Genomic DNA, 118,528 nt, shown 5'->3' on the forward strand with positions numbered 1-118,528 from the left:
GTTCGGGAGAGTTTCAGATTTCTGGCACAGAACTCTTTTATCTCCGATCGTTTCCTCCGACCCAGTTAAACACGTAGCAATCCGAAACTAATGGGCCTTATAGAAATTAAATAGCCCATAGTTGTCAAAACAGCTAATAAGCTTTATTCGGCGGCGTCGAATTACCGGAACTACCCTGGACGGTCTCCTAGAATTACAACTGTGCCATAAAAGCTATACAACTACTACACTGACAAAGGAAGAAGACGATTGGATTCGATTCGTAAATCGAGCGGAAGGCAATGGAAGACGACCCTTTCCTCCGGAAGTTCCAGCCATCGGAACTCAAGATCGCGTCGGAGTTCTTGACGAATTGCCTTCCTTTCTTGTCTAGAGATCTCTGCAAAGACTGCGTCAACGTTCTCTCCGATCGAATCCGCTCTCTTGACCCAGGTATAGAGCCATGTTTTACTAAATTGAACTTTAGGGTTTTCATAATTGGAAGAATAGGTGGTTGCAGAGTAGCTTAGATCTGTTTACCTAATGATTTGCTTATGAGATCAAGTTAAAGGTAACGTTAGGGTTTTGATAATTGGAACCAATAGGAGGCGAGAGAGTAGCGTAGATCTGTTTATGAGAAAAACTGTTTCGTTGGTGTAGAACAATGTAGTAACACAGACTAAGTTTGAAGGTAATAACAAAGAAACTAGTGAGAAAGAGACTGAAATTTCATTTGGAACCTTGTCTGAAGTTTTTGGTAGTGTACTGTAGATCATCAAATGAGTGTTTACCTTGAAAAAGTTATTGGCTCGAGGGTTTATGCTAAAGAGAAATCGTGTTTCGTTTGTGTAGAACATTGTAGTAAAGTTGGTGGAGAAGGTAATAGCAAAGCTGGTTTGGAATCAGAAGGAACTAGTAAGATAGAGACTGAAATTTCATTTGGAACCTTGTCTGAAGTTCTTGGTAGTGTACTGCCATCTCGACAAGCTGCTGAAACAGCAAGCCCTAGAATGTCTTGGGCTGATATGAGTCAAGAAGATGAGTTTGAGGAGGAGGACGACGAGGAGGAGAGTAGGAAAGCTATTGATGCGAGTCCGATGAAGACTCCAGAGAAGCCTAAGTTATCAAGAGAGCAAAGAGAGGATCTCAGGCTGAAGAACGTGAAGAGAAAGAAAGATTTCATTTGCTTGGAGAGATTTAAGGGAAAGCTCGTTAACGTAGTTGATGGGCTTGAGTTGCACACTGGTGTTTTCAGCGCAGTGGAGCAGAAAAGGATTGTTGATAAAGTGTATGAACTTGAAGAGAGAGGACGCAAAGGAGAACTTAGAGGTAAGCTTCTTGTTTTTCAAATCCGAATTACTCATTTTATTCAATCTGAGTCTGATTCTTGTCTCTTGGTAGAGCGTACGTTTACTGCTCCACAGAAGTGGATGAGAGGCAAAGGACGTGTCACTATTCAATTCGGCTGTTGTTACAACTACGCTACAGTAAGTAACTCACTCTCTGCCATTTTCGATGTTTCATTTCTAACAAATAATTTGTTGCCTTCTCTATATGTTTGATAGGATAGAGCTGGAAACCCACCGGGTATCCTTCAACGGGAAGAAGTGGATCCATTACCTTCTCTTTTCAAAGTGATCATCAGAAGGTTGATTAGATGGCATGTCCTGCCTCCGACTTGTGTGCCCGATAGCTGCATTGTCAACATCTACGATGAAGGTGACTGTATACCTCCCCACATCGACAACCACGACTTTCTCCGTCCCTTCTGCACCATCTCGTTCCTCAGTGAATGCAACATCCTCTTTGGCTCAAACCTTAAAATAGAAGGTCCTGGTGAATTCTCCGGTTCATTCTCAGTACCACTTCCTGTAGGGTAAGTAAAGCTCTTTGAGATTTGACCCAATATCAAAAACTGTTAAATAATATGGTTTTGTGACATTTTTTTTCAGATCAGTTCTGGTGTTAAATGGAAATGGAGCTGATGTAGCTAAACACTGTGTACCTGCAGTTCCCACAAAAAGGTTTGCATCCATTTATTACACATAGTAATAACCACTAAAGCTTCTCATTTGAGTTTTTTTTTTTTGTTGTCTACAGGATATCAATCACGTTTAGGAAAATGGATGAGTCTAAACGCCCGGTTTGGTTCACTCCAGAACCTGATTTGCAAGGGATCGAGCCACTGCCGTTGGACCTGAACCGGTCTGATTCTGCTGCAAGGTCCGCAGGATCAAGCAGCAACCACAACGGCAGTAACAGAAGAGGAGGATATGGACGTAGAGGAGGAAACAATTACGAGACGAGAGGTTACTATACTCCCGAGAGAAGCAGTGAACAGTATGAGTCTAGAGAATGGTCATCAAGCCAGAGAAGAGGAAGGCCACGTCCGGGTAGAACCTCCTAAGGTTTATTATTATATACTTCCATTTCCGAAATATCATCCACAAATGAATATGTACAACATAACGTCCTATTAACTTTTAAAGTCCATTCAAACATTTTTCCTCATTTAAAATTGTTTTTTTTTTCAATATTTTTGATCGTATTTAGTTTCTGAAACTGTGTAATATATTTTACAGTTTATACATTACAATTTTATTTTGTGGTGCAAGTGTGAATTGGTTTGTGGTTTGTTTCGCTATAAACTTTATTTTCCTTGATTTGACTAAATTTTTCATTCTACTGTATGGTAATCGATAATTGATATGATCAGTAATCATTTTTCATCGAGATATTATATGTTTTTGTGAATATCGTTTCACTTAAAATTAACAGTTTTTAATATACTTTCACTAATCCAATTTTAAGAGTTGGGTCAAGAGCTCCGAAGGGTAAAGTAGCCAGACGAAAGCTTACAAAAAATAACACAGCTTCACAAGGCTAAATTAAAACAAAGCTAACCACGAACCTAAAGAGGAGGAGTGGTAGAGGAGACATAACGATTTGATCTCGAAATAGAATCCAGCTAAAAGGCGATAATGTTTCTGATAATCTTCGATGAGAGCTTTTGGAGGCTGCGCCTGAGAAGAATGTACCCTTGAGGCCTTGAGTTTTGTTCCTTCCAAATAGAGTAAACACAAGCATGATAAAGAAGCTTGACATGAGATTGACAATACTATTTGTAGTGGGGTCTTTCAGCCATCTCACCCCCATCTTCAAAGAGCATCGGAGGGGAGAGGTGAAGCCTAGACATGAAGAAAGACCACACCCTGGAACTGAAAGGGCAATCTACATCTATTTTTCGTCTACCAAGTTGCACAGTACACCACATGTAGTTGTGGTGGAACGTTTTTCAATATTGCCCAAGTTGGGGCTAGGGGTGGCCGTTCGAATACTTATCTGGGTTCGGATAGAGTATTTTAGATTTTTGGATATTTCGGTATAGAGATATAGAATCCATTCGGGTATTTCTATATTTGGATCGGGTTTGGATATTTTAAGTTCGAGTTCGGTTATTTCAAGTCAGGTTTGGATATTTAGAATTTGAAGGAAAAAATTAAATTCTTCATTGTTTAAGTTTTTGTATTTAAAATATATATTTTTAACTTAACCGATTTTCTAATTTTTAATAGATTAAACTATTAATATGATTGAAGATAAAAGTTTAAAAATAGAAAGACACTAATTTAATTGTTAATTTAAAATTTTAGATGCAACTTTTGTTAATGTAAAAAATAAGAGCTTTATATGTATTTTAAGTGAGTAGCAAATTATTTTGTCTATAATTATATATGACTTTTGAGAAATGTAAAGTATAATATGAGTTTAGAAGAGAATAAGAGATAGATTAAGATAGAATAAGAGATTATGAGACTAATGGAGAATCATTGTGAAATGTGTAGAGAGATTTAGTGATTAGAACTGTCTAACTTTCATTAATGAGATTAGGATACATTATATAGTGTGAGAGAGACTCTAGGGTTTCGAATACATAAAGGAGAAAGCATGTGGATTCAATGGATAAGATAAAAATGCATTTGAACTATCCAATGGGAGTGACCGCGTGTGTGAGGCATCTTTGCTTTATGCCTTCTCCTTTCCAGCTCAAGACAGGCTGTCACACGCTCCTTCTTCCTTTGGTAATGGTCTGATCCTTCAGGTGAGTGATCAGTGCTTCTTCTTATCACGGTAAGTCACTCAAGTAACTCTTGACTTAACCGCAGCTGAGGTAAGTGTGTACGGCCAAGTAGTACGGCCTTGTACGGCCTTGCCTTGTACGGACACACCTTACCCAACCTTCTCCATTTCTCCTAAGCTCCTTCTTAACCTCTCAAGACTTCTCTTCTCAACACTCCCCTTCAAGCTTAGCTTTGTGAAAGTCTAAGCTTGGACAGCCATGAGATCTTCCTCATTAAAAACCTCACCAAGGAAAACCCATTGGGATAAAACCTTGATGAGAGAAAAAGAGTAAAGACCTCACAGCCAAAGGGGATCAGCTCCTTCTCTTCCCAAGATCAATGAAGCCCAACCTGATGTGAATGGACTCCATTGTCTTCTGTCTTGCAGCCTTGGTTAACACATCAGCCAACTGATCTTCACTTCTTGTGTAGCATGGCAAAATGACTCCTAGCACAATCATCTGCCTCACCTTGTGACAGTCAACTTCAATGTGCTTGGTTCTCTCATGGAACACCGAGTTGGAGGCAATGTGGATGGCAGCTTGGTTATCACAATGCATTGTCATTGGCGTGGCTTGATCAATCTCCAAATGCTTCAAGATACCTTTGATCCACACCAGCTCGTTGGTAAGCTTCAGCATAGCTCTATACTCAGCTTCTGCACTTGAGCAAGACACCACCTTATGCTTCTTACTCTTCCAAGTAACCAAGTTGCCTCCAATGAATGTGCAATAGCCTGTGGTTGATCTCATGTCTGCTCTATCACCAGCCCAATCCGTATCATAGTATCCAACCACTTCAGTGCTCCCATTGCAACCCATCCATACTCCTTGATCAGGTGAGCCGTTGAGATACATCAAGATCCTCTCCACCATGCGCCAATGATGCTCCTTAGGCACTTGCATGTGTTGACTCACCTGATTCACAGCAAAACAAATGTCAGGCCTAGTTATGGTAAGATAAATCAATTTGCCAACTAGTTTTCTATAGAGTTTAGGATCCTGATAAGGTTTGCTGTCTTCAATCTCCCCCTCTCGTGGGACTTTGTAGCCATCCTCCATAGGCATCCTTGCTGTCTTGCCTCCATAAGCACATGCACCTTTCAAAAGATCAAGTGTATACTTCCTTGGGACATGAACAAGCCTTCCTTGGATCTACATATTTCAATTCCAAGAAAGTATTTCATTTCTCCCAAGTCTTTAATTTCAAACATGGATTTAAGGAACTCCTTGGTTGCTATGATACCTTCCTTATCACTTCCTGTGATAATGATATCATCAACATACACAAGGAGTGCAATCATACCTGAGGGAGTAGTGAGTGTGAAGAGAGTATGATCTAGCTCAGACTTCTTGAAGCCTCGGCCATTAAGGGTAGTGCTCAGCTTGTTGTACCAAGCTCTTGGTGATTGCTTCAACCCATAGATAGCTTTCTTTAGTCTCAACACATTTCCTCTCTTCACTAAGTGTTCCAAGCCTGGAGGAGGGTGCATATACACTTCATCCTCAAGTTCTCCTTGTAGAAAGGCATTCTTCACATCCATTTGCCATAAGCCCCATCCAAGGTTCACAGCCAAGCTTAATACAATCCGGATTGTGTGTAGTTTAGCTACTGGTGCAAAGGTCTCAATGTAGTCTTCTCCATAGGTTTGGGTGAAACCTCTTGCAACCAGTCTTGACTTCTTCCTCTCAACTGTTCCATCAGCCTTATACTTGATTGTGAAGATCCATCTACTAGTCACAGCCTTCTTCCCTTTTGGTAACTCACTCTCATACCATGTATCATTCTTGATCATAGCTCCTGCCTCAGCTCCAACTGATTCCTTCCATTCCTTATCCATCATTGCCTCTTCATAGCTTCTTGGGATGTAGTTCTCATCCAAGTTTACCATAAAAGCACAATGTTCTTCAGGGTATTGAGCAAAGGAACACACAGCCTGAGAAGGATGCTCCACAGCTTGGGCATTGTAGTACACTCGCGTGTTTACCCAACTAGAAGGATCCTTTCTCACACTTGTGCTTCTTCTCAATACAGGTTGTTCTTGTTCTTGAACCGGCTCAGTTTGTGTACTTGGTTCTTGAACTCCACTCTGATGTTCTTCATCTCCTTGGCTTTGCTCACCTTGATGATGAGAACCTGAGTTGAACTCTTCTCCTTCTTCACTCAAGCCGACTCATTCTTGGCCATTTTCTTGAGTTTCAGGTTCAATTCCCCCCTCATGATCAAGGTGAGGTGTTTGTGTAGCTCTAATGGGTTCATTTGAGCTCTCTCCTTGGCCTCCACCATTCGCAGACTGATCCTGGTTCATCCTGATGCCTAGACCCTCCAAGATAGTCCTTAAGACTCCAGCCTTATCTGATGTGAGATCCTTCAATTCTTCTTGATTCTTCTCCTCATAGTACCCTCTTTCTTCAATGAACTTCACATCTCTAGATACAAGTACTCTTTTAGCTTCTGGATCATAACACTTGTATCCTTTTTTAGTTGTTGAGTAGCCAATGAACATTGCTTTCCTGCTTCTTGCTTCTAACTTGTTTCTCAACTCCCCTGGTACCAGCACATAGCATAAACACCCAAATACTCTTAAGTACTCTACTGATGGCTTGTGCTTGTTGAGAACCTCAAATGGTGCTTGATCCTTTAACACCTTGGTGGGAATCCGGTTGATCAAATAGCATGCAGTTGCAACCGCATCACTCCAAAATCTCTTTGGGACATTGGCTTGAAACATCAGTGATCTAGCAACCTCCATCAAGTGCTTGTTCTTCCTCTCAGCCACCCCATTCTGTTGTGGAGTATAAGGACAGCTTGTTTGATGCAGGATCCCATGATGATTCAGATGGCTCTTGAACGCATAGCTTGTGTACTCTCCTCCATTATCTGATCTAAAAATTTTAATCTTGGCATGATAATGGTTAGTCACATAAGCTTGAAAGTTCTTAAATGCATCTATCACTCTATCTTTTGATGGGATTAAAGTTAACCAGGTGTATTTGGATTTTTCATCAAAGAATGTGATAAAGTATTTATGATTATCTCTAGATATGCAAGGTGCAGTCCAAACATCAGAATGTATAAGATCAAAGCACTTATCATAAACACTAGTAGAGTTTGGAAACACAGTTTTACAATGCTTGCCTAAAATGCAAGCTTCACAATCCTTATTCTCAAATGAAACACCTGGTAACATCAAGTTCAAAGCCCTACCATGAGGATGTCCTAATCTAGCATGCCACAAATCATTTTTATCTAAACTAGAAGCAGAAGTAAATGAGCAATTGTAATTGGAAACAGGATCAAGTTCTTCAAGCAAATACAACTCTCCTTTAGTGATTCCTTTTCCAATCATTTGGCTGCTCTCAATATCCTGAAACTTCACATCATTAGGACTGAATATAACATTGCAATTCAAATCAGTTGTGCACTTCTTGACAGATAACAAGTTAGATGTAAAATCAGGCATATAGAAAGCTCTAGAGTTTTTATCAAACAGTTTCAAGTTTCCTATTCCTCTAATAGGTATCCTATCTCCATTTGCAATCATAACATATCCATTAGTTGGTTATATATCTTTAATGAGGTTTGTATCACTAATCATGTGATGAGATGCACCAGAATCAACAATTAATGGCTTAGTTATGTTGCTAGCAGTGTGACAAAGGTTCAAAGGTGATCTAAATGCTTTAAGCTCATGATTCATCCTAGCATTTCTAGCAAAAGTGTACTCAGCTCTAGCATTTTCACTACTCTTAATGCTTCATCCTAGCAATGTCAGTGACACATGAAGAAGTATCTATAGTCCTAGCTATCATTGATGCACCAAAAGAGTACCCATGAATGTTACCATTCTCCTTGAGCATTTTGATGAGTGCATTCATCTCGGATCTCCTTATGAAGTCATGATCATTGCTGCGGATGTTAGGAGTTGCTGAGTATGTCACCAGTGCCTTGCCATCACCCTCACGCCCCTCTCCCTCAGCTCCACGGTTAGATGGTCCTGCTCCATCAGATACATGTGCCCTTGCCTCCCTTTCCTTCATGAACTTCGCCGGCTTCAAATGAGGATGAAGTATCCAGCATTGGCTCTTCTTGTGTCCATGCTTCTTGCAATGATCACAATTGCCATTGAACTTCCTATCCTCATACTTGCCGTGAGCTGCTTTGTTGGCTTGTAGAGTCTCTTCATGATCAGATTGCACAGCATTTGCAAGAGACAGCTCTCCCTTGCCTCCAAACAAGCCAATGGAGCCTTGCTACTTTTGTATCTGAGCACACGCCTCCTCTAGATCAGGGAGCTTCTCGGACCTCAACATGTGTTGGATTAGACCAGTGTAGCTTGGATTCAGCGTGAGTAAGAGTCCAAAGACCTTGTCCTGCTCACGCTTCTCATTTAGGAGCTCTGGATCAAGTGTACTTGGCCTTAGCATCTCCAACTCAGACCACAGTGACCGGAACCTTCCCAAATGCTTGGTAAACTCCATGTCTTCTTGAGACAACCCATTGATTGCCTTCTTAACTTCAAACACACGGTTCAGGTTGGAGGTGTTTCCATACACCTTCTTCAGTGTGTCCCACAGCTCCTTGGCTGTCTCACAGTAGCTATAAGCATCCAATATAGCTGGCTCCAACGAGGCATGAAGAACTGACATCACCATCATGTCTTCTTGCTGCCACTTCTCAGCTTCACTCTCTGAGACACTCTCCTTGTCTCCTCCTTGGGTAATCAGCTTAGGAGCCTCACCGGATGTGATGTGCTTCCATAAACCCTTGCTTCCCACAGCAGTCTTCACCCTCCTAGACCATACTAGGTAGTTACTTCCCTTGAAAGTCACCGCAACCTTCATCTTCATCCCGCTTTCCATCTTCAACAGCTTCACTTCAATAGCTTGTAAAAGACTTGATTTTGGACCTCAGACTCGCAACACCAGCTTTCCCACCTTGTATCTTGTCTTGTATCTTCAAAGAACCTCCAAAGAACCAGAAAAGATCTCCCAAAAGTAGCTGAAACCCTTGTGATGTCGAATCTCTCAAGAACACTCCAAACACACTCACTTGATCTCTTAAAGTTTCAAGTTTGAATCTTTAAGAGAAACACCAAAGAACTCAGATGGAAATCAACCTGGCTCTGATACCATATGACTTTTGCGAAATGTAAAGTATAATCTGAGTTTAGAAGAGAATAAGAGATAGATTAAGATAGAATAAGAGATTATGAGACTAATGGAGAATCATTGTGAAATGTGTAGAGAGATTTAGTGATTAGAACTGTCTAACTTTCATTAATGAGATTATGATACATTATATAGTGTGAGAGAGACTTGTTGGGGTCAAAAACGGTTACGACAAATTTAACATCCAAAACATCCGAGGAAGAAAATAAGAATTTCTCCGAAGAGTACTTTTCGAAATAGATTCTTTCTTACGAAAAAGCTTTACGGAAGAAAGAGTCGAGATGTCTGACGAAGGCTCGAAACAGGTCGCTACGTAGCGACCGAGCTCGAGCCAAAGCTCGGTCGCTACGTAGCGACCGAGCGATCGTCCCGCTTGGTCGCTACGTAGCGACCGAGCTCAGCCAAGCTCGGTCGCTACGTAGCGACCGAGCGATCGTCCCGCTCGGTCGCTACGTAGCGACCGAGCTCGGCCAAGCTCGGTCGCTAGCGACCGTCCCGCTCGGTCGCTACGTTGTCGGCAACGGCCGTAAGCGGAGTCCTGATCAGGGAAGAACGCGGAGAGCAGAAACCTATTTTTTACATAAGCAAAAATTTGCTGGATTCCGAATCTAGGTATCCGTTGATGGAAAAATTGGCGTGCGCGGTCGTAACATCGGCCCGAAAACTAAGACCATATTTCCAATCCCACACGATTGTCATCCTCACGACTTTTCCCTTACGGACAATTTTGCATAGCCCAAGTCAATCAGGCCGATTGGCTAAGTGGGCGGTCGAGTTGAGCGAGTATGACATCGAATACCGACCAAGGACGAGCGCAAAATCACAAGTGCTCGCAGACTTTTTGGTCGAACTTCCAACGGGAGCAATAACCAACGAGGAACCAAATTCCACCTGGCTCCTCCACGTCGACGGATCCTCATCCAAGCAAGGATCAGGTATCGGATCCGTCTCACATCTCCAACGAGCGAGATCTTGGAACAATCGTTCAGGCTGGAATTCCATGCCTCAAACAACGAGGCCGAATACGAAGCATTAATCGCAGGTCTACATTTGGCTCACGGCTTAAAAATACGTAATCTCCACGCTTACTGCGACTCCCAGTTAGTGGCCAGTCAATTCAGCGGAGAGTATGAAGCCAGAGACGAACGGATGGACGCGTACCTCAAACTGGTCCAAGGTCTAACTCAAGACTTCGACTGTTTCGCCCTTACCCGGATCCCCCGTTCCGAGAATGTCCAGGCGGACGCCCTCGCGGCCTTAGCATCAAGTTCAGATCCAGGTATCAAAAGGGTAATTCCGGTCGAATTCATCGAACATCCGAGTATCAGACCGCCAGTCGTCGTCAATCTCATAGAGGGTCAAGACGACGAGGAGGAAGAAATTACGATACCACCACCATCGGAGCAATCTGATTACGGCTGTGATACCCCATGGCTTCAGACGATTCGAGACTACATTGTCGACGGGCAACTGCCTGCCGAAAAATGGGCAGCTCGCAAGGTCCGAACACAGGCCGCACGCTACGTAACAGTGGACGGCGAAATCTACAAATGGAGATTCTCCGGACCACTCCTGACGTGCCTGGAAGGAGAAAAAGCGAGGAAAGTAATGGAGGAAATACATTCCGGCTCATGCGGCAACCATTCCGGCGGAAGATCACTAGCCGTGAAAATCAAACGCCACGGATACTATTGGCCAACGATGATCGGAGTTTGCGAGAAATTCGCACGAAAGTGCAAAAAATGCCAAAGGCATGCGCCAACTATCCGACAACCGGCCGAAGTTCTTTCCTCCATCACATCGCCTTATCCCTTTATGCGCTGGGCCATGGATATTGTCGGACCTCTGCATAATTCAAAGCAAAAGCGTTTCCTTCTAGTCCTTACCGATTTTTTCTCAAAATGGATAGAGGCGGACTCGTACGCAAGTATAAAAGACGTCCAAGTCGAGAATTTCGTATGGAAAAACATCATCTGTAGGCGTGGAGTTCCTTACGAAATCGTAACCGATAACGGGTCTCAGTTTATTTCAACCCGATTCGAGGCATTCAGCGAAAAGTGGAAGATACGACTCAACAAGTCAACTCACAGATATCCGCAGTGCAACGGACAGGCTGAAACAATCAACAAGACCATTCTCGACGGACTGAAGAAACGCTTGGAGGCCAAAAAAGGTAGATGGGCCGATGAACTCGAGGGAGTCCTCTGGTCTCACCGTACCACCCCAAGGCGAGCAACGGGAGAAACTCCCTTCGCCCTGGTATACGGCACGGAATGCATGATTCCCGCAGAAGTAGAATTTCCCGGTGTTCGAAGAAGGTTCTTACCCGAACGAGAGGAACTCAACAATGCTATGCTCTTGGACGATCTCGACCTCATTAACGAACGCCGAGATCGAGCGCTCATCCGAATTCAAAACTACCAGCACGCCGCTACGAGATACTATAATTCTAACGTACGGAATCGTAGGTTTAATCAAGGAGATCTGGTCCTTTGCAAAGTCTTCCAAAACACCGCTGAACGAAACGCGGGAAAACTCGGAGCAAACTGGGAAGGTCCCTATAAAATAAAAAAAGTCGTCCGACCAGGTTCTTACGAAATAGCCAACATGCAAGGCATAAAAATCCTTAGAACCTGGAATGCGATGCATCTCAAAAAATACTATCACTAAACAAACCAACTCGCAATCACTGAACTACGAGACGGCTTGATCTCCGCAAGGAGTACGTAGGCAGTTTGTCGAAAGGCAAATTCAGCTGTCCCCCCTCATTAAAAAGGGGGGGGGGAGTGGGTACGTATACTCGTATACTCCCAAAAAATCGAAAAAACTTCTTACCACGCTCTAGGTGTTTTCGACTTATCAAAACATCCTCACCCGTAAAATCAGAACGAGGTCTTCGGAAATTAGTCGGCCGCTTGGGAAAAGCAATCTTTAGCATCGCGAGACGTCGCGATTGGTGCCTCAAAGTTTATTCCTTCCGAGCAAACGAAACCTCCGTCACAAAAAAAAAACGACATATATATGCACACACTAACACTTATTTTGCGCAAAATAATCAAAATAATGGCACGCGCCACCAAGTCCGATGCTGATCACATCGAACTCACAAACGTCCTAAACAGACATAGCCATCTCACGGAGATGACTCTCTTACATCCGACACAAGGATAATAGCGCTATAAAAGAAATCCGAAATTTTGGTCTAGCACTTCCGGTCTCCGGAGAGATGCTTGATTCGTATCAAACAAGTCGTATAAGCCGAGAACTTTTCGCGGACTTTACATCGATACGAATCAGGAAGAAATCGCGACAGGAAAAACGATAGCCGGTTAGTCACCGCACAATCCTTAAACCGAAAGTAAACCTAGGTCTTGCCCTAAACCCAGCGCACTGGTCTCTAACATCTCAAAGGCATGATATCGAAAGATAGGAGATTCTTAAACCATGCCTCTATGTTTATGTTCGACACCTTCAGCACCCCCGCGGAGTTCACATCTCGCGGAAGAACTCTCGAAACAGATCTCGAATAAAACATTTCACAATCGAAGAAGGATATGAGACGACAACTCATCACCTTCTTCCCCGCTATTCACAAATTCATAAAAAAAAAACGTTATTCGATTATCGTACCATAAAAAGAAAGCCGCGGAGCGGCAGGGATTCAAAGCCACACACGGCCAGTCCCGAAATACAAAAAAGGCCATTCAAGGCCGAAACATAAAAACATAAAAAAAATCTCTCGCAAGAGATCTAACCCAAGTCACCCTCAGAACTTACACCCCCGCTTCACCTGCTGCCTCGTCCGAGCCTGGAGCCGCGTCGCTTCTGTTCTCTCCGACCATCGGGTCTTTCCCCTCTAGGTCTTCTGAACACGTCGGAAGGAAGCAAGCAGATTTCAGGTCAGCCAGGATGAGATCGAAATCTCCATCCTCGGCCGCCATATCTCCCTTGCAGCCGGACAGTCGGGCCTCTTCGGCCTCCAAGGTCGGGGGAGTCTCACTTTGGAACGACCGAACCACGGCCATCCCGCCCTCAATCGTCGCCAAAGCGAAATCCCTACTCCGGATACACTCGAGGGAACCCAAGGAAGCAGAAATCTTCGCCAAACGAGCTTGAAACTCTGCACGAAGGGCATCCGTAGCCTCTTGGATCCTGCGGCGCGCTAGTCCCGCGTCACTCTCGATCTGACGCTGGAGTCAGCGCACCTCCGAGGATTTGGCCTTCCTGGCCATCTTTTCCTTAAGCAAGGAACTCGCCGTCTTCCCAAGGTCCCTCTCAAGCTCTCCTATCGCAACCTCGAGCTTCGACACTTTCGCAGAATGAGAGTCCTCGACAGCCGTCAACATAGCCTCGGTTTCGGACCATCAGCCCTGAAGCTCCACCAACTTCCCGGAAAGCGACTGGTCTCAGAACCACATTCGCTGATCATCCCATCGATCAACGATATGAACTGCAAACGGTAAAATTCTTAAGACTAGGATAATGCACGAAAGACGATCGAGAATTCAAACAAGAAACAAACCTTTCCACGAAGTCCTGATGCTAGGCTCGACCCACCTCGCTGCGAAGTCTCCCCGTCACCGCTCTTGGGAAGTTTCCTCTTCCGACTCTTAGGCTGAGTAGCTAGGGTAGCGCTAGGAGCACGCAAAGCCAGAACGATTTCTTTTCTGGCTGGAGGAGGAGGCATAGAGTCAGCGGCCCTCTCTTCGTCCTCGACGAGGATCGGAGTCGTGGAAGATCCCGCAGGTAGGGCTTGCGGGAGAGGAGCCGCGACGTCAGTCCCACACGGGGCAACGACATGCGCGGAAGAAGACGGAAACTCGGAGCCAGTTTGAGCTAGTTCTTTCTCGGCTTGGCGACGAACTAGTTTCTCTCGGAAAGAAAGATGACCGGCAACACAAGCCGGCACTTCCGCCGGAGAAGTTGGAATCAGCGCCAGAGAAGTGGCCTCACCCATCTCGACGTCGGAATTTTTCTTATCACCTTGGGAGGAAGACATGTTGAAAGGAAAGTTATGAAGCTAGAGAGGTTTTTGAAGGAATGAAGAAGGGAAGGTGTGAAGAAAATGAATGACAAGAGCTCACTACTTATAGAAGTATGGGTTCGGAACGTCGTCTCGACAACTTTTTTCCGCGGAATTTTAAATGTAAATTTCGTTCCAATACACTTAACCTTGTCAAAGTCACCTATCCGCCCGCTAGAGTCACAACTCTAACGGGCTGGGGGGCTAACTGTTGGGGTAAAAAACGATTACGACAAATTTAACATCCAAAACATCCGAGGCAGAAAATAAGAATTTCTCCGAAGAGTACTTTTCGAAATAGATTCTTTCTTACGAAAAAGCTTTACGGAAGAAAGAGTCGAGATGTCCGACGAAGGCTCGAAACAGGTCGCTACGTAGCGACCGAGCTCGAGCCAAAGCTCGGTCGCTACGTAGCGACCGAGCGATCATCCCGCTCGGTTGCTACGTAGCGACCGAGCGATCGTCCCGCTCGGTCGCTACGTAGCGACCGAGCTCGAGCCAAAGCTCGGTCGCTACGTAGCGACCGAGCGATCGTCCCGCTCGGTCGCTACATAGCGACCGGGCTCGAGCCAAAGTTCGGTCGCTGTGTAGCGATTGAACCTTTCCGAACATTGATACGACACCAGTCTTTGCATTCTCGTCAAACCTTCGAATGCTATCTCCCGAAGACCGTAGCAAGCTCAGTCCATTTTTCCCGCTATTCTAATTCATCGATTAGACTTCGCGGATTAGAAACCGCGGAAAACTCGTAGTAAACGTGTCGAGTCGGAAGACGGCCCAAAGGGACCTAAAACACGACTCGAGGCCCATCGTACGATTTTTCCTAACCAAAAGCCCGTGAACCACAACATGGTTCACGCTTGGCCCAAGAGGAAGGATAAATGTCAAGTTTCCGCGGATAAATACGGAAGTTTTGAAGATAATTGTGAAGATCGGGAAAAATAGAATATCTCCATTTTTATGCTATGACGGCTTAAGGGCAGAAGAGTAAAAGCGTAAACCGACCTTGGAGCTAGTATATAAGGAGTCCTAGGCAAGGAGCAGAGGGGGAACTTGGTCAGAGCAAACTTAGCACTTAGAGCAATTTAGGCAATTTTCCGTTTTTGTTATTTCGAGCTGCGACTCAATTAGGTTTAGCCGTCTTAGGGTTGCTAGAACTAGGAATCTCGCCGACAGCTCTCGAGCCCAGGCTTATACCTTGTTGTAACGCTCATACGCAGATTCGGAATAAAGATCTACCTTGCTCTCTCTTTTCGATTTCTTATCTTTATCGTTGTTATTCTCGTGTTCTGATTGCTTGACGTGTGGTAATTAACAGATATCCGGGTCCTCTAGGAAATTAGGGTTTCCCTAGTTTCCTTATTTAAACGGAAATCGACAGTGCAAATTTCGGTTCCCACAAGACTCTAGGGTTTCGAATACATAAAGGAGAAAGCATGTGGAGTCAATGGATAAGATAAGAATGCATTTGAACTATCCAATGGGAGTGGCCGCGTGTGTGAGGCATCTTTGCTTTATGCCTTCTCCTTTCCAGCTCAAGACAGGCTGTCACACGCTCCTTCTTCCTTTGGTAACGGTCTGATCCTTCAGGTGAGTGATCAGTGCTTCTTCTTATCACGGTAAGTCACTCAAGTAACTCTTTACTTAACCGCAGCTGAGGTAAGTGTGTACGGCCAAGTAGTACGGCCTTGCCTTGTACGGACACACCTTACCCAACCTTCTCCATTCCTCCTAAGCTCCTTCTTAACCTCTTAAGACTTCTCTTCTCAACATTATATGTATATTATATGATTTTGAGCCATGTGCATCAGTATAAATATTTTGAATATAATTAGAGAAGTAAACTACAAATATAGGGTCAATTATTCATATGTTCGGTTATTTTCAGATATCTATTTGGATTCGGATATTACCCGTTCGGGTTCGGATATTCAACTCTTCTAGTTCAATGCATGTTTGGATATTTTGCTACTTCGGTTCGAATTTCGGATCGGGTTTTTCGGCTCGGGTTCGGATATGGGTTCGGATATCGGATAAAATGTAGACAGAGAAGGTGACATTTTCTGCTTGCAAGTACCCTATCTGTAAAGCCCATTCCCTCAATTGCACACTGGGGATGAAAAAGAGACATGAGATATCAGAAACTATTTGGATATTGATTTTGCCGAATGTACCCCCATACGAAATTCAGATTGGCTAAAAATTTTCATGGAGGAGGGAGCAAGCCGTGGAAGTGGACAACAATCTGGCCTTTCCACAGGTCAGAGGCTTGTAAGTGTAGAGATTATTGATCTAGGATTGCTTAAAATTTAAGTAATCTATAGACCTAAACTAAACTTGAAGTAAAAGACACAAGTAATTGAACGAGTTCCTGGCCTCTAACTGGTATGTCTCATTGGAGAACTTCTGCTCCCAACACCAATAGATAAAAGAAATCACACACAACCTTGTGATGTTTAGTGTTTAGGCCTAAGCTATTTTATCTATAGTGTTGCGGTCTATGTTCTCCTTGTGCTTTCTTCATATCTTCTAATGTCATTGTTCTTGTGTTTCTTCTGTTGCAGGTTACAGCTGTTAAACCAAAATCACCTCACAAACATGTATATTTATACCTTTCTCACGGCTTCTTCATGATGGGCTGGTAATGGAGTTGGCTTGGCCCATCTCAGCTAAGACCGTGGCCCAAACCCTTTTCATATGGGCATGTACAAAACCAACAAATCTCCACCTGTTTCGTATGAGTCCAACACGGCCCATTCTTCAAGGCCACATCCCACACCACGTCTCTTTGTCTTTCTCGGACCAAGAAGAGATCAGTCTAGACTCTTCATTTCTCTCTCTTATCCATGCGAAATCTTAACTCTCAATCGGTTCTCTTTCTCCTTTCCGGTGAGCGATGTTACAACCACCGTCGACGTAACCAGTACACTCTAAGGTCCCAATTTGGCTGGTACTAGACACCACTTGGTTGGAATCTTCATAATAAAAATATGGAGCTTTTGTTGTCAAAAAAATAGTGGATAATTTGAAGATCATCGGTGCCAGAAATTCTATATCAGTGGTGGCGGGTAAATGCAATTTAATTGAACAGCTGAAGTCTGGTTATGTAGCGTGTATGAATAATATATGTATAAGAAATAAAATATTATATTCTTCATTTGATAACTATATAGTATAGTATGTAACAATATTTCATATGATTTCATGTTTTGACAACTAAATAGCATATATGTTGAAAAAGTATGAAATGTGTTCATAAACCGTCGTTTAACTTAAAAATATACAATTCATGAGTTTATAAATATGAAATGAAGATGGATCAGCGGTCGAGATTTGATGGATCAGCTTTCGAGATTGAATAAGTATGAAATGTATTAATAAACCGTCGTTTTACTTAATTAGATATGTGTTTTATTTATCTCCTATATATTCAAAGAGAAGCACTTTAGTGATTTCTGATGACATATCGTTCATAGGTGAAGTTTTAATTTAATTGTTATAATTTGATTGGTCGATTGTTTTTAATTTTTATTTATTTTATTTAGATCTAAAAATTTAAGGTAAGTCTAAAATCATTTAACACCACTTACCATATAATCTAAAGAATATTACAAATAACAATTTATGGATACTAATTCTCAAAATTATAGAAAGATTAATAATGTTTTATTTATCACTTTCAATATATATAAACTATAAAATATAATGAACGAAATTTTATATAAGATAATTATAATAGTTTTATACTATACTTGATGAATTGTATTCGAATATAATTATATGATAACTATTTTAAATATAACAAAATCTAAACATGTTTATTAATATTATTTTTAAATTATTTATTGTTGTTTAAAGAATAAATTTATCAGAATTTTAAAATAACTTATGAATAGTTTAAATGTAAGTTACCTTATTTATTTTGCAAAATAACTTATGAATAATTTTTTTTTCTTGCGCAAGTTGCAAAGTAACTTATGAATAGTTTAAATGTAAGTTACCTTATTTATTTTAAACATTTCTTTCCCAAGTTATTATCACATTTATTAAAATTTTAAATGCCAATTTACCTTAATGTTTCTAAATTCTAAATTCATTTGCAATGACTTACCTTATTACTATAAAAAATTCCCGGTGAAATAGTTAATAGGGGGATAACTTTCTTTAATCTATTTCAATATTTATTGTGAAAAATAAATATAGCAACGTCATTTATTTTTGAAAGGTCGATAATATAAAGTTGCCTTATTGAGAATAAGTATTTCTTGCGCAAGTTAATATCACATAATTCGACTTTTAAATCTTTCTAAATTGTTAATTCATTTTTAATGACTTACCTTGTTCTAAATATGCATTACTTGCGCAAGTTCTTATATATATTAAATGCAAACCAGCTTATGACAATGTAGAATTAATATTTTTCTTTAATATATTTCAATATTTATTGCGGAAAATAAATAATTAAACGTCATTTATTATGAAAAGTTGACTATATAAAAAGATACTCCCAAGGTCTTACATACAATATAATACAGTGTTGTGAAGATATCAATTTTTAAAAACAGTATGGCAATAGTTCAAGCTCCCAAAAACCGAGAGTCTTTTATCAGGCAATTAAAACTATGTAAAGATACATGACGTATTGAGGTTAGGATTCTTCACTTGTGGAGAAATTACAACAAAGATTCCGGAAACACCATTGAAATGGTTTTCGTTGATAAAGAAGTAAGTAGATTACTACATTTTTTACAACTCATAATCGTCTTTAGTCTTTTGTTCTCAATCCAACTCATATAACTTTATCTCATCTTCGTGTATGGGACAAGAATTCATGTTTCAGTTGGTGAACAGCTCATCAAACAATTTGAAGGGAAATTAACCAAGGGTGATGCGAAGGTCGTCCAGTTATTCAAATGGTCGATGCTATTGGTGATTATCGGACCACCGCGCATCCGTACAAAATTGGCTTCTTTCAAACAAATTTTGTTGGAACAGCTGATGAATTTCCGAGTGAAGTTCCGGAGAATTATTTTGCGGATGCGCGGTATGTCAATTTAATATTTCGACTATTTCAATTTAATATTTCGACTATTTTGCGGATGCGCAGTATACCTTCACAGCTTACGAATCAAGTATTTCGACTATTTCGATGACGGTATGTCAATTTAATATTATTTTCTGTTCAATAAAATTTAGAAACTTATAGATCTATCAAATAATGTTAACCCGTCCAATTGCTTACAAAATTTAAGAAATTTTTTGCAGGTTTCTAATGGATTTTCTTTTCTTTATCGAGAATTGTACTTTATAATTTATATTATTTATGGATAATATTTTCAATTTTATTATATTTTCTTTTAATATGTCTACATAAATTTTTCGATATTATTTATGTAAAAATAATATTATTCACCTAAAATAAATAATTACAACACATATACAATACAATTCTAATTAATGATAATATAAAATCTATTACTTCTAAAACTATGCACTATTTATTCTATATTTTGAAAGAGAAATCACTTTAGTGATTTCTGGTGACGTGTCGCTCATAGGTACGTTTCAAATTTTTTTTATAATTTGATTGGTCGATTGTTCTTAATTTTTATTTATTTAATTTAGATCTACAAATTTAGGGTAAGTCTAAAATTATTTAACATCACTTGCCATATAATCTAAAGAATATTACAAATAACAATTTATGGAAACTAATTCTCTAAATTATAGAAAGATTAATAATGTTTTATTTATTACTTTCAATATTTATAAACTATAAAATATAATGAACGTAATTTTATATAAGATAATTATAATAGTTTTATACTCTACTTGATGAATTGTATTCGAATATAGTTATATAATAACTATTTTAAATATAACAAAATCCAAACATGTTTATTAATATTATTTTTAAATTATTTATCGTTGTTTAAAGAATAAATTTATCAGAATTTTAAATAATTTATAAAATGTTATAAATGTTTTATAAAAATATAAACCTATTACATATTGATTGAGAAATCATATAAGTGATTTTTTTATTACGTGTCAATCATAAATGAACTCTTCAAATTGTTATAATTTGATTGGCCGATGATTTGAGGATTTTATTTATTATAATTATATCTAAAAGGAAAGGATAATTCAATTACCACTTTCTAAATAATCTATATAATTTTAGAAATAATTATTTATGGTAACTAATTGTTGAAACTATAAAAGAGTAATAATGTGATCAAATTTTTTATATATTTATAAATTACATAAAATAAGAAACAAAAATGTTTATTTGAATTGATATAATAATTTTATATACGTATAGAAAGCCTTATATTTGCATATAAAGTATCATAATAACTATTAATGTCTATTAAATTCCATGCATGCTTTATAAATCATTTATTAAATTATAAATAAATTTATAAAATTATTTATATTGGCTTATCATATGTTTTAAATTATAATAAGAGGTTATATATGTTCTTTGGGAAGGTGAGCTATATCATCACTTTTTTCCAGCTCTTTTCCTATTGCACATGTCGTTTTCTTATGTGACATATGCAAATTGCAAAATAACTTATGAATAGTTTAAATGTAAGTTACCTTATTTATTTTAAACATTTCTTGCCCAAGTTATTATCACATTTATTGAAATTTTAAATGTCAATTTACCTTAATGTTTCTAAATTCTTAATTCGTTTGCAATGACTTACCTTATTATAATATAAAATCGCTCTTGAAATTTTCTTCTTAAACACACAAATTATTTTGGGACGTTGCAATTATACATATACACAATAACTGCTTCTTGATACTGAAGTTACTTTGTTCCCTCTCGTTGATGTCAAATATTGAGTACCAGCTTTTCTCCATGACTGATGCTTTCTCGCAAAGACGGTGGTATTAAGATGTAAAATCCGTTACTTCTAAAACTATACATTATTTATTCTATATTTTGAATTGTTTATGCCCGCACAGGGTACGGGCCGGTCACCTAGTTTAACTTAAAAATACGAACACATTTCTAATTGCAATATTCTGTAATATATCGGTCATAAGATTATATTAGAGCTCTACCTGCGCGTCCGCGTGGATATTTATTTTATAATAGATATATATACATCTCAAAACACCACAATTTAATGGTTGAATTTTTACTACTTTTATTTATTGTTGAGACCATATATTGTGTTAATGGGTCTTGTTATATATTTTTTCTTATTGGATATGTGTTGGATTAGTTATGTAATTATACAATTTTTCTAAATCTATGTATAAATATATCGGGCATAAAGGTTGCAAAGGCTTGTCCTTCAATTTCACATTTACTATTTGCAGATGATAGCCTATTCTTTTGTATACCACAAAAAGAGGAGTGTCGGACAATCCTTAAAATTCTAAAAGACTATGAAGGAGTATAAGGTCAACAGATAAATTTTGAAAAATCATCGATTCAATTTGGTCACAAGATTAGAATCTCTCAGACAGGAGCTACGGGATATTTTAGGGATACATAATTTAGGTGGCATAGGATCTTATTTGGGAATTCCTGAAAATCTGAGAGGATCGAAAGTTCAGGTTTTTGGTTTTGTCCAAGACCAGTTGAATAATAGAGTAAAGGGATGGATTTTCAAGTTTTTTACCAAGGGAGAGAAGGAAGTGATTATAAAATTTGTGGTAACGGCTTTGCCAAACCAAGTCATGTACTGTTTTCGCATATCAAAAATTGTAATGAAAAAACTAACGAGTGCAGTGGCACAATTTTAATGTACCCAGAGGGTAATACTAGAGGTATGCATTAGAAGTCATGAGATAAACTTTGTAGTCCAAAGGAGAACGGAGGTTTGGGTTTTAAAGATCTCACATATTTTAACACGGCTATGCTTGGAAAGCAATTTTGGAGATTAATTTACAAACCAAACACACTATTTTCTCGTGTGTGTGAGTTTTAGTGATTTATTAGAGTATAGTTGAGAGGATTAAGTAACTAGATGAAGAACATGAGAGATGGAGAGAGAGAGAGAGAGAGAGAGAGAGAGAGATTCAGAAATGAGAGAGAGTGAAGGAGGAAAGAGTTTCCTTGATTAATTAACTTGCTGGAAATATTACATAAATAGGCAAAGACAAATATCCTAGGAAAATATTAAACTAGTAATAAACCTAGTATAAGACTAAACAATTGTAGAAGAGTCCAAACTGTCCAAACTGTCTTGGATCAGTGAGAAAGTGACATGTCCTAACGTTCCCATAGGCAATTGCTATCTTCCTTTACGTGATCCCACTTCTCCAACATTCTCATTGCCTTAGACTTGATGAGTTGCTCTTTCCCTTTACATTTCCGGATCACTCTCTTCTTCCCTTGTCTTGTAAGGCACATTAGAATCCTTAGGTTGTACGGACATACTTGTGTACCAAGTTGACTCAACTTCTTGTTTAATCTGCATAAACTTGTTCTCTTCTTGCCTCTTATTGCTTCATCGGACTCCTTACACTTGCTGCTATTTATTTCTTCATGTCAACAGTGTGTTCAAAGGAAGGTATTTCAGGAACGCATCCCCCCTTGGAACCTATTAGATCGTACTCGTCGTCCTATGGCTAGCGCAGTATTGTCTCTGATAGATCTCTGGTTAACAAATGACTAATCAAAAGGGTGGGATCAGTATCTTCTATCTCCGTATGGAATGATCCATGGTTCCCATCCACTCACCCGAGACCAGCAAATAAAAATCAGCACAATCTTTACCCAGACCTTACAGTGGATTCTCTCATCAATATAACATCGAGGACATGGAATTTACAAGTCATTCGAACTCTAGTGGATCCTCAAGATGTGAAACTAATTGAAAGTATACCATTAAGCCAAACACAGACAGCAGATCGCGATGGATGGTATCTTACCAATAATGGGAAACATACGGTTAAATCTGGTTATCAAGTAGAGCGAGCGTACCCGAACAGAGAAAGAAGGCCACTAGACATTGGTCCTTCGGTATCTCCTCTGAAGGCTTTATGTTGGAAGGTTCATTACCCACCTAAGATGAAACATTTTCTATCGTAACGGGTATCAGGATAAATAGCAGTTAAGAAAAAAATAAGAGCAAGAGGTATGCAAGGGGATACACTTTGCACGCGGTGTGGAGCATCTGAGGAATCTATAAATCATGTGTTCTTTGAATGTCCACCAGCTGTTCAGGTTTGGGCACTCTGACGAGTTCCATCAAGCCCAGACATTTTTCCAATGCAGTCAATTTTTTTTTTGTCACAATCCAATGCAGTCAATTTATGCGAACAGAGATCACCTATTTTGGAGGCTTTGTCCGGAATTGGAAGATCACCAATTTGCATGAATTTTATGGTATATATGGAAAGGACGAAACAACAAAATCTTTAGTAACTTGGATATTGATCCTAGAGATACTCTTAAATTGGCGGAAAGGGAGTCTTTACTTTGGGCTGAGGTGCATAACTCACTTACACGAGAAATCGACCAAAATCGTTCACTAGTAAAAGCGATAATACTGGTTATTCCAGGTCGATGGTGTTTTACAGATGGCTCATGAAAAAAATCAGGAGGCATTTAAGGGACAAGGGTGATATAGCACATTGGAAGGTCTTGTTGGTTTAATGGGAGCGAGGAGTACAAGAGCGAGTTAGACGTTACTTCATTCGGAGATGGAGACTTTTTTTATGGGCGATGGTGTGTATGAGAAATTTACGATAATTTAATGTTGCTTTTACAACGAATTGTTCTTAGTTGGTGAAGATGGTTTCGAAACCAGAAGAATAGCCCGTATTCGCAAGTTATCTAGAAGATATAAAGATCCTGAAAAGAAGTTTCCACAACCCAAAACTCATCCATATACCAAGGACGCATAATTCAAGGGCGGACAGTATAGCACGCAGTGTAAGAAAGCAATCTTCGTTTATAGTCCATATAGATGCAGAGCTACCAGTTTGGTTTACATAGTTTATATGAGTCTGTTTATTACTGACCAAAAAAGTATAAATATTCCGGATCTAACTTATGTTAACATTTTTCATGTATTAATTGTATGATTTAAATGACTTATTACTACATTACCCCGCTTCGAGTCAAATTTATAATCAGTTACAAATATTTTTCAGAAAAATATTCTTACGCATATTTTAACAAACATTTTTTACTAATAGGAAGTTAAGTCTTTCATACTGAGAGGACAATACATAACAATACTTGGATCCTGTTAGAATATTAGTTGCTAAGGGTCATCAACTCATAATCAAAAATTCTTTTTTTAATAATCAAATTACTTTATTATAAGAAATCTAAGTAATGATGAAAACATATATCTTTTAATCAAAATTCATCATCCTCTGTGTCTTAGTTTACTGTAACTTTTTGATTAAAGCTTGATAAGTCATATATTTCAGAACTTGAACTTAGCTTCAGCTTCATCATGTCTACATATTCAAGAATTATAACCCAAGATATAAAACACATACAATGAAGACTGAAAAAAGAGAGAGAGAAGAAGAAGAATCTTATTGGTTTACATACCTTGGTAGAGTCCTCATGAATTTGGATGTCATTTAATGCACAAGTTCTATATCTAAACCAAAACAAAAGGAAGCAAGAAGTTAAGTTTGATCATGAGAAATTAGATGAATGCATGTGTTATATCGTGAAGTTTAATAGACAAATTCACGCGCATATTTGACATCTTTTAGTTTTAAGTGAGCCAGGGATTCAGTTCAAGTGTTTCTCTATGAGAAGCTTCAATTGGGTCAGACAGTACTGAACCACAACCATCTTCTTCTTTTTTCCTTATCATCAAATTGAAACTTTGATCTCCAGCATTCCTGGAACTGTAACTTTCTTCTTCTATTTTTTATACTGCTTCCTTATAAAATCCTCTTTTTTTTTCTCCTTCTTCTACTACTTCTTTTTCTTTGTCATAATATCGATATACTAATCATATCTACAAGGTCATACAGAAACCAGAAAACCGTGAAGGGTGACCACTATTAGGAGAGAAAACATGAGAGATGAAAAGAGTTTGTTATTCTCGTTAAGTCGTTACAGAGTCGTTACAGAGCTTTATATAACAGCTACTGAACCGGAATCAAAGTAAACCGTGTACAACATTTAACCAATATTAACCAACACTCTAATAGCCCCCCTCAAGATGGCGAGAAGACTGAATTCAAAGCCATCTTGCCAATGATAGAGTGGAAATGACCAGGTTGGAGAGGTTTAGTGAAAACATCAGCTAGTTGATTGTCTGTCCTTACATGAAGTGTCTTGATTAAACCCTTCAGTATCAGCTCCCGAACTTTGTGACAATCAAACTCTAGATGTTTAGTTCTTTCATGAAACACTGCATTGTTTGCAATGTGAATTGCTGCAGTGGAATCACAAAAGAACGCAACCGGTTGACTCTGAAACACTTGAAAGTCTGTCAAAAGATTGACTAACCATTGAATCTCACGAACTGCAAACCCCATAGCTCTGTACTCAGACTCTGCTGAAGAATGAGAGACTGTGTCTTGTTTCTTGGACTTCCATGATATCAAAGAGTTACCAAGAAACATACAGTAACCTGAAGTTGAACGTCGTGAATCCAAACAAGAACCCCAATCGGCATCCGTGAACGCTTTTAGAACGAAATCACAGGTAGAAGAGTAGAAAACTCCCATGCCAACTGTTCCTTTGAGATAATGTAGAACTCGCAAAGCAGCCTGATAATGTGATTTACGTGGAGCAGAGGCAAACTGACAAAGCTTGTTCACAGCAAATGTAATGTCAGGTCTAGTGATTGTGAGATACATCATCTTGCCAACGAGTCTTCTGAAGATTAAAGGTTCCTCAAGAAGATCATCAGGACTATCCACACGCAGTTTAACACAAGGATCCATAGGAATTGAACAAGGCTTGCAAGCCAAGAGTCCTGAATCTTCAAGAAGCTCCAAAGTATACTTTCTTTGAGAAACAAAGATACCAGAAGAGGAACGAGCAATCTCCAATCCCAAAAAATACCGTAAGGGGCCGAGATCTCTGAGCTTGAAGAAAGACTTCATGTCTGTTTTGAGTTGAACAACATCGTCATCATTGTTTGAGGCGATGATGATGTCGTCAACGTAAACTAAAACAGCAAGATATTTAGCATCGTCACGGCGAATGAACAAGGTATGATCACTGTGAGATTGTTGAAACCCAAGAGCCAACAAAGTGGTACTGAACTTCAAAAACCATTGTCTTGATGCCTGCTTCAAGCCATATAGTGACTTCTTAAGCTTGCAGACAGCATTTTCAGGCAGAATGGTTCCCTCTTTCGCAGTATATCCCGGCGGAAGATGCATGTAAATCTCTTCATGCAATTCACCATTCAAGAAGGCATTAGATATGTCTAGTTGTGTTAAGCTCCAATTCTTAGCTGCTGCGACAGATAACAGAGTTTTGACGGTTGTCATCTTCGCAACAGGTGAGAATGTATCCACAAAATCGATACCCTCTTGTTGTGTGTAACCTTTAGCCACTAATCTCGCTTTGTAACGTTCCAGAGTTCCATCAGCGTTAAGCTTGACTTTATAAACCCACTTGCATCCAATAGCATGTTTACCCGGAGGAAGAGAACAAATCTCCCATGTCTGAGTATTCTCCAAGGCAATGAGTTCCTCATTCATTGCTTTGAGCCATTCATCAAATTTCTTGGCTTGAGTGAATGAAGTAGGTTCTGGATGTAATGCTATCGCACAGATATAGGATTTGTATCCTTTTGAAAGCTTCTTGAGAGAGAGGTAAGAAGCCAAAGGATAGGGGATATCTGTCTCGGTCATATTGCAGTAATAATCATGCAGATAAGCTGGTTGTTTAGACACTCTTGTTGGCTTAACAGCCTCTGCAGCAGATGGAGTAGTTGAAGAAGTCTCCACAACTGTAGGTGAGGAAGTCACATCTACAGGGATTTCTTCATTACTCGTTGCAGCAGAACCAAACAGAGACATAAAATCAGGAGATGCCATTGAAGAATCCTGAAAAGGAAATATATCTTCATGAAAAACGACATTCCGTGATATATGAATCGTGTTACTCTCCAAGTCCAGAAGCTTGTAGCCTTTATACCCTGCTGGATATCCAAGAAGAACACAAGGTCTTGCTCGAGGTTGAAACTTGTGTCTGTGTTTAGTAGATGTGGAGCAGTACACAAGACATCCAAACACACGAAGATCCTTATAAGCAGGTTTGCTATTAGTCAGCATCTGGAAAGGAGACTTGTTCTTTAGTAGAGGAGAGGGTAGTCGATTGATCAAAAACACTGCTGTAAGAACACAATCACTCCAGTACTCGAGTGGAAACACGGATCGTGATGTTGAACGTAGATTCAACGCTCTGATACCATATTAGGAGAGAAAACATGAGAGATGAAAAGAGTTTGTTATTCTCGTTAAGTCGTTACAGAGTCGTTACAGAGCTTTATATAACAGCTACTGAACCGGAATCAAAGTAAACCGTGTACAACATTTAACCAATATTAACCAACACTCTAATAACCACCAACATCGATCCTCCTCTTCATAGATTGATAATCAAAATCGTGGGGTACACCAAAAATAGATTGGAATACAGTATCAAAGTCTTCATCCTCGTAACGAAACTGGCCTGAAAAATAGAACACATACGTCTATGTATAAAAATTACACCTTCTGAATCAACAAAGTGATTTGTGACAGTTTCAAAAAGGATTAGCACTTACTTTTTTATGAATCAAATCGATAGCAATATTCAACAAATTTATAAAGAATGAATGTTATGTAGTAAATCACGCATAATATTATAGCAAATCCTTCCTTTTGTCAGTTGTAGAATATATAGAAAGTAATCTAGATTTTAGGAATTTGTTTATATATGGTAATATAGTTGTATTATGACTACGAAGAGTGTGATTTTAGGAATGAAAAGAAGAATAGTACACGTACGTGATTCTTTTTCTTTCTTAATAAATAATCAAATAATTATTGTATGATAATAATATATGATTGTGTGGAATAAATAGTTATTATCTCAATGGCATAAACTTGTAATTAAAAAGGTGAAGTTAGTTGTTAATAGATTAGAAGATAAGCACAAAAGATCAAATATATATGCTGATGACAAAACCGCATGTTCAAAACTTCAAACATTTAATTATTTTGAAAATTCATGCAACCAATGACCTACAACTTCTGAGAAGTTGCACACTATATATATATTTTTTTTTTTTGTTACTAGTTGCACACTATATTTAATTATTTAAAATTGTACAAGTTGCACACTATTACCAAAAAAAGAAAAAAAAACTACAAGTTGAACAATTGGAATGAGAAAACAGAGAGCGATATAATGAAATAACACGTGGGTTTAGGGATCTAATTCTTCTTCTTAAAATCAATAGAAAGAAAGAAGAAAAAAGCTTTGGACTCTATCGAGTATGACAGCTTATATCATTGAAAAGCGGCCGATGTGTTATATATGAGATATGGAATGATCTTCTCTAATCTCAAATTCATATTCCTTCTTTTAAAACATCATCATCATCATAACAGTTTCCTACTTTCTAAGAAAAAATTTCTCAATTTATATCAGATTTTCTTATAAATCGATGATATGTATATGTAAAAGTACTGAATACTCTTATTATTAGAACTCGCAGAATCAGTATCATAACATATCTTATGACATGGAAAAAATCAGCCTGCTTTTGAACTTATTACGTACCCTTATGTAAACAATTTCCTTGTTTTTTTAGAAAACAACGTGAACTCGTGTTATATAATTAATAACAAAAAAAATTAGAATGAAAACTTATTATTATTGTTATATTGGGTTTGATAGGGGAGAGAGAATGAGATAATGATTACCCGTAAGAAAAGGAAAGTAAAAGAAGCAGCTTTGATGTGTTGTTGTTGATTTGGATAAAAGGGTTGTGTGTATGTGCATGCAATATACAAATTCCTTTTAATATTATCCCATCACAAAGTATTGATCTGTTTTCTGTTGAATTGATCTTGACCATGTACCATTCCAAATAGTGACCTCCAATTTTTGTAAGTGTGTAACGTAACCATTTATCATTCAGTTATGTGCAACTCATCTCTAACAAGAGAGAGTGCAGGAATACAAGAAATAATAACACTCTCAATGGAGTGTATATGTATGTATATACTAAAGGTCTAGTACTAAAGTTCTCAAAATACATGTATATGTATATATAAATTTTAATATTTAATTATGTATTTTTATTATGGGAAACTCAATCCAAATATATTCTTTCGGATATTTTGGATTGAGTTTCCCGTAAAATTAAAATATTTATGATTAAATATTAATATTTATATATATCTATACATGTAAGGTTTACTAGAGAAAACGGGTCTGCATAACGAAGAAGCGCGAACATATGGCTATTTTATTGTTTCTTCTTGATTATAGAAAACCCATAATAAAACTAATCATTAATAAAATGAAAATAAATCTCTCTCCTCACATTTTTCATCTTTACCTCAGTTAAAACAATGATCACTTTTATCTAACTTTCTAGGAAACTAATTACACTTTGCCTTTTCCTTCAATATACTCCTATCTTTTTATTATTATTTTTTGTAAAAAATATACTCCTATCTTATTCCTTCTTAGAAAAAATGTGCTTGCGGTAGATTATAAATCCTAGTTATTATAAGTTATAACCCTTTTCTACAATTTGTAGAACAAAATCTGACTGTCAATCGCTATTGATTTTCCAATTTTGGTATTCTTTTGAAAAGTTATTTTTTATATTAAGTTTTCTCTTGGCCAGTGTTAAACCATTTAGTTTTGTGCGGATTAGATTCATACCCATTAGTAGTGTTACATTGTTAGTGTTTTTTTTAAAGAGATACATTGTTAGTGTTGGATATATATTTTTGTAAGAAAAGGGGTTTTCTGTTAACCACTTGTGTAAACTTGATAAGGAACCTCACAATTCTACTATATTTTGCAAATTACATAATACATCACGATGTACGGAATGTATCAGCGTCATGTGCGTCAAATATTATTTGCAATTTTCTCATCCATATAGTCAGTAAAGCGGTAAGAGAGACAGTGAGAGCTATAATTAAATAGGTTCAACCACCAATGTAAATGGTGCAGTTGAGGGTGAATCCGATATTAATTTTTTTTTATGATGTAATATTCCATCTTTTAAACCATATATGTAAAGCTTTTAAATCATATATTTTCATGTAAAAGCATATCATCATTGATTCATCCATATGTCGTACGGTGTGTGGGTTTGAAACTTTGAATAAAGATAGATGATGATGAAGAGGCGGGTGTTGATGATGATGAACTAATTCTCACGAATTCACTTCATTTACTGCATACATTGCATTTACGCTATGGAAGAGCGTGCTCTTTCTTCGACAGTGAAATTCCTTTATGCATTTCTCTCTCACTCACGTTTATTGTACACATAAAGCATTACATATATATTAAACTAATTCATGTTTCCACAAATTAAACTAAAGCAAACGAAAATGAAGAAAATAAATTAAGTAGTATTTTACAAATATTTAAACTAATAATTAGTGATGATTAACTGATAAACATTTTGTTTGAACTATTCACAAAATATAAGGTAACAAAGTCCACTTAATTAGTATATGAATGGAAATATCATCTATTTTCACGGAAATATGTTCATAAAAGTTGAAGTTCATATAGTATGTCATTTCATTATTTTACATATATAAAATAGTTATATAAAATCATATATGACTGGTAATAGTTTACATCTATTATTATTATATTATTATTTTCTTATCTCATGCTGTACATTTAAAATGCGTTCTAAACAAGTAATAAAATATTGAAATCAGGTAACAGTAAAAAAATGTCAAACTATGGTACGTCGAACAAATAAAAAATTCAATAGATGCACTATATATACAGTGTAAGGTGTAAATAGCGAATTACATATGACAGACTGAATATAAAGCTCGGATCGTAGAGGGGACCATGCATGTTCCAAACCCTATATTTCTTCCTATTAATTTCCGGGAATCAAATAATTATTTTTGTAACAAAAATATTATTATCGTTTTCATGAAATTAGGGCTGAAGTACAAACAAAAACTAATCATGCCCTAATGGAAATGAAATCTCTTGCAAGTGGTTCTTAGGGGGCACGTAGACATTAGTTACAAAAGATATCCCAGTCTTTAGCCCTCCTGCCTCTTCAACAGAACTCAACGACAATGACAAAGGTCGTGATGCGTAATTTAAGATCCTCTGTTTCCAATGCATGGTCATTACCGTACGCACTCATAGGAGATTAGAAATCAAAGGGCCTATAGAGAGAGTATACCTCATTTGTGTAGTTGCTTGCAGTGTTTTGAAACCCGACCCGGACCCGCGGTTGAACCGGTAAATCCGATGACCCAGAAAAAAATCCGGTTTGGGTTTTATGAAAAACCCAATATTTAGAAACCCGCAAAAAACCCGGTAAAACCCAGAATCCGGTACCGGTTGAACCATCGGTCGAACCAATAAATAACTTTTACTTCTTTTTTTAGTTTTTAATTTTGTTTGATATTCTAAATTTTCAATTAAGAAGTTAGGTACTGACAAAAAAAAAGTTATGTTTTTTTTTTCAGTTTTATATTTGTGATTTTTTGATTTTGATGAAGATTTCACTATGTCACCTGAAGAAAATAAAGTGAACGATGGTAGAGAGAACCAAAATTAGCTGATGTTATTTGGTGTTAGTTTCTTTCCGTTATCGATAATTTATTATAATAATCTTTTACTTTTAGTTTATTTTGTATTTGTAGTTTAATTTATTATTTACATTAGACATTTAAATATTTATAAATTATATGTTTTGATTTATTTTAGATGCTATAACTCTTATTTTGTTAGAGAAAATTTTAAATAGTCTAAACTATTTTTTTGATATTTTGTATGTCAAATGAAAATAAAAATATAAAAACCAAAGTTAAGTATTTTCTAAATGTTTTTAAACATAAAATATATACATATCCAAACTATTATTTTATGTTTAAAAAATAGAAAATATTAAACTTTAGTTTCTATATTTTTATTTGCATAGCTGATATATTATTATATAATAAAATTAATTAATTTATTAATCCACGGTTCACCCGCGGTCGATCCAGTGACCCAGTAACCCGGTAAGCTGTCCGATTCAGTGTCCGGATCGGGTTTAAAAACATTGGTTGCTTGTCAAGATATATATAACAAGACATTTTTTGTCAACATAATATTCAAAATTAATAACTTAGTATCGTATAGTTTGGTGTAATGTCCGATTATAAGTAAGAAAGCTCAAAAACCATATAAAATACGTTTAACTGATCGATCAAATATTTTTGTAACTTATACAAATATCTTGTTGAAAACACTATAGTGCATGATTATTCATGACTCATGACGCATGATGTAAATATGTTTTTCTTTTAAAAACAATTCTATTAATTAATAACCGGCAAATCAAAAATCCGGTATCGCTTATAATTTTGAATACAACAAAATAACCGCTTTAAATCATCTCCAACTAGATCCCTTTACACAAACTTAACCGGCGCAATTCACTAGCCGGTTTTAGATATCACAGAATTGCCCACCGTTCTCAATTGTAGTAAAGATAGCCCGAAAAGGTGAAATTATCACGGTTTTACCTTCCCGAGCCTAAGAGACCATCACCGTCTTAGTTCCTTTCCTGCCGGAGTAGCTGAATCTTGATGAATTCACCATCCTTGTAATTGATCCGATCAAGGAAGCACTACAAACACCAGACTATCAGCAGAGGATAGAAATATCGTCAAAAGCTGATGACACCGACAAAACAAACATCCTCCAAAGAAAAACGAGATGCGATGGTAGAAAAAACTGGATCAATAAATTCATAACCTGCAAAAGGAGAGGAGAACATTCTACCAAGACAACAAAAAAATTATCTCGACATTGGAATGACCAATCCCCACCAGGTCTCCAAGTCGCAAATCAAACTAGCTGACTCAATCGGAGCAACTAAACGACATCTTGGGCTGGACCAGAGAACCTTATTATGTCCTCTTTGCGCGTGGGGCTTCTCGACGCTGCAGAAACAAAGGGTAACCATATGAAGTGGATATTAGGACTCCATACCTCACATGAAAAGGAAAGAGCTGCTTAAAAACCAAAATTGTGGGAAGCACAATAAAATGGAGAGCAACCACCAGAGATGAAGCTGATTTTTCATAGATGACAGAACAAGACCACACACCTTAAGCTACACACAGTGACCTACCAAGATGCGGCAGGTACACTACCACCAGAACCCCAGTGCATGCTCTGGCAGCCACAACCACCACCTCTCCTGTGGACTAGCTAGACCCTTAATAGAGACAAAATTTGGAGCCTCGACTATTGGAGACCCAAGCGCTCCACTCCACATTGAAAAAAACCTTTGAAATAATACAACAAGAAAAAGACCGGAGGAGCGAGCCGGTGCTGAATACCATGCGCCACCATTGCGTATAACATCAACCAAATCTACAAAGAAAAAGCGAGATCCATAAAAGCCCCACCCTAAAAATCCGACTCCTTACTCCTCACAACCCCTGCCACCTCGTCGAAGATCCAGAAAAAGACCTCAACCGCTGGATCCATTACTCTCCAAAGCAGATCAAGGGTTCTATGGGCAAAGCCTCCATCAAAAAGTCAAACATATGGACGGCGAAAGGAGAGGAGAGGTAAAGAAAAAATAAGGGGATAAAAAGAAAAGACGTCTCCGATATCAGAGATAGGATGCCAGATCTAGTTGGAGGGCCGAAGAAAATCGCTTTTGGTTTTGCTTTTTGATTGGTTTCCCTATATTGATAAAGACAACATGAGGTAAATATGTTTTCATATAAATAAGTTACAAATTTTTTATTTGCTAATATATGCCAGTTTTAGGTTTTAGCAAATCTGATAGTTTTTATTGTATTTAATTAGCAAATCTGATATATTAGTTCAAATAATAAATGTAATTACATAAACAAAGAAAAAGAGACGAAATTTGGAGAAACCCCGGCTTATGTATGATCGATTGGTTTGTTAGGGAAAATCCCAAAAATATTACAAGACTTCAATATACAATCTGAAAAAAATTCAAATAATCGTTTGTAAAATTTGATTGTTCATGATATTCTTTGCATGTTATGAGCTATTAAAAAGATCACTTTGGGTTGCTTAGCAACCCGGGTTCAGGCACCCCCACTACATTTCACCTTATGGTCATGCGGATATGCGTGTATCTTACATCTTATTTGAATATCCGGACTGAAAGTCCATCCGTGAGCCGCACCACCCTTTTGGAAATTAGTTTGAGCCTATTCTGGATACCCCCAGGATAAAAAAGACGAAGATCAAAATCACATATGCACAACTATGTTATAGGTAACTATTGTCTATTGTTATCTTAAGTTTATTTTACATATAAGTGTATTATGGCTATGGTATATGGTCAAATAATATAATCATATGAATAATCATATGAAAAGTGGAAAAAGAACTGCCTTAACGAATTATCGTCAAATCATGGTCTTTAATATTATTCATTCTATAAAAGAAATTCATTCCAAATCGATTTATTTGTCTCTTTTTAATGGTACGTAGAAAGATACATCATATCCTACTATATGTTAATTGAGAAGTTAATTTAGTGACTTTTTTCTTACGTGTCGATCATAGTTAAACTCTTACAAAATTGTTATAATTTGATTGGTCGATGATTTTTAATTTTTATTTATTTTATTTAGATCTAAAAAGAAAGGCAAGTCTCTAACCCATTAATATTCATTGCCAAATAATTTACATAATATTACAAATAGTGATTTATGGTAACTAATTATTTAAATTATAGAAAGCAGAATAAATTGATCGTTTTTTATATTTATACAATACATAAAATAATAAACAACAAACCATTTATATAAATCAATATAATAATTTTATATTCTTATTTAAAAGCATTATATTTTGTATAAATGATCATAATAACTATTAACATCTTCTAAATTTCATATTATATGCTTTAATAAATCATTTATAAAAACATTTATCAAATTATTTATCTTTGCTTATTTGTACATTTTAAATTATTATAAGAGTTTGTATATCATCTATGATTATAAATTAATTTATAAAATTTAATTTAAAATCTCATCATACTATTCTACTATATATTAATTGAGAAGTGACTTAAGAGACTTTTTCTTATGTTTCGATCATAAGAGCTTATAAATAATTTATAAAATCTTTTTTTAAAATCTCATCCTATTATATATTAATTGAGAAGCCACTTAAGAGATTTTTATTTATGTGTCGATCATTTATGAAATCTTAAAAAATTATTATAAATTGATTGGTCGATAAGTTTTAATTTTTATTTATTTTTATTTTAATTAGATTTAAAAGAAAATAATAAGTCTATAAATAGTTAATATCACTTGGCAAAAATCTACATAATATTACAAATAATTATTTATGGTAACTATTTGTTGAAACTATAGAAAGAATAATAATGTTTGATCAACTTTTTATATATTTGTAAACTACATAAAATAAGAAACAATTGTTTTTATTTAAATTGATATAATGATTTTATATTCTTATTTAAAGCCTTATATTTGTATACAATGTATTATAATAACTATTAATATCTAATAAAAAAATTACAAGCTTTATAAATCATTTATAAAAAATTATAAATACATTTATAAAATTAGTCATCTTAGCTTATCATATGTTTTAAATTATGATAAGAGGTTTTAAGTCATTTATACAAGCTTATAAATTAATTTATAAAATCTATTTTTAAATTTCATTTTATATTAAATGAGAAATCACTTAGTTATTCTTTTTATTAGGTGTCGATCATATAGAAAGTTTAAGAAATAATATTATAATTTGATTTGTTAGTAATTTTAATTTTTTTTATTTTATGAGTAAGAAAATCAGTTTTAGAACCAGTTTTATCTTTATCCAAACGACCTAAATATATTGCACAAACTAATTTATGTTAATTAAATATGTGATTTATATAATATATATAATGCTTCATAAAATAATTTTTAGGAATCAAGTATTTCTAAACTATATAAATATTTCAAAAGTTTCAGTATTATATACCTTCAAAACTTAAGTAATTTTATTAAAACTGAATCAAGAATATTATATAACTAATTTTAGTACAATTATCAATACAAAATATCAAAAAGTATTTAAAATAGTCATATTTATTCTTTTTAAAACACAATTATTTTTAGAAATATTATAATAAATATATTGTTACAAAACATTCAATTCACGAAATCGCGGGCATCCACCAGTTAAAAGCTAGGGAAGTAAAAATTAGAAGAAGCAGAGAAATAGAGAATTTGAAGGAAAAAAATGGAGTTTGTTTTTCCTCCAAGTAAATATCGATGATGCCCTCACCTTTCTTATTCCCTCATTTGTCCCTTTCCTTTTTCATGTTTATTTCTAACCTCTCTGTCCCTTTCAATCCTTCTCCAACAGATATCCTCTGATTCTATCCCCCACAATATTTTAGAAAAAAAAGATATTATTTCACAAAATCAATAAAAATCACCAAGAGTAGTTCGAGTTTCTTATATAAAAAGTAATTCATAAGAAAAAAAACATAAATAGCTATAGAACTGTAAACACACATTAAGTTTAGAATGCTTAGATAATATTTCTTATACTAACTAATGATGATCTAAATACTTTTCAATAAAATTCACCAAGAGTAGTTCCAGTTTGTTATATAAAAAGTAATTCATAACAAGAAATAGGTATAGAAATATAAACACACATTAGGTTAAGAATGTTTAGATAATATAACTTGAACAAAACTTAGGTTCACCCCCTAAAGCTAATTGTAACAATGTTGACGCCGCCAACTAAACCGTAAACCCGAAATCTTAAACTCTCAATCCTTAACTGTAAATCTTAAACCCAAACCCTATACCCTAAACCCAAACTCTAGACCCTAAATCCAAATCGTATACTCTAAACCCATATCTTAGACCATAAATCCAAACAGTAAACCTTAAATCAAAACCCTATACCTTAAACCAAATCCTAAACCCTAAACCCAAACCGTATACCATAAATTCTTAGACTTAAAACCCAAACCATAAACCATAAACCCAAACTCTAAACCTAGACACTATAAGGTTTAGATTTAGGGTCTAGGATTTAGGTTTAGAGTATATAGTTTGGGTTTAGGGTTTATGGTTTAGGGTATACAATTTGGGTTTAAGATATACAATTTGGGTTTAGAGTCTAGGATTTGGGTTTAGGGTACAAAGTTTAAGGTTTTGGTTTAGGATTTAAAGTTTAGCATTTAGAATTTAAGATTTAGGGTTTACGGTTTAGTTAACTTTATCGTTAAAATTGGCGTTATTCTTTTTTTTTTGTTATTTTTAAATAAATTTAATTTTTTTAATTAATTATCTACTTGAGACTTTGATTGGTTCTTGAAAGAAAGGTAAATTTAAAGGTTCACTTTAGGGGATGAACCTAAATTTTGTTCATATAACTTATACTGACTAGTGATGATCTAAATAATTTTCCGTAAATAAAAATAAGAATCTTGTTTCTCCATTTAATTATTTTTGTTTTAAACAAAGAAAACCGAATTTCTGCATAAGGATTTCCTTCCGTTTTGCTCGAATATTAATCCAAAAGAAATTTTAGTGTCATCTTGTTGTAACGCCCCGACCCGCCCACGGCTAATGGGCCACCCACGCCCGCTCTCTCGGCCCGTGGGCCCCATCCCGTCTAACGGTCGGTCCGTTAATTTTTCAAAGGCTCGAAATCATTGTTTACTGACCCTGCAATCACCACCCGACATTTTCCCATGCTTTGGCCTCACTCGCATGCTATCACGAATCACTTCCCGATAGGTCACCCATCCTTCCACTACTCCAGCTCAAGCACGCTTAACTCTGGAGTTCTTTCAGGATGTGTTCCGGAAAAGGTAAGTCAACTTTGGTGATATAGGTAGCCAAATCAATTCTCTTAAGCCTTTTCACATATCACAACTCGGGATGTTACAATTCACCCCCTCTCAAAGAACGCAACGTCCTCGTTGCGCCCCCGACAGGTCTCAAGACGCCTCTCAGATCGGAACTGAGATAGCTAGCTAGCTCTGATACCACTTGTAACGCCCCGACCCGCCCACGGCTAATGGGCCACCCACGCCCGCTCTCTCGGCCCGTGGGTCCCATCCCGTCTGACGGTCGGTCCGTTAATTTTCCAAATGCTCGAAATCATTGTTTACTGACCCTGCAATCACCACCCGACCTTTTCCCATGCTTTGGCCTCACTCGCATGCTATCGCAAATCACTTCCCGATAGGTCACCCATCCTTCCACTACTCCAGTTCAAGCACGATTAACTCTGGAGTTCTTTCAGGATGTGTTCCGGAAAAGGTAAGTCAACTTTGGTGACATAGGTAGCCAAATCAATTCTCTTAAGCCTTTTCACATATCACAACTCGGGATATTACACTTGTATATCCCAAATTTTGTCATATACAAATTTTCTAGGTCATACATGTATAGTGAATAATTTTATTAAATATGTCACGACCTTTTTATTACCATATAGTAACACGTAGTAAACATTCTATAATTCATTTCCTTGTATATGAAAATATAAAATAGATTTTAATTTGTTTGTGTGAGATCAAATCTACACGCATTAAAGACTAAAATTGAATAATTGATTTTTCAAGATCGTAAACTTTTATTGGGTCCCCATATGTGTATATATAAGTCGCACCTTACACTCTCTCTATATATCTCCCACACACAAAACCTAGAATCTCTTTTTCTTAAACTTTTTTTTCTTGGTAAAGTAAATTTTCTTTCTCTCTCAAGATCATTGTCTTCATCTTCATCTTCATCTTGAAGATGGAGCCACCGCAACATCATCATCAAGCCGACCAAGAAAACGGCAACAACAACAAGTCCGGCTCTGGTAGTTATACGTGTCGTCAAACGAGCACAAGATGGACACCAACAACGGAGCAAATCAGAATCCTAAAAGATCTTTACTACAACAACGGAGTCCGATCACCAACGGCCGACCAGATTCAGAAGATCTCTGCAAGGCTGAGACTGTATGGGAAAATCGAGGGTAAAAACGTCTTTTACTGGTTCCAGAACCATAAGGCTCGTGAGCGACAGAAGAAGAGATTCAACGGCACAGTCATGACCACTCCGACGTCTTCATCTCCTAACTCGGTTATGATGGCTAGTGATCATTATTATAACCATCATCCTCTTCTTCACCATCCTCAGCAAGGTGTTACCATGCACAGACCTGCTTCAGTAAACGTTAAGCTTGACCAAGAAAATCATCTGCTTCAGGAAAACAGATCATATCCTAGCTTCAATAACGGTGACTAACTAATTTCTTTTATTATATGTCATAGTTAAAATGTTTTGTTTTGCATTACTATAGGAACCATTTACACCACTACCTATAACATGAAAAAGCAAAAAAAATCTAAGAAGTTTTACATCTACATATATATATTTATAGCGTATCAAACATTCAAAATATTTTTTAAATATTATTTTCAATGAATTTATTCAGATGATTTTTTTTAAAGTTAATTTTATGTTACTAGGATTAATTTGCACCATAACTAATACAAGTTGCAAAAAACAAGAAAAAGAAAACAAGACTTTCATGTATATATATACTATTGATATAAAAAAAAAAAATGATTTTGATAGTTATATGTAATGAAGTGATGTGAAGCTATATGGATCTTTAAATGGGACAAACCAAATTTGCATCTAAAAGAACGGTTTCTTTGTTGTGTAACGGAAACTAGCGTCACATGTTGCGGTATATAACAATATTAGGGATTTTGGTTTTTTCGTCTCTAAATATTATTTGATGGTTTGAAAACATATACATCATCTATATGGTCACAAAACCGTATATATCTGTTTGAAGGGAATTTAAATTATGCAGGTACAGGCACTGAATGTGGTGCTCTTAATGCGTCTTCTAATGGCTACATGAATAGCCATCTCTATGGATCTATTGTACGTTTGAAACTACAAGTCATTTATTTTAGACAATAAAAATTCTGCATGCATATAAATTCTATTTACATTTATGAAACGGGATTTTGGGTGAAGGAACAAGATTGTTCAATGAGCTACAACAACGTAGGTGGAGAGTGGACAAACATGGATCATAATCATCATTACTCGGCTCCAGCTTACAACTTCTTCGATAGACCAAAGCCTATGTATGAACTAGAAGTTCATGAAGAAGAAGGAGACTATGGTGGCGATGCTTATCTGGAACATAGACGTACCCTTCCTCTTTTTCCTATGCACGGTGAGGATCACATCAACGGCGGTGGTGGTGTCATCTGGAAGCACGGACAATCGGACGGTCGTGATCGTTATGGTAGAGGCCCTTGTGCTTCTCTAAAGCTATGCCTGAACTCCCACGCCGCCGGCGTCACACAGGATTAATACTTTCTTGAGCTACGTCTGAACTCCTACGCTCTTTAGCTTCAATCGCATATTCGCATGGTTGGCTCGTATTATGCAGTAATAGCAGTATCTTCCGTACGTACGTAGTTTAATAAATTGTAATTACTATCGTCTAGGTTTAACTTTACTCGAGTGTGTTTTTCTCCTTTCTTTTATAATGTAACACATTGAAATTATATTAATATGGAATTTAAGCCTATTTCAGTACGATATACACATGGAAATTCAAAAAAATCCGGACGCATTATGTAGGGGAAAGCCCCCAAAATCTAGATAGTTTTTATACATGTAGACCGTGGCGGATCTAGACACCATTTTAGCCAGGACACACTGCTGCAAATAACAAAAACAACTTTGAACTGAGAGGAATTTGCCAAAACTAACCCACAATTTGATTTTAACCCCAAACATATACCTAAATTTGAATCAAATGCAAAATTAACCTAAAAACCTTGTGAAATTATAGTCCAGCCCCTTGTGACCAAATAAAAAAGAATAGATTGTCATACGTATTTTTCTCATCACAAGAATCTCTACTCTTCTTATTTCATTTTATTGTTTTTCTTATTCCACCAATGTTTTCAATTACTTTTATCTCAAATTGACAAATTCCAAAATATATTAAATAAAAGTAATTATCATAATAAGTTATATATAAAATTCTCTATCTTTTAAGATCCATATTAATATATATATATATATATATTATATATATCAACATATAAACAAAATTAAATGTGGACGTGGATACCAAAGCGTGGATAATAAAATTACAGAGTATTTGTAGACATGGACATCTTGATTGATACCTTTTTTTTCTTAGGCATAGTCTCTCATAAGAAAAAATCCACAAAATCACATTTTCACCGTTATTCTCATCGTCACCGGCACCGCTGCCGTCACCACCACTCCAATCCGTTGTGGTTCTTCTTCTTCTTCTTCATTGTGTTGAACTTGAGATTTCAAGCTTCGTCGTTGTCTGTTCAAACTTATCAAGACATCGTGATTTCACATCGTTTATACATAAAATTATTATATTTTAAATTGAAGAACATTAATGATTAACAGATGAAACATCATCCACAAAATTTTGTTCACGTTATAGAAAAATAGTGTCCACATGAACTTGTATTCATATGTATACCATCCACGTTTTTGTATCTCCGTTTTCATTTAACCCACATTTTTTATTTTTCATTTTGCTATTCATCCACATATTTTATATACATGTCAAAAAGAAGTTGTGAAAAGTGCGATTTTCTAAGCATAAGTGGACACTGAAAAAGAAGAAGAAGCTCTTATAACTAGAGTATTTAAACATGAAACTGAAAAATGGTTTTACATACTTGTAGACTTTGAGTACTACTTATACGTGTGTTCATTTTCACACCTACTAGCTTTCTTGGGTCAATGTTTGCCCCTACTTGTTTACATATAGTCGTCTACAAATGTTCATCCACACATCATACGTCCACGTATACTCCGTCCATAAATCATCCATCCACACATCACCTGCCCACAATTATCATTTCTATTAAGGGGAAATTTTTTCCAAAGTCTATAGCTAGCCCACAACAAAGTGTGTCACATAGAGAAAGTCAAAAAATATCTCTGAATGTAATCAACTCTAGAAAACTTACTTATCAAATAATGTTATAGAGATTAATGAAATTGAAGACTAAACTGTAAAATATAAAGATTTGGGAGTCACAATTGGAGAACCATCTATTGATCTCGTTATTTTAAGAGGGGTTCTCTTTCAAAATAAAGGGTATGGTTGAAAATGCTCTTAAGATATAGTAGACATATATTGAAGTATATTTAATTTTAGGGTAGACTAAACTTCTTTTGTAGTCTACTAAGATTTGAGAGTACAGAAAATAATTTTAAATTTAATTCAGTATTTTTATGAAAAATGTGAAATCATATATTAACATTATTAGAATAATAAAGAACGGAAATTTTAAATTAATATATTATTATTTTTAAACAATAAACAATAAAGTATATTTTTATTGTTTGAACCCTTCGTCATCGTAAACTGCGCTAACTATTACTTTCTCTGTATTTATATAATTGATGTTTCAAGTATTTTTTAGACATTAAAAATCGCCGTTTGTGAAAAAGACATATTCAAAAACATTTTTAATTCTTACTTTTGATTTTATCAATTCATAATTTACATTTTAATTTATACTTAGTTTTGAAGACTAGTGTATTAATTATATTCTAAAATATCGATCTTTTATATGCAAATAAAAATTCAAGAACATCAATCTTTTGAAGAGAGTATTATATTTAAATTTTATTTTATATTCATTGTCTCTTTTTCTATCATTGGGTTGTTTAGTTATAAAAGCAATCCCAATGGAAAAGGAGGGTTTCTCCACATTAGTTTCTAAAGTTACATATATGTGTATATATATATAAATATTAATGTTTAATTATATATATATAAATATAGTATTTAATTGTTAGTATTTATGTTTAGATATTTTTGGTTGGATTTTTCGTAAATTTTAAATATTCATAATTAAATATTTATATTTATAATTTTAGAAACTAATATGAAGAAATCCCAATTGGAATATATACTTTCGGTTATATTTTTCATAACTTTTAGATGCTTACAATTAAATATTAATATTTATATATACACCTTTAGAAACTAATGCGGAGAAACCCCCCATTGTTGTGACTCTAAGTTCCTTCTCTTGTATTCACAAATCACAAGTTAACCAAAAAGTAATACTACTAGTAATTTGCAATGATTACACACCATTGGACTATGACTAAAGTTCGTCGAAATGGAAACACACACGGTTTCTTTTTTTTTTTATTCTAAACTTCTAATCGCTTAGACAGGTTAATTCATTCGTGTTATCTATTCGATAACTAATATATACCAAGCTTAAGTTTATTAGTATTTTGGACTATATATCATAGTAATGAATCTTAATTCCGTACTAGCGCATGAAGGACCAGCTCTTGGTATACCGGAACTAAATGTTCACTTTGATAAGAATTTAAGATTAATATATGTACATGTTTTTAGCTTTTAAATTAATTAAAGATCTTGGATAAAAAAAATTATGATATTTTATTAATTTATAGAGTCATTAATTTAAAAAGGTTTTATTTTTAGTTTTTTCTATTTTTCTATTTTATTTATAAAATAAAAAATATTTTATTTTACGATATACATTAATTAAATTTTAGAAATTCGACTTTCATATTGGTTTGTTATATTATTTGGTGTATATTTTTATGTTTCATAGAATTTAAATATGGTTTTCGATATAATTTTACTAAATATTATCAAAATATATTGAAATGTTAAGAAAAATAAAGGTATTTTCATTGTGAATATAAAACCAACAATATAATGCTTAGTTTTTATTTATATAAAATGTATATATATATGTATTATTAATTTATGATTTTAATGGGACCATATGTTTACAAAAAAAATCTAAACATTATTATCTAGTTATTTTATCAATTTGTATCATATTTTCAACTGGTCCAATTCGGGACCGAGCACATTTATTAATTTATAGTGTTTATTAATTTATCGACTCCTTCTATTCTAAAATGTATATAGTTTTAGTTAAAAACACAAATATTCAAATAATTGCTACTTTTTAAAAAAGTATCTTTTGAACAATAAATTCAACCAATTATAAAAAAAACTAATATTATTTAATTGTGCACACAATATCCAATAAATGAAAAATTGTGTATTACCATATGAAAACTACTTATATTGTGTAACACATTTTTTTTTTTTGCTAAACTACCTATAATATGAAATAGAAGGAGTATGTATCACGATGAGACATATAATTTAAACTGTTGCTTTGTATTAGCTTACGTGAGCAATCCTCCTTTATACATACCATTAAACCGAACCCTTAAGAAGAAAACATGGAGTCTACATCACTGAGATCTCAAATCCAATAGGCTTTTAAATTCTTCAAACATAATATCAATTGCACACATCTTGACCAAACTGCCCATTTTCATTTTGAATCCGGAGAGAGAGAGAGAGAGAGAGAAAAGGAGACTGAACCAAGTTTTTTTTTTTTTTTTTTAGAATGAACCAAGTTGATAGTACTAAATATATATACATATTTTTTTTAATTTTTTACGTATATTTGATCATATATGTACCATTCATATGGCATAGGCACTGACATTTGCAGTTATGTGTGTCTGAAGAGTTGCTTATCTGTGATGTATATATTGCTTGTCTATATACAAGTGATTTTTTTCTGCGGATCCGAGAAGATCTTTAAATGCTTTTTGGGGATTCAAAGTACGTTATTTCTATAAGAAGCAAAGATGTGAGGCTTGTGTAACATCATGGACTGTGATTCCCTTTTTGTGAAATTCTCCCTAAAAGACTTGTATGGATCAGTTAGGTCCATTTCCCTTTTCTGTTAGCTGAAATGTTGTCATGCTCCAAAATATAAACTTTATATCCGTTATTTGAATAAATCGGTGAACTATAATACATTATGAACGTTGGTCTTTGACCCAGAACTACTTTACAAATATAAAACTACTTTACAAATTTCTCGTTTCCAATTTGCTTTCAGAACGTTGGTCTTTGACCCAGAACTAGTTCTAAACATAAGCAACTGAAACGTGGTCTAAAGCCCCAAAAATTTAACATACGTAACTATAGTCCCCATTTGTGAAAGGCCAAAAAATTATTAAAATTCTTTGACCAAAAAGAAAAGAAAGGTTGTTATATGTTCGAAATAAAATTTCTGAAAGCCCCATCTTACGTTTCCAAAAAAGCATTTTCGGAAACATAAAAGTGCTAACTAAATAAATAAAAACTAAATATTACGTATGGCATATAATTATTTTTATGATTATGTGCCTTAGACTACCCACAATGGGGATGTTAAAAAAATTTCAGATGTTGAATACTTTACAATAAGGTTGTTGAAATATTGTGCCTTATCTTAGAGATTTAACATGGTTGTAAAGTTTCTAACATATTGATAAAAAAAAATTTGTGGGCCAGCACAGCCACGTGGCGAAAATTTGTTGGGTATAAATATTGGTCAGTCATGCGTTTTCATTGGTTGTGTAGATTTTTTTATTTTTATTTTCACCCAATAATTTAAACTCATTTATCATATAATATTTTTTTTAAAGAATAAAATTTATATCAAAATAAAATTCATGATCTATAAATAGAGACTATTTTCATTTCATTTGAATATAAAAAAATATTTTTTTTATTTTTTATTATAATCAACTGTTTTAATATTTTTTTAAAAAAAATTGTTAAATGGATCCCTATAATAATTCCTTTAACATCCAAAATTCTTCTAATTTTTTGTTTAACCACCCAAATTTTTTCTAATTTTCTGTTTAACCACCAAAATTCTTCTAATTTTCTGTTTAACTAGTTTTTAAGGTAATTACAATCAAATTATAAATATGTAATTATTATATTATAAAAAATAAACATATGAATTAAGAATAGTGGGTAAGGTGTTGAATTTTTTAAACAAATCATTGTCGAGGTTAAAAATGAAGTGAGTGTTGTATAAACTAGATGGAAGAGAGAGAAAATGTGATGTGGATTGTTAAAAAGAGAAAAAGAAGGTGTTGAAAATGAAACAGGTGTTGAAACCATTGTACATGGTCTCGAAATGATGGACTCGACTTCTGTTAGACGATTAAGGACTTAAAAAAAATTATTAACCTAGAAATATTGCAAACCTATGAAAGACCTCGACTAATCCATAAGGAAATGTATTGTTTACGGTTGGCCACATATATTTAGTTTCGTGGGATTGTTTCGAATCCATATTGTTTAGCTTTCCAAAGTACGCCTATCAACAAAGCATTTATATGTGATTTAAAAAAATAGTGGTCCAATCACACACAATTTTCATAAAGATTTTTTTCACCATTTTATAATAATTTTGCGTATTTACGATTAAAATTTAGGTAAAACTTTTGTTGTTTTATTGAGGGCATGTTTATTGAGAGTTCTTATATTACGTTAAGAACTTCACCATAAGAACCCTGCAATAAACATGGCCTGAGGCTTGGATTCAAACGGGACAGAATCTGCCATTTTAAAACAGAAAACATTTTGTTTTTTTCTTTTTTTTGAATTTCTTTTACCAAAAAGTTATTATTAAATAATAAAAATTAAGAGTAATTACCTAGACTAACTCACATTCATCTTAAAATTACTACAATAACTCATATTAAAATTAAATTACTAGACTAAAATGAGGGATAAGCAAAAGTACTAAAAGCCCATTACTAATTTGATTAACTACAAAATTGCCACTAAAAAAAAGTAAAACATATCGACAAAAAAAAAAGAAAAATAGAAACAAACCTTTTCTTTCTTCCTCTCACGACGACATCTACTTCTCCGTCGTCTGAGTTCTCTGTCACAGCCATCGTCGTCAAGACCTCTGCCACAGCCGCCGTCGACAACTCCTCTGTCACAACTGCCGTCGACAACTCCTCCTTCACAGCCGTGGTCGACACCTCCTCCTCAAGTCGCAATCGGCTTTGATTTGGGTAGGAGATGAATCCCAATTTCAACTGTAAGTGCTAAATCAATTCAATTACCACTAGTTATTACACTTTTTTAACATATTTTTTGATTCAGATGTTTGATTTCGAAAACCCTAAATCCCAATTTCAACATTCTTTCACTTTGAAATTTCAAGACTTTTTTTTTCTGTTATTAAAGTTTGGTTATGACAGTCTGTTGATCAGAGAATGTTTCTAGACAAGAAACTAACTTGTTAAGTACTTTATTTTTCAGGTACGGTTTCTTCTTCGGATATAAGAAAGTATCCTCGTCGTTTGTATGAGGTTGGGAAAACCCCAGTTCAGAGTAGGAGCATGAACCATAGTTGTTATCTCTCCAACATTCAAACCGTGAGAGAAGAACTTGGGGAAGATGTTTGGTCTGAGTTGAGGGAATCAGCTATTGGAGTTATTGTGAAGCTGAAAGAGCTGCCTTATATTTGGTCTGCGAAAGTTGTTCACCATTTTCTTGCCAATCAATTGGCAATTGAGAGCAGTCATGAGATTTGGTCTTTGATAGATGATTTTATGCCATTGCGTTTCTCTTTGTATGAGTTTGGAGAGATTACAGGTCTGAATTGTGATCCTTTCGACAAGCATGACGTTTGGGATGTTGACCATCAAGAGTTTTGGCTGGAGATGAACATTCCGACATCAGATGGACCTACATTGCTAGAGTTGCAAGCCATATTGCCGATTTGCAGAAACTGGCCTCGAGAGAAGCGAGTGATGATTGGTTTGTTGTGTCTGCTATCCATTGGAATATTTGGCATTTCAAGCAACAGCAGAATTCCTTTGCATTGTGCTAAAAGGGTGATGGACACTGCAGCTTTCCAGCGATATCCATGGGGCCGTATTGGATTTAGCAGCCTTGTCGATTCCATTAAAGTACTCACATATGAAGCAGAGAAGAGTTACACACTTCACGGCTGTGTTCATGTGCTGTTAATATGGGTTTATGAGTCTGTCCCTGGTTTAGGAGAAATATATGGGAATCGGATTGATGGAGCTGATGTTCCTCTTCTGTCATGGAAGGGATCTCGTACGCGTATAAATTTTTCAGATTTTTGTGCCCAAGAAAAGAGAAAATATCCAAAGGTATAAACACAAGTAGTATTTCTTCCATTTAAATTTTGTGTCTTACTAATCTTGTATATTACTTTGCAGGTTCGTGTGAGGCATATGATTATGAAGCCAGTGGAGGATATATATCCGAAGTGGGACAATGATAAAATCTATACTGATCTGGACAACATGATAAAAGACATCCTTAATGGTCAGCTAAATGAGAAGTTTTGGGATGCAGTGCCCACTACCAAATGCCAGAAGAGAAAAAATGGTGTTGCCGCATCTGTTGTTCCAAACCAGAGGCCTTCTACTATGCGAAGAAAAGACAAAGAACCTGCTGATGGAAGTGAAGCATCTGATATGGTATGTACAAAATGTTCTTGTAGTTAGTAATAGAAAAATGTCTTTTTTTTAATTTATTTTGTTAATGACATGCGGTGATTGCGGTGTGTACTCTTTGATGTACATTGAATGTCTAGCTCTTGGACGTAACTTTGATGGCTTGAATGATCAATAACACAATTGCACTTGAAGTTGGCAGGAGATATTTATGAGGAGGTGACTAAGACAGCCGAATAGTTTGGTTTCTAGCTTTAGAGATGTAACTTGATGTTTTTTTGGTTTTAGACGGATGTATAACTTGATGGTTTTTGGCTTTAGCGGATGTATAACTTGATGGTTTTTGGCTTTGCGTTTATGAGGATGTGTTTTGTTTAAAGTAAAATCTAATATACTATAAAACCATGAGGTGGTTCTTTACTCGGGAATGTAAAGCATAATCAACTTATTTTCTAGAAAATAAAATGGCAAAGGGACACCAAGGCAAATGCTTTGGATTCGTCCTCTTACTATGCTTCTTCAGTTCAACTTTCGCACGCAGGATTCTTAAGGATCTAGACCATGGTTAAATAGTTCTGATATATTTTTTAAAAAAACTTAATAGGAAATGAACTAAATAGTAATGAAACACCAAAAGAGTATACCAAGAAACTAAATAGAATACTCATCACTTAAGAGGACATGTTGTAGAATTGTGTCCCACATGGTTACAAATTCTACATGTGTGTTCCTTCCTTGGCCGCTTCTTGTCTGCAACTTTCTCCAAAATAGATTTATGTCTTGATTTTTTGGGTCTTCCCGGTGGTTGGCGGACATCAGGCGGCAAACAGATCCTCTTTGCAACTTCTTCTGGAATTGGAACATCAGCTGCATTGGGCATAACAGGAGTGAAATATGCATTGTAAAGGTACTGCGTCCGATAGTACTTGTGACAAAGTGATATACGTGATATCTTTCTAGCTTCCGCAGCAGCTATAGCATGAGCACATGGTAGCTTCTCCAAATCAAATCTACGGCAAGAACATGTTTTTTCTGTAAGGTTTACAACATGTAAAGATGAGACTCCCATCACTTGTGACTGATGAATGTCGATAGCTTGAACCTTTAATAGATTAGCAATAGGTATACGGCCCTGAAAATGGTAAAGTATTGTTATTAGAAACCAGTCTACCGAAATAAAAAAATTGATTATATATTACCTCCAACAACTTCTCCACACCACGAGTCAGAGAAGTTTTCATCAAGTCAGCATCATGTTTTCTTGTTGCAAACCAACGTGTCATCATTAATCAGATAGACTCTAAAAGGCGAACAATTGGCAAGCTTCTCACATCTGACAAAGCTCTGTTTATGGATTCAGCTATGTTACTTGTAAGGATGTTATATCTATCACCTCTAAAATGCGCTCGAGCCCACTTACACACATCAGCACGTTCCAAATATGCATGTAAATCTGGATTTAACCCTTTAATCGTCTCGAAGCTTGCTTCAAAGTCAGCTAACCTAAAAGAGTACGCAGCTTTTTTGACCAAACCAAACAGATCACGTCCTCTGTACCGTAATAAGATGTTCTTATATAAGTGGTACGTGCAAATTCCCGTGCTAGCCAACGGATAGACCACTGAAATTGCCTTCCTTATTGACTTGTGCCTGTCAGAAATTAATGCCAATCCTTCATCATCGGGTATCACACGGCTGAGTTGACGGAAGAACCATGTCCATGATTCATCATTCTCTGTGTCAACCACAGCAAATGCTATTGGAAATATCTGAAAATTACCATCCTGTGATGTTGCAATGAGAAGCGTTCCTTTGTATTTTCCTTGCAAGAAAGTACCATCAACCACCACAACCTTTCTCATAAATGGGAAGCCAGTAATGCTAGCGCTGAATGCAAGGAATAAGTACTTAAATCTATTGTTTGCATCAACTTCCAGTCGAGCTAAGGTCCCAGGATTTACCATTCTAATCTTGTGCAGGTAAGAAGGTAACTCCTCATATCCATTCTCCGATGAACCCATTACGAGATCTCTAGCAACTATAAGTGTACGATGAGATTTCCAGTAATCCATCTGCGATATACAATAAACAGCACCAAGGTCAAAAACAAGTAAGGTCAGATAAGACATTAGATTCAATGTAAAAAGCGTAGTCAACAAACCTTGATTCCGAAGCTCATGTTCATAGCACTCTCAACATGACGTGGTAAAGTAGTTCGATCAACCCCACCAATATAGTCTTTGTACAAGAGGCCAAGAATTTCAGGAGTAGCTTGTCGAGAACGAGACGAACGCTCTGTTACTGAGCAGGAATGTTCATCTACATATACTCGGATTGTGAACCTTGAAGATTCACCTACTGGTGTAGCTCTAAGCTTCCACGTACATCCTTTTACCCAACATTTTACAAACCACAGCGTAGGGGTAGATTTATCCACATCAAAATCGAATTTGTGGACGACTGAACAGATCTTCAGACGTGTAGCCAATGCATCTTTTGAATCAAAACTCTGCCCCACTTCCAGTTTGAAAGAGCTCAAGTCGAACCTATTATGCGTACAATCTCCTTTTGGTGTCTTTAGGACTGTCGCTGAACTCATCTTTGTAGGAGATCCCTGACTCTCTTGTACTTGGTCTGGCGGAAACCCATATGAGGTAAAGTTTTCGTCATGAGACGTTGCTCCATCAGAATCGTTGCAGTAATCAAATCGATCATTGTCTTCATCTGAATCTTCATCCTCTGCCAACAATGGGTCATCTTTTTGCAGGAATTCTTCTGGTTCTTTGCTAGCTTCTTCAACCTCTTTTTTCTTCAGTTTAAACTCTACACAGAGTCTAACGTTTTCGACTTTGTGAAGACACAAAAATACATGAAATTGCCTATCGTTTCTTACTTTCACAGGAGGGGTATCGAGGTTTTCCTTGACCAGTTTAGGTTTTGGCAAAACGTACGTTAGCTCCAACTCGTGTTCTGCGAAATCAACTTCATAATCCTCATATATGGTTTTCACAAAATCTTCATATCTAGTTTCCTCGTTAGCTGCAAGTAATTTACTACCTTGATCATTATCCACTTCAAATAACCATTTTTTTCTTTCAAATTTCCACTTTCCACAGACCAGAATGATGTGATCCATGTTTCTCCAACCAATAAGGATTGCAACAAGTGTTTAAAATAGAATGAAAAGAAACAACTTGAAAAGGAAGAGAAGAGGGATGAAAGAGATGACGACAAGTACAAAATTTTCTCTAATTCTGAGTTTAATTAACCTAAAAACTAAACCAGATTCGGAATTATTAGTAAACCGGGTCGAAATTAAAATTGTTGTTCATAAACCCAGATTTTCGTTAATAAATCTGCCGCAACATAAACAAAAAGTCTGCTATCACGTAAAGAAAAAGTCTGCCACTTCATAAAAATAAAGTCTGTCAACAATCTTAAATCGGCTATATAAATCTGCCTTAAGAAAATAAGTCGATCACAAAAAGTAAATCTACCCAGAAAAAAATAAGTTGACCACATAAATCTACCATTTAGAAATAATCTACTACCATACTCGATAGACATATTCTTAAAAATCTGTTTTTTAATCAAATCTGACAATTAAATCTGCCGTGTGAACAAATCTGACGCTTTCTAAAAAATCTGCCACCACTTTAATAGTAGTTTTTTTTTCTACACAGATTTTATAAATAGACTTATTGGTCGATAGATTTATTTTTTTGAAAACAAATCGGCCGTCGATTAAATAATAAGGGCATTTGGATAATGTTTTTTTTGTTATAACTATGTGTATGGGCAATTTCGACCAAAAAATATTTTAATAAATTTCAAAAAATATGAGTCATTCTAGTAATAACATAACTAATTTGTGTCATTTTAGTAAACTTTCCTAAAAATTAATCTAGATTAAATATACAAAAAAAAATTGGTATTAGTGGTCAAACTCGAGGAAAATCCGAAGTAGGATATGCCCAAGAAGGTTAATCGACAAATCGAAAGAAGAGGGAACTAAACAGTAAACACCAATTTGAGGAGAGTGGAGAATTTGAGATGATAGCCAAAACTGCGATATTTGAGAAGCTCAACCTAAACTTTTTCACCGAGAACTTGCTATATTCTATTCCAAGATGGTGGAGTCAATTAGGAGAAACATGACTTAAATGTTGGCAATGCAGACAATTTCCACAATGAAAAAAAAACTTAATTCATACACTAAAAACAATAACTTGAATCATAGATCCCAACTCAAAATATGATCCACTGTAATCAAATATTGTTTCTTGCCCTTTTGAACTAAAGTGTCTAGCCTAACTAATTATTGTTATTCTGGAGCGTCTATGTCTATCGCGAAAATCTCAGTCAAATTCAAATAACCAAGACAGGATCATATTCATATATGACATGGGCCATCTACCTAGTCTATATAATATACACATTCTAATGTTGACGAGAAAAATGTGTATAAACGTTCAATCTAATAAAATAAGTAGTAAAGAATCAATGATTGATCGGCACAAGATGAACTAATACTTATACCATAAAAGTTTTATTCATTTAAGTTTCAAAAAAAAAAAAATGTATTCATCAAAATCTTAAAGCGAGATTGATACACATCAGTTCATCATCAAATTTAACTATATCATATAACAGTATGCATTATTGGAGACTGATCAGTCTCTTCCACGGGTTGTTCTAAACCATCCCTTGAACATAGCGAACCCCCTCTTTGGTTTCATCTTCTTCACCGAAGAAACCCTTTCCAAAACCTTCTCTTTCTCCTTCATCTCCTCCTCAACGCTTGACATCACACGTGTAAGCAGAGGAGAGCTCGGGAACGTGACCAGTCTCCTCTTTTCAAACTCCTCCATCGTTACAATCTCTTCTTCAACATCTGTGGACGTCCTCGTTTGATGATGTTCCACGAACTTGAGTTCCTCGATCTCTGGATTCTCTAGGAGACTTGACCTTATCATGTTGAGTCGTTGAATTTCTTTCCTCTCATGTTCGAGTTCTTGTATTAGGGTTTGAATCCGGTTGGAGAGGATGGTGTTTTGTTGTAGGATTCTTGTAAGAGTATGTTTCGTCTGCTCGAGCTCGAGTTTTAGCGATCGTAATCTTGGTTGAGGACAAGGCGTTGACTTTGTTGGAATCTGTAACCATTAAAATATATGTTGTAATGTAAAAATTAAAAATATATTCCCAAAATAGAAATTTCTTAAAGCAGTAATCTTCGTGATTATATGAACATGAACATACATGAGTTACCTCTCTAAACCTAGTTGCATAGACCTCTCCGGCTAAAACTTTCTCTCCGAACAAAGCCACAGCTTCTTTCACGGATCCAAACGGTGGTCTAGTGTCTATCTCCGCACGACCACCTAAGACGGTTCTACAACCATTTTCTCTCTCCATAATTACACGAGAATGAAACACAATTAGTGAAAACATTGCTTTTAATTTTGGGTTTATATAGTAATGTAGATAGGGTGTTAGATTCTTGGCGTTCACTACACTTGAATTTAGGTTAATGGGAATTGAAATGATGTGATTTTTATTTGGTTAGGTCTAATAGTCGTTAGCTAAATGCGACAGTCTTGATAACAACACCTCTCCTCTCCTCTCGTTCCTAACCAATAATTAAAAATATATTGGGCTTTTTGCCCAAAATAAAAAAGGTATTGGGGTTTAAAAATAAACAGGGTTTAGTTTTAGGCCCATTGAATAAAAATGGTAAATATTAAATTGGTCGGAACAAACACGTCGGCGATTTCATGAAATGTGTCGGATTGTTCGTACTCACTTTTCAGAGGAGTCACACTGAACATGAGAAATTGAAGAATCATCATCTTTCAATTATATTTATTTATCCTACTATATAAAAGGGCTTAATTTTGAGGCTTCTTAGGGGTACCACCTAGGCAAAATATTCCCAGCCAATCAAACTGCCATGTCACTACAGGCTGGGTCTCAAACCAATTTAAAATTCCGGCCCAAATTTGCCCCATTCCGGCCCAACCTTAATTCTCCTACTATCTCCTTTCCTTAACCCTAATCTTCCACTCTACCAAAAGGCCATCCCCTTTGCAGGGACGGTCCTGGGCACAGCGGACTGAAACACCGGCTTAGGGCCCCCAAAATTTTTAAAAAAATTTACATAAGAAGGGGCCCCTAAATTTGTAAAAAAATTTCTTTTTTTAAAACTCTTACTAAACTGTTTTAGGCCCCCAGCATCTCAGGGACGCCCCTGCCCCTTTGTCGCCGATTCTCTTCGTCCTCTCACGTTTTTTGCTTTAAAGACCCATTGTTTAAAGAAGCAAGCGACAGGGATGAAACTGTTTGCATTCCCACTTCATCTGCCCTTAGATAAATCTTCATCTTCATTCTTTCTCTCTTTCACGTTATTCACCAATTCCACATAAACACAGCAACCAATGGCTTCCAGAACTACGAAATCCTCCGGTAAGTCAAATGAACCAGGGTTCATTGCTCCTTAGTGTAAACAGGTACGAAAGTCATATGTTGTCAATAAGCTGAGATGAGGCTTATTTTATGTTGTAACAAATTATATTTCTATTTTAATGTGGAGTTTCATAAAATCAGTTGTTGCAGGAATCGAAGTTTTTTGTATATTTTGGAACAAGGAGATAAAACGTTTCAAAGAGGTATATAACTATTGATCCTTTCATGAAAGAAATAAAGAAAACTAACCTAAATGTAGTTTTAAAGAGTTATGGAATCTGTTTTTTTTTTCATTTTTTCTCTTTTGGCTGTTTTTATTGTTGCTTCCTCACTAGATAGATGTAAGGATGCCCCATTATCTGCAAATTCTTTAAAAGATTTTGAACTGTTTTTGGATCTGTCTGAATCAGGAGAAAGAAGTAAAAAAAAAAGAAACTTCCATGAAGTATATAGAGTCCGATGGAGTTGTTGATTCTCTCACCAAAGGTATAGTTTCTTTCTATAGTCCACCATTATCTATTGCTACAGTTTTTTTGGCTGTCGAATAGTTTTATCTATCTTTGACAAATAATTACATTTGTAATCTTTTGTATGTTCTGGAACACAATACAGGCTTTCCAATGTTGTTCTGGTTGCTTTGAATGGGAAGAAGGACAAGCCTTCATCTACATTAGAGTAAGTTACTAGACATGTACTTTGTTTCCAACTGCAATTTATTAGTTTCTAAGAGACTACCATAATCTTTAATCCAGCTTCTCCCGTTTTAGTGAACCAGGTGCCAACTTTTATGAACTAACTCCCAATTAAAAAATAGGTCTAAGAGTAAATCATGTCCTCTACAAAATTGATGGAAATTTGGGTTTAGTCTTTCATCAAGTAGCTCTAACAGGGATCAAACAAATTTCGGCCTCTCTTCTGCACAAGTAAGAAAGCAAAACCATTTCATGATTCTTCTTCACTCAAAATATAGCTTAACCTTTACATTTTTGCTTGCATTTGTCTCTTTTTTACTACTTCATTAGTCGATGTTTATATCATGACTTTCTGAGGGATGTTTGATGCAATGTTTAGTGGGAAAGGTAGCAAATCCCATCGTTCGAAAATGGTAACTTCTAAACTTACCATCCCTATTCTCAGTAGTTTTATTGTATGTGGTGTGCTAGCCTAAAAACTTCATGCTAATACTGATTTTTTCTTAGTTCTTCGAAAACAATAACAGACAATGTAGTTTTCTCACGTTTTATATATTGCTGGTTGGCTTGCAATAGCATTTACACAGACCATGATTGGATAGATGCTGGAAGATGTTCCAACAGGCTTTGCAGTTGGTTTGTTCTGCTATGTGGTAATTGTGCTTCTACAATCTTTTTCATATATATATAAATAAATACGTTAGGTTTTCTTAGGAAAACACATGAAGTGATGATTTCCATTTGGACTAAGTTTTATGTAGGGAAAATGGGGACGTGGAAAGGAATCTAGGGCTTCGTTGCAGACTCTCCTTGGAGATGATGCTGAAGTCTTTAAGCAACCAACATTATCAGAAGTATTATTCACTATTCATCTGTGAACATGCATGAAGCTTTTTTTTTTTTGAGCAACCACATGAAGCTCTTTTTTACTTTTCACAAGCCATTTTAGATGCACCCTCGAAATAACAATAAACTGCTTGCTTATGATTTTTACTCACGTTTCTGCAATCTAATTTTTTCAAATCACCAACCACCTTGATAAACTTCAAATTGACGCTCATGTTCATGTTTTTTTATTAAAGCATCCCACTTACGAAACATAAAAGTGATGCTCATGTTCATGTTATTTACTTCCCTCTAGATTCTTATTTTCTGAATGTTTAATTCATGCAAAAACCACGGTTCAAAAACAAGCGAACTGGTTTCTTTTTGTACCATGCAACCGTATAAGTAGTTTCAGTGTTATTCTTTTTTTTCTTAAAACCACAGTATATACATGTGGTTGAAACACGAGCAAAAGGAATAAACAGAAAACATTGACTAATTTGAGTAGTATTTACTATGACACCACCATCAAATCATCATAAAATTTAGAGGAAGAATCAGAGTTAACTAACTAAACTTTCCTTCAACATTTCACGTTATACCCATAATAATAAGCAGATAAAAAAAACTCATACAAATAATAATTATTAAATGTTTTCCCATATAATTGTCTATGGACTTTTCGTATCAATCATACAAACATTTTTATCTTTTTTTTTTTGCAAAAGAAATAAATACATTTTCAACACATAATCCGCGCATAGCGCGGACCCGGATCTAGTTTTATTAATATCAATAAATTAACAGTCTTCAATCACCCAACAATGTATATTATATGTCATTTTAATTTTAATAAATTTAAAAACTCAAAAACTAGATTCATCGCATATTTGCCCTCATTAAAGGATCAATAGATAACTTTTAAAATACTTAACTATTTATAAATTTTATTTTTAGTTAAAATTATTTTAGTTTTGTATTTGGTAAGAAAACATTTACAATTAATTTTGATGAAATAAAATAAATATGAAATTTATTAAATTATTAAGTTGATATGAAAAGATTATATTTGCAATTCTGATATTTTTAAATTTCATTATTTTTATATACACTTTACGGTATGTAGCTAAAAAATTATTATTCTATTTTAAAAATTTTGCTAAAAATCTTTCTCAATTATCAACGTCCTAAGAATTGGTTTAGGCAGTGTTTTGTCGTTTCAGATTTTTCTCATTTTCTGCTTTTAAGATGTCTCTTTTTTTTCTATTGATTAGTTATGTATTTTTCTATTGATTAGTTATGTATTATATATACATCGGCCGACAACCACCGTCATAGAAGGATTTCATAGCCACTATCGGTCGGGCTTTACTTCTTTTCTATGTATTTTTCTATTGCATGTTTTTTGACTCTCATTTCTGACTTTTTAGTTAGACTTTTAGATATTGAACTTCATATCTCTTTGTTGGTGGTTAGGATTTGTCAGTGGAGGTTTGTTTCAGCAGCTCGACGATCGTGGATTACCTTTCTCTAGTGTGGTTTCCTATCCTAGAGTATCATTCGGTTTAGTTTAGGTCCTTGCATCTTCGCTTCGTTAACCCTTCAATTTTGCCGTTGACTTCTCCTCTCAGATCTAGTCGGTTGTCCGTTGTTAATTTTTGTGTGAATGCTATATGGTTAGATGGTGTGATGTTCCTTGCTTACGCTTACAACGAGATAGTTTTTGATTTGTTCCTCTATCGGCTTTTGTGAAAAAAATTATCCGATTCGTTTTCAAGAATATGAACCTTAATTTTTAAGACATCTCCAACTCAATACCATTTTTTCCTCTAAAATGGAGTAAAAGTAAGTATAGAATAAAAAATACTCCAACTCTACTACATTTTTCACTCTATAATGGGATTTACTCTATAAATGGAGTAATCTATTTTTTTTGTTTATTACTCTATTATGGAATGTGAAATAAAGTAGGGTTAAAGCATTTTTATTTCATACTTACTTTTATTCTATTTTGGAGAAAAAATAGAGTTTTACAGTGGAAAAGTTCTTATCCATCTTGACGTCGGAGATTGATAAATAGAAGTTATGTCCTTCTCTCTAGGCTTTTGTGAGTTTGGCTCGTTGATATGTTTTCCCGAGCAATATATGGAGGTGCGTTTGCTCTCTAAGACCATCTCCAATGCTACACTATAATTTTTTCTATATTTCACTCTAAAATAGAGTAACTCTATTATAGAGTTGGATTTGTTCCAATGATTCACTCTATAATAGAGTTACTCTATAATAGAGTGAAATATAGAGTATTTTTGTTTTTTCACTCTATATTTGGAGTAAAAAAATAAGATTACTCTATATTTCACTCTATTATAGAGTAAACCATTGGAGCAAATTCAACTCTATAATAGAATTATTCTATTTTAGTGTAAATTATAAAGGAAAAAAATAGAGTTCCCTTGGAGATGCTCTAATAAAGTCTCGTTATTGATGTACGCTTATTTTATTATTGTTTTTAGTGATTCTTTTCGCTTGAGTATTAATTGTTTGATTTAGATATTTTTTATTTGAACTGAAAACTTTAGGGAAAAATTACATGTTTACCACTTTTCATTTTTACCACCACTAAGAAGACATTTTAAAAAAACCTTCTTCGTTAAGTAGCAAAAGACTCTTATGCCCTTGTTATTTATATATAAAAAAAATTAAAAAAAAATTAAAAAATAAATAAAATAAATAATAAAATAAAAAAAAAGTAAAATTTTTTTTATGTTTTCGAATTATACTTTTTCAAATTCGAAATTTTTTATAAATTTTTTTCTTAAAATTATTTTTTTTTCGAATTTTTTTAGGGTTTAGGGTTTAGGGTTTAGGGTTGATGGGTGGAATAGGGTTTTTGGAATGTGAAATTTAGGATTCTAATAAATATATAAATAAATACTTAAAATATTTTCCAAATTTTTTTTTAATTTTTTTTTTCAAATTTCTTTTTGAAAAATGCAAAATTATGTTTGAAAATATTTTTCAAATTTATAATATATATTTTAAGTATTTATTTATATATTTATTAGAATCCTAAATTTCACATTCCAAAAACCCTATTCCACCCCTCAACTCTAAACCCTAAGTCTAGATTAGTTAACCCTAAAGGTATAATTATCTTTTACCCTTCATTAAAGGTGAGGGTAAAAGTGGTTAGTGTAAACATGAAAAGTGGTACTATGAATGTGCTATTTGTAGCAATTTCCCAAACTTGGGTTAGTTTAGGAAAATTTGAGAACATATTACCAAATATTCAAATATTTTTTTATAAAATATATATTAATATAGTAACAAAAAACAAAGTCAAAATTCATGTAAACTTTCAAACTTAAAAATAGTAGGGTAATTTTTTAAAGTTTTCTTGAAAAAATATATGATTTTGAAAATAAATATTCAAACTCAAAATGATAATATTTCAAATTTTACAAAAGATAAAATCATAGATAATAAAGAATAACTTTTTGAAATGCACCACAAAAACAAACAAACTATATATCTTGTAATAATTACAGAAATCTATTATTTTGAAAATTTAATTAAAAATAAAAAGACAACATACTTAATATCATAATATCCAAAAATATATTATCAATAAAATTTACTAAACTAATATGATAGATGCTACTATGTATAAAGTTTACTAGAATAATAGGGTGTATATTATTTAAACGAAATAGTGTTTGTTTTTTACTTATAAACCTGGTAAAATACTAAAATAATATATGTTAAACTATAATTTTTTTAAACACACCATGTAAATATAAATTATCTTAAACATATTTTTTATATAATATATCCTATCATATTATTTTAGTAAATTAAAAAATATATTTTAAAAGAGATTATCTATTTTATTATTTTATATTGTTATTTTATTGTACCAACTCAAAAATATATTAGTAAATAATAAAAATTAATAACAAAATAAAATGTATTAAAAAATCACTATACATTACGAATGCCAAATTAGAAATATAAATATTAATATTATAGAGTTATACAATATATAATGCTAAAATAAAAATTATATATTTAAAATATTTGTAATAATATAAAATACATTTATAAAATAAAAAAATATCCGCACGGACGTGCGGGTTAAAATCTAGTTTAGTTTGAAAAAGATGTTTTGCGGTCTATTGATAAATTAAATCGATTATATGAAAATAAAAATTATGTTATATTTTTTTACTAAGCTATATCGTTATTATTTTTCAAAATAAATATAATAATGAAACAGAAGCAAAAAAAAAAAAAAATTGAAAAAAATTCTCTTCAGAAATCCCTTATATACTAAAGCGCAAGTCGCTTGACGAATCAAAACTAGACATATGGCAATCATTTTGCAAAAAAAATTGAATTTTTTCTTTCATCTCCATTTCTTCTACGGTCAAAAATGATGTCTCAACCAACTTCCTTATTTTTCTCAAAATAATTTAGGATGAAACTTCAGCAGATCCTAAATCATACTTTAACATAAAAACATTTTGGTTGAGATTTCAGCAGATCCTTAATTTTAACGTAAAATTTTCAGCGATCCTAAATTAATACAACACTAGAATTATTTACGTTAGTTTATATATTTGATATATTTTCTTCATCTCCTAAATGCTACACTAATTTTATTTTCTTCTTTTTGGTATTTCTCACACGATACCATGATCTCCTCACGTTCTTAAAACAGTTAATTTTTCATACAAGAGAGTTGACTCAACGACGCTATAAAATTCATCTCTACTCCATTTTTCTAAATTATTTTAAATGGTTCCACTGATTCTCTCTTTCTGAAAATCTGATGAGTTTCAGTTTTATCGATAAACTAGATTTTGACCCGCCCTTCAAAGGGCGGGTATATATTTTATTTTAACTTTTTTTTTTAAATTTAATTTTTATATTTCTGTATTTTTTGTAATTATATATGTGTATAAATTTTAATCATAATTTATTTTATCAAATAATAGTAATTTAAAAGTTGATCCAACATACATTCGGTTCTTTGTAATTATATTGTATGTTCTGGATTTTGACCCGTATGTATAACGTTGGTTTGTATTTTTTTTTGTTTTCTATGTTTCTATATATATGTTTCTAGAAATTTAATTTATATCTAACTATGTATTCATTTTATTTAAGAAGCTTCTTATTATTCTCTTTATACAATTATATCTAATTTATTTAAGGGAAATTATCAATAAATGTTACATATTTATAGAAACATAAAAAAAAAAAATTACAAACCACCATTAGATCCGCGGGTCAAAATCTAGAACATATAATATGATTACAAAGAAACGGGTACACAAACATATAATTACAAAGAACCGAACATATGTTGGATCAACTTTTAAATTTCTATTATTTTATAAAATATATTTTGATTAAAATTTATACACAAATATGATTACAAAAAATACACAAATATAAAATTAATTTTTTTTTTTAAATATCATTTTTGCCAACAAATTTTTGATTAATGGCCCATATGGTGAAAGAAAAAAGAGAATGCATATGGTGCAAGACAAATAAAAGTAAACCAAAAAATAATATTCAAAAAATAGAAATTATAGTGGAGTACATTGTACACGTCAATTATTGCAGTTATATTCAGAAGAATTAGGACAGTTTTATTTCACAAGCTTACGTCATCATCGTAAAAGCACTTTCACAGAAAAAGTGATAACTGTATTTGGTAGATAAAATTATAAGGTGTTAGTGCTTTGATATAATTAATTGCAGTTATATAAAAATCAGTTTTTTTAATTGGATCCTACTTTTATCAATTGGTCACACTGCTGTTTTAATAGAATAGACTAGATTCTGACCCGCCCTTAAAAGGGCGGATATATTTTTTGTTTGAATTTTCTTAAATATTTTTTTTGTATTATTTTTTGTAATTATATTTATATTAATTTAATTTAATATAATTTTTGGTAACCATAGTAAATATGTCAAGTTACATAACTATACATTTGTGTCATATGTATTTTAGAAATTATTTTTAAACTTTATTCCTAAAGTTTGCAACATATTATATTTTTAGTAGTTACCTAACATAATTAGTCAAGAATATTCGTGCCTAAAAAACCCGATTCGGAATCGATCCGAAAATCAAAGTTTCATACTTTATTAGACATGGCTTATATATTCGAACAGTTCTTAAAGTATTATACCCGAAAACCAATATAAAATCCAACACGCACCGAAAACAGAACAATTTTCTAAAAATCTGAAAAAATAATTTTAGTATATTCTGTTTAATATATATATATATGTATTTAATAAATGGATATTACTTAATTTAAGGTTCTTATAAAACAGTTCTCGTTATATATTATTTAGCTTAATTGATTTTTATTTTATTGGTGTAAAATTTGATTTAATTTTGAAAATTATATATTATTAAATTATATTTTTTTATATTGATTTTTACTCATGGGCTGTTGGGTAACTGTATATCACGATAATAACAAATATTAATTATAACTATATATTATTAAGTTAACAAATACCATTGAAAATGAGTTTATATTTATTTTAGGTTAGGCTTTATTAATGTAGCAATTGTACTCTCTTTTTGTTATTATTTCTTAATCTTTTTTATAATGGATCCATTTAGGTCAAGCAAACAAATATACAATTGCCCAACAATCGATGTAAACATATTGTCTTTCAAGATTGATTGAAACAGAAAACAAATTAAAGCACGAAAGAACTTTCTTTTATATTTGAGAGTTATGGGTCCCGACTCCCGAAAATATAAGAACTAACTAATGGAGGTGGTTACTATATTCGGTAGAACTATATAAGATTAACAGCAGTTAATGTTTAAATAATAAAGAGAATAATAAAAAAACTTTTAAATAGAAGGAATAATAGTTGGACACAACTTTTATCAACTGGTCATACTGCTGTTTTAATAGAATAGATTCTGAGTTCTAACAATCGTATCAACACTCCCGAGTACAGTTCTATATCCTGGTAAACAGTTGCATGGCAATAGTCTCTGGGAGATTTTTCTTTCACTGAAGAAGAAAAAGAAAAACGAAATTTCTGCAGCAAAGCTTCCTACGAAGTTGACAAATGAAAAATAAATTTCTGGTCAGTAAGACTCAAAACACTCCGGCTCTTTATGACTCAAATGTCTAGCTCTTCTCCTCTCATTTAACATTCTACCAAATGTTTTCAGGGCCTCAAATGCATTCAAGTTCATCCACAGAAACAGTTGTCAACTATTAAAGGTGTGTATTTCTATGCTTTTCAAAATTATAATCAATGGTCCTCATAAAATTACAGTGTCTTATGAATTAAGGTTCATTGCATCAGAGGTCAAGACCAAATTGCAAGTTTATTTGGTCAATGATGAGGAGATACAACCATACAAGGTATCTACGTTTTTTTCGTTTCTCAAATGTGTTGAGATATTTTTGAATTTTTTTCTTTTATAGATATTTTATTTTCCTTTGTTTCCTTTAAACCAATTATCTTCCTTTTTTGTTTTGAAAAGGATAGACTACACAATACCTATCACAATCACAATAACACTAAAGACCATCACAAGGCACCTGTTATGTACTTTTCTGCAGTAAAAAGTATAATGTTTCGGGTGTTAAAAAAGAGGTATTATGTTTCGAAAATGGACTAACTTGGTTTTCAATTTGCTGAACATGATTTTTTTTTTGTGGTGGTAGTAATTCAAGTAAATAAAGTAAGAAGTTCACCTAATGCAAACATACAAGACCGAGGTGAGTGGTAGAAGAACAAGAAGGACTCATGTCTACTTTTAGATCAAGACCTAACTTCAGGTAGGTCTTTCTTATTTTTGTATTAATGATATTATTTTTTGGATTAACATACATTTTTGTAGCTCTTACATAAATAAAAACTTAAGAAAAACATAGCAGAAACTAAAAAGCAAGATGAAAAACATAAATATATAAGAGAGAAAAGACGTCAATTATCTAAAGAGAAAAGTTAATATTTTAAAATTTTACTTCTTCCATATATATGTTTTCCCTCAATTTTCATATTTATTGAGATTAAGTGATCAATATGTTACATACATTTTGGATCCATATTGGATCTTTGTAAGATATAAACATTAATTTTTTGAAGTATACGAGTAATAACTCTCTAAAGAACATTTATTTTCGTTGTAAATTATATATTTGTTACATACTAATAATAGTGCCCCTGCATTTGCACGGGTGGTAATACTAGTAATACCCTAAACCAAATAAACGTTCCTGGGCCGAAAAGATCCATTATGAAACCGTTGAAGCTAAACCGACCCTAATTGATTTTCAAAACTGACCGTTGTGCTTCTACTAGAGCTTACCAGAGAGAAGGCAATGGCGAATCTGCAGAGCTTTCTTCGCGATCGCTGCTTAACCGTTTTGAATCTCCCAGACAAAGGCCGCTCTCTATTCACCTCCAGAGACTTTCGTCCAGGTTCATCCCTCTTAGGGTTTCGTACCAAAACTGCTTTTCTTTCGGCGGCTGAGGTTTTATGTGTTTTTGTTCAGGAGAAGTGATTCTGAGGCAAGAGCCGTATGTTTCTGTTCCGAACAACAATTCGTCGGAATCAAGATGTGACGGATGTTTCAAGACCGATGGCTTGAAGAAATGTTCTGGTTGTCAAGTGGTTTGGTACTGTGGGAGCTCGTGTCAGGTCGACAAGTTCGATTGATGATTGATTCGTTATTGTAAACTGTTTGTTTACTTTTTGATTATTTGCAGAAGTCAGAGTGGAAGTTGCATCGCCATGAATGCAAAGCTCTCTGTAGGCTTGAGAAGGAGAAGCGTATGTTAGTGACTCCTACAATACGTCTGATGGTGAAGCTTTGCCTCAAGAGGAACTTGCAAAACGAAAAGGTTTATCATTTGATGATGCATTCACCTTTTACTTCTTTAATTGACTTTGTTGTGATTCTTCATACATGTTCCAGGTCATACCGATCACGACAACAGATAATTACAGTTTGGTGGAGGCTTTGGTGTCGCGTATCCTCTCTATTTTGGGGTTTAGTTTTGTGGAATTGATGATCTTTGCTTCTTCTATCTTTTTTTTTTTGTCTTCTTTAACTGTTTTTTTTGGTAGATATGTCTGAGCTTGATGAGAAGCAGCTGATGTTGTATGCGCAAATGGCTAATCTTGTGAACTTGATACTTCAGTTTCCTGGTATTGATCTCAAAGAGATTGCCGAGAACTTTTCAAAGGTTCGTCTTCAGTGCCTGTTGTCTCTTCTTCTCTTGTTAGATTAACACAAACTGAATTATCTTGCTGCAAGCTGCGGTTGATAGTTGTCTGTTCTGGATTATAAAGATAGATTTTGCATCTGAAAACTCGTTAGATACTACTATTGAAGGTCAAAATAGATTGGTCACTTTGTTTGATCTGTTACATTTATACTGAACGCAGTTCTCGTGCAATGCTCATAGCATTTGTGATAGCGAATTGAGACCTGAGGGGATAGGATTGTTTCCCTTGGTTTCCATCATTAATCACAGGTAATTTGCTTCATTATTCTGTTTTGTTTGTGTTTCTTAATCAGTTTATCTCCTGCCTAACCCATTTTTTTCTCTGTAGCTGCTCTCCCAATGCGGTATTAGTCTTCGAAGAAAAGATGGCGGTTGTTCGAGCTATGGAATACATATCAAAGGATTCAGAGGTAGTTTCATCTCGAGTCTTTCGTATATGCTACTTGCACACTGACATATAGCTGTTAGATCATTTGTCTTTGATCAGGTAACTATCAGCTATATTGAAACCGCTGGAAGCACTCTAACTCGGCAGAAGTCTCTGAAAGAACAATACCTTTTCCACTGTCAGTGCGCCCGATGCAGTAACATTGTAAGTAATCACTAACTCTTCCACTTATCAACGAATGGAGTTTGCATTTGACCAACATTTGTCGTTCCTTAGGGAAAACCTCATGATATTGAAGAAAGTGCCATATTGGAAGGCTATCGGTGTGCCAATGAGAAGTGTAATGGTTTCTTACTCCGTGATCCTGGTATGTAATGACTTCTCTACATAGTTTATGTTTCCAAGAACATTATTGATCGCTCGTACCTCCTTTTTGTTTGGCTTTTGCAGATGATAAAGGCTTTGTTTGCCAGAATTGCATGCTTCTTAGGAGCAAGGAAGAGGTCAAAAAGTTGGCTGGTGATGTGAAAACAGTTTCAGCGAAGGCTCTTGCATCTCCTTCGGCAGAAAGTATCTGTTGCCTACGTTGCTTTCTCAATGCCTTCTTGGTTACATTAGATTTGTGTTGCAAGTTGTCTGAGAGAATCTTTGACAATTTTCAGATAAACAGGACGCCATTGCGCTGTATAAGACGTTTGAGAAACTACAAGAGAAGCTTTACCATTCTTTCTCGATCACTTTAATGAGAACTCGTGAAAAGCTTCTTAAGGTACGTTTCTTTTGATAAGAAGGTTTTGGACTCTTGGAAGCTGTACAGAATATTAAAAGGACGATACAAATGTGGTGTCTCAAACTTACTATTACGAATTCTTTTGCAGATGCTGATGGAAGTAGAAAGCTGGAGAGAAGCTTTGGATTACTGCAAACTTATAGTCCCTGTTTACCAAAGTATGTCTGCTTTCATCTGGAATATTACTTTGCTCCTTGACGCAGGAAGTTTTATTAATACTTTTTCTTTTGGACACCTTAGGAACCCATAAGCAGACTTCTAGTAGTGTAGGATTTATATTTCGAACCAAACTTAGAAGCTCTTTCTTTGAAGAAACTAATGGCTACTAATTAACTATATTTAACAGAAACAACTATGTAGATTAACTAGCTGTTAGGGAAGTCGGCAGAGAATGATATAATCAGTAAAATCAGTCAAATGATGTTGGTGGTTATATGTAACTTGTGCTTACTTTGTTCATATAATTGCAGGAGTATATCCAGCAACCCATCCTTTGATTGGACTGCAGTTCTATACCCAGGGAAAACTCGAATGGTATGAAAGCTTCTTTAATCCTTTAATCTCATTTACTGTATTAACTGGATTATATTTGGAGCTTCAAAGAACTGATTAATACTCTATATCATGACATTTTAATGCTCCCATCCCATCGAAATCCATAGTTCTGAACATTATCAAAGAAGCCATTCCACTACATGCTTTCAAGCTGCTTTATTTACTAATAGTGTTTTAAGACTCTTTTTAACCGTGACTAGTATGGGTTATAGTGGTAGGAGGAACTTGGTTATAAAGCCTTCATAATTTGATACCCTTGAGTTTGAATGCTCAGGGGGATAAAAACTCTGGTTCATGATGTGCATGCAGGCACTGACCAAACCATATTAGATTTCTACATATTTATCTGAATACGAATGCAATAAATTGGCAACAGTTGATGAACAGCATAATTGTTATGTTTGTAGGTTACTGGGGCAAACGGAAGAGGCGGTGAGTTCACTGATTAAGGCATATGACATTCTGAGGATCAGCCACGGAACAAGTACACCTTTCATGAAAGAGCTCTCAGCAAAGTTGGATGAAGCTCGTGCAGAGGCTTCTTATAAGTTGCTTGCATTGAAAGATGGCAACTAGCAAGTTCTTGATCTTACTCTTCTCCTCATGAATCACTTTCTTTACTCTCGGCAATTATTAAATTGTCTAGAGAAATTCTTGAGCTGAAAAAGAAAAACTGATTTTGTATTTGATCAGAACCGGTTCTATGCTATGGTGATTGTATGAAAAAGTGGAAGATGATAATCAGGACCGGATCTTTCTGGACACACACAGTTCAGTGAATTGGTCTTTGTCCCCAATTTTTTTTTTTTTTTTTTTTGAAGTTATATAGACAAGATATGGCCCCTCGATCATAAAAAAAAAATACTATTGTTATTAGTTTATATATTTTTATTGATTTAGAAATCCATATAGTATTTATAAATCCAAGTAAAATATACAAATTTTCAAATTTTCTCTCGGATTAGTATTTACAAATCCGGAGGTTTTCCTTAGGAAATGGGTCTTTGTATTTTTCACAAAGAAATCCATGCAAATCCATTCAAATACATTATGAAATCAAATCTATTAGTAAATCCGTATGATTGAATAATACTTGATTTGAATTAGAATTTATGAATCATTAAATGAATAACACTTGATTTGAATTAGAATTTATGAATCATTAAATGAATAACACATGATTTCAATACATATTTTAAAATCATAAAACCAATAACACTAGATTTAGTTTGGATTTTCAAATCCATCAAAATACACCAACCAATAACCCCCACTAAAATTCTTAATAAATATTTGGTCTCCAACTTTCAGATCCGTTGCTTAGATCATCAAAGATTTATTTACTTTAACATTAGATAGACAAAACAGTCTTTTAAAAGGTCGATTTCAAGCTGTTTGTGATAATGAACCGGTTTGATTACCCTTTTGTATCATAAAGGTTACATTAACCAGACCAACCAGAATGTGCCAAACCAAAACCGGTGATAACTAAATGACCGGACAAATGATTGTATTCCTAAAATAAGTTTAGGTTCGATGATTACATTTATTTTAAGACTAGTTCGTTTATTTAACATTTTAACTACTAGTTTTCACAAAAAATAACATTTTTTAATGGGAAACTAATTTAATTCTTGTTTTAGACAAACTGATTCCAACACGATTTGAACTTATGACATTCCCTTCTCTCTTTCATTATGTCTGGCAATGCTGTTTCAATGGCGACTTCATTTTCTATTCATTAACGCCACACAAAACATCTTCGGACAAAACATCCTTCCTCGCGTAGGATCCAGAAACCGAAACCATGGGTCTCTGTTTCTCCTCCGCCAAAGTATCCGGCCGCCAACACCGCAGCCCCCGGAGTCCCAACCCACCACATCATCCCCTCACCGTCGCTAAACCCAAACCGCCGCAAACGCCATGTTCATTCCTAGCCGTTACGATCCAGAAAGACCACAAGGCCCAACAGCGACGTAACGCCGCGACGACGACGAATAAGAAAACGCCGCCGCAGACGCAAACGCGACAGACGCCAACGCACGGGAAGGCGAGAGAGAAGGCGAAGAGACACGGAGAAAAGATCCCGTACGGTAAGCGCGTGGATTTCGGGTACGCTAAAGATTTCGATAACCGTTACACCATCGGGAAGTTGCTCGGACATGGCCAGTTCGGTTATACATACGTGGCTACCGATAAAAAGACAGGAGATCGTGTCGCTGTCAAGAAAATCGATAAAGCCAAGGTAACGTTATTATTAGTAAAAAAATTGGATTCTTTCTTGCGTTTCTTGAGCTTAACGCTAGGGTTTGGATTTGGTGGGCAGATGACACTGCCGATAGCTGTGGAAGATGTTAGGAGAGAGGTGAAGATACTTCAAGCTTTAACTGGTCATGAAAACGTGGTTCGGTTCTACAATGCCTTCGAGGACAAGAACTCTGTTTATATAGCCATGGAGTAAGTAAAAAGACCCTTTTATACCATGTGTTTCAGTTATCATCTTCTTTCTTGCACCACAAGATAAATCATTAAGTTTTTTTTGTGTTACAATTTAGAACCATTTTGGCCATTCAACTTGGGTCAACAAAGTGACAAAGGAGACTCTTCTCTAGTGCTAATTAGTTTACTCATTGTATATATTGTTCTTTAGGTTATGTGAGGGTGGTGAGTTGCTGGATCGGATATTATCCAAGTAAGGCTTTACCTAAGAGATACATTTTAGTTTATTGATGAACGGTCGAGTCTTAATGCTTTTTGTTACTATTTTTTCAGGAAAGATAGTCATTATACCGAGAGAGACGCGGCCGTGGTAGTGAGACAGATGCTAAAAGTTGCAGCTGAATGTCATTTACGTGGTTTGGTTCATAGAGATATGAAACCAGAGGTTAGTATAATAGTTTCTTCAACATCACGTTTCTAAATATGTAGTTTTTTTTTATTCACTACTTTTTATTTTAAACCAATCAGAATTTTCTGTTCAAATCAACTGAAGAAGATTCGGCTCTAAAAGCTACAGATTTCGGTTTATCAGACTTCATAAAACCAGGTTAGTTTCAAAGTTTTTTTTTGTAAATTTAGTTTCAAAGTTCGTCTTCATGTATTACTTTTATTTGTTTAACCTTTATATAGCAATAATCTTTGATACAATGTTGTAGGCAAGAAGTTTCATGATATAGTAGGGAGCGCGTATTACGTAGCACCTGAAGTATTGAAACGAAGGTCAGGACCTGAATCAGATGTATGGAGTATTGGTGTTATCAGTTACATTCTTCTCTGCGGGAGACGACCTTTCTGGGATAAGACTGAAGATGGTATTTTCAAAGAGGTTTGTGTAGTTATCCCTCTAGGAAAAAAAAATATTTTTAATATTTTTCTTAATCTTGAATTAAAGATGTTTTGGTACATTTAGGTATTGAAGAACAAACCTGACTTCAGAAGAAAACCATGGCCAACCATTAGCAACAGCGCCAAAGATTTCGTTAAGAAGTTGTTAGTAAAAGACCCAAGAGCTAGATTAACAGCTGCGCAGGCACTATGTAAGCACATTTCTTCATCGTTTAATTTCATTTTCTGATCTTCTTCTGATGATTGTGTTTTTTTTTCTTTGTCGAAGCACATCCATGGGTTAGAGAAGGAGGAGATGCAACTGAGATTCCCATAGACATATCTGTTCTCAGCAATATGCGTCAGTTTGTTAAATTCAGCCGCCTCAAGCAATTCGCATTAAGGGTATTTAACAAGAAATACTGTATTTCATTTGAAGTTTTGATGCTGTGCTTTTATATAACATGAGTTCTTTTGGTTCTAGGCTCTTGCAACGACGCTTGATGAAGAGGAGTTGGCTGATCTTAGAGACCAGTTTGGTGCGATGGATGCTGATAAGAATGGAGCCATTAGCCTTGACGAGATGCGGCAGGTAAAAATGAACACAGATCTATATAAACTTCTCATGCAATACATCATATACTATACTTGACATTAGTTCATGTTTCTTTTAGGCTCTTGCGAAAGATCATCCTTGGAAGCTTAAAGATGCACGAGTCGCTGAGATTCTTCAAGCGGTATGCATGTAAATTTAAGTTAGTTAATTATTAGAGACAAAATTTCTAGCATTCGAAGTTGGAAGGAATCTTTAAATAATATATAAGAGAGATGAGTTAATCCAATTCTCACCAATTGATTTAAGGTTGGAAGTCAATCTAACTTAATATGATATCAGAGTCCGATCAATCCACCTTGATCTGACCCAAAACTGGCCCATCAATCCTTGCTCGGACAGAAATAAAGAGAATACTATACAGATATTTTACTATGAGGTTCTAATATTAAGCTAGGAGTTGTGTTTGATGCTTGCATGCAGATTGATAGCAACACAGATGGATTTGTGGATTTCGAAGAGTTTGTTGCTGCTGCGTTACACGTAAACCAACTAGAGGAGCATGATTCTGAGAAATGGCAACAGAGATCAAGAGCAGCATTTGAGAAATTCGATATAGACGGAGATGGATTTATAACAGCAGAAGAACTTCGAATGGTTTGAATTTCACTTACTTTATGCTTCTTATTTGTATAATTTTAGCATCACATTATTTATAGGGTTTTCTTATTTTGTTTGCTTTGCAGCATACTGGCTTGAAAGGGTCCATTGAGCCACTACTTGAAGAAGCAGACATTGATCATGATGGTAAAATCAGTCTCCATGAGTTTCGTAGACTTTTGAAAACTGCGAGTATCAAATCAAGAAATGTTAGAAACCCTCCTGGTTATCTTATTTCTCGGAAAACCTGAAAGAAGTTTTCAGTATTGGAGAGGATATACAAAATCAAGATCAAGAAAGTTCTTGAATCTTTTTATCTCTTGTGCAGAAACAAGATGGGGATTGCATGTTTTCATGTGTTGTTGTCACATATTTTCATAAATTTTATAACCACTAACAAAAAGAATGGATAATCATATAACCAATGAGCGCAATGTAAAGGTGAAATTATTTTTGTGTGAATAAACACCTTATGAATTATGATCTACTAGAGTGTGAAAATACAAGCTTGTGTATCAGTCTATATCGCATCAGCCATGTTAAAGCTGAAGTACACATGCATAGTTAGAGTTGAAATACAAATGCATTTGAAACGCGTAGAATTTGGTTTTCGATTGACTTATCCTATTTTCTAAACAAACATGTGTATACAAGGATGAATGTGGCAAAAAAAACTCTAAACCTTGGCCTTTTAGGATTAGGAAAACATTATTATCACAATAGCAAAATATTTACTTATTCCATACTAGTAGATATGCTCTCAGTATTCTCATTCAAGTTAGATCATGAAAATTTTATATTTGGGTAATAACTTATGAAATGGAGCATGTCCAAGTTTTTACTCAAGCTGTCGCAATTTGTAAATCTGTACGAATGTGTTGAGTAACAACAAGCCCATTTACACATGTCCTAGTCCAACTGGAAAGGATCATTGACCATTGTATCAGAGGTTCGCAGTTCGAATGACCGTTGCGACGCAAGATATTGTTGTTATGGTCTAAAATCAGGTCAAATGTTGTGAGGAGAGAGCCAATATGATCAAAATCTTTATTGGACTCAGATGGTCCGATCATTTTAAGGTATCACCGGTTTTGGTTTGATACATTATGGTCGGTCTGGTTGAAGTAAATCTTTATGATATAGAAGGGGAATCAACAGAATCACAAACAGCATGAAATAGACAATGACAAGCCCAATAGATAAGTTAAACAAGATCAGGCCTGATTTAAACGGCACGTGATAACAACTGCCGATAGGGAAGGAAGCTGACGTGGCCAATAAATGGTCAAATCGAAATCTAGCAATTGGATATCATTTAGGGTTGCTTCTCTTTCCTCTCCGCACGAACGAACGGTTACGAGTTTCTCCTTCTTCTCTCTGTATGGCGCAAGACGATCAATCGGCGGCGAGATCTACCGGAACAGTTAACTGGTTCAGCGATGCCAAAGGCTACGGTTTCATCGCTCCCGATGATGGCGGAGACGAGCTTTTCGTTCACCAGTCCTCGATCGTCTCCGACGGCTTCCGAACCTTGACTGTTGATGAGCCGGTTGAGTACGCGATCGCGGTTGGAAACGACGGCAAGACCAAGGCCGTCGATGTCACTGCTCCTGGCGGCGGATCTCTCAACAAGAAGGAAGTGAGCTCCCGCGGAAACGGCGGTAGCTGTTTCAGTTGCGGCGAGGTTGGCCATATGGCGAAGGATTGCGCCGGTGGGAAAAGATACGGAGGCGGAGGGCGTAGATCCGGTGGCGAAGGCTCTTGCTACGTGTGCGGTAATGTAGGACACTTCGCTAGGGATTGTAGGCAGAACGCCGGTGGAAACAGTGGCGGCGGCGGCGGAGGCGAGTGTTACAATTGCGGAGTGGTTGGTCATATGGCGAAGGATTGTCGCGGTGGGAACAGATACGGTGGCCGTGGATCTGGCGGTGAGGGATGCTACACGTGTGGCGATGTGGGGCATTTCGCTAGGGATTGCAGGGCAAACGGCGGTGGCGGTGGCGGTGGAAACACTTGCTATACCTGTGGCGGAGTTGGCCACATGGCTAGAGTTTGCACAAGCAGGAGACCGTCCGGTACTTGTGGTGGTAGTGGTGGTCCTTGCTACGAGTGTGGAGGCATTGGTCACTTGGCACGTGACTGTGATCGTAGAGGAAGCGGAAGAAGTGGCGGAGGTGGTGGCACGTGTTTCACATGCGGGGAGGAAGGTCACTTTGCAAGGGACTGCTCTTCGCTTGCTTAACAAAGAAAAAAAGAAAAGTAATGTTGATAAACTTCTTTTGTTTTCTATTCAAATGGTGACTATGAATGTGATAGCCAGAGTTGTTTCTGTTCATGTTTTGGAATATGTTTATTGGGAGTTAGTTTATCATCTCTATATTGCTCCTCCTATATGACAGGTTCTTGACTGTTTTTGTTGATGCCATTACCCATAAGTGTGTGAACCTTGAATGATATGTGTGATTGCTTAAGTTGAAGTTTCTTTGTCCTTCTTTACAATTGGTGTGATGTAATGTGATAGTCACTCCCGTATGCAAAGATTGAAACGTGCTATTAGCATGTTATATTCTTATCCACCATCTGACTAGAGATCAGTCCCGATTCCTTTTTGTTTCGTTTGAGAGCTTGTTCTTGGGAAGTTCTGACATGGTTTTGCTTCAAAAAGGTTGCCATATTCCCATTGAATTGATGTTTCCATACTCTTCGATGAAATGAATTTTAGCTAAAGTACAATCTAGCCGGTGAAAGGGATTAGTAAAAGCTATTTTTGATATCCACAAGCGAGAATCTATTTGTACAGAGAAGAGACATGGTGATATTTAGTTGCGTATCCCGTTTTTGGTTTCTCTTTCAGTGATCTTTCATGTTTAAAGAATCATTTTAAACTCGTGAGATATACCCAGTCCAAAAGTTTGAGAGATTACACTGAGCAACTATCTTGAATAAGTACTGTATCAGTTTTCATTGTTTCTACTGGGCTTGGAATACATGTGCTTAACCTCAGACTAACGTTAGAAAGTGCTGGTTTGTCGAAAAGGAAAGAGCTCTCTAACGATTTGATAATTACTCAGCCGACTGAACTCAGCCATTCAATTTGTGTAAAACCGAATACCGTACGTTTACAAAACATTCAGGTTGCAAATTGCAATATAAGGCACTTGTAACATATAAAGAACCAACCGAGTTGATATCTCTTTCACATAGCTTTAGTTTTAATTAGGCCTGGACAAAAGTACCAGAATCGAAGATCCGAACCGAAAACGAACCAAAATATCCTACCGGAAATGAACCGAAACCTTCAAATATCCGAATGTTTTTTTTTAATATTTCTATATCCAAAATAATCGAACCAGGACCGAACGGATACTCGAATATATAATATTATTAATTATATATATACATACAACATTACTAATATATATATTTACAATTTAAAAACCTATTAAAAGTATATGAAAATATTTGAAAACACAAATATTATAAAGTATCTGAACTACCCAAAAGTATCCAAATAATTTTATCTGAAATATTCATAATAATCTGAGATATCCAAGACATGCATCATAAATCATCTTAATTATTTGATATTTTACTCAAAATACCTGATATTTAACCAGAGTTACCCGAACTACCAGAAATATGGAACCAAAAAAAATCCAGTAAAAATCTGGTTCTCATATGGTTCCAGATCGAACCGAAAGCGAAACTACCCAAACCGAATCCAAACCTAAAAAATGGTCAAATAGTAAATGGATCCTCTAGCCCCTACTATCTAATACCCGAAATACCCTAACCGAACCGACACCCTCTAAATGCCAAGGTCTTGTTTTAAGGTTGCTGTGCTATTAGTCTATTAGTAAACAGTATGTCTACCTCGGTTGCCTAGTTCGAATTCTGGTAGCTACATTTTTATATCCTTTAGACATTATTTAAAAATGATTTTTTGAATTCTGTTTATGTGTCATCTTTACATGCAATTTCATTAAAAAAAAACAATTATGACATGGTTTAGGCTAATTGTGACACGGACAATCACATTTAATGTTGATTTATATTTTTAGTAAACTTTCTAAAATATGGTAATAACTCATATATAACATCATTAAAGTAAATATATTTAAATATAACAATAAATAATATAATGACAAAAATATAACAACATTTTACAAATTTCAAAATATTATTTAATTCTATTTTTATAATTCTACAATTTTTATTATTATAAATTTCTTTAAAATTTTATGCAGTTTTTATTACTCATATTATGCATTTTTATCCTTTTCATATCTACAGATTTTAGAAATACTATTTAGTTTTACTTTTTCATAATTACAAATTTTATATAAATTGATTTAATATACATGATTATTATTTATCTACAAAAGTAATAATAAAATTTGATAAAATTAATTTAAAGTATAAAATTATGAGAATACTACTTATACACATTAATTTATGCTACTTACAAGTTGATTCTGAGAATTTCCATCATTAGCATAAATTTTACATATTTATACACATTCATTTATGCTACTTACAAGTTAAATTTCTATCAAATTATACATGATTTTGTTTAAAATCATTTTTTATTTAATATATTTTATCCAAAAAAGTAGATAAAATCTATTTAAAACTACAATTTTAAATATATACATATATTTTAGCAGATAAAAGTTTAAAATAAAAAGTGCTTTTTATGACAAAAAGTGTTTATTTTATCTTAATTTTATGTATACTTAAAAAAAATTATATTAAAATATTGGTAAGAAAATAATAAAATATAAAATATTAACAAAATTTTATCATTAAATATAATTTAAATTTAAAGTTTTATTATTGCACATGGTGCATGAAAACACCTGGGCTTCAATTGGTGACAATTTAATTGAACGAAAGAGAAAAATATAAAGAAAAAAAATTCAATTGATGAAATGAATAAATAGAAACATCTTATATATTAAAGCATAAGTCACAACTTTGATTCATGTGTGATTTTTTTTAAAAATGGATCTAATGAACCTATTTCTAGAAAATCATTTTACATTTAATCTCTAATCTTATCATTTAAATTTGAGAAATTACCACAAATACCACATTTATAGTACCACTTTTCATGTTTACACTAACCATTTTTACCCTCACTTTTAATGAAGGGTAAAATATAATTATACCCCTAGGATTAACTAATCTAGACTTAGGGTTTAGAGTTGAGGGGTGGGGTAGGATTTTTGGAATGTGAAATTTATGATTCTAATAAATATATAAATACTTAAAAAATATATTAAAAATTAAAAAAAATAGTTTCAAACATAATTTTCGTTTTTCAAAAAGAAATTTGAAAAAAAAATAAAATAATTCAAAAATTTTTTTTTATAAAAAAGTTCGATTGAAAAGTATAATTCGAAAACATAAAAAAAGTTTTACATTTTTTTATTTTTTTTATTTTTTATTTTTTTTACTTTTTTTTATTTTTTATTTTTTTACTTTTTTATTTAAATAATAATTTATTATATATATAAATAACAAGGGCATAAGAGTCTTTTGCCACTTAATGAAGAGTGTATTTTTGAAAATGTCTCATTAGTGGTGGTAAAAATGAAAAGTGGTATCATGAAAGTGATAAAAATGTAATTTCCCCTTTAAATTTTGGGCCTAACAGAAACTTTTATTGGGCTATCAATAATTGGATCTAAACAAGAGATGATCTATTAGATTTATAGATAGTATAAATTAAATAGATATAATTTAATGTTATAATATTATACCTCCATACGTTAAATATCTAAATATTTGTCGATGTTAACTTTTAAAATTATAAATATTTTTTTAAATAACAAAAATCATATTATCTAACAATGATTAATATTTACTACATTAAACCAATGAAACAAATTTTAAACTATATAGTTTATTTTAAAAATTAAACAAAAACTAAATGTTTAATTATTTACTCGATAATATAAATCTATGAAACGAAAAGTATAAAATTTTAAAAACTTTCTAAATTTGTGACATGTTACAATATCTTTGAATATGACAATAAAACAATATTTTACTAAACTTTATATATATAGTTACGATTTTAATAATAAAATAATAATCTAAAAATATATATATATATATATAGAAGAAGATACAAATACATGTGAAAGTTTGAAATCTATTCAATGAAAAAAATATACCGTAAACTTATTATGTTTTATAAATTGATAGACACATATATATTATAATATATACCAATTTAGAATTGAAAAAAAATATTTATATAAAAATAAATGAAAACAAAAATCTGCACGGTTACGCGGGTCGAGATCTAGTATGTATTAGTATTCAATTTGTTCCTTATCGAAAATGGAGAAGGAAAATTTTCTTCATAATTTGTTTCATTCATAAAGAAATGAAAGGAATAGAGTGGAACTCATGCGTTTGTAATTTTAATTCAGCATGAATGGCATAAAATTTAAGGAACTAAATTTTTACCGTTATATTTTTTAAGCGTGGTCATCAATTGAAACCCTAGTTTTCCAATAAATGGTTAAGTTAACGGGCCAAAAAAGTTTTAGTTTGGAGCCCAGTCAAAGTCACGGCCGACTCTAACACATCCCTTATATACTAAAGCGCAAGTCGCCTAACAAATAGAAATCTGACACATGTCATATGTTTTACAAATTTTAAAAACATAAATGCAAAAAAAAATACAAAACAGTTTCGTGTGCTTATCTCAACTAATCTTTTCTATAAAAAAAATTAAAAGTTCCTAATATTCCTCACACTACACCATCATCTCACGATCTTTGGAAACGGTAATCTTTCGTTTAGATAAAAATTTAACTCACAGAGCTTTTACTCAAATTCATCTCTACTTGCTTAAATTCCTAAATTCTTTGTAACAGCTTCTAACTCTCTGTCTAAAGTGTGAAATTGCAATTTTAAACAGATAGATTCTAAACTCAGGAGTTTGCTCCACCCCAACGACATACCGTTGGTTCGAAGCTTAAATCTCAAGAGAAATCCCGGTCGGGATGGATATTGCTGGAACCTAACCACTTCTGGGAAATACTCGGTCAAGTCAGGCTATATGCTTGCAAGATCAAAACCAGACGAGGATACTGAATTTAGGAACCAGCTACCTTCCCTCAACCCGCTCAAGGAAAAAATTAGGAAAGCCAAAACCGGGAAAAAAATCTGCCATCTTATGTGGCAGATTTTATCTGGGGCAATTTCAGTCAATGAAAGACTTTTCAAAAGACACATTGGGAACGATCCTAGCTGCCCAAGATGTGGCTGTGCTGAGGAAACGATTAACCATACGATTTTTACATGCCCTCCCGCTATGCAATGCTGGGCCCTCTCAACGATTCCTTCGGTTCCGGGAGTCTTCCCATCAGAAAATCTCTATACCAACATGGATTACCTCCTCTTAAGATCCAATACATGTGGAACTATGGAGGAATTAACCAGAGTCTTTCCTTGGATTATTTGGTATATATGGAAAGCCCGGAATGAAAAACTGTTTAATGGACGTGAATTCTCACCTATGGACACAATTGATCTAGCGATACGTGAATGTAATGCATGGTTTTTGGCCAATGAAGTGATCGACCCAGGTGAAAGCACCATGGAATGCATACCAAGAACCCGCACTGAGGTACCTACATTCATATGTAGGGTGGACGGATCATGGAAAAATGATGAAACCACGAGTGGAGTAGGATGGATCCTACAGCTACAAGACGGTTCAATAGATATCTTGGGGCTCCAAGGATGCCATAGACAAATCTCACCGCTTCATACTGAACTAAAAAGTTTGATATGGGCTCTGAAATGTTTACTTCGCTTTCAGCGTTACTGCAATTATTTTGTTACTGACTCTCAAGAGCTAGTCAAAATGATCGCTACACCTGAAGACTGGCCGGCCTTTGCAACTGAACTTGACGAGTTTAAAACTGTATGGGCGTCCTACCAAGATGGACAAGTGGTCTACAAGAGCAGATCCAGTAACACCAAAGCAGACTTCCTGGCAAGACAAGCTCGAACAAGGAAGCGTGTTTTCTCATATGTTAACACGTGTGTGCCACACTGGATCGATACTCGCAACTCGGCTTTTGCCGATTCGTATTAAGATTTATCTTTGTATCTCATCGTGAAAAAAAAAAAAAAAAACAGATAGATTGAAAATTTTATTAACCGTATCCATAGTATCGAATGGTGGATCAATATCAACGAAATCTCTGGCAAACCCACGGTGGCACAACAATAGGCTTCAAACGGGCAGGCCAGTCGTACTCCAAAATTGGCTGATGAACGTTAGTAGTGTCCAGGTTATTTACGCTAAAAACACTCAAACTCTTCCTCCTCAAATCCTAAATTGCGTCATGTTGCATTTTTTTTTTCATCGACCGTTTCTTTTATAATCTACTGATAGCTTTTTTTATAAACATTTTGCTACATGCTGGGTGAAAGTGATAACGCAAGTAAACGAAGTCGATGTCATTTTCAAAATAGATTAAATCAATTCTGGATTTTTTGGAAGTTCTTATTTTGTGTGGTAATGTGCACACAAAAAAAAGAGAAGGACACACAAAAAAAAAGAGAAGGAGAATAATAGAGACTCGCCGTAAAGCAAGCGTACAAAATCTTTCAGAAATTTGAGAAGTGCCACAAGAGAAAAAATGATGATCATTAGAAGACAACAAATGGAGCTGGAGAAATTCAGGTGAGAGGAAAAATGAAAAAGATTCATATATCACCTACTAATCTGATCAGTGACCAGGTTGGTCTTCCTTATTTTTTTATTTATGTGTTTATTTTGTTTACTTTTGATCTATATATACTTTTTCACTTTTACTTTTCTTCTAAGCTTAACAAAATTTGGCTGATTTTTTTGGAAACAAAATGTCAAAGCATGTATAGCATTGAAAATGAAGAAATGTAAAAGTTATAGTGAAAGATAACAAAAGCATCCATTGGAAAAAAAAAAGAGATAAACACGACAAAAGACACTAATAGAATTTATCTACAAAGTAAGGTTGATACATTAATAGTACTTATGGAAAACACAAGTTTTTCTTCAATTTGTGTTTCATATGTATAAATTTTTATTTGGTTTTGAAAGAAGATCAATATTTTACTTTCAGGATTTATATTAGGGCTCTTTATATTATGCAATTGTAAGTTATAAATATCAATTTAAAAATAAAATAAAATGCAAATTAAGATTGTTAAATTTATATCTACTATATTTAGTGTATATCTACATACAAATAAATAATAGCCGTGCATAGCACGGGAGATATACTAGTATGTATATGAAACTGAAGCACCACAACAACTCTCACCGATTCAATTGATCTCTGCTCTCAAAGATGGGATTCATTAAAGTCTCTTCCTTTCTCTTTGTGATCTTCTTTCTCATTAATGGCGGTTCCTCCACCACTTTCACAGTCGTTAACCAATGCAACTACACTGTTTGGCCGGGACTTCTCTCTGGCGCCGGAACTGCTCCCTTATCCACTACCGGTTTCTCCTTAAACTCATCCGAGTCACGGGTCATCTCCATACCCGCCTCCTGGTCCGGCCGCATATGGGGTCGCACGCTCTGCAGTCAAAACCCCACCACCGGTAAATTTACTTGCGTCACAGGCGACTGCGGCTCATCCAAAATCGAATGCTCAGGCGCCGGCGGCAAACCTCCGGCTACACTAGCAGAGTTCACACTCAACGGCGCCAGTTGAAAGAATATTCCTAGATAATATTCTACTTGTGTATAAAGTTGTTTACGTTAGAATAGTTCTCATGTATTCTAGGAAGATCTGTTATGATCTCTGTCCATATAATCTCTGGTACATCGTTTGTGAATGATAAGCAAATTCAAACATTTTCATGGTATCAGAGCTTACACTCTTCTGATCCATTTTTTTTTTTTTTAATAACACGTTCTGTACCGTATTCAATCTGATCTCAATGGCAGCAACGGTTGATCGGGCGTGGGATCTCCTAATAAAAGTTTGCATCCTTTTGATCTTATTCACTCTGACATATGGACCTCTCCAGTCCTCAGCTTAAGCGGTATCAAATACTACATCTTGTTTCTTGATGATTACTCTAATTATCTCTGGGTCTATCCTCTTCGTAATAAGAGTGATGCTTTGGCTAAATTTTTACATTTCTCTTCTTTCGTCAACACTCAGTTCAAATCATCAATCAAAGCTTTTCAATGCGATAATGGAGGAGAATACAACAATTCCAGATTTATGGATCATTTCAACAATAATGGCATCAATGTTCGATTCTCTTGTCCTCACACCTCCCAACAAAATGGGAAATCTGAGAGGATGATAAGAACCATCAACAATGCCATTCGTTGTCTTCTCTTCCAAGCAAAGCTTTCTCCATCTTATTGGGTTGAGGCAATGCACGTGGCGGCTCATACTTTAAACATTTTACCTTCCTCCGCCATTGATGCAAAAACACCACATTTTCTTCTTCTTGGTCGTCAACCCACATACGATCATCTTCGGGTCTTCGGATGTTTAGCCTTCCCAAACATAAACCACTCTCATGCTCATAAGCTTTCACCTCGGTCCAAACCTTGTCTTTTCCTTGGCTATCCTCAAAATCACCGTGGTTACCGTTGCATGGATCTCAAAACGAATCGAATCATCATCTCAAGACATGTGATTTTTGATGAGTCCACCTTCCCAAAGGCTAATCACGATACTCAAATCTCTCAGTCATACAATTTTTTGGACTGTGATGATTCTCCTTCTCCTCTTTTCAGAAATATCCTTGAATCTCCACAAGCACCTCTGCCTATAACCACTCAATCAACGGCCCCGCTTGTGCTTCCTCCTCGGGTATCTACCTCTCAAACTACTCAAAACCCTCAACCAACTCGTACTGGCATGACCACACGTGGACAAGCTGGTATTGTTAAACCAAGGAAAATATTCACTCTTTATACTTCCTCTTTGTCTCGCCTACCAACAACTCACCAAAAAGCTTTATCTGATCCGAACTGGAACCCGGCAATGACTAAAGAGTATGATGCTCAAGTTAAGAATAAGACATGGAGCTTGGTACCTAAGCCTTATGGTGCCAATATTATTAACTCTTTGTGGCTGTACAAACATAAGTTCGATGCAGATGGTGTTCTAAAGAATCACAAGGCTCGCTTGGTGGCAAATGGCAAGACACAAGAACAAGGAATCGATTTTGATGAGACCTTCAGTCCGGTGGTGAAGCCGGCGACAATACGATTGGTGCTTAATGTGGCTCTCAGTAGGGGCTGGGACATCAGGCAATTGGATGTACAAAATGCCTTCTTACATGGTAAAATCTCTGAAACTATATACATGTATCAGCCCCCTGGGTTCGTCGACAAGCAGCATCCACATCATGTCTGCAAGCTTGACAAGGCCCTCTACGGACTCAAACAAGCACCACGGGCTTGGAACGCTCGGTTTAGTCAATATCTCGCAACACTAGGCTTCTCTTCAACAAAATCTGACTCCTCTCTCTTCGTCTACAAAAAAGGGTCTCAGATCGCTTATCTCCTCTTGTACGTAGATGATATTGTTCTCACCGGCTCATCTCCAACGCTCATCAACTCCATCATCTCCAGTCTCAAGAGCGAGTTTCCAATGACTGATATGGGAAGACTGTCTCACTTTCTTGGTCTCAAAGTTGAGTATAACAGTGCAGGTATCCTTCTTTCTCAACAGCATTACGCTTCTGAGATTATAAAGAGAGCAGGAATGGTGAACTGCAAACCGTTAAAAACACCTTCCAACGTCAACTCAAAGCTCTCAGCGGATGAAGGACTCAAAATGGATGATCCGAAGCTGTATCGAAGTTTGGCAGGAGCGCTTCAGTACCTGACGTTTACTCGCCCAGATATCACTTATGCGGTTCAGCAAGTATGCCTCTTCATGCATGATCCAAGAATGTCCCACTTCAATGCCCTTAAACGGATCATACGCTATGTTCAGGGCACTCTCTCGCATGGACTCCAGCTCTTCAAGTCACGAATTGATAACCTAACCGCATATTCAGATGCAGACTGGGCCGGCTGCCCCGACACGAGAAGATCAACGTCAGGCTACGCAGTCTACCTTGGAGACAACCTGATCTCTTGGTCATCTAAACGACAGCAGACAGTCTCACGCAGCAGTGCAGAGGCCGAATACAGAGGAGTTGCAAACTCCCTAGCTGAGACGTGTTGGCTACGTAACGTACTTCTGGAGCTTCACATACCAATGCGCAAAGCCACGATTATCTTTTGTGACAATGTAAGCTCCGTGTATCTCTCCAGCAATCCAGTCAAACACCAAAGAACCAAACATGTCGAACTGGATCTTCACTTCGTACGAGAGAAAGTTGCCCTTGGTGAAGTTAAAGTCCTACATGTACCATCAGAATTTCAGTACGCGGACATATTCACTAAAGGCCTCCCGGCAACTCTCTTCAACTCCTTCAGGACCAGCTTGAACGTTCGTCAACCCCACGTCCAAACTGAGGGAGGGTGAAAGAATATTCCTAGATAATATTCTACTTGTGTATAAAGTTGTTTACGTTAGAATAGTTCTCCTGTATTCTAGGAAGATCTGTTATGATCTCTGTCCATATAATCTCTTGTACATCGTTTGTGAATGATAAGCAAATTCAAACATTTTCACCAGTAATCTTGATTTCTTCGACATCAGCCTCGTCGACGGTTACAACATCCCGGTGACGATCGTTCCTCACGGTGGAGCAGCCGGAGTTGGTAAATGCATGGCCGCGGGTTGTGCGGCGGATCTCAACGTAGTTTGTCCACCTCAGCTGAAACTAACGATGGAAGACGCGGCTGGAGTGGCTGTGGCGTGCAAGAGCGCTTGCGAAGCGTTTGGAACGCCGGAGTTTTGCTGTAGCGGCGCGTTTGGAACGCCGGACACGTGTAAGGCGAGTGAGTACGCTGGTTTCTTCAAAAAAGCTTGCCCGACGGCTTATAGCTACGCTTATGACGATGGGACAAGCACCTTTACTTGCTCCGGCGCTGATTACGTCATCACTTTCTGTCCTTGACGTTATATATCCTGTTCTGTTTTGTTTCCCTTTTTGCTAGGATTTAGCATCTTTTTTTTTTTTTTTTGGTAAACGGATTTAGCATCTTTATTGCCAAAAGTTATTAAAACAAATATCTAAATAATATACCATATTATCTATATATATTATTTTACATTTCAAATAATACACGTGTTTTGATGGTATTTCATGGAGTTAAGTTCTAAATTTTTCTTATTCTCTATTTTGCTTTAAAAACTATTTAATGTTTAGATATTTTATGAAAATTTTATTATATAAATCTTGACTCTTTAAAATTGTTAATTAACATGATTGCAATGTGTGTCAATAAAAGAATATTGGATTGTGATATGTGTTTATAAAAACATGTCATTATTTGAAAATAACCTTTTCTAAAATTCAAAATAAAATAAAATTTTAAATATATATTTTTCCTTTTCTAAATCCTACCCAAAAAAAATTGCTTTTTCTTTTCTTTTTAAATCCTGACAAAAAATAAATGTAAAAACTTATTTATTAGTAATTTTTATTTTCAAGAATTTAATGACAAATTTGATACTAAAAATTATTTAATTAAAAAGAAAAAATATTAGTTATATTGAAATTTTTTTTTTGAAAATGCAACCTCTAAAAATAGTTAACATTAACTGAAAATAATTATCTGAGAGTAATTTTATTTTTCTAAATCCAATACAAAAGATAATTGTAAACAATTAGGTAATATTAATTTTATTTTTCTACAATTCTAAAAAATACAGTAAAAGAGTATTTGATAGTAGTTTTCCTTTAAAAAAAAACTAAATCAAATTACTATTGAATAAGTTTGTAAACTTTTCTGTTTGTTAGGATTTAAAAAAAAAAAACTAAACAACATTAGTAGTTGGCCAAACCTGGAAAATACCATAACTTGGAAAACTACTTGAAATCCAAAATGGGAAATTAATTTACCTGAAATACTATAACGTGGATACCACTTTTTAATATTACCTTCAAGCTAAAATACCATAACTTTTAAATTTATGATTTAGTGATTATTAATTAGGATTTAGTATTTAACAGTGAGGTTACACAACTTCTGTGAACGTGTGATGATGCTAGTGATTATTATTCTTTTTAAATGATTATAAATTATTGAAACCTAAATATTTCACATTAAAAAAAATCGTTGCTGTAAAATTTTGTTACACAAATATGCAAATAATCATAAAATCATATGAGTATAAACCTCATTCAATAAATATCCATATTAAAAGTATATTATATATCTATGGTAATATTATTTAAATTTAATTATATATCATATACAATAGTCAATAGATAAGATTTATTGTTTTGATTTATTTACCCTAAAATGATTGTGAATAAACACGACCGGTCGTTTGATTTATATGCACAAGCCAATTTATTACATAATAGTAACTAATTTCTTAGTTAATTAATATATAATTATTATTTTATTATTTCACAATATGCAGAAAATATAAAATAAGTAATAAATATAAAATATTTATTATGCACAAAATAAAATATTCAAGTCAATATTTATATCAAGCAATAAACAAAATGAAAAAAATGAGAAAAATATTGAAGATAGATAGGATTGACACGTGAATGTAAACTTTTCATAACCATAATTAACTTTTAAATTTCTAAATCATGGTATAAAGCTAAAACATTAAACAATACATGTCAACACACGGACTCATATCTAGTATCTAATAAAAAATGCTTTAAAGAATAATTATTATATGCGAGAAACTCATTAAATCCATTAATATAGTAATAGTAACATAGTTTAATTTTAAAAAATAATTTTAATTGTTATTTGGGAAACATATATTTAGATTTCTTATCAATATGACATTTAACTCCTTTTGAAACATTTATGTTGAACTTTATCTTAAACTCATTGATACTCTTAGAATATATCAGCTTACATGTTAAAAATATAGGTTGAATCCCTTCAATAGTACCAAAAATATTCACAAAAATAACAAATAAAAAAAACGATCTTAATAGCATTCTTTAAACAAAACAAAAAAAAACTAAATTACTATAAACCCTAAACCTAATTTTACTCTTTAGATACTAAATCCTAAATTCTAATTTAAAATATATTTCTATTGTAGAATTTTTCATTTACACACTTTAATTGTTTTTTAAATATCTATATATAGTTAGGGGAAATTCTCAAAAGATAATAAAATGAGTTTTTTAATAATAAAGCACACAATCAGGAAAATTACCAAAATAAGTTTCATTAAAGAGATAAAAAACTCTTATAATTTATCTATAAATAAAAATAATTATTTAAATAAAAATTCAAAAATCATTATTTTTGAATAGTACATTTTTAATTCATCTTTTCAATTTTTCAAAATTGTTTTTTAAAATTTGATTTTTAAATCCAAAAAATGTTTGTGAAACTATTTTAAATTTAAAATATTATTTTTTTAAATCCTAAACTCCACGCCTTCTAAAACCCCATCTCTCAAATCTAAACCCTAAGTCTTGATTACTTAATCATAATTATATAAGTGCCTATTTAGCTTTTTTTAATGATATATTTTGGTAATTTTGAACTTTGTGTGCTATATCTATGATAAAAAAAATTAGTGCTATCTTAGGAAATTTCTTTATAGTTAATCATATATTTTTATTTGAATGAACGCTATTTTTAGAAATTTTTAATTTGGGTTTTCCGATAAAAATTTGTGTAAATGTTAATTGAAGGTATTTGATTAAATATATCCATTTGTATTTGTTAATTATATATTTATGCTATCTTTGATATTAAATTTTATAAAACAATAGATATTAAAATCTTCTTAATAAATTAGCATTCCAAAATACACTGAAAAGCCTTTTGTTGTAAAAAACAACATTCCCAAAGACATTCTTCCAGTGTTGTTGACCCAACCCAATACCTTATGCAACTTCTATAAACGATCCTACAAATTCCTATCCAACGTTTAACTTTAGTTTGTCTCTTTCCTTAACAAACAAAAGAAAAGAGTTTTCGAATTTGAACACATTAAATTTTAATAATTGAAAATAGCACATAAATTAAAATGTAAAACGAATAATAGGCAAAAATCAATGAAATAACTTAGTTCGTATATTTCTATTTTACAAGTTTTGTAATGTGGACGTTGAAATAAATTAAAAGATCACTGAACATGTATCATGTATGGGGGGAGGGGATCTGGTATATACCTCTGGAATGGCATATACATAGGGGGATCAGATAATAGATGTTATGGAAGTTTCCATTGCACTAATCCCCACTTATCAACAACTCTTATAACCTTTTATATATCAAAATCTCACTTTACCGGAACGACCAACAAACCAAGTGAAAAGCGAACAATAATGCCTCAATTCTCAAAGATGGATTTGGTTAAAGTTCCTTCCTTTCTAGTGGTGATTCTATTTCTCATCAATGGTGCTTCCTCCACCACTTTCACTGTTGTTAACCAATGCAACTACACTGTTTGGCCGGGACTTCTCTCTGGCGCCGGAACCGCTCCCTTATCCACCACCGGTTTCTCTTTAAACACGTCCGAGTCACGAGTTATCTCCATACCTGCCTCCTGGTCCGGCCGCATATGGGGTCGCACGCTCTGCAATCAAAACGCCACCACCGGGAAGTTTACTTGCGTCACAGGCGACTGCGGCTCTTCCCAAATAGAATGCTCCGGCGCCGGAGCCAACCCTCCGGCCACACTAGCCGAATTCACACTCAACGGCTCCGACAACCTTGATTTCTTCGACGTCAGTCTTGTGGACGGTAACAACGTCCCCATGATGGTCGTTCCTCGCGGCGGAGCTAATGGAGTCGGTAAATGCAACGCCACGGGCTGCGCGGCTGATCTCAACGGCGTTTGTCCTGCTCAGCTGAAAGTAACGGTTGACGCAGTGGCAGTGGCGTGCAAGAGTGCTTGCGAAGCGTTTGGAACGCCGGAGTATTGCTGTAGCGGCGCGTTTGGAACGCCGGACAAGTGTAAGCCGAGTGAGTACTCTGCTTTCTTCAAGAAAGCTTGCCCTACGGCTTATAGTTATGCTTATGACGACGGTACAAGCACCTTCACTTGCTCCGGTGCTGATTACATCATCACTTTCTGTCCTCCAAGGTAAATTGTTTATTATTTTTAGGAAATAAGGAAATTAATATATTAGATGTGTTAATGAAAATTATTTAATAAGATGTGTTAAAATTTAGAAAATTTGTTATTTAAAAAATGAAATAATTGTTTTTTTTAACATTTGGTTTAAAAAAAATCATTTTTTTTTTGTTTTTTGTTTTAAATATACTTTGTAGATTTTGTAACGGTTGTTCGTTTTAAAAAAGAAGAGTTATGTTCATATATTTTTAATATAAATATTACTTCTAAATTTGAATTATTAAAATTATATTATTTTACTGTACTTGATTTTTTTTGTTGGATAAATTACTTGATTGTTTGTTTGTTCTTTTCTTTTTGACTGAATATTTAGTTGTTTGTTATAGTTCAGGGAGTCCCAAACCGGAGGCAGTTAACGTTTCGGCCGCACCTACCTTCTCAATTGCATTCATATTAAGCGTTTTAGCTGTTGCGGTTTCTTGGGTGGGGAGTGAGCTTTGGTGATATATATCAACAAGTTTAGTTTTTTTCTTTTACCAAAAAATAAAAGTTCAGTTTAATGTGACTGTGTTTGTTGCGATTCTATAGATTTAGAATAGTTATGAAACGTACATTTTACATTCCATAAAATAGTAGAGCTTTATAATAATCTGTCGCGTGATATCAATAACACAAGTTTTATATGGACCACTGAGGAATATTAAGAGCGGATTGACATAATTTATAAAATAACATGTTTTCTGTTGGGATTGTAAAATCCCGTGACCAACTCTATATTATCTGATTAGTACGATATTGTTTACTTTGGATCTAATTGGTGACCCGCATGGATTTACTTTTGGTTTCCTTCCCAAAATGCATCGTACTATTAGAGTTGAACATCTCTTTATATATTAGACACTCCTTATCTAATTTTCCAATGTGGGATTTGGATTGACATCTCTCATTCTCCCCCTCAAGCTAAGGACCACACACCTTGTGCCCTTTCCTCTAGCGAATCATCTCGGTGCCTTGTCGCATCTTCAACATTCGACACCTTTAGTCGCAAGGTTTACTTTGAGTGGCTTTGAGAATGTTTTTCCTACAATTCCAGGATGTTTTGACTAATCTTTGCCGAACCTCCCTTTCCACTTTGAAGGGTCTCATTCCTACTCGAAGGGTATTTTGGTCTTCTTGCAGATTTCTCGTCAACCGCTCTGATACCAATTGTTAGGATTGTAAAATCCCGTGTCCAACTATATATTATCCGATTAGTACGATATTGTCCATTTTGGGCCTAATTGGCTGGCTCGCATGAATTTACTTTTGGTTTCCTTCTCAAAAGGTCTCGTACTATTAGAGTTGGACATCTCTTTATATATTAGACACTCTTTGTCTAATTCTTCAGTGTGAGACTTGAATTGACATCTCTCATTTTTTCAATGTATAAGCAGAGATCATGGCTTCTTTCGAAGTTTCTCTTCATCTTCCTTGCAAGACTTTATCAAGCTCAGACCAGAAGTTATCACTATCGACGTGAGCCAAGGCCATTTAACTTCTTCATCATGCTACACTTTCTCGATGTAAGCTAAAGTGTAAAACATGTCTTTATTGTTGGTCGATATATGTTGTGGGCGATATCTGAAATCTGCTTAAGACAGAACTGTTGAAGAATTCGAGAAGGGCCATGCTGATTCAGAGAAAGTCTTCAACGTTACATTACTCTGTAACCAAACAGATCAGCACAGCCTTGTTCTGATCATGTGGACCGTGGACGTGGTAGTTATATAATATAACACAGTCTTGTCCGACCATGTGGACGCATAGTATATATATATATATATATATATATATATATATATATCTTTTTTTATAACTTAAATTACTAGGACTGACTACTAGAACAAAAATAAAACACTCTGCTATTTTAAAATTATTTTGTAGGGTTGTAAGTGGGTGAAACGCTCGGATGTTCTTAATGGGTGAACTTCATTCTATCATACTGTTATTTATTATGTCATACTCTTATCTATTTTGATACTTTCCATAATGATGGTTAATGTCGAAAGTGCCATTCCTCTACCTGATCGATTGAATAGGGATTGAATGACATTAGATGACCAATCAAAAATCATTATTCTATTTTCAAATAGGGAGTAATCGAATCTGTTATTTTCTCTCTCTCATCTCACCCCCGCGGGTTTCTTCGGGCGTTCTCTTCTTCCTCGCTATCATCGCATTGAGCTAACTCGGTTTCGTCGCTTGGATGCTAAATCATTGAGCTATTGATTCCGTTTCACAGGGTATGTATCTTAAATTATCGTTAAAGCCAATGTTTAGAATCCACCATAGACGATCGATTTACAGAGATTCTGATTTACAAGATTCATAGTTGTAATTTGACTGGACTAATCGTGGATCGGAAAGTGTGAATAGTATGTTTATTAGGGAATCAGATAATCAACAAGTGTATAATCATAAGAAAAAACAGAACATCGGGAATCAAAGATGATGAATCTTTTCTTTGTAGTGAAATGTAGATGTAATAATGGATCTAACTATCCCTTCGCAGTGAAGGAGACTATTTAACTTAATGCGGTGGAGTTTAAATGCAAATGTAATGATGATTGTACACAGTTTAGTGTTGTAAAGTTTAAATGCAAATGTAATGATGATTGTACACGGTTTAGTGTTGTGGAGTTTAACTGCAAGTTTAACATATGCGACTGTTGGAGTGAGAGAGAAGTCGTGTCTTCTGAACTCGTGTCAAAATGGAAGACTTACAACTTGTTATTGGGGTAATAAATCATTAAATAGCAGGAATTAAGTTACTAAATATTATAATTTTCATTTATTATCTACGATATTGCTTTTTGTTATCATTTCTTGCAAAATATAAAAATAAAATATCTAAATTTCTTAAACTTACATAGTTTCGTATATTTAGACTATCTAAATTGTTAAAATTTTGCTTAGATTCATATATTTAGACAATCTAAATCAGTTCTTTCACTTACTTATACAAAATTATATTTTTATCAATTAAAGTTATACAAAATTTCAAATCTAATGCATGCGACTGTTGCAATGAGAAGTCGTGTAGAAGAAGTCCTCTCTTCTGAACTCGTGTCTTCTAGAGCCGTCTATCAAATCATTTTTAAATGGAAGAGATACAACTTGTAGTTGGAGTAATAAATCATTAAATAACAGAAACTAAAATTACTAAATATTAGCATTTTCATTTATTATATCCGATAATGCTTGTTGCTATCATTTCTTGCAAAATATAACTATATAATATCTAAATTTCATAAAATTTTACATAGTTTCTTATATTTAGACTATCAAAATCGTTAAAATTTTGCTTAGTTTCATGATTTTTGACAATTCTAAATCAGTTATTTCGCTTACTTATACAAAGTTATATATTTTTATCAATTAAAGTTATACTAAGTTTCAAATCCAAAAGTTTCAAATCCAAGGTATGCAACTGTTGCAATGACAATTCGTGTCTTCTGAACTCGTGTCTTCCCGAGGAGTCTAATTGTAGATGGGTCAGATGATCATTATCATCTTCTCCAAATAAATAAAACGGGAATACTCCATTTACTTCATAAAATGAATATCTCTCCATTTACTTGATTAAACGAATATCTCTATGTGGCGAACTTCAACTTGGCTTCTCTCCCTCCTTCCATGCTTCACAAGATTCTATCCAAGGTAGCAATAACCAATATCCGGGACTTTGGTTGTGCTAAAGTTTCTTTCCCCGGGTTAAACGCAGTTGGCAGAGAAGATTACTTTTACAAATCTGTCGATCTCATTTTCTTGAATGACTAGTTAGATCAGGTCAATACTGTTAGAACATTCAGGCTTAAGTGCTACCAACTGGGTAATCCAGAGGCCATCTATTTGCAAGGTATGTATGAATACTTCATCCTCCATTTACTTGATGAAGGAAGGGAAAATTTCATCTTGCAGGTGAGAGAGGATGCTTGCTTGCCAAATATGTAGATGATATGATGAACTTAGCATTTAGCGTTGATCATAGAGGATTGGTTCACAACTATCATGATTTTACTCGTGAATATGTTGATCGGATGTATCACATGATCACTAGTTGAACGCTCTCTGGCCATTGGGATTACGGTAAACCTGAGATGTTTATGTCTCTATTGGAAAGAATAGATCCCAACGTCTCATATGATTGCTGGTGCTCCGCAATAATAGAACTAGTGTTTGTAGTCTCCATATATGGATCAAGAACACGATGGAAATGTGATCGTTGTTTATGGCAATGTTCAGCTTGGGACTTCTACAATGAAATTCATTTGACTGTTCGTGACTGACCAATTGGAGATTAGTTGTGTGTTTAAGAGTTATGACATGTAATTTTTATCTACTTTTGCTAAGTTTATGTAAAATATATTTCATAATATAATGTCTCTACTTTTTCTCTAGAAAATTATCTTTATTTATTTTAACTTCAATAAAGAACATATTGTCAATGTAAAAGATACAATAAAAGAACATATTACCAATGTGTTCCAAAAAAATAAATGCCAATGTAAAAGATACAATAAAAGTTAGTTCAACTTTTACTAAGTTTTATAGTTACTAAAAGTGCGACTTAGTTGAAATTTTATTAAATTGTACAGTAACACAAATGTTTACAGTTACACCAACTCTTACAAATTTTTCGGAAGTTGTGGAGAAACAGATTCGAATTTTATGGGTCGGATCTGGATGGTCCGCGCCAGTGCCCTTGGTTGAGTTTTAATTATGCAAGTTCTGGAGAACTTTTTTTCCTGGCAGGAGCAATAAAGCATTTGATTGGTTGTAAATCTGGATTTAGATCATGTGAAGTTCTTGTTTCTTCTGTAAGTACCAAATGCGATATATAAAAATATATATAGTTTTTTTTTTAAATAGTGAATGAAAGATGACCTTGATCTCTCTGTTTTTTTTTTTGCTATAATAAGTGTACATTTGTACTTATTATAGCTAAAAGAAAATTACACACATGAAACATCCAAGATTTATATTACAACATGGTGTTAAGATTTCATAGAGAAGAAAAGATGGGCAGACCGGGCAGTGTAGTTCCAGAGTCAACAATGTATATATTGCCGGAGACATACTGAGAAGAGTCGTGAAGTAGATAGCGAACGAGAGAAGTGAGACCCGGATCCACGGTCTGGTTCACCTTTAACGGTAGAATCCGCTCGGCCACAACCTTGAGCCACTTTTTCTGCATAAGATCTTTTGTGATGTCTGAGTTCAAAAGCCCCGGCGCGATCGAGTTCACTCTAATATTATAAGCACCTAACTCAATAGCCATCATTCTTGTCATGGTATCAACACCGCTTTTGGAACAAGCATACGCGAGTGCACCAGGAGCTAAACTGCGGTGAAACCCTGCGATGGATGAAATGTTTATCACCGAGCCACCACCGGTTTTAGCGTCACGCATCAAAACGCAGACGTATTTGGCTACTAACCAAGCTCCTTTTAAGTTGGTTGTTAAGACGTTGTCCCATTCGTTTTCTGACAGATCTAAACAAGACTTGACATTGCCTCTGATTCCGGCATTGTTGATCAACGCATGGATCTTTCCAAAGATGTCCCAAGCTTCTTTTACCGCTTTTTGAATGGTGGCTGCGTTTGATGACACGTCTAGCTCAAGGGCAACGGCTTGGACTCCGGTTTTGTTGATTTCAGAGCAAAGAGATTCGAGACGGTCGACACGACGAGCTGCTGCTATAATCTTGCAGCCAGCTTTGGCTAGATCAAGACAGATCTCTCTTCCTATACCAGAGGAAGCTCCTGTCACAAGAACCACTTTGTCTTTAAGTTCACACCATGGTTCCAGTTGCTTTTTCACCTGCTCATTCCATAAAATAGTAATAATAATCAAGTAATTTCCGATAAATTTAAGAGAAACACATGACTGAAGATTTCGATGATAAAGACAACACAAGAATAATTTTACGTTAACTTTTTTGAATAAGCTAAATAAAAAAGTGTCTCACAGTTTGAAGATTACTCATTTTCTTGCTTCCTACGTATATTGATGTGCGTGTATTAATCGGTGGAGAAGGAGAAGTCCATAATACAGCTTATATAATATTGATAAAGAAAGTCTCATCGCTAGACCAAAACGACAACCTAACGTGCCAGTCTAAGTATGCCACAGATTAGTATAATTGACCATGCTATCTGGTTGGGTTATTTTACTACTTTTCTTATTATATCCATGTTTTAGGGGTGCAAATATTTGTTCCAAAAAACTATATATTTGTTCCCTAATCATTCGCAACCAGCGAAAATAATTAGGGTTTAAGGGGCGCTGTCAACGCTCTAGAACATTTTGTACAATTTCCACGATATTCTCACATTTTAAAATTGGTTTACCGTAAAACAAAAACGTTTCATTTGACATTATTATACCCCTAAATTCTTATTTTTTTCTCTAAATTGCTGGTCAAATAAAAAAGAAGCATTTAACTTGAAAAAATAGTAGCAATTAGTCATGTGAAATTCAAAATTTTGGGTTGAGATCAGGTTAGTTTTTTTCAGGTCCAAGTTTTTTTGGGTAAATAAGTTTGAAATTACACAAATATCCATAAACTTTTGATTCGGTTTTGGATCGGTTCTGTGTGAAATATTTTATATTTATAACCCCCAACATTTTTGTAACATCCGGTATTTTTTCTTGTTTTACCCAGCAACTATCAATTTTATTCGAAAATATACAAAATAACCAAAAATAAATAAGATACATTCGAAACTGAGCATTTTTAAACTCTAAATTTGACATTTAAAGTTTCATACTACTTCAAAATATCACAAAATGAAGTTTACAAATAGAAATTCACTACAACTAAGATATAAATAAAACCATAGCAAAGAAACACACATGAAGTCATAGTCCTTGATATTTGGGTTTTTATATTGGGTTCGGACCAGTTCTTCTAAGATCCATGTTCAAGTCTTTTGGATAGATGAATTCTGAACCTATATATTTATCCGTGTAGTTTTGGACCAGTTTTGGACCAGTTTTGGTTTAGGAGTTTCAGATAGGTTCTACTTTGGATTCCGGTAAAATACGCAGGACTACTAGAATCAAACAGAATGTCTTTGCTACAAAAAAACCATTCCAACATATATTTTAGTAGGGCTGCAGTTAACTCAAGTCAGTTTGTGGGCTTGTAATCTTTTCTTTTTTCCTTTTCTGCAATTTATATAAGAAAGCTTTCAGTTAAAAAAAAACTCAATTTTCTTGGTTTGGTTAATTCAGAATTTTGATTAGTTTTTTGTTATACCACGATTAATCAATAAAATTCGTTTGATTTTATTTTCAGCTTTAAATCAATTGTTGCCAAACTGAGTTTTAGTTTTTTGGGGTTAAAATTTGGTAAATTCGGTTATATTAAGTTAGTTTGCTTATATTAGGTTAGCAGTTATATATGTTAGTCTTTTTTTAATGTTGGATTGTAATATTAAATTTTATAGACAAATTAAATAGTTCTAAACAAAAAAAAAACTAGAAAAAGATACACTGGTATGGATCTAAAGTAAACAACACATCTTAGAGCATCTCCAATCCACCTCTATATTTGCCTCTATAATAGCATTTAGAGATAAAATCACTCCAACTCTACTCTATTTCTTCCTCTAAAATAGAGATTGGTATTTCTATGGAAATATTGGCCATATTCTTTATATGGAAATGCATTAGTGACACTCTCCCAGCTGGTGCAAATATGGTCAGAAGACACATAGCCCAAGACGGAGGCTGTGGTAGATGCTCAATGGACAGTGAAACCGTAAATCATATCTTATTTACGTGTCCATACGCTCGTCTGATCTGGGCAGAGTCTCCGGTCCAGGCCCCTCCAAATGGTGTGATGTCAGACTCCCTATATGCTAATTTATACCGTGTGATGAACTTGAAGCATCACAGACCTGATCTCAAGATACATGATGATCTAGTTCCTTGGCTGTTATGGAGAATCTGGAAAAACAGAAACGAGTTCTTATTCAAAGGAATCGACTACTCCGCACCAAGCACGGTAGCAAAGGCCAAGGAGGATATGGAGGCATGGCTAGGAAGAAAAGAAGAGGATCATATCGTGGCTCAAACACCACCCTTAGCAATGCACGAGTAATGTGGAAAGCTCCACCACCCCAATGGATTAAATGTAATACGGATGGTGCGTGGCGTAAAGAGCATCAGCGAAGTGGAGTAGGTTGGATAAGCCGAGACAGTACAGGGAAATTGCTTTGGGCAGGGGTAAAGGATTTTCAGAGAGTAGGCTCACCGATTGAGGCAGAAGCAGAAGGTATCAAGTGGGCAATGCAGTCAATGCGCAGTCTCGGCTACAATCAGGTGCTCTATGAAACAGACTCTCAGGTCCTTGCAAGGATGACCGCAGGACAAGAAGTAATATGGCCAAAGCTCGAGCCGGTCATGCAGGAAATTGAGCATTATCTCTCTGAAAATCCAGGTTACAAGCTAGGTTATTATCCAAGGGAAGGAAATAAGGCAGCAGGTAGAGTAGCAAAGGAGGCTTTTTCTTTAGGGAATCATGTTCCTAGGTTCTACTCTATTATGCCAATTTGGTTAGTTTCTTTGTGTGAGGCTGATATGCCTATTGTAAACATGAATTCCATGGGTGAATGAAAGTTGTAGTTGAGCCAAAAAAAAAAAATAGAGATTGATATTTTCACCTCTATCCATCTCCAATGTATTTTTCTATTTTTACCTCTAAAATAGAGGAACTCTATAATAGATGTGAGTTTTACTCCAATGTATTTCTCTAAAATAGAGATCTCTACATATAAAGCAAAATATAGAAGTATGTTATTTCTTCCTCTATAAATAGAAGAAAAAATAGCAATCTTTATTTTAGAGGCAAAAATAGAGATGGGTTGGAGTGGTTTTGCCTCTAAATACTATTATAGAGGTGGAAATAGAGGTGGGTTGGAGATGTTCTAAAAATAGCATTCCTCTATAATAGAGACATACTTTTTTATTCACAAAATGATCATTTAGCTTTTTATTTTAACAATTATAACCAAAATAAATATTTTAGTGAAAATGTACTGTTTATATAAATATATAAATAAATAATCATACTTTTATTTACATAATAGTTTCTATAAACATATTCAGTGTAAATAATATCATAATTTTATGGATGCTAAACTAAATTGGGTTGGTTTTCAACTTTCACAAATAAAAAGGTACTATTTGTAAAATTAGAAAAGAATATATCAAGAATATTCCTTTTTAGAGGAAGAAATAGAGGAATACATTGGAGACAAATGCATCTCTATTATAGAGTTCTCCTATTTTAGAAGAAAAAAAATAGAGAAATACATTGAAGATGGTCTTATATATAGATGGAAGATTTTTCATATAAAGGTCTCATCATTGCTTTTGAAATAATTGAATCTCAAATAATCAAAAATATCACGCTTAATTACTTCAGACTGAATTGATAACAATTTTCACTTTTACTTTATTGTTCCAATAGAAATCATCAATACAAGACAACTCTTTATATTGCTCCACTGATAATAGCATAGTCAAAGATAACACTGTTCCAAATAGTCGATTAATTAGAATTTTGTGTTAACTTTTAAAATAATCATAGTTTGCAATAAGAACTATACCACTATTAAATAGAGAATCATCAACGATTGAATTCGGTAAGACCCGTCGCTACTATCCGCATTTACCTTTGTCAATTATATTTTCTAAACGGTTCTGTTGAACCGAAGCTTTTGTTTTCACAAATCATTGGAAGATATACACAAACCAAATGAAATTTAAGATATAAAATTTAGAAAATAATTTGAAATATATTTTTGGAAAAGAATTCTCAGATTGCAAAATTGCAAAATATTTTTTTTAATATTTTTTGAAAAAGTAAAAAAAGTTATTTTATTATATATTTAAATATTATTTATATTTATATATTTATAGAGTAAGAGTATAATTATCATTTATTTTTGTGTGTTTTTTTGGTCGAAATATTTCTTTTTGGAATTTTTGGAGATTTGCCTAATATTTTATGTGATGTTACAACTGTTTGAATAATATTCAACTCATCATTTAGTTCTGTCAAAAGATCGATTATAACTTTGAAAATTGGTATAAAATTTTAAAATAATATAGTATACACTATTTTATTAACCGTCTAAATTAAATTAATTTTAATGCATTCTCATGTCTTGAGTTCAACTTTCAATGAAAACATTAACCTTAGATGCTACTCTTTTTATGTGCCGATTCAGTTCGCGACAACAAAGATGGACCGACATGAGAAAAACTGCCTGGAGTCAAAATCAGTTAAATCAATTAACCGTGTAGCAACGCGGGAAAGATGTCGGTGAGGTTAAATCTTAAACCGAACCGAACAAAACCGGTACACGCGTTCCTTCTCCACGTCTTCAACACAGAACACAAGACAGAGATACTCAACTTGCTACACTTTCTTCTTCTTCTTCCAATAAATATCTTTCTTCTCCGGCGATAATGGAATCTTACGGAAACCCTAACAAGCAGTCTTCGTCTCTCTACCCTACCGTCGACATGTCAAACCCCGAAGCTCCTCTCAACCCTATCTCCTCCTCTTCCACAAGCAACCTCTATCCTTCCCTCGACATGAACGATCTCGCCAACAATCTCTTCCCCGAGCAACCGGAGACGCGTTCCATCCCCGTCTCGGCTCCTCCCGCCGCGACTGAGGAAGTGATCCTGACAATCTCCGGCGCGATTCTCCACCTCATCGACCAATCTTACAGCGTCGAGCTCGCTTGCGGCGATCTCGCCATCATCCGCATCGTTCAAGACGGAAACGTCGTCGCCGTTCTCGCTCGTGTCGCCGACGAGATTCAGTGGCCGTTGACTAAGGACGAGAACTCCGTCAAGGTCGATGAGTCTCACTACTTCTTCACGCTCCGTCCCTCTAAAGACTTCGGATCTGATTCGAGCGACGAAGACGAGGATAATGCCGATATGTTGAACTACGGACTCACGGTTGCTTCCAAAGGCCAAGAGCATTTGCTGGAGGAGCTCGAGAGGATCTTGGATCATTACAGCTGTTTCACGGTTCAGAAAGTGTCGGAGGAAGCGAAGGAAACAGGGGAGGAGGTTTTGGACGTGACGGTGGCGAGGGAGACGTCTCCGGTGGAGCTTACGGGAGAGAGGAAAGAGATTGTGGAGAAGCAGTGCGCTGCGTATTGGACGACTCTAGCTCCGAACGTGGAGGATTATAGTGGGAAGACGGCGAAGCTGATAGCTAGTGGCTCGGGGCATTTGATCAAAGGGATTCTGTGGTGTGGAGATGTGACTATGGATCGGCTCAACTGGGGGAATGATTTCATGAAGAGGAGGTTGAGTAAGGCTGAGAAGGAGAGGGATGTTCATCCTGATACCTTGAAAAGGATCAAGAGGTATGTCTGAACTAATGGTATTTTGATTTAGTTAACTCATTTCAGGGTTATATACATTCTCAATATGAGAAGGAGTCATTCGAGCTATACAAATAGATACTATGTTTACATAGGATCCCTCCGTAGTTACATCACAATTAGGATTAGGAATAGGCGAAATGAGTTCAGTTAAAAATACTTGGAATTTGGATATTTTGAGATATATATCTAAATAAACATATGAGTATTTGAGTTAATTATTCATGTTTAAAATACTACTAGGTGGTTACCCGCGATTTCGCGGATATAAATATTTTATGAAAATTATATATTATATTTATAATTTTATAATTTTGAAAAATAATCATAACTATTAAAAATAACCTTTTTAATTTAAATAGTTTGAAAACCAAAAGTTTTGGTATTATATAATCTTAGAAGATTATTGAGATATATTGTTAATTCTATAAATTTTATTATAAGTTTCCAAAAAATATTTTTATGACATAATTTTTGATTAATAAAAAAAAACAAAGATTAATGAACAAAAAATTATTTTATAACATTTTCTAATTACACATTATTTTGTCTACCACTTTATTTTGTTTAGAAGTAAAATAATTACAAATAATTAATTAACAGCTATAGTAATACTTAAAACACATTTATTTCGGCAAACATATAAAAAATTAAGTACGTAAAAGTATAAATAACAAAGAATACAACCAAGAATATAACAAACAAGTTTTATTATTCTTTACTGATGTTTTATATATGTATCCTTTCATTTTTTTTTACAAAATAAGCATGTCAATTTTATTATAGTCAAAACTATATCAATAGAGTCTTAACTCTAGTCATGTATTGATATATTGTTCTCGTTTTATTTAATTTATATTATAATAACTTTTTTCATTGATTAATATTATTTTAAAGAATTTACCATATAATTTTATTATAATCAAGGCAATAAGAATTATATTAATAGAGTATATTTCCTTTAGTCTCGTACTAGTCTAATGTTCTAATTTTTCAATTTTATATTATAATAAATATTTTATTTATTAATATTATTTTATAAGATTTACTATATATTTTCTGTTTTTAAATATATAAATACTTTAATCATTTCTGAAAGTAATAACTCAACTATACAATTAACATTGTCACTCAAAAATGAATGAATGTTTTCAAAATGGTTTAAAATTGTATATTTGACTTTTTTGCATTCATTAGGTTAATTAGTTTTCTGTAATCTATAATTTTTGTATACACTATTAATATAAATATATTAAAATCGTTTATATAATTATTTCTATCATACCATATGTATTTATTTAAATTTCTATAATGTAATCTATGATATTTAATCGTTTCTGTAAACAAATTATGTTAATTCTTCTATTTTAAAATGTTTAATTGTTTGTATGGTAAGATAGATTAGATTAGGTAGTTCTATGATTAGTTTCTTTTTTAAAACTTAAATAAATGAAAATTCAAAACCAACAACCAATCCAATTAAGAGAATTAATTCTAAATTTTACCTATAAATGACATCTACGCAAAAATCATCTAAAGTGATTTCTCAATTAATATATACAATAGTAGGATTTTGGGTTCTATTTCGAATAGTGGGCTCGTTTTGGATATCCGGGTCGGGTTTGGATACCATGTATATTTACGAATCTTCTGGTTCCGTTCAGATCTTGGGTTTAGTTACAAATGCCCAGTCCAGGCCTGTCTCAAGTATCCAAATGTTTTCTTTAGATAATGGAACACGAGTCATGACTCATGATGTTGAATATATCTTTTTATTTATTTGTTCGAATTTCAAAATGTAGCATTGGTATGTATATTGATGTCTTGGATTGTTTTGTTTATGTTAGAGTGAAGAAGATGACTAAGATGACAGAGAGTGTGGCAAACGGTGTTCTGTCTGGAGTCATTAAAGTTTCAGGCTTCTTCACAAGTTCAGTGGCAAACACCAAAGTAGGAAAGAAGTTCTTTAGCCTTCTCCCTGGAGAAATCGTCCTTGCAACTCTTGACGGATTTAGTAAGTCCACTATCTATATTATCGATACACTCATATGTTTTTTTTTTTTTGGAACACTTTATTCAGACTGTTGATTCTCGTTTTGATAGATAAGGTCTGTGATGCTGTTGAAGTAGCTGGAAGGAATGTAATGGCAACCTCGTCTACTGTTGCAACCGAACTTGTTGATCACAGGTAAGATAAGTTATATCATTCGGAATCTGAAACTCTCGATGTTATAGAGAGATGAAAGTGTGGAAGAGAAATGATTTGGTGTTTGGTGAACGTGCAGGCATGGTGGTAAAGCGGCAGAGGCGACAAACGAAGGGCTAGAGGCAGTGGGACATGCTTTTGGGACAGCCTGGGCTGCTTTCAAGATCAGAAAGGCTATTAACCCTAAGAGCGTTCTCAAACCTTCGTCTCTTGCGAAATCAGCCATTAAATCTGCAGCTTCACAAAAGAAAGCCTAGTAAAGGGCTCCTTGTTGAAGCATAAACAGGCCATTTGATGCGTGTTTGTTTGTATTGTCTCGTGTTTGGTTCAGAAGTAAAACTGAAAAGAGGTTTGGTCCGTTTGGATTAGTTGTTGTGAAGTGTTTCTCTGACTGAGAATCATGTGATGTAATGATTATGCGATGTATGTGCAAGCTTTTAAAATTATCATCTGAGGCTATTGAGCCCATAATGTCTGTTATAGTTTTGATATATGGCAAAGCTTCCCATGCTTAATCTCGTAAATAATGTGACAACATTTGTAACTGATTCTACTTGTTTATATTAATCTCATTAGGATTTGTTCATCTAGTTATAATTATTTAGGATTTGTAATATTTCACATGTAATGTAGTGTTTATGCCTTGTTCTTGTTCTTCAATGTGTAACCGAGCAATTCTTGCATCATGCATAGAACTTTTCTCTTTTCAGCTATGTTAAGTATTGCCAAAGAAAAAGTTAACCATTGGAAAACAAAAGCAGGGGCATGTTTTCTAGAGTTCAAAGACTGTATAAAAGTATAACTCACTTTTATTAATGCTCAAGAAAATAACTCAAAACTTAAGCTCAATCTCTAAAACTCATAAGCTATGCAACACACTTGCATCTTCTTATATAGAGATTTATAATTCCTAATCCTAATAGGTAATACTTTAGATAACTCCTAAGTGTTTAGATAACTCCTAAACATTAGTATTCCTATATTCCATAACTCGGTAGGATTAGGTGGATAACTTCTAACTCAAGTTTCCTTTTCTTTCAAGCTTATCCCAACAATCTCCTCCTTAAGCTTGAAACCATCTTTCGTTATATCTTGCATCCCGATGAGATCTCTCATTTCTCTAAACTTGATCTTTCCAAGTGCTTTAGTTAGGATATCAGCCTTTTGCATTTCTCCTGAGACATGTTCCACGTCGACTTGTCCCTTCTCAATGCACTCCCGTATAAAGTGATATCGCCGATGTATGTGTTTGCTTCTGCCATGGAATACCGGATTCTTGGTGAGAGCAATCGCAGACTGATTGTCTATTCGGATCAACACTTTCTCGACAGGCTGCTCTGTAACTTCACTCAATAGCTCTTGTAACCATATGGCCTGCTTTGCTGCCTCTGTCCCGGCCATAAACTCTGCTTCACATGAAGACAGAGCAACTGTATCTTGTTTGCTTGAGCTCCACGTGATCAAGCTTCTCCCAAGATAGAAGATGTCACCTCCGGTACTTCTTCCATCGTCCATGTCTACGTTGTGACTACTGTCACTGTATCCAATGAGCTTTGGGATTCCAGGCATTGATCGTTCAAAGATAAGACCAAGTGACGTTGTTCCTTGAAGATATCTGAGACAGTATTTCATTGCCGCTTCATGAGAGACTTTCGGACTGGTCATGTATCGACTTAGAACCCCCACTGTGTATGCGAGATCAGGTCGCGTGTGAATGAGATACCTGAAGCAGCCGATGATTCTTCTGTACCTTGTTGCATCTACATCTTTTTCTTCAACTGACTTTGATAGTTTTAGACCTACTTCCATTGGTGTATGCGTCATGTTGCAATGTTTCATCCCGCTTTCTTCTAATATTTTAAGTGCATACCGCCTTTGATTTAAGCTTATGCGTCCCTCCTCTTGATGAACTTCAATACCAAGATAATAACTTAGTCTTCCCAGATCGCTCATATCAAATTTAGACGCCATCTCTCTCTTGAAATCTCCTATGATCTTCTCGTTTGCTCCACTCACAAAGAGATCATCGACATACACAGCTATCACGAGTATGTTGTGCTCCACGGTCTTCCTATACACTGAGTGCTCCTTAGAGCATTTCTCAAAACCAAACTCAAGTAGTATACGATTTAACTTGTTATTCCAAGCTCGCGGCGCTTGTCGCAATCCGTACAAGGTTTTATTGAGTTTGTATACTTTCCTCTCGCTCCCTTTCACCTGAAAGCCTTCCGGCTGTGTGACATAGACTGTCTCTTTTAATTCTCCGTGTAAGAATGCCGTTTTGACGTCAAGGTGGTGCACTTCCCATCCGTTTGTGGCTGCAATGCTGATAAGTAGTCTAATAGTTTCAAGCCGTGCTACAGGGGCAAAGACTTCATCGAAGTCAATCCCATGTTGCTGTACATACCCTTTTGCCACTAAACGTGCTTTATACTTGTTAATGGAACCGTCTGAATTGCGTTTGATCTTAAAGATCCATCTGAGACCTATTGACTTTGCGCCACTAGGTAGGTCAACAAGTTTCCATACTTCATTCTTCTCGATGGATTGGATTTCATCCTTGCATGCATCTATCCACTCCTTAAGTTCTCTTGCCTCCTCAAAGCTCTTTGGTTCATCATTTATGCACATCAATAATATCTCACCTTCTTCTTCAGCTAGCAAAACGTAATCCTCAAGGTACTTGGGTTTCGAGGTTTGTCTTTCGCTTCTCCTTAGTGTTCTGTTTTCTTGTTCTCCTTCTTCTATTGATTCCGATGAGTTTGGCTCCGTGTTCTCATCTTCATTATCCTCGTCATCATTCTCCGCGTTTGTTGCTTTGTTTTCTAGTGTGTCTGAACCTTTCTTGGGGTCTACGTTTGCTTTAAAAGCTTCTGTAACTCCATGATTTCCAAACTCACCAATTGTGATCATAAAGTCATTATAACTTTCGACCTCAGCATCGTGTTTCTTCCAGTTCAGACCCTTTGTTTCATCGAACACGACATCTCTATTTACCACTATCTTCCGAGTCTCAGCATCTAGTAGTCTATAAGCTTTAGACCCTGGTTCCGTTCCTAGGTGAACCAATACTCTCATCCTGTCATCAAGCTTCTTGAGATGTATCTTGTCTACTTTGGCATAGCCAATGCATCCAAATACCCTAAGGTGACTTATGTTTGGAACTCTTCCCCGTAAGACTTCGTAAGGTGTCTGATTTTGTAGTGATCTTGTGGCGATCCTGTTGATAAGATATGTCGCATGTCGGATTGCCTCACCCCATAGGTAGTTTGGCATATGCATATGTTTCAAAAGACTTCTTGCCATCTCCATTAACGTTCTGTTTCTTCTCTCTACTACTCCGTTTTGCTGTGGAGTGTACGGAGCGGTAAGATGTCTTTTGATTCCTGAGATGTCACAATACGAGTTGAACTCGTGAGATACGAACTCCCCACCTCGATCAGTTCTGAATGTTCCTATCTTCTCTCCAATTTCTCGTTCCACTAGTCCTCTGAGGCGTTTGAATTTTGAGAATGCTTCACTTTTCTCTTTAAGTAAAACTGTCCACATATACCTTGAGTGATCGTCAATAATAACAAAGATATAGCGGTTTCCACCTGGTGTGCTTGGTGTTATTGGCCCGCACAGGTCTCCATGGATAAGCTCGAGTGGTTTGGTTGCTCTGAATGTTGTAGCCTGAGGAAAGACTTGCCTTGCTTGTTTTCCAAGTAAGCACGATGGACACAACTCTTTCTCAACGTTGATGTTTGGGATTCCACTAACAAGCCCTTTTTGTATCATTGTCTTCATGGTCATTGTGTTAACGTGTCCAAGCCTTGAATGCCACCTATTAGATTCACTTATCTCGCTTAAGAAGAGCTGCGATGTATCTCTGATTCCCATTCTCACCTTGTAGAGTTTGTTCTTTGATCTGTTTGCTTTTACCAGGAGCTTACCGTGCTGATCATGCATAGTTAAGTCGTCGCCTCTTAGTCTTATGTCACAGCCTGACTCAGTTGCTTGACCAAGAGAGATGATATTGCTTCTCAAGTCAGGAATGAAGTACACATCCATCATCTTTCTCGCTTCACCATTCATGTCAGTGAAAGATATAGTACCTTTTCCTTTAATATCAATCCGGGAGTCATCACCAAACCTTACCTTTCCCGAGATTGTCTCATCTATACTTGAGAAATATCTTTTGTCTCCGGTCATGTGGTTACTAGCTCCGTTGTCTAAGTACCAGATGTCTCCAGTGTCTTTGTTCGTCTCATACTTATCAGGTATGCAGTTCTTCTCGTTGAGATAGACTACTTCATTCATCATTAGTTCGTCTGCATCCTGTGTGTCGTTATTTTCATTCTCAAGTGCTTCTTGTAACTTGAAGAGACGATCCGAACAGTCACTGGCGTAATGACCTTGTTTATCACACCTGTAACATGTTACTCTTGACGTATCTGGATTGCACCTTCCTCTGCCACGACCCCTGTAGTACGAGCGTCCCCCGCGTCCTCGACCTCGCTGATTTCTATAATCGTGGTTTGGTTGTGTACTTTGGGAGTCTGATGTCGCATACATTAGCTTAGTTTGATCTTCTTGCGGCTCCTCTTCCTCGGAGATGCGTTCTTCATACGCTTTTAAGCGTCCTATAATGTCCTCAAAACTTGTTTTGTTTAGGTCTAGAACCTGTTCTAAGGACGCAACAATGCGAATATATTTTCTCCGAGGTAGACTACTCAAGAATTTCTTCACCAGTTTTGGTTCTTCTATGCTGACACCTAGGGCTGCAGACTTTGATGATATCTCAGCAAGTTTTCCTCCAAAATCATCTATAGATTCTGTTTCCTTCATCTTTAAGCGATCAAATTCACTCATTAGAGTTTGTAACCGTGCTTCTTTGACTCTCTCTGCTCCAACATGCCTGGCTTTAATTGCATCCCATACCTTCTTAGCTGTATCAAGTTCACCGCACTGCAAGATCAAGACCTCCGGTATAGACTGGAACAATAGGGCTATCGCCATATCATTCTTATCTCCATCGATTGCCTCCTCTTCAATGGCTTCCCATACTTTATGAACTTTGAGTGCTATTTTCATTCTTATTCCCAACACAGTATAGTTTGCTGTACCAAGCATTGGACATTTGATAGTCGTAGAGCTTGCTCCTTCTTTCTCCTTCGCCGTCGTTGCTACTATCTCACCACTCATCCTTTTAGCTTTTGCTCTGATACCAAATCTAGAGTTCAAAGACTGTATAAAAGTATAACTCACTTTTATTAATGCTCAAGAAAATAACTCAAAACTTAAGCTCAATCTCTAAAACTCATAAGCTATGCAACACACTTGCATCTTCTTATACAGAGATTTATAATTCCTAATCCTAATAGGTAATACTTTTAGATAACTCCTAAACATTAGTATTCCTATATTTCATAACTCGGTAGGATTAGGTGGATAACTTCTAACTCAAGTTTCCTTTTCTTTCAAGCTTATCCCAACATGTTTTGACAGCATATATATATCAAAATTTAAAAATCCAAGATGAGAAATAAAGAAAACAAGTAGGCTTTGTTAATGGTCTGGTATCAGATTAGGGCCTGCTTGATTTGCGCTGAGCTTAGAACATAAGAAGAGCACACGAAACAAGTTGGGTCTGCAGATTCACCGAGACTCCATTCTTTTTGAAGTCTCCCCTCTTTCCAAAGGTGTAAACTATGTGGCTGAGTCCACGTATATATGTCTTTATTAAAACCCACCACATCATTTTTCTTCTGGTCAATGAATATACTAGTTACTGTCTCATATCTACCGCTAAGAACTTGTTCCAAGACACCCCTTTAGGCTCAATCTTACGCGTAACCAAACTCTTTCCTCACAATGTACATATATGAAGTAACACCGACTGTGAACAATAGTATATGAGATTTAATGGATAAGTGCCATTTAACCCACACGTGAATGACATATCTAAGATCATATAAGTCAAAGATGATAATATCTCCACGTCAAAGATATTAAACGGTCTTCATATTCCTGAAAAGGAGGGAGTCAAACAAGACTTCACGTGTAACAAACCACGGACGTTGCGGCTTGGTGACGGAGATCAAATTCTGTAAAAGGACGAAGAAGCTATCTTCACGAGGATTTAGAACTTTTCGGTAACGAGAGCTCGAACAGTCAAGACCATAAACACTACATTTTTAATTATCGTAACCTGTATTAATAAACAATGTTTATTTACACAGCTCAAGGAATATACGTCACTTTTTCACGTCGTCTCCGCATTTGATGAAGAACACGATATCGATCTAACAAGATCACGTGTAGCTAGTTCAAGTTCTTTGAGCCTGCTATTTACTTGTTAATAGGGATGTCAAATGGTGTGTTGTCCATGGGCGGATCATATCCACATTATAGTGGACTAATTATAGACATGTTCATTTGGACGTGACTACAATATATGTTATTGTTTCTTCATGTAGAGAATTTACCTTTTCATTATTATGTTATTGTTTAATACTAATTGAGTAATTTTCTCTATTATATTTTTTTTTTACTTATAAACACCTAAAATTTTGGATATGGATTTTAGGGTCCACAATTCTTTTTCTCATTAAAGGGAAGTTGACCAATCAAAAAGAAGAAGAAAAAACTAGTCGATAGAATCGCATAGATGCTGATATATGCTTTAGTTTTCAGATGCTGTAGTACCGTTTTTATATGATAAGTACCTAACAATTTATTTTCGAAATGCTACAACTGTCATCCAAATATGGAAACAACGAAATCAAAAGTGTAAGAAAAAGAAGCTAAAACTATTATTCAGAAAATCTTAAGACATTCGCATCTGATTCAAGAAACAAAGGGAGAGATTGACCCAGGTCTACTTCTAGAATCTGTTTTGAAATTAAGGAAAATAAAAAATTATATAGATACACCCGTACACATAGGTTAGATTGGTCCACATGAACATTTGAAATAACAAAATAAAGGTTATGAAAGAAAAAAATCGAATCAAATGCCCTCTAAGTGTCAAAACCACCAATGGTTACTAAGTGCTTTGTACCACTTAATCTTATCCTCTTATTATATTATCTGTATAAAATTTTATATCTTAAAACTAGTTGTATATGAGATATATATTCTTACGGCATCTGCACTTTATTTTCTTGTCCAACTCTCTCGTGGGGGTTTTCGTAACTAGTCGTAGTCGAGCTACTGTTTAAAGATGTTTATCAATTCTTTTCTTATTTTTGTTTTCATAATTATTTCGTCCACACCGTTATATAATAATTACGATTGTCTTACTAGTTTCAAATTTAAAATGCGTATCAAGTTTTTGACCTAATATTTCCATAATTTATTTTGATAAGTATTTGTTTAGTACTATATACAATGTAGTGATGCAATGAAAGCAATTAAAAGTAGAAGATAATTTATTTAAGGAAGCATTTGGTGTAGCAGTAAGAAGCGGTATGGAGTATCAGCCAACCAAAATTAAAAAAAGAAAAATAGTAAGGAAAGTGTGGTGTTTACTTACGTGGACTCTATTAAACGTACACATTACAAATTTACAATACCAAGTATGCTCTTTTTTTTTTCCGGTAAAATCAATACCAAGTGTGTTGATAAATGGTTATTAGGATTATTCTTACAATAAAATTACACACATTATCTCACGAAAACTTTAGTTACCACCTGAATATTTCAGTCTTATTTTTAGAGGATGGACATTTATCATGTGCCCCTAACTAATGATTCATTGCAAAACCCTAACTAATGCGAAACCCTCTTAAGTGATATATTCATATTATCTTCTCAAATAATGTATACAAAATTTGGTTGATGTATTTATAAAAAAAATATCACACTTCCTCCGGCCGCCCAAAGAAAAAACAAATATCACAATATATACATTATACACACTCGGGCACGTTTCGTAGACTTTTAAGAAGCCTTAACTGATCGTTTCATTCTTGGCAAGGCTTTTATCAAAGCATAAAAAAACTTTTTTTTTTTTTTTTGTAAACTAAGCATAAAAAAACTTCGTGAAATGAAATTGTGACGATTTTTTCTTTAAAATAAAATGTCACAATTGTCACAGTCGTCAAAACAAAAATGTAACTGTGGCATTTTTGACAAAAAACAATTTATTTTGTATAGTACTACTATTGGGAATATTACCAAAAATGATTCAAAATTTAATTTTGAATACAAAAATGTACCCCAAATTCAATCAAATGCAAAATTAATCCAAAAAACTAGTGAAATTACAACAACCCCCTTAGAGCATCCCCATTGGTGAACTCCCAGAATCTCGATTCCCAAAATCCACTTTTGATTATTATAATTTTTTTTCATTTGATATTTTTTTTTTAAAAAAATTAATAAACCAACCAATCGCGGACCGCCACGTGTCAGTAGGGTCCGCGAACAGTGTTGATACATGTTCATCCCAGCGAGCTCAAGTGATACAGGTTCATAAAAAACAGGTTATTATATTAATTTTTTTTCTTGGAACCTGTGTGAGCCTCTCTTTACATCCTCTAATGGGGATGCTCTTATGACTAAACAAAAAACATGTATTGAGTTTTACCATTATAACCATCCGCGTGAAAAGTCTTGTCAAATAAGACTTCTTAATTTGTAAGTCTTCTCGTTCAGTAGATCTTAAAATTATTTTAATTTTTTTATAAAAATTATTTTGATGGGAAAAAATTGAAATCATGTAATAGTAAACATTTATAATTGATTTAAATTTAGTTAAACTAAAATTGAATTATTTTCAACATAGATGAGTAAAAGTAAATTAACTCATGATAGTCTTTGGTTTAGAGTTAGTAACATATGTTATAATATTGTTGGTATATTTAGGGTTATATTTTGAAATCTTCTTTTTTAATTTTGACCTATATGTGTTTAATAACTATCTAATAATTTGATTTAAACACTTTCCAAGAAGTCTTCTGACATATCCCACCTAAATTTTAATAGAATTAGGGTTTTCGCCTAAATTTTAGTAGAATTTAGGGTTCCCAACTAAATTTTAGAAGAATTTAGGTTTTCCGCCTAAATCAAAGTCTTCAAGGGAAAGTCTTCTCATGTATTAGATCTTAAAAGTAGTTAATAAATTTTATAAAAAATATTTTGAAATAGAAAAAATGAAATCATGTATTAATAAACATTTCTAAATGATGGAGATTTAGTTTTACTAAAATTAATTTATTTTTAACATATATGAATTGATGTAGACTGAGTCATGATAGCCTTCGGTTTAGGGTTTGGTAACATATGTTATAGTATTGTTGGTATTTTTAGTGTTAGATTTTGAAACAATATCTTTTTAATCTTTTTTTAGTTTGACATATATTTGTTTAGTGACTATCTAATTACTTGATTTAAACACTTTTTAGGTTTCTTTTAAGTTTAAAAAAGTGATTTTGCTTAGTTATTTGATTATAGATGGGTCTAGAAGACGCCTAGAAGACTTTGGTTTAGGGTTTAGTAACATATGTAATAGTATTGTTTGTATTTAGGGTTTGATTTTAAAATCTTGACTTTTTAAAAAACATTTAACCTACATGTGTTTAGTTTTGTGTATATTAAACACTTTATAAGTTGATATTAAGTTTAATGAATTGTTTTTTTGCTATTTAGTTAGTTATTTGATTAGGTTTTTGTTTGAAAAACTTCTAGAAGTTTTCCAGAAGACTTCCCAAAAAGTCTTCTGACATATTCATGCCTACATTTTAGTAGAATTTAGGTTTCCCGCCTAAGGCGAAGTCTTCAAGAAATCTTCCAGAAGTCTTCTCTTAGAAGACTTTCCAAGGAATCTTCTGTATAAAAAATATTGAACGTAATTGGAATTTTTATCTCCATATATACAGAAAATTTACACATTCTCTTTCTTCCTCTCAAATGGCTGCAACAAAAATATAATATTTCTCACTCTAAAACTCTCAAACCTCTCTCTAATCTCTTTGAACATCAAAACACCAAACTTAGATCCATTTCTCATTTTTTTCTTATGTCTTCTCACTAATTTATCCTTTTTTTTTTTGCAGATTTTTCATTACATGGTTCTCATCTTTCACTCATTCAAATGTAGATTTATAAATTTTGGATTTGTATTATTGTGTGTTTTATATATTAGATTCTAAAATGTTATAGATATTCAAGTTATTGTGACTGTTTTTTTTTTTTTTATTTAAGCATAAAATTATATGTTTTTGAAGTTTTTCTATGTTTTGAAGTCATTTCAGTATTTTTAAATTTGCAGGTTTTTCAGATTTGAGATAGACTTTGAAATACTTCTCAGAAGACTCTCGGAAGACTTCTCGGAATACTTTAGGCCAGTATTCTAATGCATTTTATGCTAGAAGACTTCCCACAAAGACTTCAGGAAGTCTTCCGAAGTCTCTACCCAAAGTGATACAAATTTTGGATATGTATTTTGTGTGTGTTTATATATTAGATTCTAAGAAAATATAGATTCAATCTAATTTGATTGTTTTGGCTATTATTTAAGCATAAATAATTTATTTGTGAAGTTTTCTCTGTTTTGAAGCCATTTGAATGCTTTTGAAATGAATATTTTTTTCAGATCTGAGTCAGACTTAGCAGACTCCTCAGAAGACTCTTAAAAGACTTTTGGAAGACTCTCGGAAGACTTCCTGGGTAGTTTTCCAATGTATTTTATGCTAGAAGACTTTCCACAAAGTCTTCGGGAAGTCTTCTGAAGTCTTCTGCCCAAAGTGGTACAAAGGAATGATGTCAAGTGGAGTCCAAGCTTATCTATGTTGAGGAATAATATTTAGCTCCATGTATAATAGTTTTGTTTATGCTCTGTTTTATGATTTGTATGTGTACTATTTTAGTTGTGAATTCTCTTGTAAACTTGAAGAGATGTTAAGCAAAAGAATTTGGTATATATGTTCATGTTTTTCCCAAAGTACTTGACATTATTGAAGTTATTGATATAATATACCAAGAATTATTTTAACCATTCTACCCACTCATAACAAAACACAACAACACAAAAACTTAGTGGAATTTACTATAACTAAGAGAGAATATTTCACAAGAAAACTTAGTCAATTCACAAAAGATCAAACTTGAATTTTAAGTGAAAATTGAAATTTTAAATCTCATGTAAGTTAAAAATTATACCTTATAATCTAAAAAGACACATTAAACCACATGACTTGATATTTTTGAAGTTACTTAAGACTTTTGAAATTTAAAATCATACCTTGAAGTTACTTAACACTCTTGAAAATCTAACGTAGAAGTATTCTTGGATTAGCTAGCAACATAGTACACATAAATATTTGAAATCTTATAATTATCACTAATTAAGTTATGAATTTCATCCAGGAGCCCCAATATTGACTAATACACATGAATTAATAAGAAAACATTAAAAAGTCATTTTAATTGTAAAGAAAATGAAATTTTATTAAACATTGATGTAGAAGACTTCTTAAGAAATCTTCTATTTAGATCATTTTTGCAATTGCAAATTTACGAAGTAAGACTTCTTAAGAAGTCTACTCTACAGAAGACATCTTGAGAAGTCTTCCTTTGAAAATATTGACTTAATTTTGAATTTGATTTTTTTTTTTGAAAATGCTGATAAACATGTAAGTTTTGCAATTGATAGAAATTTGTCAAAAACTTGACTTTTTATAGAAGACCAGAGAGGACTTCTATAGAAAATTTCTGAAAGTCTTCTCAATGTTGCAAGAAGTCTACCTGAAATACTTTTGCAATTGACTATATTGGACTTTTGCAATTGACTATAGAATTCTTCTCTCATAGCCAACGGTTTGACCAAAACACGGAATAAAATTTGAGAAGTCTCATTAATATTAAATGTTTCACTATTATTTTTCAATTGGAAAAGTGACCCATGCAGACTTCTTGCGACAGTGAGAAGAATTCGGAAAAACTTTCAGAAGACTTCTATAGTATTTTTTTCCCGAGAAGTCTTCTATAAAAAGTCAAATTTCTGAAAAACTTTGGTCAATTGCAAAACTAACCTATTTATCCAAGAAGACTTCTCGAGAAGTCTTCTCTGGGATTTTTGGGTTTTTTTTGCCTTAATAAAGGAAAGTTAGAAGACTTCTAGGTTAGTTTTGAAAGTCTTCTGAAAGTCTTCTCGAAGTCTTCTGAAAGTCTTTTGAGTTTTGCCGAACTCTTCGCGAACAGATCTGAGAAAAAACATGATTTCATACCTTGAGCCTGTGATATTGCTTGCTTTGCTTCTCCGAGCACATAAAACTTCACTACAAAAGCTACCAAGTCGTTAATGAGATTCAATGTCTCTATGAACCTTACAAAACTTAGAATCAAAATCTTAGTTTTTTGGATGAATTTGAAGAGAGAGTGAAAGAGATGTGATTTGTGTGCATAAGTAATAAGATATGAAGAGTAAACATCGAAACTTTGGTGCATTAAGAGTTTCAAATTTGTTGTTCATGGTGGTTAGTATATTGATGGCAATTGCAAAATTGTAAATACTTGGTGAAAATGAGGATGATAAGGTAAAAGAATCATTTTCTAAAAAGATAGAAAAGAAAATGTAATGGCATTTTGCTTGGTTATTCTAAATGGTATCATACCATTTAAATGTGATATTTAAACAACTAATTATATCATACCATTTAAATGTGATATTGCTTGGTTATTCTAAATGGTAAAAAAATATTAAATATGTAAAGTTGCATTTAAATATAAAATGACACTTTTTTGAAACAAAATAAATAATCTTAAAGTAACTCTTTTTTGAAACAGAGTAAATGAGTAATGTATGATATAATTAGTTGTTTCAAAAAAAACATGATGCTAATTAGTATAATGTAATTAGTTTGTGTAGAAAACCTGATCACAATATCTTTTGGAATGTTTAGTGGCTCTGCGTCCGAATGCCAATACATCTTGTAGAATGCTCAAACCATTTAAAATTAACTTGTCTTAAGAGAGTTGACCCTTCACTACAAGAAAACCTCATCTTAACTACGAAAATTAATGAGGGTAAAAGAAGACTCGTAAATTTACGTCTACTATACAAGTAGTTTACAAGGAGCATAAAAGTCAACGTCAGTTCATCGTAAAATAATGATAATAAAGTTTCGTCGTAAAAACAAAGTAACTTACAGAGCATTTTACGTAATAAATGATTTTATTCATAAAGTAGACGTAAATTTAGCGTGTATTTTACGACGAAATGTTGTACGTTTTTCTAGCGATGAAATATCGTTTCCACCTACTTTTTAGTTGTAGACGTATTTTTGGTTGGGGCTTACCAACTATGTTTCCTCATAAATTCCTAGTAAAATGTCACCTACCAATTTCAAAAATTTCCATACCCTCGGATGAAAGACTCGGAAATAAATTGGTTATTTGTTATCAAAGTAACACCTCGTGGACGAATAATCGCTGGAGAAGAACCACCTTTGCAAGAATAACACATCAATGAAGTCTAGGAACATGAACAACAAATTGATGATATCCTTCTCATTGATCCGCATAATCGTGAATACGAAAATCTTCTGGACGATTCCACGGACGAAGCTGTTGAAGAAGAGTTTAATGAAAATGATGATGTTTCTAGTGATGATGAAAATGTCAATGATGTATCCGAATGATGATGTAATTTTTTTTATATAAATCAAATGATGACTTTCAGACTTATTGCATGTGTTTAGTTTGTTTAATTATGAAAATTAGATTAATACTGATTTTGGGGTTAGGCAAAATATTAAAGGATTTGTGGATTGAGGGTTTAGAAAGTAGAGATAGAGTTTATAAGTTAAGGAACTTGGGGTTTGAGGTTTCGGGTTTTAGGGATTCGGAATAAATCCTCGTTATTTCCTCGTAAAAGAGAAATATGATACTAAGAAATCGTTCTTAAACCACTCGTAAAAAAAAACGCGGGACTGGTTAATTCCACGTTAAACATTTTGTCTTAAAATCATCGTGGTTAAAAAAAGAGAGGGCCTAGTTAATTCCTCGTAAAATAAAAAAGTGGGCCTAGCTAATTCCTCTTAAATTCTCGAGGAGTTTACGACGAAATTTAAAAATGAAAACGCGGTCCTAGTTAATTCCTCGTAAACTCACGGGGAATTTACGACAAAATCTATTTCCCTATATATACCTGAACCATCTCACTTCTTATTTCGTAGGCACTCCCTCCCCTTCGCCAAGAAAGGTACTTCTCTCTACCTTCTCTCTAGTTTAGCTTAGGTGGTTAGTTTAGGATGATTAAGGTTGATTAGGTGGTTTAGTGTAGGGAAGTTTTAGATAAGTTTTTAGAATTTGTTGATTAAATAGGATGATGAATTTAAAATGTTAATAATATATATATATTTTTTTTTCAAATGGTTAATAATACAATTAATTTTTTTTCAGATGGTAAATTTAGTGAGTCATTTACGAGGAAAACTACGTAAATTCTTCGTTAAAGTTTACTTGGAATTTACTACGGAAGACACACAGATTCGTCGTAAAGTTTACATGTCTTTTTCAACGAAACGGAGCGTGGACTTTATGAGGAAAGTACAATCGGTACCTTACGTGTATTGTACGACGAAATATTAGTCTCTTCTTTACGATGAAAGTTTTCTTGTAACCTTACGACGAATTACCGAGGAAATGTGCTCTGACAACAAATTGACTTTCATGGTTATTTCGTCGTAAAGGGTTAGTTACGACGAAATAACCACGAATTCGGTCGTCGTTACGTTTATGTTTTCTTGTAGTGCTTCAAATATATCAATTCCAGCATTGTCTACCATAAGTTCTCCAGCAAAGAAGGTTGAAAATAAGGTAGAAGACCTGATGAAAGGATGCAAGAATATTCAAGTTATATGTAAATAAACTAGATACGTCTATGTTTAAACATTTACGTTCTATTGGTCATCCTTTGTTGGAACCTACCACTAGTATCATTGCCAATAAAACGTCTTCAGTTAATAGTCTAGTCTATTGTTTTGGAATCATATTAGCTTGGACGAGTTTTCTTCCTTCAGGATTGATATTTTAAGCTTACAGCGCGATATTTACAGTGTTTTACAAAATAGGTCAACCACATGAGGTAGACCGTCGTCTAAATAGACCATATTTATAAGAAAACTACGAAATATATGTTTATTTTAGTAAGGCATGGTGTCATTAATTCACACTTTAGTGGCTAATAACTCTTCGTACCAAAGATTTATCATTTGTATTTTCAACTTACTAGATTGTTTAGCACATGATGATACATAACTAAATAATATGTAT

At 34.5% G+C, this 118,528-nt stretch overlaps 15 protein-coding genes and 1 long non-coding RNA gene across 25 annotated transcripts; 12 read left to right on the forward strand and 4 right to left on the reverse strand.

The window, feature by feature from the left end:
* Positions 1–174: 174 nt before the first annotated feature.
* Positions 175–2,621, forward strand: LOC103844373 (RNA demethylase ALKBH9B). Its single transcript, XM_009121172.3, has 6 exons — positions 175–432; positions 832–1,308; positions 1,381–1,466; positions 1,545–1,855; positions 1,932–2,003; positions 2,080–2,621. Exons 1-6 carry the CDS (start codon positions 282–284, stop codon positions 2,384–2,386), a joined length of 1,404 nt encoding a protein of 467 aa, XP_009119420.1. The 5' UTR covers positions 175–281; the 3' UTR covers positions 2,387–2,621.
* A 36,099-nt stretch (positions 2,622–38,720) lies between these two features.
* On the forward strand, positions 38,721–41,639 carry LOC103828454 (protein WUSCHEL). Its single transcript, XM_033275511.1, has 3 exons — positions 38,721–39,753; positions 40,339–40,412; positions 40,509–41,639. The coding sequence occupies exons 1-3, from the start codon at positions 39,264–39,266 to the stop codon at positions 40,851–40,853; spliced, it is 909 nt and encodes a 302-aa protein (XP_033131402.1). The 5' UTR covers positions 38,721–39,263; the 3' UTR covers positions 40,854–41,639.
* Positions 41,640–46,168: 4,529 nt separating this feature from the next.
* On the reverse strand, positions 46,169–54,801 carry LOC103828456 (WEB family protein At2g17940). 2 transcript variants are annotated; one of them, XM_009104056.3, is made up of 2 exons: positions 54,123–54,801; positions 46,169–54,016 (listed from the first exon to the last, which is right to left on the reverse strand). In XM_009104056.3, exons 1-2 carry the CDS (start codon positions 54,312–54,314, stop codon positions 53,537–53,539), a joined length of 672 nt encoding a protein of 223 aa, XP_009102304.2. In that variant the 5' UTR covers positions 54,315–54,801; the 3' UTR covers positions 46,169–53,536. The 2 variants fall into 2 exon arrangements, 1 of the variants encoding a protein (XP_009102304.2); XR_004449483.1 differs by having other exon boundaries at positions 53,807–54,016; positions 54,132–54,801.
* Positions 47,254–52,252, forward strand: LOC117126710. The gene is made up of 3 exons (XM_033275572.1): positions 47,254–47,467; positions 47,692–48,554; positions 48,624–52,252. Exons 1-3 carry the CDS (start codon positions 47,449–47,451, stop codon positions 48,912–48,914), a joined length of 1,173 nt encoding a protein of 390 aa, XP_033131463.1. The 5' UTR covers positions 47,254–47,448; the 3' UTR covers positions 48,915–52,252.
* Positions 49,531–50,146, reverse strand: LOC117126631. Its single transcript, XM_033275176.1, has 2 exons — positions 50,063–50,146; positions 49,531–49,995 (listed from the first exon to the last, which is right to left on the reverse strand). Exons 1-2 carry the CDS (start codon positions 50,144–50,146, stop codon positions 49,531–49,533), a joined length of 549 nt encoding a protein of 182 aa, XP_033131067.1.
* On the reverse strand, positions 50,153–51,999 carry LOC117126632. The gene is made up of 2 exons (XM_033275177.1): positions 51,025–51,999; positions 50,153–50,935 (listed from the first exon to the last, which is right to left on the reverse strand). Exons 1-2 carry the CDS (start codon positions 51,997–51,999, stop codon positions 50,153–50,155), a joined length of 1,758 nt encoding a protein of 585 aa, XP_033131068.1.
* A 341-nt stretch (positions 54,802–55,142) lies between the features above and the next one.
* On the forward strand, positions 55,143–57,050 carry LOC103848762. 5 transcript variants are annotated; one of them, XR_004449488.1, is made up of 7 exons: positions 55,144–55,369; positions 55,467–55,528; positions 55,736–55,811; positions 55,938–56,248; positions 56,348–56,430; positions 56,594–56,670; positions 56,769–57,050. It is a non-coding gene; the product is annotated as an uncharacterized LOC103848762 (long non-coding RNA). The 5 variants fall into 5 exon arrangements; XR_004449486.1 differs by having other exon boundaries at positions 55,143–55,369; positions 55,938–56,430; XR_004449487.1 differs by having other exon boundaries at positions 55,143–55,369; positions 56,348–56,670.
* Positions 57,051–65,090: 8,040 nt separating this feature from the next.
* LOC103845906 (histone-lysine N-methyltransferase ASHR1) lies at positions 65,091–68,676 on the forward strand. Of its 4 annotated transcripts, XM_009122814.3 has the most exons (15): positions 65,091–65,326; positions 65,401–65,546; positions 65,615–65,749; positions 65,824–65,878; positions 65,976–66,094; positions 66,297–66,385; positions 66,465–66,546; positions 66,624–66,728; positions 66,801–66,891; positions 66,975–67,109; positions 67,187–67,293; positions 67,403–67,472; positions 67,785–67,848; positions 68,277–68,444; positions 68,563–68,663. In XM_009122814.3, coding segments are annotated over exons 1-15 (1,467 nt in total). In that variant the 5' UTR covers positions 65,091–65,226; the 3' UTR covers positions 68,564–68,663. The 4 variants fall into 4 exon arrangements, with proteins under 4 accessions (XP_009121062.1, XP_009121061.1, XP_033131364.1 ...); XM_009122813.3 differs by having other exon boundaries at positions 68,277–68,676; XM_033275473.1 differs by having other exon boundaries at positions 66,975–67,094; positions 68,277–68,676.
* Positions 68,677–69,147: 471 nt separating this feature from the next.
* Positions 69,148–72,893, forward strand: LOC103845907 (calcium-dependent protein kinase 16). The gene is made up of 12 exons (XM_033275469.1): positions 69,148–70,114; positions 70,196–70,326; positions 70,520–70,561; positions 70,642–70,753; positions 70,837–70,915; positions 71,025–71,194; positions 71,279–71,405; positions 71,483–71,598; positions 71,678–71,785; positions 71,868–71,930; positions 72,230–72,403; positions 72,493–72,893. The coding sequence occupies exons 1-12, from the start codon at positions 69,677–69,679 to the stop codon at positions 72,655–72,657; spliced, it is 1,725 nt and encodes a 574-aa protein (XP_033131360.1). The 5' UTR covers positions 69,148–69,676; the 3' UTR covers positions 72,658–72,893.
* A 770-nt stretch (positions 72,894–73,663) lies between these two features.
* Positions 73,664–74,897, forward strand: LOC103845908 (cold shock domain-containing protein 3). Its single transcript, XM_009122820.3, has one exon. It carries the CDS (start codon positions 73,788–73,790, stop codon positions 74,646–74,648), a length of 861 nt encoding a protein of 286 aa, XP_009121068.1. The 5' UTR covers positions 73,664–73,787; the 3' UTR covers positions 74,649–74,897.
* Positions 74,898–81,512: 6,615 nt separating this feature from the next.
* On the forward strand, positions 81,513–87,053 carry LOC108870195 (thaumatin-like protein 1). 2 transcript variants are annotated; one of them, XM_018655521.2, is made up of 2 exons: positions 81,513–82,136; positions 85,087–87,053. In XM_018655521.2, the coding sequence occupies exons 1-2, from the start codon at positions 81,772–81,774 to the stop codon at positions 85,469–85,471; spliced, it is 750 nt and encodes a 249-aa protein (XP_018511037.1). In that variant the 5' UTR covers positions 81,513–81,771; the 3' UTR covers positions 85,472–87,053. The 2 variants fall into 2 exon arrangements, with proteins under 2 accessions (XP_018511037.1, XP_033131368.1); XM_033275477.1 differs by having other exon boundaries at positions 81,513–82,133; positions 85,084–87,053.
* Positions 87,054–87,307: 254 nt separating this feature from the next.
* Positions 87,308–92,779, forward strand: LOC103845909 (thaumatin-like protein 1). Its single transcript, XM_009122821.3, has 2 exons — positions 87,308–89,604; positions 89,982–92,779. Exons 1-2 carry the CDS (start codon positions 88,658–88,660, stop codon positions 90,097–90,099), a joined length of 1,065 nt encoding a protein of 354 aa, XP_009121069.1. The 5' UTR covers positions 87,308–88,657; the 3' UTR covers positions 90,100–92,779.
* Positions 92,780–93,096: 317 nt separating this feature from the next.
* On the reverse strand, positions 93,097–95,624 carry LOC103845910 (3-oxoacyl-[acyl-carrier-protein] reductase FabG). The gene is made up of 2 exons (XM_009122824.2): positions 95,607–95,624; positions 93,097–95,458 (listed from the first exon to the last, which is right to left on the reverse strand). The coding sequence occupies exons 1-2, from the start codon at positions 95,622–95,624 to the stop codon at positions 94,640–94,642; spliced, it is 837 nt and encodes a 278-aa protein (XP_009121072.1). The 3' UTR covers positions 93,097–94,639.
* Positions 95,625–97,274: 1,650 nt separating this feature from the next.
* On the forward strand, positions 97,275–97,745 carry LOC103846214. The gene has a single exon (XM_009123119.1). It carries the CDS (start codon positions 97,275–97,277, stop codon positions 97,743–97,745), a length of 471 nt encoding a protein of 156 aa, XP_009121367.1.
* On the forward strand, positions 97,745–98,260 carry LOC103846215. Its single transcript, XM_009123120.1, has one exon. The coding sequence runs from the start codon at positions 97,745–97,747 to the stop codon at positions 98,258–98,260; it is 516 nt and encodes a 171-aa protein (XP_009121368.1).
* Positions 98,261–99,865: 1,605 nt separating this feature from the next.
* LOC103845911 (protein EARLY-RESPONSIVE TO DEHYDRATION 7, chloroplastic) lies at positions 99,866–103,779 on the forward strand. Its single transcript, XM_009122825.3, has 4 exons — positions 99,866–101,040; positions 102,906–103,072; positions 103,162–103,246; positions 103,344–103,779. Exons 1-4 carry the CDS (start codon positions 100,121–100,123, stop codon positions 103,519–103,521), a joined length of 1,350 nt encoding a protein of 449 aa, XP_009121073.1. The 5' UTR covers positions 99,866–100,120; the 3' UTR covers positions 103,522–103,779.
* Positions 103,780–118,528: the final 14,749 nt, after the last annotated feature.

Source organism: Brassica rapa, chromosome A07, assembly GCF_000309985.2.
Source record: "Brassica rapa cultivar Chiifu-401-42 chromosome A07, CAAS_Brap_v3.01, whole genome shotgun sequence".
Lineage (NCBI taxonomy): Eukaryota > Viridiplantae > Streptophyta > Magnoliopsida > Brassicales > Brassicaceae > Brassica > Brassica rapa.

Bases quoted from the DNA above. Each gene is read 5' to 3' on its own strand.
- LOC103844373 (XM_009121172.3), top strand. From the start codon at position 282: ATGGAAGACGACCCTTTCCTCCGGAAGTTCCAGCCATCGGAACTCAAG. The intron at 1,309-1,380 runs GTAAGCTTCTTG...GTCTCTTGGTAG, and splicing joins ACGCAAAGGAGAACTTAGAG to AGCGTACGTTTACTGCTCCA. The intron at 1,467-1,544 runs GTAAGTAACTCA...TATGTTTGATAG, and splicing joins GTTGTTACAACTACGCTACA to GATAGAGCTGGAAACCCACC.
- LOC103828454 (XM_033275511.1), top strand. From the start codon at position 39,264: ATGGAGCCACCGCAACATCATCATCAAGCCGACCAAGAAAACGGCAAC. The intron at 39,754-40,338 runs GTGACTAACTAA...TAAATTATGCAG, and splicing joins ATATCCTAGCTTCAATAACG to GTACAGGCACTGAATGTGGT. The intron at 40,413-40,508 runs GTACGTTTGAAA...TTTTGGGTGAAG, and splicing joins GCCATCTCTATGGATCTATT to GAACAAGATTGTTCAATGAG.
- LOC117126710 (XM_033275572.1), top strand. The intron at 48,555-48,623 runs GTATAAACACAA...ATTACTTTGCAG, and splicing joins AAAAGAGAAAATATCCAAAG to GTTCGTGTGAGGCATATGAT.
- LOC117126631 (XM_033275176.1), bottom strand. From the start codon at position 50,146: ATGACACGTTGGTTTGCAACAAGAAAACATGATGCTGACTTGATGAAA. The intron at 49,996-50,062 runs GTAATATATAAT...TACCATTTTCAG, and splicing joins GTGTGGAGAAGTTGTTGGAG to GGCCGTATACCTATTGCTAA.
- LOC117126632 (XM_033275177.1), bottom strand. From the start codon at position 51,999: ATGGATCACATCATTCTGGTCTGTGGAAAGTGGAAATTTGAAAGAAAA. The intron at 50,936-51,024 runs GTTTGTTGACTA...TGTATATCGCAG, and splicing joins ACATGAGCTTCGGAATCAAG to ATGGATTACTGGAAATCTCA.
- LOC103828456 (XM_009104056.3), bottom strand. From the start codon at position 54,314: ATGTTTTCACTAATTGTGTTTCATTCTCGTGTAATTATGGAGAGAGAA. The intron at 54,017-54,122 runs GTATGTTCATGT...TAATGGTTACAG, and splicing joins GGTTTAGAGAGGTAACTCAT to ATTCCAACAAAGTCAACGCC.
- LOC103845906 (XM_009122813.3), top strand. From the start codon at position 65,227: ATGGCGAATCTGCAGAGCTTTCTTCGCGATCGCTGCTTAACCGTTTTG. The intron at 65,879-65,975 runs GTATCCTCTCTA...TTTTTTTGGTAG, and splicing joins GGTGGAGGCTTTGGTGTCGC to ATATGTCTGAGCTTGATGAG. The intron at 66,386-66,464 runs GTAATTTGCTTC...TTTTCTCTGTAG, and splicing joins GTTTCCATCATTAATCACAG to CTGCTCTCCCAATGCGGTAT.
- LOC103845907 (XM_033275469.1), top strand. From the start codon at position 69,677: ATGGGTCTCTGTTTCTCCTCCGCCAAAGTATCCGGCCGCCAACACCGC. The intron at 71,406-71,482 runs GTAAGCACATTT...TCTTTGTCGAAG, and splicing joins AACAGCTGCGCAGGCACTAT to CACATCCATGGGTTAGAGAA. The intron at 71,931-72,229 runs GTATGCATGTAA...GCTTGCATGCAG, and splicing joins TCGCTGAGATTCTTCAAGCG to ATTGATAGCAACACAGATGG.
- LOC103845908 (XM_009122820.3), top strand. From the start codon at position 73,788: ATGGCGCAAGACGATCAATCGGCGGCGAGATCTACCGGAACAGTTAAC.
- LOC108870195 (XM_018655521.2), top strand. From the start codon at position 81,772: ATGGGATTCATTAAAGTCTCTTCCTTTCTCTTTGTGATCTTCTTTCTC. The intron at 82,137-85,086 runs TTGAAAGAATAT...CATTTTCACCAG, and splicing joins TTCACACTCAACGGCGCCAG to TAATCTTGATTTCTTCGACA.
- LOC103845909 (XM_009122821.3), top strand. From the start codon at position 88,658: ATGTATGGGGGGAGGGGATCTGGTATATACCTCTGGAATGGCATATAC. The intron at 89,605-89,981 runs GTAAATTGTTTA...TGTTTGTTATAG, and splicing joins ATCACTTTCTGTCCTCCAAG to TTCAGGGAGTCCCAAACCGG.
- LOC103846214 (XM_009123119.1), top strand. From the start codon at position 97,275: ATGGAAATATTGGCCATATTCTTTATATGGAAATGCATTAGTGACACT.
- LOC103846215 (XM_009123120.1), top strand. From the start codon at position 97,745: ATGTGGAAAGCTCCACCACCCCAATGGATTAAATGTAATACGGATGGT.
- LOC103845911 (XM_009122825.3), top strand. From the start codon at position 100,121: ATGGAATCTTACGGAAACCCTAACAAGCAGTCTTCGTCTCTCTACCCT. The intron at 101,041-102,905 runs GTATGTCTGAAC...TGTTTATGTTAG, and splicing joins ACCTTGAAAAGGATCAAGAG to AGTGAAGAAGATGACTAAGA. The intron at 103,073-103,161 runs GTAAGTCCACTA...TCGTTTTGATAG, and splicing joins TGCAACTCTTGACGGATTTA to ATAAGGTCTGTGATGCTGTT.